General features: G+C 41.1%; 2 protein-coding genes across 11 annotated transcripts; one reads left to right on the top strand and one right to left on the bottom strand.

Moving 5' to 3' along the window:
- Positions 1–42906: 42906 nt before the first annotated feature.
- Positions 42907–85625, top strand: ECHDC1 (ethylmalonyl-CoA decarboxylase 1). Of its 3 annotated transcripts, none has more exons than XM_077175267.1 (6): positions 42907–42986; positions 50810–51031; positions 55896–56038; positions 60862–60914; positions 62948–63028; positions 82358–85625. In XM_077175267.1, exons 2-6 carry the CDS (start codon positions 50812–50814, stop codon positions 82761–82763), a joined length of 903 nt encoding a protein of 300 aa, XP_077031382.1. In that variant the 5' UTR covers positions 42907–42986; positions 50810–50811; the 3' UTR covers positions 82764–85625. The 3 variants fall into 3 exon arrangements, with proteins under 3 accessions (XP_077031382.1, XP_077031380.1, XP_077031381.1); XM_077175265.1 differs by lacking the exon at positions 42907–42986 and adding an exon at positions 43453–43618; XM_077175266.1 differs by lacking the exon at positions 42907–42986 and adding an exon at positions 44003–44050.
- A 2005-nt stretch (positions 85626–87630) lies between these two features.
- Positions 87631–98768, bottom strand: RNF146 (ring finger protein 146). 8 transcript variants are annotated; one of them, XM_077175259.1, is made up of 3 exons: positions 98605–98768; positions 92922–93074; positions 87631–89404 (listed from the first exon to the last, which is right to left on the bottom strand). In XM_077175259.1, the coding sequence occupies exon 3, from the start codon at positions 89401–89403 to the stop codon at positions 88345–88347; it is 1059 nt and encodes a 352-aa protein (XP_077031374.1). In that variant the 5' UTR covers position 89404; positions 92922–93074; positions 98605–98768; the 3' UTR covers positions 87631–88344. The 8 variants fall into 8 exon arrangements, with proteins under 8 accessions (XP_077031374.1, XP_054484668.2, XP_077031377.1 ...); XM_054628693.2 differs by lacking the exon at positions 98605–98768 and adding an exon at positions 98407–98583; XM_077175262.1 differs by lacking the exon at positions 98605–98768 and adding an exon at positions 97996–98260.
- Positions 98769–120309: the final 21541 nt, after the last annotated feature.

Below are 120309 nucleotides of genomic sequence, written 5' to 3'. Positions count from 1 at the left end.
TCACATGGATATATACACTGATCAATTTTTATTTTTTTGCTTCCTTCTTGTTTTTGCACTGTAGGGAAGCAATAGTGGGGCCTGTACATGGTTTTATAGTCAGTCTTAGCTAAAACAGAACAAGCAAGGGTGTTATGCTGGACTTGGAATCACAACCAAAATCCAATGAAAGGAAGTGTTGTGACATTTTAGGGTAGGAAGTTGAATCAAGTAATTTATCATTTTTTCAGCTAAAGCAGTCCTAATCCTTTATATTTTGTTCAAACATTATAGGTTTGCTTCTGCCTTTACAGGACCAGTGTGAATATATATATTTGTGTGAATATATACATATTACCCCTACCTACATTGTCCTGTGATTTGAAGGAAGGCAGGCTGTAGATAAAATGATGCCTTAAGTTTTAGCTTTCATATTTTCCAGATTCTATATTGCATAAGTATATAACTCTGAACTTCATATAAAGTGTTAGCAAGTTCTCTTCACAGTTCAGTTAGACAGAGGAATCCTTTTCTAGTTTGAGAACCAAGGCCACTGTTACAGCTTCAGGCCCAAAAAGTGTAAACAACAGCTAATTGAAGAGAGGAAACCAGGAGGATGTGACTTCATTACCTGAAGCTGTAACTGGAAAATCAACCCCAATATGTAAATGGACCAAAACTTATAAAAGCGTAAAAACTTGCGACACACCATCTGTCTTGGGTATAGCCTTGGCCAGGCTCTTCTACTGTTGTCATTATATTGCAAAGGTTCCATATTGTTGTCTCCTTATTACAAGAGTTCCATACCTCCTTGATGTTTCCCATAGGCAGCTCCTCTAGGCACTGACTCTTCCTTCTTCTTGCAGCAGCCAATGGACTCCAGTTCCCCTCACCCAACCAATCCACTCTTTTATAGCACTCTTCTTCTTATTATTGGCTACAGCTGTGGCCTGTTAAAGTCAGGCCTGCTCCTAATCTTTAATAATTAACTCAGCTGCAACTCTTTAGGGGTAAGATTACTTTCTATACTACCTTTATTTACTTATATTCTAAGCCCCTACGTTCTACTGCTCAAGGTGTGTCCTTTGAAGGCCTTTTAATAAATACATCCTTTATTCCTTTAACTCTGTCTGGCCTCTGTTCTAGGTACCCTCTCAAGGCATCAAAAGGATTTTGATTAACAGTGAAGATTTCCCCAATTCAGGAAGATTGGATTGAATTCATTCACTTGGCACACAGGGGACAAACGTAAAGTGTGTCTGACAGGAATGTATTGAAATCAGAGAGGAACTGAATCTTCAAATTCAGACTTTTGGTTTATTTTAATTGCTACTTGAACCTCCCTAAAATCCAAAATCAAATCTCAGATTAATCTGCCAGTCCTGATGCTTCCCACAGAGTTTGACATTGAAATGACTGAAGAAACTTCAAATTTTACATGCATGTATAAGTATTAGCAGTGTACAGTAATAAATCTCACAGCACTTCATGCGGGCTCAAAATTTCCTGCAACTATTTCACACTGGTGATCACTAGACTGTAAAAACAACTGTGTAAAAGCCATGTACCCACAGGGGAAACTATAACAAAAAACACCAAAAAAAAACCCCAACAATAAAACCCAAAAAACCCAAAACAAAACAAAACAAAAAAAAACAACCCAAAACACCAAAACAAAACAAACAAAAAAAAAACCTTGCATAAAAAAGCCACATTTGGAACATCTCTACTAAAACAAGGAAGCAGATACCACCAGCTTTGCTGCACAGGCTTTAGCTCTGATGATTTACTGCTATAGAAGGATATAAAAAAGGAGTGGTCTCTTCCTCCTGTATAGAGGAGCAATAGATGAACTTCTCTGTGCTCATAGCTGGATTCACAGGTTTGCACTGACTTTCCTGAGTGAGCAACAAGTGTCAGAGCTGAATTGAAGTCAGCTCTTGTGCCATAAGTGGGTACTGATGTCATTAGCTATCATCTTTGCTGCAGGACTGCTTGCTGCTGCTACTAACCAAGAAAGGCAGCAGGAAGAAGGGTCTTGTTGACACCCACAGCAAGTTTAGGCTTGTTTGAGGTTAAAGCTCACAATGTTACTTGTCCTAAACACCGTAAAGAGTCCAACAGCTAACTTCTCTTTCTGAAACAGTGTACACACCCACTCACTGCTGACTAAAACTGTTTTCCATGACTCTGATATTACCCACCACTGAATTTCCATATTACAAGAGAGGCCAGCTGCCACAGGTCCGGAGTAAGGAAATGCCACTCTGGTTTTTCTTATTTCTTTGGCAGAGACACAGACAATTTGGTTTGCATTACACACACAGCTTTTATTTTTAAGTTGGATCTAGAGGAGGGGGGTAGTCACCATCTCCATCACTTCAGACAGGCTTTGATCTGCAAAATTCTTTAATGCTATCACACAAGAAGTACTTCTGATCACTACACTTTGGAAGTAGAATAAAAGATTGTGATCCAGCTAAGTAATAAATTTGGAGGTTGGGAAGACCACTCTTCTCTTTGCAAGTAGCTTACAGTGTGAGAGCATGCTGGATATGAGATGTTAGAGCATTGCACTGTTTTAGTGTTTTCTGCAGTCCTGTGGAGCAAGCATAAACAATCCTAGTTTTGAAGTGCAGAAAAATGAAGCTGAAAAAGAAATAGCAGGGAACTCTTGACTTTCTGGGGGTAAGAAGGAGGAAGGAATTGAAGCAGACACAGCTGTAGCAATGTAAGATGGTCTGTGCTCTTTTCTACTCCTCTTTGAAGAGGGAAAGGGTGAAACCTGCTCCCACCTTACAGGCCAAACACTCTGACAGATGTAAACCCACCTAATTCTGAGGAAGGGAAAACCCAGCTCATTTTGCATTGAATTGGGTGAGGAACTTCTGTAGTTCATTCCAGAGGCTCATCCTGGGAAAGTAAATGCCTTCTGCAGTGTCAAAGGAGGCAACTGGTGAGAAGTGATCTGTGCTACTGAGCCAGAATAATTGTGCTCACTGGAGCTCACAACATTGCTCCAGTCCAAGGATATTACTCTGCCATTAACATGCCTTTGTTGTGGTGCAGAAGACTTTCTGTCACCACTGCCCAGCAAAATTGGTCAAATCTAACAATCCATCCCCATTTCAGACTATCCTGGCCTGAAACAGCACAGAAGGTGTTCCTGGGCACACACTGCAGCAGGCTGGTTTGTCACAGTCTAAGGCAGAACAGGCAGGTGAGGTCAGAAGCCAGTTCCCAGTGAGCTGTACCAGCCTAGCCAAGGGCCAGTGGCACATCTTTGGCTCAGGTGCTGAGAAGACAGGACCTTTTGCCTGGGCTTTGCATCCTGCTTCTCCATGGGGGACCTCAGACTCTTAGGCCTCTCTCTCTTCCCTCCCCAACATGAAATATCAGGACTACATTGCATTAGCAGTAGATCTCATTGAAGACTGAGGAGGTACCTTTTGTTCTGCCTAGACTCAGTTCACAGGGAGTAATTTACTGGTTGTGTACAGCCTGTATTTGCTTTCATAGATTTTCAAGGAAATAATTTTTTAGAGATTTGGTCATTATCCCAAGTAATTTGATAACTGTCAAGCTTATTCTACATTTCAAACTGTGTAGCAATTGGGCAAATAGTTCTATAAATATTTATTTACAATCTTAAGAGTCTTTTTTCAAAATGGATGTATGCTCTCCTGCAGCATCTCCTCATAGGTATGTCTGGTCTAATGACTGCATGTTACAGTAAGTTTCCTGCTTTAAACCAGAGAACAGAAACAGTAACAAAATGGATTATGGGACTATGACTCTGGGGACCTGTTGTCATCTTTTTGATCTACCAGGACCTGATGTGGCTCAAACCACTGGGTGAGATTCTCAAATAGGGACCTAGGGCTTGCTTATTTCTGCTGGAGTGAGTGAGGCACATTCATGGTTCTGTGGGCCTCAGCTTGTGTTCCTCTTGTGCAAAACAATGGTTATAGTAATGCTTTCTTTGGCTGACTGTTCTCTTTAGGTTATGTTACTCACTCTGCAGACATAGAAGAGAGACAACAGGAACTTCTTTTTGTCCCAGAAAGAACAGTAACAAATCCAAAGTCCACTGAGATCATTAGAAGTCCTTTCTATCTTGGATCATGCTGTATGTGTTTAAGATCAATCTTTTACCCAGCATTTCCTACCACTAAATTTGTGAGAGACAAGCCATGAAAGAAGGACCTGAACAGACAAAAAGGGAATTCTTTCCTTTGACTAACAAATATCACCCAATTACACTTTGGCAAAATTTCCTGAGTGTTAATCCTAGTTCTGGGGAAAAGGAGAGTGTCCCAAAGGTTGGCTCTGACAGTGCATGAAAAGAACTGCACTTGCACTGTCATGAAAAGAACTTACTACCAAGCTAGTGGATAGTTATTAAAATGTTGCTGAATTTACCATATAAGGCATATTGGATTACAAGCTGGACTAGTCTGTGACTGTCAGTATGATTTAACAGATTCCATGCATCAGGTTCTAAATCTGCAATACTTTATTCTCCTGCCCCTGATTAAGGTCTTGGATCCATACAACTCTCACATTTAATTGCACTGGTCTTGGTTAAGAACACATCTTTAATCAAGTGCTGGGCAGCCCCTGTTAGCACAATCAGATGTTCTAATGAAAGAAAGGAACTGTAGGTGTTGCCAGCAGAGCTCACACAGAGAATGCTAAAAAGGCAGGCAAGCAGAGGGCTGGAAAAGTTTCTGTCTCTTCTCTTTAATCACCCCTCCCCTTTCCTGCTGACATTTTCTGACTCAGTAGAAGCTGCCAAATCACAGATGGTTGTGGGGCCTGTGTGAATCAGAATAAAACAAGGAAGCTAGTATTTGGGAGAGATTGGAGCAGTAACAAATAAGACTGACCTGATTATTCAAGCATGGTCGGACATAATGCCAAACTGCATCTTCTGATATTTGCTGTGTGATTTATATATCAGTATATACTGCAGGATACAGTCAAAAAGTGCTGCATCCCTTTTGTGTCTCCTCTGCTGTGAATCTAGTAGTTTTTGTGCTCTGAACCCCCTGACTTCTGAATTTTGCTGTACTGCTATATAAAACACAGTTTGGAGTGGGAAGCAATACCAAATCAGATAATGTTTGCTTCTGTAGCCCTAAGCATAGATATTTTGATGCCAATATTTTTAATTGCTAGGCAACCAATAGTCCATTTTGATAGAGTTGTGCTATTGCACACTGGGAATTGTAGTTTCATGACTGTAACAGTATATGGGAGTAAAAGAATGACACATTGTTGACAATAGTTCATACTTAGATTCACTCTGAGGTCACTTTTGCTGCCCTGTCTGATGCTTTGTCAATGAAGGCCCTTGTTGGAAAAAAAGAATGGGTTCAATGACCAGAGTTTAAAAAATAGAGGCAGAAGAGAAGAATGCCGAGCTGCAGGCAAGAATCATCAAGCTCTGCTCCTGCCCTCCTGACACTCTGGCATCTGACTAAACTCCTCCAGGAGTAGGGCTGCAGCTGCACTACAAGCCCAGCTTGACCTTGGCAGCAGTCAGCAGCTTCATGTACTTTGTGGGAGGGAGAGGAAAAAAACAAAGGAAAACAACACAACCAAATAACAACAATAATCCCTAGAAGTAGGAACATGAGTTAATTCATTCTGGAGATAATGTTTCTCTGATTGTCAGTCTCAGGAGTATGTATCTGTGCACATTGATGGGTTGTCTCTTTCATATGTTTTGGTTGGGATGCAGAGACACTGTTTCCACTTTGCAGCTGGAGAGCAGAGGCACTGAGAGACCAATGTTCAAAAGGCATTGAACTATGTAATTCCAGAGAATTTGTGTGGGATTCTGGTCTCCAAACCAAGTTTCAACATCTGCCCAGCTACTGTCTTTCATCCCTCCCTGGCCAAACTGAGATTGCATGGTGGAGAAGGAAATTGAACCTACACCTCTCACATCCCCCATTATATCTGCATTCCCACCAAGACTGGGATTGGAGCCCTGCATGCTTGTCCTGTTACAACTCTGGACACTGCTTTAAGCTGTAAATACACTTAACTTGCCTTTCTGCATTAAGAGGAGTCTCTTTTAATAGAAAAATAGGTTAGCTGTGCATATGGTGAAAATATACATTTTTTACCTGCTTTTCTTTCATTTGGGAAAAAAAAAAGGTTAAAAACTTCCTTTCAAGAAGTTGCCTTCATTGTCTTCCTGATTAACTTCTGCCTGCATCATTTTATATGCTTTCAGTGTTTATTTTTATTTAGGTTTTTTTTGTTCCCAAACATTTTATATCCCAAACTTTTCAAGCATTCATTAAGGGTAATTTTGCTTTGCCCCTAGCTATGCTTTGGAATTGTCTCCAATACCATTCTGCTCTCTCAAAGTAGGATTAAAAATATGTTTAAAAATATGTTTTGCACAAGAACCTTTCCCTGAATTATGAAATGACACAGAGCATATTTCATACTATTCTCCATCACCTTCTTTTTGTATTCTGACAAAAATCAGCTCTTGTCATCACCACTGCAGACTGGGCAGTCTTTTTTTTTTTTTTGTGGTACCCTAAACCAACACCAAGTTAATTCCTAACATGGATTACAGTTGCCCTGGGGCACATCCACCCAACAAAGAGGAACTGGGGCAGACACTGACCTGAGAGATGGTAAGCCATTGAATGTCACTTTGCAGTTGTCTTCAAGTCACTTCAACACAGCTTAGTCAAGGAATTAGCACCTGCGTCTCAGTGAGCCCTACAGGTTCATGTGGTCCCTCTGAAATACCATTTTCAAGAATCTCCAGACATTTACTTGCAGCCAGTGAAATTACCATCTTTATTTGTTTCTTATGTGGTTAGAAAGCACATATGCAAAAGAATAAACTTTCCTTTTAGAAGCTTGTTATTTTGTTTTGCATAGCAATGGGCAGCACATGTTAATGTGAGACCAAACCACAGACTAAATGACATGTCTCTTTCTGCAGACAAATTTAACTTGCATTGAAGTCTGTGGGAGTTTTGCCAATGACTAGTGGAAATACTAGCGGTTCCTTAGGGTCAAACAAAGAGCACAACAATATCAGAGGGAAAAAAATAGCTGAAAGCTGTTCTTGAAACATATATGTAAAAGTCCTGCTCATAAGAAGGTCACTGGCTGGACTTGCACATCTGCTCAGGAGCAGCCTCCAGACTGTTTGGAAATTAGTATAGTACACTTGCATTAAGGTTGCCAGCTATCTTGTTTAGCAAAATAAGACCTTCTCTCCCTTTAAAGAAGATGATAATTAAAAAATGCAAATGCAGTACACAGAATCCTATTGCTTAGGCCTTTATCCTCTTTAGTGCTCCTGATCCCTGGATTTGTTTGAGAAGTGTTTAAGTGGATAAATTTGTTTCAGGAAGTGAACTGTTGTCTTCGATTACCAGAGTGTATTTTGTATTCTGCCAAGGCAGGGTTCCAAAAGAGATGCCCTGTAAAATAGGGTAGATGAAATAAAGTAGGAGGGTAATAATTTCCTGGGTAATTGTTTAAAAACATTGAAATACACATGCATTTTGATGTTAGAAACACAAATGAGGTTGAGTACTTTTTGGAGGCATCAGGAAAGATTTGGACTGCATTGTGTCAGACAAACACAATGATTATAATTTGAGTGCATGGAATTATTATAATCAAAAGTGTAACTACTGAATCTTCAAATGCTCCAGAGCAATTTATCACACCAAGAGGCATCCCACACCCTGCATTTCATGTGACTGCAAATATTGAGAAAGTTTTTAGTGCAAAGTGAGATAAATCTTCTTTCCTGTGAGCTCATGGACTTACCAAGTTCAAGGTCAGCAATGACTCATTTCTGCATGCCTAGATCATAGCAGAGGTACTAACTATGGTCTGGTATTGGAAGTATCAGATCTGACAACCTCCTAACATTGCATGTTTACAGATTTACCCTGGTGATTCTATTTACACAGCAGTGGTCATTCCATCTCTATGGCCCTCAGTTTGGCCTGTGAAACTGGATAGCTTTGTCAGAAATGGAGGAGAAGGATGTGACCAACTGACCATGAGAGTCAAGTACTGATGCTATGCAAAATGTTACATCCCCAAAGCATTGAGCAAGCAGTGATTTGATTAATGTGAATTCCCATTTTGTGTCAGAATAACCACTGGGCCATCCAAGCACAAGTGTAACTTGGTACCTGATGCTTGCTCGGGCTACCTGAGCAATACAAAGACATTACAAAAGGGAAGATACAACTTTTGGCAAAACGTACATGCCTATAATGCAGTTTCTCTGGAAATCAGGCTCCAGACATTAGCAACTTCCCAGGACACTGTCAGAGTCCAAAATCTCAACAGCCAAGAGGCACAGACAAGAGCAAGACAACCTCACCTTTCTCAAAGGCAGAGCTACATTGAGATCCAGCCTTACAATAATGTGCTAATGGGTATTTCTAGGCCCTGGCTTCTGATGTCTGTAACTCACTGACAGCAATGTGTTTCCTCTCACCAAAGGATAGTTGTGTCCAAGAGATAAATGACTCTGCTTTATCTCTGGGGTTACTTTATATTTTTGGTCTTGACTGCTACCTATTACTCCCACTGAATCTCAGTCTATCTCTTCTCATGTTTCTCTGGCAGTTAAAAAAAAAAAGCAAGAAAGCACAAGCAAGTTTCTCAAAATGTTTCCTTTTGTGAGACAAAAGGAACCTCATACTATTAGTTGCTATTAGGCTACCTCCACGTAGATGTGAATGCTGTCCTGGAACACCAAAGTTGTTCTGACTCCCAGCTTTCCATCTTTCAAGAAATCATCCTCACTGGCTGTCAGAAAGCATTAAGTGTTCTGGAGAAACCAGGGATGTAAATGCCACTTGAAAATTAGATCCATCAAATTAAAATAATTACCATTGTACTTACCATATTGCAGTATATATATTGAAGGTTTCTTTCTTTTTTGGTATGTTTTTATATCTGTTGGGAAAAAGATACAAAAGATCTTTTCTCAGTGTTTGTCATTTCTGAAGAGGAAAAATGGCTGAAAGTTGAAAATATGTGCTTCTCCCTGGTCCAGTTCTCATTAAGTACACAGTATTTGGATTTCTTCATGTTCTGAGTATCTGAAGTCTACTGATTGATTTGTGAAGGTTTTCCTCAAGCTCCTATGTACATAAGATCTGTGCCATATGACTGAATTCTGGTTACTTGCCATGTGACTCACAACACCTGTGTATCTCTAGTAGACCTTTAGTACCTGTTGTGAGTCTTCAACAGCCACAAAGTAATGCAAAAACAACTCAGACCACAGAGAAAACAAAAAATGAAACCCAAGGTCTACAGCCAGACCTAACAATGCAGAGCTTAGGGAGTTTGGGTTGTTCTCCCCTCTCTGCCAATCGTCTGCTGTGCAACTTTGGACAAGTGACTTTGACCTGTCATCTTTTTTCTTTCTTCACTTTTACTTTTATTCTCTTTCTCATTTACTTGAAGGATCTTATGTACTTGATATCTCTATACCTTCTCCATACAAAGAATTAATAAGATTGTTGGGGTTTTCATTTCCAGCTAGAAACCTTTTCATTCCTATGGCCTTAGAGGGTACTCTTGTGAGGCACACCTAGAGGTAAGTAGTGCAAGTTCAGTGAAGGGATTAAATATTAACTGCAGCAAGAGCAGTCCATTGTGCAGTGCCTGAGTGCAGAAAACAAAATCAGCCTCAAGTATTTCTAAGTGAATCTGACTCCTAACTAAACCACTGCTGTGACTCACAGCTGTTATGCCATGTAAATACTTTTCTCAGAGACAATAAAATATAATTGGAGTCAGCTTGTTATTGATTAGAACATAATGCATTAGAGAGCACCCTTTTCCATGCACTCTATTTATAGGCCCTGCATCATGGAACAGTCATTACAGCTTTTCCATCCTCATTGCACAATCATGAACAAAGCATTAAACATGCATTCCAGTTAGCCCCCTAACTTGAGCCTGTCAAAAGTGACAGGGGGTAAAGTCAGCCAGACAACATAATATTAAGCATTTCTGTAAGAATCTAAGCAAGCAGAGTGAAATCCAAAGGAAAAGGGGTGTGATTTAGCAAGGGATGTTAACTTTCTTTCTATGGGGCATTCTACACGTTGAAGATGTGGTATGCATGTTTACAGTGCCAACAACTTTTACAGGGCAGATGGCACTATGTCAGTATTTTCTCCCTGCAAAAGTGGCTCTGTGCCCAGCTCTGCAGCTTTTCTTCTACTCCCTCCAGGAATCTGCAGTCCCAGGAGAGCCTTCAGTAAAGAGGCTTGCAGTGGAAAGCAAGGCTTATGCTCTGCCAGGCCAAATTCATTTTAAACTGTAGTCAGCTCAGTGAGGTGCAAGCTAGCAGGCACGTAAGCAGGAAAGTACCTTTAGGTTGATGCAGTACAGCTGCATGCAGAACTAGAGAAAAACTACTGTGCTAGCAAAATACTCTTTCTACCCCTTGCTTTGAGTGCCATAGAGAGCTCAAGTTTGAGACTGCTGCCTTCAGAGCTGTTGCTGCAGGCTGGTAATAGTGCAGGACCACAGGAAGCCTCTGATTTAAAGTCTGCTTTCTGCAGGGGCACAGAAAGTGACCATCTCAAGAATGAGGTTTATATAGGCTAAGACTGATGCTGTGACAGCATGATGTGTTCCCAGGAAAAATAGCAATCATAGTGCTCTTGAACAAGTCCCTTTGGTCTAAGGTTTGGAGTAATCTCCCACAGCCCCAAGGGTGAGGTTGCTGTCATACAGAGCCCTCCTTCCTGATAGGAAGCAGCTAGTTAACAACCAGAGTCCCAACAGGGCAAAGCACATAAGCACATGACTAACTGCTTGAAGTTAAATATGTGCCCAACTAGTTCACTGAACTGGAGCCAAAGGTTGGAAAAGGTGATAGCAAGGGAACATTCCACTGAAAAAGCAGGGGGCAAAAAAGCAGCATGTGGCTAGAAACATGACAATCCTAACAAATTCCTATACTCCAGTATAGTCTTTCTTTTTTTCCCCTGCTTGCAGCCTAGCACATCCATGATGTGTTGGAGCAATTCACCCTGGAGGGGTCTCCATTTTAGTGGAAATTGTCTTAGAAGTGTAACTTCTTGGGATTGCTTGTAGTAATTGCTGGTACCTATTGTGTAGTTTTCTGGCAAAGAAGGTGAGTAGTATTTTAAAGTGAGTAGCAAACAGCAGTGGAAGAAGACCTACAATAAATACTGCTGGTTACTATCTATGAACAAATACAGCTTGCTCAGATTCTGCTAGAGCAGACCCCAGACCTCAGAGCACTGCAAAGCAAGGGGCACCTGTTATAAAGAGCCACTGAAGGTTGGTTGAGATTCTTCCAAATGTATTAAATGTTTTTTGCAAGACTAGATCTTTTATTTGTCCTTCATGGTATGGCACAACAGGACAGGCCTGGCTGTCATTTTGAGCAAAATGGGCAGTAAAAACACCAATCAAGCTGAAACAGAATTTATGACTGCTTCAAGGTGTTTCACACTTTCTGCTTTGGGTAGAATGTGCCAAAGGCAAATGCATTTCTCAATGATGTGTTTGACTGCCTCGGTTCCCTGCAGCCTCAGTGGTGCCTGTGAACAGACCATGGAGCAGTGCAGCAGTGCTCCTGCCTCTTCCCTGCAAAACTTTCATCCCACACTTTTAGTGGCAGTGGTCCCCCATGAGCTTCTAGTTGCTAAGGTGTCTCAGGTACCTCCAGACTATAAGTAAATTGTATATCTAGAGGAAAGAATGCATATTGCTCCCAGTGCACAGGGAAAAGTGCAGGAGGGGGTGAAGGAACGGGTAGAGCATGATGGATTACCTCATATCAGATTCCTGTGGGCCTCAGGAGAACATGTGGTTCTGTACCGGTGCTGGCCCACTGCATGACTTGGAGGACATTGTCTAACAAGTGCTGAATTGTTCATAAAGGCCTCCTCAAGAACCTCCTTGTGCCTGAATTCATGTGGAAAGGGAAAACAAAAATCCTTAGGGGATTTCTGTTGTGCTGCTGCTTCCCTGGCACACGACAGGCTGATGGGCATCAGAGCACACAGACGTTGAACGAAAGAGGAGATCACCACAAAAGGAAGCCAGAAGATCAGGCACTGCTCCAGGCAAAGCTGCTGATATAGAAAATATAATCCAGCTGGCATGCAAAACATTGTAGCTGCCAAACATATCCCTTGAAAAGCTCAGGGTGGTCTCCAGGGCTGGACCACTGAAAGGAAAAAAATGCACTAATGGCAGCAGGATGGGGAAACTTTGCCAAGTCAGGACAAAAGTCACGTGTGTGCCAGTTTCCATGCTTGCAGGGACAGCTCTGCTGTCTGTGAGAAAGGACCCACCCATGGGCAGGTCACACACACACAGGCACATGCTCAGCCCAGGCACACACGTCCCCAGGTGCCTCGGACTCGCGTTGCCCTGCGATGCCACCAGTATCAGGTGGTGCTGCTGACTCAGGCTGCAGCTGGTGCTGCTGCCAAAGGGGATTTCACTGCCAGCCACGCATTCCTAGGGCTAATGCTTGTGTCCCTGCTCAGCAGGCAGGATCTGGGGAAAGGTGCAGGTGAAAACCAGCCCAAATGAAAAATAATGACTCATGTTCAGCCTGAGACACTCCCTGACTCAGCTTGCCACGGGTCTCTACTTCTACTGGTGACAGTGCAAGGGAGGCTTTTGACATGTGCAGCGGGGCCAGCCTTGTCCTTTTTGGTGACAGTGTGAAATTAGATCTGTGCACATGAAATCCCAGACTGGGTCATACAAGTCAGACTTAGGCCAGCATTCAAGGGTTTGTTTCAAGGAGACTGTTTTTCTGGACTGTTCTTTTAGACTGAAATAGAAATAAGTATTAGTTTTGTGGCTTGCCACAGCAGCAAGCTCTTTGCCCAGCTTCTGTGCCTCCTGAGAAGACCCATCATCCTTTCTCTTTGGTTTTTGCTGTCAACATACACTTGTCTTTAGCTCATATGCTCATCCAAAGCTTGTGACTCGGCAGACTTCAGCACCACAACATGCTGTGCAGCCTTTCCTGGTTGCCTCTCTTGTTTTCATGAGGTTTTGCTAATGGCAGCTGGTGTCTGCTCCTGTTGAGTCAGGAGAAGTGCCCGCCACATCTCTGCTTTGCAGTCATGTCTCTCAAGCATGTCTTGTAGCAGATGGTCAAAACTGTCACGACTCATGCACTCTCAAAGACAGATCTTCCAGAGGCTGATTTCCTGATGTTTAATCCCTGCAGCACCTTGTGATGGGAGGGGGAGCAGTCCTCTCTCCCTCTCGTATAAAAGGCAGCAATTGGTTCTAACTCACCAAGCATGTTTGTGATAAGTACCTCATGTCTGCTCTGAGCATCCCTGTGGTTAGTACTTGTATTTATTTGTATTTGAGTATTTTTTCTGCTCTTCAAGCTTTGGTATTCTGGTTTTCTTTTTCATTTGTACATGCCTGGTCAAATAATTTTCTCATTACACTACACTTTGTTTCTTTCCATTGTGCTTTTGTCTACCAGGGATGTGTCATTTCCTATTGCTCCCATTGCTGTTTCCACGTGCAGCCCTTCATACCCCTCTCCCTGCATGCCCATTCATTTGTTACTGCCTTGGCCCTGGGGTTGCCCAGTTTCTTGAAGCTGTTTTGAACTGCAGCAAAACTGTGCTCACACTTGGAATGTCAGTACACGCACAGAATTGAGAGTGCCAGTAATGGTCAGTCAGAGGCCAGAGAACTTCCCAGAAATTCAAACCATTTTGAGCCAACAGTTTTTGATAATAAATTATGTCAATAAAGAAAATAATATTGGAAATTTAGAAGCATGTACATTTCCTCTTCCAATATTTTCCATTTGCTTTCAATTTTTCCTACTCTCTTCTAGAAAGACATAAATGTCTTAAATGAATTAATGATCAGTTCTGGCCCTGCAAATACTAAGAATTAATTTCATGGGCTGCACTGACTGCATTACCTGAGCGGGGCACTCTGGCAGTGTGTGCACGTATCTATGCATGTGACAGCCTTGTGACAATGTGCTTTCACCAAAGGTGGCAGATGCAAGCCTTGCATTGTATCAGGTCAGATTTCCCCTAAAAATGGTTGAGTTCTTGAACATAGAAATATCCTAAATACAGACATTTGTATTTTCAGGTTTTGTCAGTCAAAACAAAAATAATAGTAGTAGTAGTAGTAATAATAATAATAACAACAATAATAATAATCATCATCATCATCATCATCCCCAAATCTCTAAACAAAAAATACTGCTACAGAAAAAGCATTTTAGTTTTCTGTGTTCTCCTGTGCCTGCCCAGCATTCCCCTCTCCTAGATTGTCAAGCCTCAAGCTAACCTGCTAGACTACCTTGTAAAAAAGTGATGTCGGAATGAAGGCAGTGAGTGCCACTGGAAAAACATACTATGCCTGATTGGAATCCCTGTATGTGACAGAATAATAAAAGCATATATCTGTCCCAAGTGTTGTGATAATTCATTAATTATTTGCATTGCACTCTGAAATTTTCTGGCAGGAGGCAGGGCTCTGTGGTTACCCCTAGCAGCAGCAGCAGCGATTTTTAGCCATGTAAGAGGGACTGGTGAGGTGGCTGAATGCAACATTGTGCCCACTGCCATTGTGCTAAAACCTTAAAAGTTCAAAGGTATTTCGTGGGTCATGTTCCTTTGGCCACTTCTCCCCATCTAATATTGAAATATTGTGTGTTTTTTGGAAGAGACAGCTTCCCTTAATCCACCAGGATTACTTCCATTACAAACAAACCTCTCCCAGTAGATCTGGAGCCTGTGCTGCCTTGTGCCTGTTGGCTCTGACAATGATTTCCTGTGTCAGGGTGGGGGTGGGAAGTGAGTGCCAACACTCCAGCACAGCAGCAGCCCCCCAGAAAGCCACTCAGATCTCACAGGTCTCACATCCTCTGCCACATGGGTGCCAGCCCCTCAAAGCATGAGCTAATGCTTTGATGAGAGTCATAGAGCACAGCTGGATGGGAACCCAGCTCTGCAAGCAACCAAAGAAGGCACAAGAGAGGGCTGAAAGTTTGGGTGAAGGAAGTGGGGAGTGAGAGGGTGACCTCCACAAAGAAAGGCCCCAGGAAGATGAAAAGGCATGAAGTGGGATGCTGGAGGGCATCCCACTGAGGGATGGAGAGTGGAGGACACGGTAAAGAAGAGGATAGGAAGGGGAAAAGATGGTGACATGGAAAACTATGGAAAGGGGGACAAAAGAGGGGAAAAAAAGGGAGAGGATGATTTCAAACACCCAGAAGGGGTCCTGAGAAAGGAAAGGAATTGTCTGGGGTGAGAGAGGTACCTGGGGAGCAGACCAGCAGTGGAGACAGCATGAGGACTGACAGGAAAATTGTGGGCAAAAGAGAAAAGGTAATGGGGACAAGGAGAAAGGACACTGGACTTTGCATAAGAAGAATCAGAAAAAGAAAAAGGGAAAGAAAGTGTGCAGCAAATTAGTGTAATAAAGATAGATAAAGAAGGAAAGTGAAGAGGCAAGGAACTGCCCAGGACTTTCAGAAACTTCAGTTCATGCAAATCTGTTCCAGCCCAGCTTTTGAGGGTGACCCTCAGGATGAAATCAGGAACCCGTGTTAAACAAACTCTGAATTTTGGAAACTTCTTTCTAATAGTAATGAAGCAGAATGTTTGAAAACTGGCACATTTCCTATTACACAGAGATGGAAGGAAAGAAAAAGAATAGACATGTCCATAAATTCAGTAATTACAACCACATGCTCTTAGAGCAGAACTATTTTTAAAGGATCACTCTAGTATTTTTTGTTTATTAACTGTCACTGGGGAGGATAAGGGTAGTAAGTGTGATAAGGAATTAACCAAGCTGTGTTTGCAGTGCTGCCTACTGATGGATGGAGTAGCACTGGGATGCTGTACATCCATGCCTGTGCTGTACATCACTGGGTAGCAGGCAGGGAGCCAAGGAGCAGTTTCTGCAGTGGATTTAGCCAGCCTGGTGTTGCAGTGCTCCTGGATGGGCTGCACTCCCAGAGGGGCAGCTGAGGGGAGGAGCAGACTCCCTCCTGGGATGGGAACAATGTCTCCCCACCCTGCTTGGGTGACCAGAGGTCTCTGCCAGGCACGGGCCAGCTGGAACAGGGGAATGGGTTCCAGCCACTTCCCACTGGCTTGGCTTCTCCTGCCTCACAGGCTGAACCAAGGCAAGGGAATTGAGCCCCTAAAGCAGCCAACTCTGTGTCCACCACCACTGCCAAATTCACAGAGCAGACACTTTATTGCATGCAAGCAGTGAGAGCAAGGCTGACACTGGGAGGAAGTTTTTCCATCATGTGAGTTGCTGGCATGAGCTTCACCTGATGGCATGACGCTGCTTTTGATATCTTATATGCTCCTTATGCCAGGTGTTTGAATTCCAGCTCTCCAGTTCACAGTTTGTGCCATTCCTCACACAGGGAAGGAAAGGCTGCATATAAAAGAGATGCACGTGACATTTTTGGTGGGGTTTTTTGGCTCATTCCTGCAGCTGCTGTCCCTGGAGGCTCTCAGCTGAAGCCCAGATGGGAGAAGGCGGGTGGGCACAGCCATGGCTGCAGTGCAGAGGCAAGTCAGCCTGATGGACTGCAGGGGCTCTGCCACTGGCATCAGTCAGTGCCATGTATGCTTCCACCCCATGCCCTGCAAACCCCCTTCTCTGTGGCCCCACCCCATCACTGGGAGGACATCTGCCCTGAAATGTATACCAAGGACAGGCAGTGAGTGTGGCTGACCACAGGCTGGACAAACCCTTCCCTGTCTGGTAGGGAAAGCCACCAGCAGCTGTGCCAGTGCCTTTCTGCTTCTGCCCATGGGGATGCACATCCCTGACAAAAGCTGCTTGTTTTAGCACCCCAGAGTACAGTTCAGCAGATGGCACAGGCTGACACCACACACTGCAGCTCTCCTCCTAAGGAATTTCTCTGTTCTAAAATGTGTTGAACTCTTTAAAAAGCATTAGGAAATACAGCAACTAAGTGCTCTCTCCCTGCATTTTAAATAACTTGTTTACTGCATGTGACATTAAAAAGACACGTGTTGATGTCATGTTCAAAGAGGTATATATGCCAGTATCTAGTGAGAATGTGGTAGCCCTGCAAACATACTAGAGGGGTGGTAAAAACCTGCCTGTGGTGCTGCATGGGGAGGCATTTGCTCACAGCAGTGACTCCTTTAAAGACAGGAGGAAAGTAAAATTCTGTAAAAATCAGACAACCCGAGCAGCAAGCTCTTTTGCATATCCAGCAGGAAGAAAAGGCATTTGTTCCATGAAGATATAATGAAAACCACTTAACAACATTAAAACAAAGCATGGATCTAATGAGCTCTATGGAACAAGAAAAAAATAGTATGACTACTAAGAGTAAAAATTCTCAGCATATTTAGCTCTTGAAAATCTCTGCTTACAGATGTGAAAACAGCTTTGTTTACTTCATAACTGTCAAGGTTATAATGCCATAAAACAAACTTCCTGAGATATTAATCTGGTTTTATTGGTCTTTCCTTACTGATGTAAGTGTTCTTGGAAGACAGTCTGAGCTCTGGCATCTCATTAGAGATGGAGATGTAGTGACTGAGGCAGACTGTGCACCCTGTGCACGACCAGGCTGCATCTTTGCCCATGTCCTGATACTCTGATCGTGCACATGCTTGTCAGGAACTTGTTTTTCAGAGATGCTGATAACAAGCAATTCCTGCTCATGTCAGGAATGTTTCTGGAAGCAGAAACATTTTTAAAATTAAAAATCAGGTCAAATGCAGTTTTCTGTTTTGCTGTTTCCATTTCAGTACCCTGTTGGTGTACTGTGGACAGAATGAACCTGCTCCCTGCTTCACTCCTCTGTGCTAACAAGTTGCTATTTGTTACTATAGTTATATTGATTATTTTTAATAGACTAGGGAATTGCCATGGAAACTGCTAGCCCATCCCCTCCTTCTGCATCCTGGGATCTCCAATTAGCTCATAAATGTAATCTGAACTAGGTGTCTCCCATGGCAGCATCTAGGGTCAACTGTGTGCATCATTCTTGAGGGGTTCACAGAAGGAAAAGAAAGCTAACAAAAGTGAGAAAAAAAGATCTTCTACTGTAAGAAATACCTGGTGCTCTGAACACAAAGTAACTTGGAAAGCATTGGGCTAGCTCAGCTTCTTTTCCGAAGGAATGCCTGTGAGCCATCCTTGTGGCTTTGTCAGTGTGCTACAGAGCTGTCATTGTTTCCCTTATTAGCTTAATAGCTTGTATGAGTACGTGGCCATACACAGGTGACATGGACCCTTAGCTATACTTCCTGTGCACTTTTGCCTGTTAGTTAATACATGACTACCTGCCAAGCCAGGAGTTCCCTGGGAAGTACAGGCATAAGTGAATGACACAAAAACTATTTGCCCATGGAACAGCCTGGGAAATTCCCTGTTGCTCTGAGGTTGAATAAAAGAAAAATTCTATTTGCATGGCACAAGGCCTGAAACAGAGGATAGCTTTGCTGCTCTGGCTAGTTTAATACTAGGAAAACTACTTGCATTCTGCAGTTCATAAAATCATAGGAAATAGAGATGGGAGCAGCTTCAGGAAGAATCTCAAATATTGAGGCAAGATCAGCTAAACTTGAACTGCCTCAGAGAGCTCCTTTTCCATGCTTTGTTATCCCTGATATTGGGACACTGTTCTTCAAAGGCTAAACAAGACATCTAATATTGAACTTCTTTTAAATACTTCCTGTCTTACCTGTTATTGTCATGGAGAATTGTTTTTTCCCTTTCTCCCCACAGCTTTTGCTTTCATGTCTACCTGGCCTACACACCAAAGATCCTACTCCATGGTAATCCTGTCCATGTTGGTTTGCTCTCTGCAGAAAATGATGGTCAGAAGGATCCCTGCTGTAGAAAGATCCTGCACAAAATTTAGAGAAGACCTTTGCTCAGAATTATTTACTGCATTTACACCATCAATGCTGTCAGAGCACAGTCAGAGCCAGAAAGACATAAAAAACTGCCTGCTCAGGATATTCTCTGTGCAAGCACACACACCCCCACACACTGCAGAGCCTCTACCAAGGCAATCCACATTTTTGCTGGCTTTTGGATTCTTTGCAAAAAGATTGCAAAGCAACTTTCAAGGTCAGGGAAATGGGGAGACAGCACACAGGACCAGGTAAAGTGGTGGCTTGTTCTCCTGGATTATCATAAAAGGGTGGTCTGCAGTGATTTCCCTGTGGTAAGTGTATCAGAACATCTGAAAGACATAGGAATAGCTAAAAAATTAACTCGGTCTCAGCCAGACCAACTTGCAACACACATAGTGTTTCCTACTGTCAAAATGTGATTGGATGCTTTATTTTATTTGTAAGAAAGGGCTGAGTGGGCATCTTAAATGGATTAATTTCCTTTCTTAAACAAGCTTACAAAATTGCCCACAGAACTAATCTATATGAAAATTTTCTCTTGGTAATAACTCTTTCACCCAAATTCTTTTTTTTTTTTAATTCTAAAAATCCATCTTTACAATAAATCAGAGCTGTAGGGTTGTGCAATTTTGGTTTTCCTTTTAGTTACAAAAGCAGTGTCCCAGGGTTGGCAAGGACTTTTATGCACTAACCTCCATGAACCACTACAGTGCTTGCTTTGACCAGTGCCGTTCGATTCAATGTCCTGATCCTTTTTATTTATTTCTTAATTATAGAGGGAGCAATAGCTAAATAAAATTTCAGATGTTGCACTATCAGTGAAAGCCTTTTCATTGCTCTCTGCCCTGCATTGCTTTTCTTCATCACCCATTCTCACCCCCAGAGCAGCAGTGCCAGGTAGGGATGTGGGAAAGGGTGCAGCTCACCAGTGGAAAGAGGCAGGGAGAAGGAAGGAACTGGTGAGTTTACATGGATATGTCTGCAGAAAACTTTTAAGATTAGGAAAGTTTGGGATTCTAGCACTGGATCAAAAGCTCTCTCCAGCTCCCTGAAACCAATCTGAGAGTAAAAATCTCTCCATTATGCATTCATTCAAAGGACATTGACAGGTTCAGCTTTTACCAGCTGTTTTAACTTCACCTTCAGGTACTGCCTATTCTCCCTCATATGAAGTTCACGTGAAAGCTTCAGGCTGCCAGAAACCATTGCTATAGGCTTGGGCTAATTTGGCAGGAATGTGATTGTTTGATCTCATTTGTCCTTTTTGAACATGTAGTGTCCAGGTCTGGTACTAATTATCATGAAACCTCAGTTTTGAGAGAAGCCAAGAGCTGTGACTGGAGAGTAAGAGCCCAAGATCATAGAAAGGGAGAATGAGGGAATAAAAAATAAAAAGGAGGGGAACAGAGAAAATAAAAATGCTCTACATTCTCAGAGAATAAGTAAAGCAGAGGACCACTAAATTTCAGATAAAATTATTTGGGGATAAGTATCCAAAACAGGCGTGGTAAGGGGAAAGGATAGGACTTGATACTTGAACCCTTAAGCTAAAGTACATCCTACACAAGGATGACTTAAAAAGAGTCGGGGTATGAGGTGGGTAAATGCTCCTCGTCCCATTTTATGGGTGAAGAGGTGAAGATTGGCATAGGTGGGTGGTGGAGTTGTCCTGCACCTTGCAGGAAACCCTGGCAAATTCTAGGTAGTTCTCTCAAGCCCTTGCAGGGGTTCCCTTTCCAGATGGAAGATGAGGAGCCATGGTGACCAGCTTCTGCTTCCTGCAGGAAGATGTCCAGCTTGCTGGGGTGGCCAGAGGTGGCACAGCTGAGGGCAAAGCATTGAGGAACCAAAGAATCAGCATTTCTTCTCCCTCATAAGCACAGCTTCCAGCAAGTCTTCCCAGCTTTCAATATATGCTAGCAAAGACAAAATCTGTGTCAAAGAGTAAACAGCTTTATGGGTAAACAAGCCGCAAACTTTCCGAGATACAATAACTTCATCCAAAATGTGTTCTGGCAGTAGTCTTTTGTCTTTCTTCACATACTTCTGCTCCTGAGGACCTCCTATGGCAGAATCAGAAACAGCAGTGAAAACAAACTCTTCCATCTCCAAGTTAAATACCTCACATTGTTCCTTAAGATTTTGTCCCATAGCAACACATGCCTTAAATTCATATGAAACTACTTTTCAATTAGCACATCTTTGTCTCAGTATTTTCTGTCTGAATTTTGTAGACAGGACTCAGAAACTGAGATGCCAGTGTGTCATGAGTTAAGGGGAAAAAGAACAGCTGAGCACACCAATAAATTAAAAATAGGCATGGTAAAGGGACAAGGTTCTGTAACCATGCTGTCTGGCTCAGCATTCCCCTCAGACCAAAAAACTAGGAGCAGGAGGGAGGGACTCACTCTTCCTATATGATTTCACTCATATCCTGCTGGGGACAGAGCCCATTTCTTAAATGATGCAGTTCTGGCTAAGGAGGGGACAGAGCAGTAAATACTGATGTGGACAGAGATCATAAAGCCCTGCTCATTTGTGTTTCCTTGAAGTATTATGTAGCAGCAGTAGTAAGGGGGTCTCTTGTCACTTTTAGATGTCTTCAGGGAGATGTTTCCTGATTTGTTGTTTTAATTGGGTGACATAAAAAAAAATGGAAGATGGAATTATTAATCTGGAATTCACCATGCTTGAAACAGAGCATTTCTGGACTGGGATGTTCATGAGAAAGTACTTCTGGATACCTAGAATGTTTTCATGGCATTCATCTGGAATTTGCCTTTCCTCCTTTAATCCTATCCCCTAGGGAGATTTTCACAGAACTGCATGAGCAATTCCTATAGGAGAGCTAATGTAATTTCCTTCAGTTTCTTTTATGTAATTGGCAGAACATTTAACTATTTAATTGCTATTGATATCCTCAGGAATTAGGCACCTAGGTATTTTGGAGATTTGAGACAAACCTCTGTGAAGAGATCTCCTTTTTGCACTTATAAAATTTCTGGTCAATCTCTCAACAACCGAGTGCTATAATCTGTCTTGGATTCATGCCATATTCCTTTGCCAAGCTTGCCAGGACAAAATCTACCCCTCAGTCTTAAAGCTGTAGGCTGTACATCCTGATCTTCCTCTGTTCCCATCCAGGTCGTGGTGTGAGAACCGCTCCACGTCCTGGCAACTCAGGGAGGATGTGAAATGGGGGTATGTGGGGATGTTCATCAGAGGAAGAAATTTGCTCAGATGTAGGTTAGGTCAAACAGAAGGCTAAAAAATTCAATCCCCAAAGCAAACAAAATGCAGCTGGATGCAATTACTGGCGTGAGCTCTGTCCATTCTCTGGCTGCCTTGGGTTCTTGCACCACTAGTAGTCACTAATGGAGCTTTTTGACATCAGAAAAAGAAATCAGTCATATCAGCCCTACCTTGGCTGGCTTTAAAGCATGTGCTTTCTTGCACTGTTTCTACAGAATGGATTTTGAAAGACGGTTTGGCTTTGACAGCCCTTTTTGAAAGGCTCCTTTCCTAGGAGCTAAGACAAAAGTGAGCTGCCTGCATCATTTCCCCCTCACTCCTTGACAGACCCATATACATAATAATACTTACAACTGGCAGCTGATATTTACATTGACTGAATAAAATGACCTCAAAGGAGAGAAGCTTTTTGACATAAAAAGTTTGTAAAATGACAGTGAACTTGTGTGGTCTGCAAAATAAAAAATAAGTGGGACCCAGTGAAGAGGGGATAGCTCAGTGGAGTTTGAGAGTTTTACTATGCACCTGTGCTGCATCACAGTCCAAATTGCTCTATTCTGCCCTGAATGTCTAGATCAATTTCCTCACTAGCATTTCTATTACAGCCAGCAATCAGGAAAACAGGAGCAGGAGGAAACGGGCTCTGAACTTGCTCCATCTCCTGGCTGCTGGGTTTCACTATCTGCCTGGGAAACCCAGCTTCAGCCCTGAGCTTCTATTAACTTCCTACCCTGTGAAAGTCTTCTTTAAAATGGTGATATCATACTCTGGGTACTCCCATCAAACCAGACCCCACTAGCACTGCCAAACCTAAAGCAGTGTTGAGGCAATATTTGAAGACCTAAGCAGATATCAGAGTGCACGATGGCCTGGATTTTTAGAGGATGCCAGCTGCTGCAGTTACAATCATATTGCCTACATGAAGAAAGATTCTGATCTCATTCTGCACCTGTGATTTCCTAGTGCTTATATTTTGCCTTTCTCTGTCAGCTCTTTAGTATATATAATAAAGATTTATATTCTGAAGGATTACTGTTACTGTTGCAAGACATTAAGGTAATAGGCAGGAAGAACCCTGACAGGATTGTTTAGCAACACACTGAGGATGACACAGTTTACAGCCTATCTCCTCTGATTTTTATATTTTGCCTTTCTCCACATCTCTGCTCCTTGTCTATTTAAATGGAAAACCTGTTTAGATTTGACAAATTGCATTTGTGATTTTCACAAATAATTTTTCTCATTGAATCAATTTGTGCAAATAAAATCTATAAGAAACTAACTCTTGCAAAAAGCTTGTGCAGCCTTCTGCAATGCAGTGGGCAGTCCCTGACTCAGTACACACTACCTAGCTAAGCTATTTCATCAGCCACAGGGTAAAAAGACACACAGACAAAAAAAATGGTAGATCCATGAGTTAATCTCTCACTGGGCACAGAGGAACTGAGAGTCTCTAAACATGTGACCACAATTTCCCATATCATGGTGTTTCCAGGGAATAATTTTGGGGCATCCATTTATGCTGGCTGAATATTTAGCTTGGGATCAGTTTTTTGAATAATGGTTGCTGATACTCCTGCTTACAGGGCTAATTTTTTGCTTTGGTGATTTAAAGGAGCTATTAGATCTTCAAACCTGGCTTCTTGTAAAACAACAGGCCATTACACCTCATCCACTATTCCTGTACTGAGTGCAATAACTAATTTCTGATGCAAAAGTAATGTGTTTACATCAGGCTTCTGAAAGAAACTAAAGACCACAGAGATGGAGAACCTGCCTTACCTCTCAGTGTGTTCAGGATTGTTTGGTTTATGTTGGTATCTGCACAAACACACACACATGCACATACACAAAGGCAGGTTACAGGTATAGATCTGATTTCTCACATCAATTACTTTGGCTTCATTTTCCAGCCACTGTTACTGTAACACTATGTCTACACAACTAGAGATAATTCAAACCTGATGTATTTTCTCATGAAGTGTCACCATGAAACCATGACAACCTTTTTGTCATGATTGAACTCATCAGGTCATTTTGTCTGCTTGCTTGTTTTTTTGTTTGTTCCCTAGCACAGTTCCTAGCTTGTATCTCTTCTTTCTTAAAGAGGAACTTTGAAGCTTTGTGTTGAGGCTATTTTCAGTGAATAGTTCCAGTTTACCAGGAGGTCAAGATCATTATGCTTACCAATCTTAGCATGATCTTCTGATTATTTCTTTCATCTTGTCTCATCAAAAGCAGCATGCCCAGCAGCTCAAAAGAGGTGATTCTCTCCTTTTACTCTACTCTTGTGAGACTCCACCAGGAGTACTATCTGCAGTTCTGGGGCCCTCAACATAAGAAGGAGGTGGACCTGTTGGAACAAGCCCAGAAGAGGGCCACAAAGATAATCAGAGGGCTGGAACAGTTTGGGTTATTCAGCCTGGAGAAGAGAAGGCTCTGGGGAGACCTTATAGCAGCCTTGCAGTACCTAAAGGGGGCTGCAAGAGAGATGGACAGAGGCTATCCCCAAGGACTGTCCCCTAGTGATAGGACAAGGGGAAATGGCTTCAAACTGGGAGTAGAGTTAGGTTTGATAATAGGAAGAAATTCTTTACTTTGAGGGTGGCAAGGCACTGGGACAGGTTTCCCAGAGAAGTTGTGGATGCCCCATGTTTGGAGAGTTCAGTGCCAGGTTGGATGAAGCTTGGAGCAACCTTGTCTAGTGGGGGGCAGCCCTGCCATGGCAGGGGGATTGGAATTAGGTGATCTTTAACCCAATCTTCCAACCCAAACGATTGCATCATTCTATGTGACACTTAGGGACATGGTTTTGTGCTGGACTAGGCACAAACCCCAGGGCTGGGTTTACAGTTGGACTTGATAAACTTAAAGGCCATTTCTGACCTAATGAATCCATGAATCTAAGACTCCATATGTGCAAGCTTCTTTCTATCAATTAAACTCTTCAGTGGATGAAATCAGGGCTTTCCTACACTAAATATTTTTCATGACTTGACACCACCCACACATACCACATTAAATGTGACATCATTATTTGAATTATTTGAATCTTCTTCTGTGTTATGCTTAAATAACACAGAAGAAAATTCCAGATTCGGGATTTTCTCAAGTATGCCATTACTTAGAGATACTGACAGAAGGCCATTGATCTTCTGTTGCTTTTTCTTTCTATGACTCCTGGAGAAAAGCTGTCAAGATCCAGGCTGTAATGCATGTTTGGATGATTACAATCCTCCTTGAGGCTTTTAAAGAAAAATATACTTTATTTTATTATTTTCTGGAACATTTTGTGCATATGTTGATTGCAAAATTGTTGTGCTTTGTTGAGGAGCACTGGTTACAGTTTAAAAATAGTCAACTTAATTAGTTTCCTAAATTTAATTCAGTTATAGTAGCATATTCCAAAGCAGGACCGCTAAATCCAAATCCATGACATCAGAAAAATGTATTTGTAGGCAAGTGCTGCTTATTACTGCAGTTTGTGACAAGAATAAACTTTACAAGAAAGGTGCAGCTTAAGGAAACTGAGGGGAAAAAACCCTCTTCCATTTTTAATAGCTTTACCATGCAAATCAATGCACTGAATTTACACTTACCCTTTAATACAGATAATGTGGTACCTAAATTCAGCACTGTAGCTGAAATAATGTAATCCTTTGGTTGCACCACCATTAGAAGAAGATAAAACTTGTGAAACATTGCATTTTAATTTGTTATAAGACCTACACTGCTGGGAAGTCATGGCTCAAATTTGCAGTTGTAGATTCTTTGCATAAATGCTAGATAGATGGAAGTCTTAGGAATATTTCAGGAAATTTCAGGAATAGTCCTTAAAAAATTATTCTGGGTTTACATTCCTCAAAAAAAAAGAATGTGAAAATGAGGTCTAACTGTAACTTCCATTGTAACTTCCATTGTCTACTTTCCTGTTGACACAATTATTTACTCACAATGTGTAAATAACTGCTAGCAACCAAACCGCTCTATGAATTTGATTTTTATTTGCTGCAGTACAGGTGAGTTTCTACTACTGTGTTCCTTTGCTAAAGTCAAAGTCTAAAGTCCTTTGTGTCACAGTCCTACTGTGTTCCTTTGCTAAAGTCCCATGAGCTGGCATTATTAGAGCTGGGCACAAAAGCCATTCTCCCTCACACTGCTTCTTGCTGTGCTTGCTCTCAGGAGTGACATGATTGTTTCTGATGGCTGGCTGACTCCAACTCCATTTTAAAAATCTCACTAGAATGTTGATATTTTTTTCCCTCAAGAGACATTGACATAAATAGGAATGAGGAACTCCAAAAACTATTAAATCATTTCATTTCTACCCAAACCAGGTCAACACGGGACATTTTTCCAACAGTAAATAGAATTCTGTCAGATTGACTGCTTGGGCGCCCAGATTGTATTTCATTTCTAGTCTTCACCATCACACAAGTTTATTGCAATGTCCATAGGAATAAACAGCAGAATTGGAGATCCAGAGCCCTAACATGCCTTAAGAGAGATAAGGCAACTCTTCCCGTTCAAAGGGGACTCAAAGCATCTTTGCATGCACGGAGGAAAGACACTTGACCAGAAGACTTTCTTGAGAGATAAAGAGGATGCAGATCCAGACTAGAAGATGGAGAAGCCAAATCCTGTAATGGTCCATCTGTTCTGGTTAGTGAGATACTTTCCTGGTTAGATAAGTAAATGCTTTACTTGATAAACACCCTAAGGCAGTATGGTTCATGCCAGAGGTTGATTTGTCTCCTGCATATTTCAGCATGATACATTGATGAGAGAAAGTGCTCCTTGGCAAACCAGAAGACAGCATCTGAAATAGAGGCTGAACCTCTGTTCAGAAGAGGAGGAAACTCTCATTTGCTAATTTTCTAATTGCAAAAATTAGGCTAAATTCTCATATAGCAATTTATTTTAAGGGCTCATCAGAAAGCCTGTCTACTAGCTTGGAAAGTTATGCTCCATCCAATTTGACTTTCCACAACTGTCACTGAAGGTGAAGTCTGTTTTCTGGAATGGTCCTGTAAGAAAAATATTCCTTCATTGAAGAATGAAGCTTCCAGGACTAGGGGAACAGCTGGAGTTCATTGATTTTTTTTACTTATGACAAACACCCCTCGTTATGTTTTGCAGTATGAAGTCAGTTTTCGTTACTTCCTGAGGAGAGAAAATGTTGTGTTTGCCTTCCTGATTGGGCTGCAACAGTTTATTCATTTCCTAGGAATGCTGGTTCAGTACTTCTCTTTTTTTTTTTTTTCCAAACCACTCAGGCAAAAATTTGGGAACATCCAAGGTTATTTTAAAGCAATTTGCACTCTGTATTTCATTATACTGTCTCCCTGAACTGCTCAGATTTCCAAGAGCATCCAAATGACACCGTCATGGAAGCCTGTCTTCATTCTGTCAACCCATAAGCACAACAGTGCTCACATACACACACATTGCTAGCACTTATGGCTTTGTGGTTGCAAAGTCAATGTGCTAATCTGAAGCAGGTTGTTTTGGCCTCTGTTTCTTTTCTGTAAAAACCCAGCACTACATCATGACATGGATGTGCTCTGGAGCACAGTGTTAGCACAAGGCACAGTTCTACTGGCAAAGCAAGTACTGCTGCCTTGAAATGAACCTGAAATGGGTGACTGGGATTTTCATTTTCCACCAAGGCACTTACATGCCCTTAGAGTGATGAGGATAAAAACTTTTCAAACAAGAATTAAACCCAGTGAATCTGCAGGCACTTTGATTAGCTGTGCTGCCATGACACAACTTTACTGTGGCTGGTTTCAGTGGTTTATTATTAAAGCCAGAGGAAGCACTGTCAGGTGTAGAGCTGGGCAGTCTGTTAAACCTATTGCTGAAGAAATTAATGGAAAGCTTAATGAAAAATAGTTTGCTTAAGAGCCCTTTTGAAAGGGATTAATTTGGCAAGGGCCAAATTTTTTTTAACCAATACAATGTAAAACTTCAGTATGCCCCATCTAGACACAAACCCAGAATTTTTTAACTGAGTTTTCCTTGGATTTTAGTTTCATGCTATCCCTTCTCCTCTTTCCTTCCCTACCTCTCCCAACAAATGGTTTGAAGAGCAGTCTCAGTCTTAATTCAACTGAACAAACCAAATGTTTTAAGTAAATGCTGCCCTGTAAATAACCCAATTCTTCCCCCTTGTGGCATTTCTAGCAAGAATCACAATCTGAGATGTTTATGGTAAATATTTTGCAAAGCTGACAGGCACAAGCCCTTATGTTACATTTGTAGCTACAGGCAGGGAGAGAGAGGAGGACAGCAGAGGTCTGAGGCAGAATTTGAAGATGACTTGAGTCACTTTTGACACGCGTTCAGGGCACAGCAGTGCTCCACCTCAGGTATGGCAGTGCCTGGCTACACCAGCCACCAGGCAGTGCATGGCCTGGTGGGCAGTGTGTGGCCCTGCTGAGTGGCTCTTCTGTTTCCAAAGGACTCATGCTCTACCACTGACACCATTTAGCTAACTCCATGCTGTCCCAGTGATGGCTGGAATCAGCCAAGGTAGAACATCCCTGCAGAGAAGAGCCGCTCATCAGCAGTGCCTGAGAAACAACATGCTCTTCTTACCCTCATCCCTCAACACTCATTTAAACACAACCCACCAAGGACTTCTGCCATTTGATAGACTGGCAAAGCAGTGGGGGTTTGGCTCCCCACGTTATCATTATAGCGTAAGAGTTCTATTGTCATGACATTGCAAGGGTTCTATACTGCAAGAGTTGCATACCTCCTTGATGTGTCTTGTAAGCAGCTCCTCTAGGCACTGACTCTTCCTTATCCTCACAGCAGCCAACTGACTCTAGTTCCCCTCATCCAACCAATCCACTCTTTTATAACACTCTTCTGATTGGCTACAGCTGTGGCCTGTTAAAATCAGGCCTGCTCCTAATCTTTAATAATTAACCCAGCTGCAACTCTTTAGGGGGTAAAATTACATTCTATACCACCTTTATTTACTTATATTCTATCCCCCTACATCCCCACAGGAGATCATGAACTCCTGTGACTTGGAGCAGTAATGGCAGAGGATGATGCTTTCAATGTGCCATTGCAGAGCAGAGAGCAAGTTTCAGAGAAACTGCAAGTGAATTTCAGGATATAATACTGTGTCATTCATTTTACGAAGTTATCAAAATATAACTTGGGGAAGGGTTTTGCTCACCACTGCTTTTCCTGTAGGAACTTGGAGCAATGTGTCTGTATAGCAAATAGGTCTGCTTCTCCACATTTATCCTCATTATTTAATGCCAGATCCCTGCCCCAATATCTTGCTTTTAAGAAAGAGTTGAGCTTCTTTTAGGTTTGTAATGAAAAAGAAAACAGACTTGCTGGAAAGGAGAGGAATTGCTCTTGGTTCATGTCACAGAAACTCCTGTTTGAAGCTCTGATCCTTCAGCCCCAGCCCATCCTTGAGCCTTGTGAGCTGCTGTAAACCTCTCTTGAAGACTTCACTATATCAGTGTGTAGCTGTCAGAGTAACTACCAGGTGTTACAAATGGGGCATTGAGTAATTTAACAGCAGGAAAGTACTCCTGCCATCAAAGTCTTTGCAACACCTTTAACTAAGGCAGAGCTGAATAGCATCTGCACATTTTTCTTTCACTTCACACTGCAGACAAGGTAAGGGGCACACATTTCCACTACAATTTTTCCTCCTCAGAAAATCAGAGCCTAAGTCTACTTTTGACATGAAAACAAAAAAACAAACAACCCCAAAGAAAACAAACAAAAAAACCCCCACCCAAAACAACAAAACCCCCTCCACTTCTCAGTCTGTTTCAAAAGCCTGGCCTGGAGAGTCCCTACAAATTTGTGCTGCAGTAAACCAGCACTTTTATTTTTCATTCTGAGTCTTAAAATAGCAACAACCCCCTATTTAATTTCCCTAGTAACTGTATGGAGGAGAGTAGAGTATTCCCTGGCATAGATCTGCAGAGCAATAACTGAATTTCATTATGAGCAATTTCAAAATATCATCTGTTTTCATCACTGCAGGATATTTTTTCCTTACTTCTCTCAAAAATCCCTGCCCATAATCAAGTTTTCTTACACTATCCTATTTGTTCCCATACAGGTTCCCGTGTCTTTGATTACTATGTTGGTCAGATCCATTGGTCTGCTGTTTTGCAGCACCACAAATACAGTGTCCATAAGCCTGAAATGCATTTTGTAGCTGCTATGTGTTGGTGGAAGTCTCAGCTCATTAACTGAGTATACAGCTGAGGACACAGAGGAACTGGCCCCAACATTGCAGCTTGGAAAATCTCACCTTAAAATGACAGACATATGGGTTCTACACAAAAATGTTAGAAAATTGGCATTTTTGGTCACCTTTTATGGTCAAATCACTAGGCATAGTGAGGAGGTGGATCACTAAGAGAAAAGCCAAGGCTGGGATGAGGCAGTGCAGTTCAGGGAGGTGGAAGCAGCTGCTCATTTTGCAAATCCCTCATAAAAGTCAACTTTTTCAGGGTTATATAGCACCAGTTTCCCTGTGCTATTGATCAAAGTTAGTCACCTTGTCTATATATTACCTTGGAAGAGCAGTTCATGGCCAGCAGGCAGCTGATTCCTTCCCCCAACTGGACTTGGAAATAGTTTCCTGCAAGACAGTTGAAAACACATTTCATGGAACATGTGTTGGAATATCATATCTCCAGTAAGATGGAGACATATCTGCTTCTATCTGATGACTGTGTCCATGCCTTTTCATAATTAGGGTGATGTAGCTTCTGTTGCCTGTCTGTGATGGTGTGAGTGAAGGCAAGCCAGCTGTGGGGGTGATACTGGATTATTGGACTGCAGAGATACAACTGGCAGGTGCTGTTCTGGCAGCTACAGCTGTACACAGGCTTTGTAGGGCAGTCACAGTTTGCAGTTTGGGACACCATTGACTGAAGTTTAGGATAGAGCATCACACATTCCTTGCTCACAGTGATATGCTTTCAAGTGCTTGGTTTTATCCTTCTGTAGCACAGCGTACTCAAGAAGGCACTTGGTACTGGACACTGATTTATAAACTCTGAGCCCAGGACAAAGGGCTCATCGGACCACCTGACCAAACAAAACTTGCATTTCACCCTCTTATCCCTGCACTGAGTGTAGCTATTTGAGAACTTGTTCAGAAGATATTTGAATGAAATGTACATGAAGAGATAAAAACCTCACTGGTTCTCTTGGCATTTATTCCCACAGCTAATTCCTCACTCCACCCCTGTGCTTAAAAAAATGGTGTCTATTTTTTCACCTTAAAACATGAAGGATTTTTCACATGATATTAACTGGTTCATATTAGTTCACACCATGACTTTTTTTCTGCAGGCAAAAAGGAAGCTGGTACCTCCTCCTGGTGCAGGCATGAGGATGACAGAACTGAGCCAAGGCATAGGTGATGCACAAGCCTCAGCCTGGCTTCTATGTGACTCCCCTGCTGCTGGCATGGGCTGCCTGCCTTGCCTGTTCAGCACCAGCTGTCCCCAGGGACCTGCCTGTCAGTGCAACTGCTCTGGCATCTCTGCTGCAGAAAGGGTGGACACCCCTCACAGACAGGTGAAGGCAGCAGTAAGCAAGGAGATGGGGTCTCTTCCTATCAAGAAGCTGCAACTCCAGAAGTCTCCACTCTGAGGCAAGCTTCAGGTACAAGGCTTCATGCTATTTACTTCTTGAAGTAAAGCCTGTCCTGGGAATACCAGGCCAAACTAAAATCCCTTTTGATCAATGTGTTGTCTTCCCTGAAGCTGTATCACAAACATCAACACAGTGTCAGCTATGATGTCCTATGTTCCTCCATCCTGCTGCAAAAATTAGGTTTCCCCATTTGTCTGACCCTACAGGGAATTTCAACTGGCTTATTATTGTAGAAATACTGTATTTCTGCTTTGTTTTGCTAAAGTATCACTCACAGTTACTTTGGGAGTGCATATAACTACTAATGATGAATAATAATACTGTTTTATCTGAAAGAAATGCTGAGATGACTAGAAGTTCCTTCATTATTTCTTTGAAAGCAAAACCCATGATTGTCCCAGACCCAGGCCATGATAGTCCCAGACAAAACAGCAGGAGTACCAGAGCCTGCAGCCTCTGTTCCTGGCCCTCATGAGCTGTGGGTAGTCATACTGGGAGCTCACACCCAATCTGCCATGGCTGCAGTGGCTCTTGCTGGGAAAGAAAGGGCAATTTCACCTCTGTTCTGAGGCAAATGTAGGCTAAATCACACAGTACATGTTTCTGTGAATCACACTGTACATGTTTCTGTGAATCACACTGTTTCCATGACTTTCAAGTTTCTGGGACTAAGAACAGACTCTCATTGCATTTTCCTCTAGAAAATCAGAGCAGCACCTGAATGTGAGGCTAAAGGATGTGCCTGAACAGTAAATCTGTGTCAACTCTCAGCACCCACCCTTAACTCAAGAGAGTCTCAGGCTAAGGTGGTCTTGTTGCTAAAGCTGCCATTCTTGTTTTATGCTGAGGCAAGGCTATGTAGAGTAGGTACCTCAAGATTATGAAAATATGATAATATTTCAATGAGCATGGGAGGTCAAACTGGGCCAATATAATTTGTTGGCATACACCTCTATCTATCTATCTATCTATCTATCTATCTATCTATCTATCTATCTAATCTATCTATCTATCTATCTTTTGCTTTCTTGCTTTCTTTCTTGTCCAGCTGGGTCACTGTGAATTGTTACATGCTAGAGAAATTAATCTTGGTTTTCTCAGCCAAGCCTCAGTAAATGGATTATGACATCTGTCCTACAGCTGTCATAGACAGGATGACACTTGGGCATTGATATATGATGTAGACAGTGTCTACCCGTCAGCACAAGTCCTGCAGCAGAGACCACAAAAAACATGGCCACAGCAAGGGATCCCTTTGTTTTGTTCCAAAAGTGTCAACCAGACAATACCATCTTTGCAAATAGATTTGACCGTCTCCACTCTTGGAGAGATGAAGGAAGCAATCTGTGCACAGCACCTCATCCGTCCTCTTCCCCTCAACTTCTTTTTTTTTCTCTCCTGACACTTCCCTTCTGCTTTCACTGTATAAACTTGCCATTGTTAGTAATACCTTGCTCCTTGTTCCTTCCTGCTTTGACTTAATAAGGCAAGAAGAGAGTTGCAGCCCCCTTGAAAGAAATAAATATTATTACTACATGGGGATGAAACCTACACTGTTCCTGGGTTGTAGGCTACCATATTGTGTTTCTAGGGGAGCAAGAAAAGGCAGCTAAAGTCCTTAAACTACCCATATCATATAAGCTATAATATCCTGGAAAATCTGCCAAGGAGTCCTGAATATCTTGGGCAGATGAACCTGTTCCAGCAATAAATTCCTTCTCTGAGCTCATCCTGCTTGCAAGGTGACAGGGATGGGTGCAGTCCTTTGATGCAGTGCAGGCCTTAAGTGTGTAAGCATGGTGTCAGAGGACAGCTATATTTACCACAAATGCTGCCTGTGTAGGAAAAAGTGGAGGCTTTGCCTGATGTGAACTGCTGCGAGCTACGAGTCTCCATGTATCAGACTGAGTGCACCTGGGAAGGGTTCTCCGAGCACAGGACAGGACACTGCAAATAAAATGTCAAAAAGACTTTGATATACTGGAGAATAGGGAAAGCAGGAATTTTTTTATACACAGAAATTTTGTCAGTTTAAATTTCCAAACATAAGTTATATAATCATGTAAGATTATCAATTTTTAATTTTTAAAGTTCAATTTATTCCTTTAGAATTCTTAAAAATGTGATCCAAATTCCTCAGATCTGAGGAATCCAGATAAAGAAATACAGTGTATGTATGAACATCCCTTTCTTTTCACTATGACTTTTATCCTGCAAATTATGCTGTCTGCACATCAGTCACTTCCCTTACAGTCTCTGAACCCTTTGTTTTATGTCAGCGAAGTCTGATGGGGTCTCCAAGTCTCAAAGGTATTCAGATTCCTGAAAGTTCCAGATAAATCAGCTGAGTGGACTCAAATGAATTCCCCTTCTGTTGTGTTGTGTCTGTATAAGTTGGACTGTTCTGTTTCCCCCTATCATGTAATGGTTCTGCCCTGGTTCTCCCTTCCCTCCCTTGTGCTGCCAGTTATCCCAACTCCTCCCCAGTTGCTTTGGAGATCAATGTACCCTTTCTCAAATCCCTCCCCGGTGCCCTGTCCATCACTCGGCGCTCCCACCCTTCTCTCTAGAACTCTCTAGAAACTTCCAGCTAGAGCGTCAAGTGATTGGCTCAGGGGCCGGGGCCCCACCCTCAAGTTATCCCCATTGGTGTTCTCCCTAAGTCAATCTTTTGTATCCCACTCCCCTCTAAAACTCTATTCGTCCAAGGACTGACTCCTCCCCTGTGTCCCTCCCTCCTTATAAGCTGTTGCAAGCTCTCCCTCTTTCTCTTCGGCTGTTGGTTTCCCGTGGGACCCAATAAACCTGCATTCCCCACAGCTGGAGAGCGCTTTCTTCTTGTTTCTGCTGACTGTAGCCATAAGCCAAGCCATGTCCTACCACAACGTCACGCTGCTGTCATAGCACAGAGTGTTTGCCTTAGGTGCTGTCCCGAACCACGGAGCTTGGGATAGTGCCTCCGTACTGCTAGCGGTGCTGGATAGCTGGCCAGGACATCCAAGAAGGACCATCGTCCTCCAGCTGGACTGCTTCACCTTTCCAGGGAAATTTAAGCAAAAAACTATTACTCCCTCTTTCCAGCATGGGTCACCCACTGCACCAGGAGCCAGCCAGCATGTATGTTGGAGTTAGCTGCCTTTTTCCCTGGGTTCACCAATGGGGAATGTTGCACTGTTGCAAAGGAGTTAGATGAGCCACCAGGCAGGCACAAACCCATAGGAAATTACATCTCTTTGCTATTCTTGCTCACAGGAAAAAAATGTCCAGACAGTCCCAGTACTGAGTCTCTTGGGCTTGCAGGAGGTAATGAATGTTGGTCTTACTGTAGTCCATCATCCTTTCCCTCCATACAGCCCTAAATATACATTATGATTAGTCAATTAATGGATTTTTGTGCTGTTTAAACTACTGTTGATTCCACTCCAAAAGCAACATGAGGCACAGTAGTGTATCAGGCACCTGAAAAGTCCCAGGTTGTTGTGTGCTGGAAAGGCACATTAGGAAGAGGAATGAGCTCATATGACAGCTAATACAGAAAAAAAAAATAGGAGAATCACTTTTAGTGTTTTTTACTTTTTATTTTTCATGTTTGATCACATTGTCTTGTGATCAAAAACAAAGGCTTTACAAGTTACAACAGGACCGATTTTTAGTTACAGCATGGAAAAGCCTTTATCTCTAATGAGGAACCTTTGTGAGATGCAATGGCTCAGGCAGCAGTCAGTCCTGGTTCTGCGTCAGGGCAGTAGCTGGAGCTGGGTGCTACTGCAGGGATCCACCTGTCAGCTGCACTGGAGCCCACCAAGAGATGGGGTCAGCCAGCCACCACTGCCCCTTTTTGATGGAAGTTTTTTCCCACCTTTCTCTCAAAGACCTGTACCACATGCATTTCAGGTGGTATTTTAGCCTCTTTTCTGCTTGGTAAAGGATTTGTTGTTGTAGCTGTTTGACAAACAGCTGAGATGCACCAGAGAGCATCCAGGGAGAGACCAAAGTGCTATGGAGTGTCAGAAATACGTGTGAGTGTTAATGCTGCTTAAGGAGGACTATGACCTTGCTGTGACCTGGCAGGTGACAGACAGAGCCTGTCTCATGTTTGTATTCAGACAAAATTTCACTTTTTTCTGGTTGCCTAATCCTTCCTCAATGACACTTGGAGCACAGTAGCTGTTCTGAGACTCCCAAACAGACAGGTTGGGTGCCAGGGCCCCAGGCAGGATTTTAACCACCTAGGGCTTGAGGTGAGGCTACTACATGCAGGACCTTTGCGCCAAGTCTGTGGGAAGATTAATTCCTCCTATTTTTGTTTGGAGTGTTTTTTGTTTTTTGTTTTTTTGGTTTTTTTTTTTGTTTGTTTGTTTTGGCTTTTGTTTGTTTGTTTGTTAATATGAGATTATGCTTCCTACCCATCTCTTCCTGCTTGGATGAGAAACAGCAAATGGAATACTGCACAGCACACCACATGGCCACAAATGTCTGATCACATTCAATGAACAATAATACCAATATCTAGTGCTGGAAAACACACTATGGAGAATGTCTGTCTAGTCATCCATCCATCATTCTGCAAAGGGGAAGGGGAGGTAAAGGGAAAGGCAGGAGACTCCCCTTTAATACACATGCACACACAGACACACAACTTGCCAGCTGCGCTGCAAGCTGATTGATGCTAACAAGTGTAAAGAGAAGACCAACAGAAATCCTAAGTACCTCTGGAAATGATGACATGGTACCTCATCACCAGCTTTATAGGAATAGAAAAATAAATTTGTCTGCATTAAATAAATCATTAACTGTGATTAATTAATTTCATTCAGCAGTTAAAAGCTTGTACACTTGTTTTCTTGTGTACTGCTGGGAAGTATATGTTATTGAAGCACCAGAAAGCAGAAAGAAATTCTCTAATGACTCAGGCTTTTTGTTAATATTTCAAATCCTATTTTATTTGTATATATCTGAAAGGCGGTAAGAGAGATTACAAAATCGACAAAGCATTAATTTCTTTATGCTATTTCTTGTCAGGATAGACTGGCCATATTTTCAGATGTACTCTGCAGCAGTCCTGAAATAAAGCTGTCTGACTGTACAACCACATTTTGCACAGCCAATGCAGGCATGAGCAGCCCTGCCTCAGGGACACAGGGTAAACCTACACTTATGCTGACTCCAGACTGCCATCCCCTGGTTACCTTGGACAGTCCAGGGATTTTGCACCCCCGTTTCTTTGGGCCAGCTGGCAACATACACCTATCTAGAGCAAGTTGAATAAAATAAGATTTGAGTGTACTGCAAAAGAAAACATAGCATGAACAATAGAGTGACTCAAAGAGATCAATGTTCCAGAGTTACTTATGTTAGCTGTTACTTCAGGCTGTATTTATTTTTTTTAAAAACCCCAAACACTTAACTGATGGGTTTGTATGCTGTTTGTCCAGTTACCTTGTGTTGACAGGGGTAAATGAACCAGGACAGGAAACATCACACCACAACAAAAATCTCGAGAGGTTTATTTCATTTCCAAATCTCTCTGCATTTGCTTTTAGCTTTGAACTAAACTACAAAAGCAGTAAATTTTGAAACTGTAAAAAAGAGCAATGGGTTAGAACTTTAGATATGCACAGGACTATGCTTTCAGTGAGAAAAAGTGCAGGGCCTGGTTAATGTTTAAAGGTTTTAAGACTAGTAGACATTCAATTTTTTTTTTTCTGTGAAAACAAAGAAATATATACAAACCCAGCTTTTTACAATAGTTAAAAAACACTGGCATGTATATATAAACTAATTTAGCTTAATTAACTACTTCAGAGACATGATCACAGCTATCAACTGTTCTTTAATATTATTAAAATACCCAGATTTAATACCATGAAATCTCAGGTGACGGTCAGAAGTTCCTTTTTTAAATAACCTCTTTTACCATTACAATATTTTCACATGCTTTGGGCTTCTATTTAATGTTGGCTACTACAGGAGGAGCTCTAAGCTGGTCCATTTTCCCATATAAAGTCCAGTAGCCGTGGTGAACCCGGAGTCATACGATTCAGCAGGGAGCTCTCCCCCAATCCAGCTGACAACCTCATTATCCATCTTTTGAAATATTTCAGCTGTGGAAGTGATACACTTACGTAACACGTACTTGAGAAAAATAAAACCTCTGCTTTTAAAGAGGAATGCTCTGCCCCTCCTGCCACCACTTAATTCTCACAATTTCTCCTTTCTCTATAAAGTGTGAACTAGAAAAATATCATGAGTGAAAAATAGTGATGACCAGGAAAGATGAAATAGAAACATAACGGGAGATGAGAGCAGGAGATAATGCTACCATAAAGAGGTACCTAAAATATTCCAGTTCTTCTCATTTAACAACAATCCTCACATCACATCACAGCATTTTCCATTTTACCTGGAACCACAATCTCTTCACGTGAAAAGGGGCATTAGAACAATGTAATGGATAAAACAAACATCAGTGTAGTATTTCTGTGACCAGCAGCCATAGGATCTGGAGCTGGGAATCTCGCAGTCAGTGTGTCACCCACCTATGCCCCAGTGCCCAAAATGGCTGCAGGACTTGTGCCGCCACCACCTCATGGTCTCCATGCACAACAGTTGCTTCTCTGGCATGGCAGATACAGGGAATTCTTTCCAATGGCCAGACTTGAAGAGGTCAGTCCTGAATCAAGGGTTTGTCTCTGCCATAGCTGCAGAGATGTAGCTGCTGTGACAACAAAGACATTGCAATGGATGGTGCCTGCAGCAGTGTGCTCAGCCATGTGCTTGGTGGAAATGCAGCAGTGCTAAAGACTGAAATCTGCAGCCAGATCTCTGCACAGTTTCTCATATGTGGACCTCCTGCAGAGGTATCTAGGCACAGAAGTGCCAGTGTAGACCATGATTCTATGTTACAGCTACTGATAATAACTGGAACAGCTCTTCCAAAAACTCTAATGCACTGGGAGGCAAGAAGGAATGTGGTTTGGCAGGCAGAGTGGGCCTGATTCAACCAACTGCTTATGTGTCACTGAAATCAATGGTGCTATTTAGGGGCTTAATCGCTTTGCTGAATCCAGGCCAAAGAAACAAAAAGCAAGATGGTTAACCTGCAAAGCTTCGATATATATCCTAAATCTCGAACACTTACATCCTTTATCAATATTATGATTCTCCCCAACAATTCAGAGTTGTTCAGAAAAATTTCAAAGGGAACATATGCCTTACTTTTTGGCCCTGACTTAGCTAACATTTTGGTGTACCATTATTCATGCAGATAGTGCCATTTTCTTAAGAACAGAAAGACATGAGTGAAGTGCCACAACAGGCTGTTTTTGCAGGTCAGAGCTGTATTTAATATCTACAGCATTTAAGCATTCCTATCAAGGTTATACAACTGCTAGAGACATCTGGACCTAATACTGAAATGTTCCTATTGCAATCTGTGTGTGCGTGAATATTCTTGTGCCAAAATATTTATTTAAAACTGTCTTTAAAAGAAAGAACAGTAAGTTCAAGGAGTTATAATTTTTTTCAGTTGTTTTTCTTTCAATAACAAACACACCTCAGACAAATAAAAATTAACAGTTTCAATACCAGTGTTTAAATAATGCTTTTACTCACTGGTTAGTCAGTATCCATAAAGAATGGCTGCATTTGCCCTAATTAATGCCCCATTTCCAGGAAAGGCTTTAATTAACATCTGACATTTAAGCAGCACTACAATGTGGTGTGCAATTATCACCTGGCCTACTTTGGTGTGATTCAAATGCTCTTGGAGAAAGAGATGCTTTTTTTCCTCTGAAAGTTTTACAGAATGGAGTAGCAACAGAGACCTAAGGAAATGAAGGAAAGAAAGCCAGATCTTCGAAGAGATTTAGGGTGGAGTTTTCCAGTACAATTAGCCCATCCCAGTAGCTGGCTGCCCCACTTCCTCTTCCCAAAGCCCTGAGTGCCACTTGAAGAGTCAGAACTAATAATAGAACTGAGCCCATTTGATAACTCAATGCTGCTAAAACAGGATGGTCTTCCTCCTCTAGTTTCCTCCATCTTCTTTCCCCTGCTTTGTGTCCCTCAGGCTCCACCAGCAGCAAGCCAAACTGATTCAGTTCCTTAGCCCTGGAATCCAGAGAGAAACTAGTTGCTGTGCTAAAGCAGTTTCCTGACAGTTGGGTGAGTTCAGCTGGCTCTCCCCTAGTTCTCACTCCCAGGACTGAGAAGGGAGAAGTGTGGGACCACCCCCTCCCAGTGGAAGTGGGCTGTTATTTTGTCTTGTGAAATCAGATCTTGTGTAGGACAGTACACCACAAACAAGCATGTTTTTGTACTGTATGTATTTTCTATCAGAAAATTACTGTCTAAGCAAATGACAGTGTTGGTGAAGTGAAAGGTAAGAGCACATGGCAAGGACCTGATGACTCTTTTGGTTGATCTGAGGCCACTCTTCCCACAGTGAGCTGTAACCAGAGAGAGGACTTTGCAGAGCAAGAGCGTACCTCACTCTACCTGTTCAAGTTGCTTTATATGGCATGGAAACATGGAACAGTTTAGGTTGGAAAAGACCTTCAAGGCCATAGACTCATACACTAACTTAAGTAGCTACTAATGTTTAAATATCTAGTATTTGCAGGGTCACTGAGACTGTGAGCAAGTATACCAAGCTGTGGCTGTGCTGAGCCTCTCTCCTGCTCTCTGGCCTGATGAATATTTCATTATGCTGTGTCAAGAAAAACAGCTTTTGGCATGTGGGCCAGGGCTTCTTTCTCTCAACTTCCCAACAATACACCACAGCTTCCTGATCAGACCGCCCTCCCCAGAGAAATGAGCTGGTTTGCTTTGTCAGAAGAGGGCCTGGGTGACACTTCCCATGCTGTGGTACAGAGGCAGGTGTTTCCTTACCTCATCTTCCAGCTATGCCTTGCTGGAGCTCAGAGTCAGCTCTGCAGGAGGAAATCCTTAAACAACATAGACAGAGAACATAAAATCAACACATGGTGATAGGATGGGTAGGGAGCTACCTGGGAAGAGCTGAGCCCTTTGCAGACACATCCAGTGACCGAATACTGTGTGAGAAACTGGCAGCTGTGGTGCATGAAGTGAACAACGGCCTGACATACAAGTACTGATACAGTTGCAGTTCTGAGGTACTCACGGTGACTGCCCTGTCCCCAGCCAGCCCCTGCCTAACAAAATCAAACCAAGTGTAACTTGGCACATGGGGCTGCATTTAGAAAGCTGCAGCAGCTCTGGGGTATTTCAGATATCTGCAGTGAGGACAGGAGAGACAGCTGGGGTGGGAGTCTTGTTAGCCAACCTGATATAAATTGTGTCTTCCCATGAATCACAGCTGTCAGGCACCAATGGGATTTGAGAGCCTCTTGGGTGAGGCTGCAAGGAGAAACTGAATATTATGATTTTGGATCCAGAAATCTAGATTTTAGAAATATTTCAGAAATTTAGGAATAGAATGCATGTGTCCATCTTTTTATGCGGGCCTAGTCTTTGAAGTATATGTTACACCATCCTTTAGCCTACCAGACTTCAACACAGAGCTGATGATATTTGCCTCCTAAAAATTACATTCAAGGGACCCTTTATGAACTGGCTATGGGTTTATGTGTTGTTTAGTATCCAATAATTCCTGAGATCTAAGCCCAGATCTTGTCATCTATCTGTTCCATTGCTCTGAAAGGAGTTCATAAAAATAGCACCCGGGAGCTCTGTATCTATTGGAATTCAATATTTCAGTCTGGCAGCCTTGAAACCGAGAGTGAAGCATTGCTCTTTTAGCCAGTACATTGTCGCCAGCTTCTGGGTCAGCAACAGGGAATGGGCACATTCCATATAGTTCAGGTGGTGACCTGACTCTCCTAGGTCAGTACTGCTTCAGCAATGCAAGGAGAAAGCTTTATTGAAATCAGTGGAATTATGTGCAAGAATAAGAATAAGCAACTTTGCAGGAGTTTACATTTTTTTCCCTCTCTTTTGCTTTCTTATTGTACAGTAAAACATCCAGGAGACTAGTCACCATCCTGCTGAAAGTTACAGCCTGTCTGGTCTTTAATGTCCGTTTTCAAAGATGATCCCATCCATCTGTTCGTTTTCCTACAATCCTCATTCTTCACTCTGAGTGCATCCTAGTCTTTTCCTTATGTCCTATATGACGCAAGGCAATAAAACCAACAATGAGGCAAACTGGTTTATGGATCTGCCGGTGCGGTTTGTGCTACTTCCAGCAAGCGCTGCTAGGTGGCAATATGTTACCTGGAAAATCACGAGCTTCCAGCCGCCGTCGCCTTCCTCTCCTTCCGACCGAGCTGGGACGTGCCTGGGCATCGCTCCGCTCCAAAGAGGGGACAAGCCCTTGGAGCAGGACCTGGTGAGAGCAGCTTCACTCACACAGATCTTTATTGAGGTTTTCCAGACACAACTGCAGGGCTGAATCCTACTGGAAAAATTCTTTGTGAACCCAAGAGGAAAAACAAGAGGCAAGCCTGCTTGTTGCAGAGAGTGTTGTAAAAAGGAAATGTATCCTTCTGTTGTATAAAGATAGCACTGCCTGGAACTAGACTATGTCATATTCTCGAGTCTCTGAATAATACAAAGTTGAAAGCACTTGTTCAGCGTGTAAAACTTTTGTTTTCCCCACATAAATGAACAGTTGGAATCCCTACATATTCAATCATAATTTTTAATGAACTAGGCCAATTTTGGAACATTTGTATTGACAGTTGGGTTGAAAAACAGCTTTAATAAAGATGGAGAAGATATATTTCCAGTTACATATTTCAGCCATGCTACAAATACTTAAAACTGAGTTATCTTTATGTATATGTCTCAACAAGGACACAGAAAGATTGGCTCATATTTGCATAATGTTTTGAATTTGCAAAGCACTATGCAATCTTCATTGAAACCATTTATTTCCCTTGATCTGGCTGCTGGCAAAACCGAGGGCAGGGTTGTGTGTGACAGTGCCATTTTATGCCAGCCTCAAGTTTACACAAGTCCAGTTTGATGCCAGGGTAGCTTGCGGCTTGCTCAGCAATTCGGCCCAGCTGCCAGAGCTGGGTACAGGTGAGCGGCACCTGGAGCCGGAGAGACACAGCGGCCAGGAGCAGGACAGCTGGAAAGAGCTCCCACTTAGGCTGACAGGTAAAACAGATGGATGTGAAAATGGGGAGCCCAAGTCTCTCCTTGTGGCGACGTGGACAGGGAGCTGACATCTCTGCTGCCTGCTGCGCACCCCAGGCACAGCAGGTGGGGGCCCCGCCGCTCCAGGCTGGATGCTCCCGGCAGCGATTCCTATCCTCGGGAGAGACCTTGTCCTGAGCCAGCGAAGAAACAAGGATCTCCAATTCCCCTGACTAGGATAGAAACACGGGACTTGGTTTTTAGAGATGGAGGCGATCGGTGCAGAAAAAAACAATAATGACGACCTGCTTATGTAGTATTTAGCAACCTTGGAGCTGACAAGTATCGTCTGCTTCAAAATTGCTTAAATTCGGGCAGAGTTCTCGCTGCTCGGAGTCACGGCCTCTATGGACGCGGTGTGAAGCCCTCTCCTGCCGGCCCCAAGTCAGCCCCAGCTCCCGGGGGCTCAGTCAGCTTTTGATGCGCTTTGGTCGGCCCGGGGTTGCCCCGACACCGCCGGGCCCGGGGCTGCCCCGACACCGCCGGGCCCGGCCCGGAGGCCGCGGCCGCGGTTCCCGGCGGGGCCCTTTCCCCGCAGCACCACCCGCCTCCGCTGCTCCGCCGGCGCCGGGGCCGGTCAGTGCCGGGCCCAGGTCAGTGCCGGCCGCGGGGCTCCGCTGCCCCGGCCGCCCGCGGCCCTCGGGGGGAAAAGGGGCCTCTGCGGGCGAACGGGGCCGCCGAGGCGGCGCTGCCGGGGCGGGGCAGGCGCGGGGCGTCCCGGTCCCCGCGAGGCCTCGGGGCGCCCGCGGCTGAGGCGAGGTGAGGCGAGGTGGCTCCTTCGGTGCGAGAGAGGCCGGCGGTGCTTCTGCTGAGCCCTGATACCTCGGGTCCCGCTTTGGGAACAGCCGGTCACCGCCCACTTCGGCCCTGCTCGGCACTGAGCCCTGCCTTGGCGGTTGATTTAACATAAAGTCATTTTGTAAAAAAAAAAAAACAAAAAAACCAAAAAGTGTCAGAAAAGCTTCCCTAGGTCACTAGGTCAGACCGCGTGCATCAGCGCGCTGCTCGGGATTTTGGCATCGCAGGTTAGCAGCAAGAAATGTCCGCTGGGGAAGTAGCTTCCACCCCTCGGTCTCTTGAATCTTGACATCTTCCCAGGGTGCAGGGAGGTTGCCATTGCTTCCCGGGATTCAGTGTGTGGAGCCAAGGAAGCCGGGGACAGGCAGTCCCGGTGTGGTGCTGCTGGTCACCACTGCTGTGACAGGGGGACAGGAGAATCGTGGCTGCGTGGTCGGTTCGGACCTCGGTATATGGTTTTTTTGGAGTTGGCAGGAGCTTTTATGGGTGGTGGTGGTGGTGGTGGTAAGGTGAGAATAGTAAAGAAGAGTGAATTAAGTGGAATTCAGAATACTTCTTGACTATAAAAGTTACACTTTTCAAGGCAACCATTGGGAAAGCATCAGTATTTGCGGTTACAGCAAGAATTGAATTCATGCATTTATGGTTCAGGATTTGGTGACTGAAAGGCAAATGATGAGTTGGTTGTGATTGTTTCCATTCGTGTGAAGTTGTGCATCTGCCCTTCTTAAAGGTCTCTAAAACACACCTAGTGGACAGTGAACTTAAAAGACTTTTCTGTCATTGTTAAAAAAACTCCTTTGATGACACATGTGAAGAGAACCTCTTTGGATCAAAGCATTAAAAAATAAAGGGCCCGAGTGCCTTTTGCAGAAGATAACAGATTCTTGCTCTCTACTATGAAACTCAAAATCTTTCACTCACCATCGGACCAAAATCAAATGTTTTTAGGTAGCGTCATCTATATTTATGGAATGGCTTTCTTTGTCAGCTGTTTTGCATCCTTAAATACCATTGTTTTTCAGTATGTATCTTTGTGATTTGTTTACTATTCTTCAAAATAATTAAGATGTAATTAAGAGAGAATGTAATTGTTTAGATATAGAAGGACAGTTCACATCTAAACTCTAGCCTACAGGGATCATTAAAAAACTAAATGAAGAACACATAGTTTGGAAAGCCATAGCTTACTATGCCCAGAATTGAACTGCTCAGAAACGATGAAATAACAAGAAAAAAAGAGAGAGAAACCCAGAAATGAGGTGTAAATGGTCAGCCAGCTTAAAACTGAATCTACAGACAAGGTTTTTTTTTTGACTTACAGGGTTAAAAGTTTTTTCTTCCTCCAGTTAGTTTTTATTTCCCTTGTACATTATTTGATGCTATTTCAGTCAGTTAATTTGGACATGGTCTCATTTCTTGTTTTTTCAGCTTCTGGATGGATAAACTTTGTTTCTAATGCTGACATCTAGAAAGTAGCAGGCCCAAATCTTTTGTTCTCTCAACAGTAATACAGAAGATACAAAATTGTCCTTTAAAATACCAGCTACTTTTAAAGCCTGTTTTTAGAGGAGTCATAAAACTTTTCAAGTAACTTGATGAACTGGAGAGATTGTTGATCCCATCTAATTTGTCTACAGTGCAGGTACCAGAGACAATGTAGTAAAATTTTGAACAGGGCTCAGCAAGTTTGAGAGCCATGACATTTTGAGAAAGGTATGAGGGATCTGTTCCCTAGTTGGGGAGGCAGAATCTTCTCAGCTCCCCAGCTTTATTTAGTTTCTGTATTTGCAAATTATGTTTTGTCAGTAGGTTTTCTGCTGCTGATCCTTTAGCATGCTTATGATCTGCTCACTGATTGCTTTCAGCAGTGAGGAAGCCAGCTGGAGAAGTGACTGCCCTCAGCTTGCTTCATCTGGTAATTATTAGAGTGGGAGAACCTGTTGGACAAGGTGTTTAAGTTAACCTAACCCACGCATCATGGAAGGAAAGTAGAGAGATGGATAAGTGGATGGATAAGTGGTGGAGGGCTCTGGAACCTTCAGGTGAGGGGTGGTGGTGACAAGCAACTGGCAACAGAGGAATCCTATGTGTGAGTCCACCCTACTACACCTTTCTTGTGTCTGAAGGCAGGGTCTACTGACTCCTTGTCACTGTGAGACCAAGCTGGCCTCTTTTTGTGTTTGAGTCTCTTCTCTTTGTCCAACACCATAATTTATTTTCTTTTTTTTTATTCCATATAATCACCCACCAGCCTACTTCCTAGGGTTACAGACAGTTGTTATTTTCAACTCATTTTCAACCTACTTTTTTTTTTTCCCCTACAAATTGGCTATTTTCATGCTTTGTTTCTCCATCACTCTGCCTTTTCATCTGCTTTCATGCTTTAGGGTCAGTTGTGCCAGCCCTCAGTACTGGGCCACCACTTGCTTTCCATTAATTGGCCACTGCAGGAACCTGTTGAAGCATCTGCCAGTCATGGTGACTGCTCTCTAGTACAGGTTAATGCCTTTTAAATGACTGGTAAGTCATCCACAGGGTTGATTTGTGAGTCATCTCATCATTATCCTCAATTCACATCTTCTAACCTTCCTTCTCTTCTTTGCACTTCTGAGCTTCTTGCTGAAATTGCAACTGCCAAAGGTCTTCATCAAGTCAGATTTTCTTCTTGACCAAGTGCCCTTGATACCTTTGGTAGTCTTACAAAAGTGCCTAATTGTTTTTTTAATGCCATTTGAATATTTTCTCCTCCCTGAGATTTATTTTGTGGATTTTGTCTGTTGAATCCCTTTATTTGTGTTATGCTTAATCTCAGTATACCTTCATCCAAACCCAGAAATTCAGTTGATGGGTTTTTTTTCCAGGGCCTGTATCTGCTCATCACACCTGTCACATCCTGCCCCAGATGAAAGGGCATGCTTGTTTCTCTGATGTATTGAAAACACATCCCTGTATCTTTTTTTCCCCATTTTCTTTTTCCCTGACTTGTGTCAATAATTCAGGCACCATTTTTGAACTGGAATTTTCCTTGCTCATGTATTTTAACTTGCTGATTTAGCTTGCTGTGTAGTGCAGTGTTTCTTGTTTGAGCATACAGCTCCTAAGATTCAATTCTCTGGTTTGTATTAGCTCTTCTGCCCTTTCTTCCAGAAACTTGCTACATACAGCCCTTACCTCTTACTTTGGCCAGATGTCTTAATGTTCAGTGATAATTGCAACTGGCAGCATTGCTGGAGGTTGCTGTTTGATACATCATGTGTTAGGAGACATTTGGGTTGCAACAGAGTAGTGGTAATGGCTAGGGCAAATACCCTTGTTCAAGAGTTACAAATTTCCCAAAGAATCTACTCAGAGAGTATTGATGTTGGTGTTATCCCTAGTATTCCTATGTTTTATTAACATTGTAAGGTCTGAATTTTACCTAGACAGTTGCCAGAGGCTGTCAGAAGGCCTCTGATAATTTGCATGCACAAAAATACATAGATTGTGAGTGCCTGCATGTAGATACATGTGCTGCTCTTGTAGATACATGTACTGCTCTTGCTTAATGTGTGCTGGTCCTTTGTACTGAAGTGCTGGCACTGGATGTGTTTATATTAACCCACAGTCTGCTGGCCCACAGGCAAGGGTGTTACAATATCACTTGAGTGTCAAATGGGATTTAAACTGTTGGTTCATGTAAGAGGTAAAATAACTATGGAATGAGCAACTATTGATGTCCATACTGTTGGCTTCTCTCTTAGTTGTCACCAGTGAAATATAAAGCTGTAGCACTTAAAGCATATGAAAGATGCTAATTGACCACTGTTATTCCTATACTGTCAGGTTGGGCTTTTTTTCATTGTAGGAACTGTGAATAAATTACCTTTGCTACAGAGGCTAATGGGTATAGCATGTTGCCTGTTTAAAATTAGACTAAGACTCCATTTCTGTAAGTATGTATAAATAGATGTGATTATGCTAAACTGAAAATCTGAAAATTTTAGTGTTACTAATATCTCTTGGCTGGTCCTACAACACTGTAAGTGTTACTGCAACATCTTTCTTTCGCTGCTTTCATGCAAAATACAGAAATAATCTCAGTCATGCAGTGGATTGTGAGCGCTCCGTACTGATTGAAATTCTGGGTGTTGTTTGTCAGATATCACAGAAATCCCTTTAGACTGAGAGAGCTCTAGCTCTTCCTATCATACTTTTCTTGAGTGGTTAGCTCAGTCAGACTGAACTATTAAAATAATCTTATTTTTATTAAAAAATTGCATTGGTCACTGACCGGTACTGTAGGAGATGCCTGTAAAGAAAATAATTCAAAGATTATACCTTGCATGAGTCATTAATCATGAGTCATGATCAGCAGGCAGTGGTATCCAATTTGTTTTCTAATCCTGCACTTGCTGCTGTTCTTTATTACCATAGTGATAATATTAAAGAGCTGTTAATGCATATAACCACGCAGCTGAAAATGACAGACTCTTTTTTCATTGGAATAAAATTTCCATATCTTAAGTTTGTTTTGCTCAGTATATTTCTTGTCATGAGAAATTCAGTAGTGTATAAAAGCCATAAGAAAACTTTAAGTCAGCAAGTAGTTAAGTTAGCAGAAAAGCCTTTTTTCCCCCCTCCTTTTTGCTTTCAAGCCAGTCATTGGGGCTTCCTAGAGAATTCGAGCTAGTCTGTTTTAGTATGAGAGCTGGGGACACTTTGTATTCATTAAAAATTGGGAGTTGGTTGTTCAAGGTACACTTTACAAGGAAAGGCTGCACTGTCCATGTATTTCATGTTTGTTCTCTCCTGAGCAAAAGCTAGCAGCTGCATGGAAAGTTTTATTGCTTTAATATGCTGAGGAATGACTACTGAGCTTTTAGAGAAATGGGGAAGGCTGTCTCTCTCTTGAGAGACTGAATATAAAAAGAATCAATTAGGAGAAATGAGCTTTAGAAACCCATTTTCACTCTTTAAATAAAATTTTAAAAGCTCTGAAAGGTGGTAGCAGAAGTGTTGCTGACTCTTAGAATGTGCATAGATGGAGAGTGTTTGGGTGCAGCAGCAGTCAGGGAATGTTTTTTAATGAAGTAATGAATCTTGTATTCAATTTGATTTTAAACTTGATCAAACTTTGTAATTAGTTTTATTAGTTTACACTTTGGAAAAGTTCATCATGACAGATTAAAGCCTTGTTTGCAAACAGATATTAAAAAATCATCCCTTTAAGTTTTCTTGTGCAGATGATTTTATAATGCATAGATTTGTGCAGGCCTTACTAGTTTCTTTGTGTTGAGCTTGTGAGATCCTGTGGTATTGCTGGGTGCAGTTTGGCAGGACAGGTATGAATCTACTGGCATAGATGGCTCTTCACAGTTGCCTGGTATTGCTGCATGTACCTTCACATCCCATAGTGTGGTTGCTCTGCAAACTCCTCCCCCCTTTGAATGAGGACTATACCTGCACCAACAGAAGCATTTTCAAGTTTAGTGTAGAATGGTACAGCCAGTGGCAAGATAAGTGTTCACCTGACAGGGCTGTTCACTTGTTTCATTAGGAGCTAATTGTCTGTGGTTTTTAATGTGCATTTACTTGATCATGTGTAAATAATAAAGGTTTTCAAAAATGTTGAGTCTGTAAGATACCCTGAACAGAGCATACAATATAGCTGTCACCAAATTCTGTCTCAATGAATGTGTTTGTGTTCCGAGTTCACCTTAGAAAAACTTACCAACACCTGCTTGCCAATTTTGAAAGTATCTTGTTTCTGCCAAATATGATTCTGAAACAAAGAAGGTCTTTTCCCAGTTATCAAAAAAATGAGCATCTACCATGTCTTCTGAATGGCCAAGCCCATTAAAAAGTAGGCTGGGGCAAAGGTAGGACTACTCTATCAAATTGCAAAATAACAAGCATTTCTTTTCCCATATCCTGTGGGGATTCTTTTGATTCCCATTCTGATTGGTGTCTAAGATGACTTTATTTCCAGATCAGCTGTTTTCAGTTCAGGCTTTACCCAGTTTCTTTCAAGTCACTTCTAAACTGCTTTCTCCAGTAGACCCATTTCCAGAGTAAATAAATTAAGGCAGAGATGCAGATCAAGTGATAATTTCTTTCTTGTTATTTCCTGCTCTACAGTCGTACACTGTAGAGTGGAAATAGCAGAGGAATAAGCCATGGGTATACTGGTACACAGAAATACTTTACCAGTATTATTACCTGTATAAAAGGCAAGTATGGCGCTCAATGCATAATACTGATGTACACTTCTCATCCTTTGGAGCACTGCACAGACTCTGTGCCCAAATGAGATTAACTCAAAGTGCTGCTGGGATGACTGGGAAAAGCACATAGCAATCAAAGGCTAGGCAGACTAATTAGTTTTAAGATAAGTTGTGACAATTGTGTTAATGGAATTAGGTGACAGGGAGCAGACTTCGATACAAGAATGATTTTCAGTTCTTAATTTTTAAGTTCCTCAGGTATTTCTCTGGGGAAGGTCTTGCTCTAATAGTTGCTTACAGAAAAGCAGGACATCCAGATCTTGAGAGTTGTGGGATTTGATAGGATTTTTCCTCCATTATAGGTGTGTTTGGGGGTCTTGGTATTTTTTTTTGAGCAAAGGGTGAGGGAGGGTTTGGAAGAGTAATACAGAGTAAATTGGTCTAGTAGAATATGTAGATTTTTCTGTAGTTTTTGATCCTCTTTTGCTTTCTGCACACAATAACTTTTTTGGTAAATTTTAAAAGAAAATATTTTAAAAGGTGCTAATACCTGGCTTAACTACTAAAATCACTCCATAAAACAACTTCTGTTTACTTGTGATGGTAGATTCAAATGAAGAATTTTGCTAATATAGTTTGCAGTGATTTCTGTCAACTGTTATGGTTGTATCACCTTTATATTAGTTGCTGCTGTCATACTTCCCTCTTTCTCAGAGGACTGAAGTGGATTTCAAAAGAAGTTTCCTAATTTTTTTTTCCCCTCACTCCTTGTATTTCCAGAAATGGCCCTTGCTCTGTGGAAGAACTTTCTTCAGATTACAATGAAAAGGATACTACAGCAAAGAAGGTTGTCACTGTATAATGGTGCTCATGGCTATGAGGAAGAATTGATAAAGAAGAAACTTCAGCAGTTTTCTGGTGGATCTATCAACCTTTCGAAAGAAGACAATGGCATTGCAATACTTACTTTGAATAACCCAAAGTTAATGAATGCCTTTACAGGTATTAATTAGTTGAGGGGATTGCTGGTTGGTTTTGGTCTTTCTCTTGTTCAGTTACCTATTTTGACATTTTGCCTAAAGAAAGAGAAACACTCTGCTTTACCACGCCTTAGTTAAAAGAGTAAATGTGTTTATTCTGATGTGCAGCAAATGTGTCCAGTGTTTTGTAGTAACTTTGCTGTACATGTCATAAGAATCTTAAGAACTTCTCAATGACACAAGGACTGTCTTGCAGAAGGTGCTTCTCCCCATGTTGTTTAAGTGTTAGCACAATTCTGCCACTGAGCTCTTTCTTGCATCTCCTCTCATTTTGTCATCACTGCTCTGGAAATATGGAAGGCATTTCTGTGGGTATGAGACGATGCCACCTCCCTTTTGTAGGTGATATAGAAAGAAAGACTGAGTTTATTGCTTGGTTCTTTACCTAAAGCCTTCCCTGTACATTAAACTTCTGTAGTTTGGTCTTTTCCACTTATCCAAACTGGCTTCCATTTGTTCTTCATTTGCCTTATGTCTTAAATATCAGTGACTGGTTAATTAAAGATCAGATGAGCTGGGTATTCTCAGCTGTTGCAGGTCAGTGATCTATTTAATATGCTTTTACACTGGGGAATACTTAGCTATCAAAACCAAGTGCCCTATTTTATTAATCTTGTATTATGAGAGGGTTTTATTCTCCAAGTTGAGTATATTTGCTGTCTCTTCTTAATTATCTAGATTATTCCAATTTATGCCACTCTCTTCAGATATGAGTGGCACAGGTCCAGGGTGTGAACCTGCTTGAGCTGGAGCTGTGCATAAGCCTTTACTGTAAGAATTATTTTGTCTGTTAATATTTTGATGTGGATGCATTTGTGTCATTTTGCTAATTTCTTTGTTGCTGTTCTGTCTTCCTCCCCAGTTCTCACTGTTCCTTTGCTGTGAGCAAACATTTTGCAACATACTAGCCAAGTGTGCCCTTTAGATGCAGAATGCCAATCTAGTCTTTCCACTAGTGATTGTTAGCTGAAAGGAACCTAAGAGAGCAGCAGAATTGGTGGTAATGCACCCAGATATTTCTGCATTCTCTTTTGTTTTGCTTAAAAAACTCATGTATAAAATCATTACCTAAATTAAGAAATTGTAGCTAAAAGATGTTAGCATAGGGATTGTCCTTCTGCATGCCTCCCTGTCAGCATACATGCTGCTATACAATCATAATTACATGGTTGTTTCTCCTTTTTCTACAGATTGGTTTCTATTTTTGACTCAAAACAAAACTGTGCAAAGTACACCCTGTAGACTGAGTGCTTTTAGCTTATTTGCTGTGGAAGTTGAAAGGGGCATGCAAAGTGAGCTGTAACAGCAAAAGGAGAGAGCAGACTGGGTTTTTCTGCTCTTTGAAGATCAGGAGTAATAAAAGTAAAATTGCTTAACCCAAACTTCCATAGAAAGTGGCAAATATGCTCTCTGTTTCCTATGTGCTTGCCAGGAGGGGCTCAGAAGTGATTGGTAGCCATGCTGAGCAGATGCAGCTGCCATTTAGGCAACTGATAGCTGTTCTTTGCCTATACAATGTTCTGTGTAATGTTAATGTGCTGAAATCATATCACACATCTGGAGATTAGCACCCAAAATTAGCAGACTTTTCTCTCTGGCTCAGTTAGTTGTCTGTAAAATAATCTCTTCTCTCCTTACAGGACTGCTGTGAAAATAACTTATTAGCGTATGTCAATTAGATGTTCTAGTAGCAAAGACCTACAAAAACCACTGAGGAAATTAATAACTCTGTCTTTGTTACAGATCTCATTAGCATATAACAAATGAGCCATGGGATCAGGCAGTTCTGTTTTAAAGTAGTGTGTAGAGAGCTGTACTCTATTTTGCTAGGCAATAGCCACAAAAAATTCCTCAGGCAGATCTTACTGTCAGTTCAAGAGATGCTGCTTCTTTCTGCTGTACACCTCTGCTAGAGACCTTTGTTTTCAAGGGAGGGAGAGTAGAAGCAAAATCAGGCTGATCCCTTTGCTGCTGCAGTGAATGGTATGGCATCTTAATTTATACTGATCTTAATTTCATTTTTAACATTATTATTTGTAAAATGTAGTTGCTGAGAAACTACCAGGAACTTAACCCTTTGCCTTCAGTTGTGTATCAAATAATGCTCTTCAAGGGGCAGGATGGGGTGTGCTACCCCTGAATTGCCTCAGCAGAACTTGGTTGACTTCATCAGCCAGAGCCTGCAGATACAGCTACCTCCTCATCAAATTCTGTTGATTCTGTGTCTCAGAGCTTCTGAATAGTGGTAGATGTGAATTTATATATCCATGCACGCTCCCTCTAGAAAGCTGCAAAACATTATTAAACTGTTGAGGGAAATTCTATTTTCCAGGCATTTCCTTTACACAGCAGTTTTTTATCTCAAAGGAATTATGTTTATTCTAAGCTTGAGCAACTCCTGAAATCAAAAACAGAACAAAATTGTTGGCAAATTGCTAATGGGCGATATGGAGATTGTTATGCCTTTTTTCTCTTCTTAATTGGAATCTAATAGCCACCTGTTTGAAATGGCCTCTCTGGAAACAAATGCTAATATGTCAGTTTAAGCCTGGTAGAGCCAATTTCAGCAACCCAGCCTCTCACTGAACTAAACTTGAATGTAGTTTAAAAGAGAAGAAAGCTGGCCTGTAGGAATTAGAAAATAATGATGATAGTTTTTATTTTCTAGAATTTATTTGGAAACATTTATGCTCAGATTATAATTAAAATGCAATCAAGTTATTTATTATTAATTCTGTAAAGAGCATGAACTTAGTGGTATCACATACTGAAAGACTAAGATTGGCAGAATGAGGATTTGCTTTAGTGTTGTGCCTTCTTCATTATGTCAAACATCAGGAAAAATACCTGTTGGTAAAGTACTAGTTCAGTGTTGTCAGGAATGGAAAAGAGCCTCTCACAGGAGGGTAGAACAGGCTCTGACCAGTGTCTTTTATCCCCTGCAATTGCATGCAACAAGCTCATATGGATCCTGCATTTTTTCAGTTAACTTGATTTTTTTCTTGGAATACTCTGTGGAAAGACTCTTCAATACCTCACTGCTTTGCCTATTAAAAGAACCACAAACAGTGGTTCTGCTGTATTTGACTTTAGCAATGCTTGGATGCCATCCCAAATACCTTTCTGTTAAGAAGGTTTAAGAAGGAAAATATGCAAGAAGTGAAATCCACAGAGTTAATGCACACCTGTTTGAATGGCAGCATTTGCAGAAAAGTTGAGTGTGCCACCAGGCTGGAAAAGCATTTCAAGTGAAGACCCACAAAAACCTCATCTAGGCCGAGTTCTGCTCAGTATTTTCATTCTTGGCTTGGATGATGAAACAGAAAGTGAACTGCTGAAATGGTCACATGACCCCATATTAGGAGAGCTTGCAAGATTATTTTTTGGAGTAGAGGAGAGGCATTCAGTGATCTTGATTAGCTGCTGCAAAGAGCTCAAGATCAACAGGGTGAAATTCAGTGAAAACAAATGTAATGTGCAACATACAAAAAGCATGACCAAATTATAAATACAGAAGGGAAAGCAACTGGCAAAACTGCTGGGATTTTTTAGAGGATCATAGTAGGGACTTGACAGTGGGTACAAAAAAACCCAACTCTTTGCTATTCTGGTATATAATATGTAATATATATAATATGTAATGTCCACTTGATTATTGGCTACCTCAGAAACATTGTCAAACTGTGTTATTGCAGTGTCTGACACCAAGCCTAAGGGATAAATACTTGACTGAGTGCTCACTCTTATGTGGGACTGGGAAGCTTACTTCATAATGTACTGTAAGGAAAAAAAAACATAAGAAAGAAAACATAAATGTCCCCTAGACTAGCTGCTAGTGGGAGATTTCAGAAGAGGATGAGTCGTGTGCATGCATGCATAGGGTTAAAAAAGCAGCACTGTTAGCAGAGGAGAGAGTCCTTGAAAGTATTAATCAAAAGCACATTTCTTTCTGAAGAATGTAGCCATGTCCATCCAAATTCTTGTCAAAGAAGGGTAAAGCTGAGAGTGTCATCAGCCTGTATGTACTCTGCTTTCTGAAATTAATTTCTGTACATGTTTTCTCTTAAGTATATAACTGGACAGAGTCATAGGCATTCAGAGAGAAAGAGCTTTGAATTAATGCAGGTACATTCCATCGCTGTGGAAGATGCTGCTGTCTAGGATGAGCTCTAGAAACAGGAGTTTGTAGAGTTCCATGTCAGGAAGGGTACTTAAGCAAATATGATGTTTATGACGTTTTATGATGAATTGGATGTTTAAACAAGGAATAAAAATCTAGTACTGTATGACGATATGCTCTATAAAGAGAGTCTTTTTAGAAGGGAACCTTTGTTAACATTGACTGGTTGTGCCTTGAGTCCACCCTGGACACGATTCTTTTCTATTCTCTGTCAATTGTTTGGGCAGGGAAGACTGTCAGTAACTTCAATATGACTAGTTGGACAGATCTGGATGGATAAATATAAATTCATCTGTCCTGAATGTATGCAATTGCAAGCAGAAATAAATCAGGCAGAGGATTTTGTTTGTTGGTTTTGTTTGGTTTTGTTTTGGAGCTTTCTTGAGTATAACACAAATATCTTTCATATAGAATATCCTTTGGAATGTTGGGAAGTGCATACTTGGAGAACAAATATATGCCAGTGATTGAGTGCAGGATTTAAGATGATACTTTCTGTTGTGATTTTAAGCCCATCACTTATTAACTGTATTAACTGTACCTGCATTAACTGTAACTTGGTTTTGCTGGTGGAAAATGTAACAAAAAAAAATGATGGTGATAATAATTTCCTGTTAAAAATTTTGTTTCTCCCCTCTTGTGGCAGGCACTATGATGGTAGAACTCCAGGAGAGGGTAACTGAACTGGAAAACTGGAAGGATGGCAAAGGTCTTATAATCCATGGTGCAGGAAATACTTTTTGCTCAGGATCTGATTTAAATGTTGTCAAAGAAATATCCAATTCCCAGGCAAGTATGAATACGCATTAAGGTTTTGGAGAAACTTAATTTTTTGAGATTCTTTTTAGACAGAAGTGTTGCACTATACTTCTGCAATTTTACATACAGGTCACAGAATGGAATTTTAATGGTCAAAAAAAATGCTGTCAGCTCCTTCAAGCTGTGATTTAAATGTTATTGTAAATGATTCATAACTCTAAATTCCTACACTAGATATTCATTTTAGCCTTTTCTTTTAAAAGTGTCATTTCAGTTTCTCACAGCAGTATATGGTGAATTTTCACGTCAGATAAAATGTGCTTCTGTAGTTTGACCTTTAGAAACAGATGAAAGTAATAATTTCTCATATTCTAAAGTAAAAAAAAGAAATTTAGAATGGCTGCTATTACAGAAAGGTTTCTATTTTATCAAAACTGTGCTTGGACCTGCATGAAATGGAAGAACAGATGCAGTTCTTGTGCTGTACTTGAGTCATGTGAGTCTTGTGTGTATCTATGAAGTTGCAGAGCTTGGGGTTTGATGGCAATTTTTTGCTCATGCCACCCATTGGACAACTTTCACAGTTCCAGCTGTGCTACAGTTCTTTCTGTGGGTTAATTTGTGGATTTGGCAATGTGTGTAATAGGACTTTGCCAACTGTCAGGGAAGAGGGTCTTCCTGTGCTGCTCTTAGACCTGGTTTGCAGTTGTGGTAAGTGCCAATCCTGGTGCTTTTTTGTGGCCACTGCAAGTTTCAGGATTTAACCATGTAAATGAAACATTTAATTGGCCCTTCCAGTATGACTATCAACACAAAAACTGGTTAATCTGATATTTGTCTTTAGTGATGATTTTTTTTTTTCTGTTGATAAAATTAAATATCATAAACCCCACAATGTCTTAGATTTTATTTTTGGCCTTGTAAAATAAAAAGGACAGTCCAGTTTTCAAAGGGTAAAGGACACTTTGTTTCCTTTTGGGAACATCATAAGAGAGATGCTTTTCTTAATACAGAAATGTCATGCTTTATAGTATTAATGGATTTGGGGGACGTTTTCATCTGGATATTTTATAAAAACTGGCAATTTAAAAAATATAGATGTAGATGTGATTTTTTTCTGAATTGATTGTTTTTTTGATCTGCAATTTTTAACTTCTTTGAGCATTATACCAACAGAAAAGGAGGTGAAGGCGAGCAAGGTCAGTTCTTTCCTTATTTGCAGTCTAGGCTTTCCTTCAGAGTTCTGCATTCAGTAAATCTCAGTGATTCTGCTTCCATACATTTCGTATTCTCTCTGTATGCTTATACAAATTACTTGGAGCCACTGCAGTGGCAGAGAGGGCTCTTGCAAGGACTAGGTTTGATAACAGATACACTGGACAGAATGAAATGTATATGTGTTATAACTTTGTTGAGAATTCTCTACACATAATCTAGATCTCATGCTAGTATTGAAATTAAAGCCTGAGTCACCAGAAATGCTCCAAGAATAAACATAGTTGCTTTTCTATTTCCATTGGAGAGTTCAAGCTATTTATCTTTTACTGAGAGTTTCTTTATAGTAGCTCCTAAAGCATCTGTTTGGTGGGATTTAATAGTCTTTATTAAATAAAGCTTTACTAGAATATGGAATAGCATTTGCTGTTCTTCAGTCTTACAGAACTCTTCTCTCTAACTTGATGCAGATGAGAGTGTTTGTCTGGTTTCAGGTTAAGTTTTCTGTCCATAGGCATCTTCAAGGCAAAATCAAAAAAAAAAAGGGTGAATAGCTTCATTAGCTTCATGCCTGAACTGGTGTCATTCACAGTATCACAGAATATTCTGAGCTGGAAGGGACCCACAGGGATGATCGAGTCCAACTTTTAAGTGAACGGATTGGACCCACAATCTGTTGTTATTAGCACCATGCTCAAACAACTGAGCTGTCCTTTACAATTTTTTCCAGGGCTGCTTTAGCCCATATCTTTTAGTAATTGCAGAAAACACTTTAATTTTGGTCCTCCAAACCTCAACCGGTTGGTTGAGGGAGGACTGTATTTTTCATAATTTTCGGTACAGTTTGCTTTTCCCTGTGGTGCAGAATCGGCAGAAGAATGGCCAAGAATGCTGAAGGATTTTCGTGCCCCCTAGTGGCTCTTTGTCCTCCTCTCCCATTTCATTCCTTTCCTCTTTGTCCACCTTCTCCCATGTTCAATTGTTCCTAACTCTGAAGCAAACCTAGGTCCCCTGCCTGTTTTTCTTTTTTGAGTGCTAACATTACATCACCAAATCACAAAAGGTAAATGAATAGTGGAATTTAAATAAAAAATATTTTTTCCTTCTGTCTTTATAAGGCTCTGTAAGCTGTTCCCAGAGCAAGAGCCTCATTCTGGAGTGAGACTTGAAAAGTTGCCTAGCTGAAAAGCAAGAATAGCTCTTAAAGCAACAGCTCAGAGGAAGAAGCACAAAGGATAATTTTGCTTTCCTTGTTGCTGTCTAGAAGCCTTAGGACAGAGGTTCCCAAACATAAGCTGTGGAGGGAGGACTTTGGAGCAGTTGGAGATAATATGTAAATTATGTTCTGTCTGTAGTGCAAATGAATTCAAAGCTCTTGCAGCAATAAGAGTCAGCATTACAGTTTTCTACTTTATGAAGGTGACTTTCTTCTTCCCTGTCTCTCCTAGGCCCACACCAAACTATTAATCCTTTTCTTCCATATGTAGTGCATTTTACTGCATTTTACCTCCCTTTCTGCTAGTTAGATATCTTCTTATTTCAAGGACAGCGTTAGAGCTGCAAATATAATTATTCTACTAGATTGCAGTGAACACTCTTAGTCAGAGAATTTTATCTGAATAGTAGCCTTATTTTTCTTGTCAGGAAGGTTTGAAGGGTTTATTTGCCAGGACTCAAGCAATTGCTTTTTTTTTTTTCCCTTGGTTTGTTTTTTTTTTTAAGGAGTGTTTTCTGTGCAGTCATTTTTTCCATGGGATACACAGTAATCTCTCTACCACCTGAGAGAATGAAGACTTTATTTTTGTCTGCTCAGACATAAATGCATTTTTCAAGTTTGTCTGTTCTGGAATTAATCTTTAATTACCATTTTGGATTTTGTCATGAGTTGAGAAGGCCAGTTTGAATGCAAGGATTCTGCTGTGGTGAAGTGAAAAATCGTGTTCTCTGAAGAGCTTTTGTGCAACTTCATCCTGACAGTTGTAATATGGGAATTGTGCAAGTGTGTGTCTGAGAATGGGTACCTTGTATGTTTGTGTGGGATTTGAACTTAGCTACTAAGGCAGCTATCACAAAGGGTTTGAATGTTCTTTAATTTGAAATAGAAATATTGCGACTGTTCTTAGGGGGTGTAGGAGATGGTTACAGTGATAAGTAAAAGCCTTTTTATAAATCAACAGGTGCTAAAATTTTCAAGCAGCCCTTTAGTGCAGTAAAACTAAATACACTGGTTCTTGTGTAACAATTGTCATGGCACTCACATCTGCCAGAGATGTGCACCTAAACATCATAATGCTGGTTGGCTTTGGGCAGAGTAGCTCTTGGGAATACACGACTAAATGGATAGTAAATCACCTGAAATTGGCCTACTGTTATTTCAAAGTTCTATTCCAAAGATGTACTGAAGACTTACTGCATATATTTTCTTTCCCTGAGTCAGAGGCTTTTAATTTAGGCAGGTTCTCTAAATTGCCAGCTTTTGTAAAACTGTGTTTTAGAAATTAGTAAATTCTGGTAAAGAGATGTTTGGTTTGGTTTGTTTGGATTTTTTTCCTTTATTATCTGAAAGATGTGCTGAAATTTTTACCTACTGGTTTTTTATTTCTGCGGTGTCCAAGCATAATGTTTTCCTTTTATCTGGGATAAATAATATGTGTTGTTCAGTTCAGTATGTATATGAACATGGTGGTTCTACATTATTTAGCCCAGTTACTTGTCAAGCTCCTGATTAATTCTAGATGTCTGAGAAAGAGGATAACAACAGGGAGGACAGATAGATAATGATTTTGTCTCAAAATATTTTCTTAGCTCCCAGCAACTTGTGACTAAGACTTCTAGAGCTGGAGGTGTTGCCTTCTATGTAAAAATCTTTTGTTGATGTTCCTGTTATGAGTTTATGCAGTTGTTCTTGAAATCATGTAGAGGGTGCTGTCAAGTGTTCCACATTTCAACTATGCATTGTAGGAATAAATATTTGTTATGAACGTATTTTTTTTGGACCTCTTTAGTTCTTGTACTAGATGAAAAGTAAATGATTGTATTTTTTTCACTGTTGATTGCAAGGAAGTGTAAAACACAAAGGATGTGAGACATAAGACGAATCTTCTTTCTGCTTTGGTTTTTAATTTGTTTCAGTGTTTTGTGGTTTGGTGTTTTTAGTTTCCTTTTTTTAGCTGAAATGCTTTTGGCCCAAACATTAAAGATAAAATTGGTAAATTATATCTTGTCTAAAACTTTATGGATTTGGGACAGTAAAAAGTATGTAGCACACTGTGATTTTGTACAGAATTTAAAAACTCAGATTTATGTGTGTTCAACTTGAAGTGAGAAGAGGAAATTAAGAGGAAACACAAAAGTTTCACAACATAGAAATTCAGTATTGCAATTACTTTAACAGTGGCTTAATTTTAACTGAAATTTATATAAGTCAGTTGAGTTCTGATTTTTTTTTTTAACCTGATTTATACTAGGTTTTCTATTTGTGCATAGCAGGGTTGGGCTAGAATTTGGGCAACATGAACCAGAGACAAAACCCAGCTGAAGTAAATATAAAGAATGCTTACTCCTGTTTACTTTGTCTGTGTGTTTAATTGCTTCACATTAGGATCACATAACATTTTTTAATTTCCTATTCATTGTAGGATGGGATGAATATGTGCATGTTTATGCAAAACACCTTAACCAGACTTATGAGGTAATATATTTTATTTACCCATTTATGAAGTAATTATAAGTATCAGAATGTATTTTGGCTAATTCTTTAATGAGATGTTTAAAGATAAATATGTATGTATGTATGTAAATATGTATGTTATATATGTAATTTTGAATCCCAGACCTTGTATTCACACATGTTAATCAGGTAGGTATTTATGGATTTAAATTAGACCTTAACATTTTGCAACTATTGCATTTTCCAGAGATTGGAACAGGGAAAAAAAAAAAAAACCCAGGCTTATATGTGTAGATACCAAGAATTAAGGAAATACCAAGGAGAAATACCAAGAAAATATTAGGAAATACTAGGAGATACCAAGAATTAAGGAAATCTAAGCCTTCAGATTTTCTGAAACTCAACCTCTCTAACTCATTGGAAATCGGTAGCTCTTAAATAACAAGCAGTAACAGGTTATGCAGCCTACATAGGTAACATTTATTTGATATATTTATTAAATCTTCCCACTTCACAAGAGGAGTGTGTCAGTTCTACCATCTGGTAATTCTGAAAACAACACCCTTTCCTTTAGACTTAGCTTCCCTTTAGAAGTCACGTTTCCATTAAATCCATTTGTGGTAGAGTCTGTGTTTTTCTGCTTAGAGCTCTTTGAAGATGAATATTCTTGTTTTCAAATATTCATTGTTTTCAAATAATCTGTATGAGAAAATGTTATGAATTAACATTTTTTCTGTAAAATTACCCAGGAGACTGGAAACTTACATTAGTAGTATTGTAAGGAATCCTCAGGAAGGATTGGAAGCCATTTGCATAAGCTTGTCTCCATATAATCGAAATTGATGGGGCAAAGCTAAGAGGAGGAAGATGTGTGAAGATTAAGTCCCCACCTCAGGTGTGTAGACTTAGTGTATCTTTAAGCCATGGTTCAGGGGGAGCTCTGAGCTGCTGTCCAGGGACATCTGTTGTAGATAGGATTAGTCTCCCTCAGAGCTGAGGCTGACTGATCCTGAGAGAGGTGCCTCAAATGGATTAGAGTGTGGATGTAGCAATCTTGGACCCACATCTTCTGCTTTCTCATAAAGCACAGGAAAAATGACATTGCCCTCTTCCAGTGGGTTCTCTTGTGCCATGTATTGTATGAACTGTGCTGCAGCTTGTAAGGGAACTTGGGAACTTGTAAGGGATGTCAGAAAGTGTTGGTGCTTCTGTTGAAGGAGAACTAAAACCAAACATGTGGTTATGATTAGGATGCTGACTTCTTAATGTGGTTTGTAAACTGCTCAAAAAGCTAAATGTCTCTTCATAGTAAAAGATGAAACAGCTGTATTAATGTGCAAATTCTGTGAGTAACCAGCTGCCTTCATTTCTTAAGGAACTTGCCTTATCCTAAGTCACTGCTCATTAGTATTCATTTCACATCAGCAGTGGAGAAACTTTTCCTTCCCTCTGTCCTTTGAATTACCTTGAACATGATTAAATACCTTGAACATGATTAAATACAACACCAACAAAGGTAACAGATTGCTGCTTTCCTCAAAAGGTTTTGTCTGCAAAAAAAGTTTTGTTGATGACTGAGATAGTAGCACTGTTTGAAGAAGCTGCTGAAGCTGTCATGGCGAATCTCATTAATTTTAGATAACTCAGCCCTTCAGTTCTTTGTGTCTTTCTGCTGCTTTCTGTGGTGCAGTGGCATAGAGTAGAATCTTGTGTTGCTATCCTGTCACTCCTCACAGGTAGTCGTTTTAGATATATTCTAGAGCAGGTATTTTTCATAACATGTGTTTTTCAGTACATGATCTTTATTTTGATTCCATTTAAAATATCTGTGTTGCTGTTTCATTCTGGGATTCTGTATCAATTATGCAATTGTAATTTTGACATAAGTGGAATTGGTGTTGTGCCAATTGCCCACAAAGATGTAGTTATTTGATTAAATTGAAACAGTATATTTTTCTCAACTTTTACTGTAGAAATGCTTTGGTTGAATTGTTTTTTTTTTATTTCTGAAAGGCTATAAGCATGAATTTTTCTTACTGAGGTCTCTTGTGCAGGTTGCCTTTGATCAGTGTTGCACTAGTTCAAGGAAAAGCTTTTGGAGGAGGAGCAGAACTTACCACAGCATGTGATTTCAGGTAAGGCTGACAAGTGTGTAGCTGTTATGTTCAGTCAGTGATTTAATGACTGTACCATGAAGTAGCACTTCTACCAGGAGTAACTTTCCTGGGTTCCAAGGCATTTGCCACAAGATTTTGTCATCAGACTTCACAGGAAAAGTTGTGGTTTCTATCAGGTTATGTGGTTTGAATCACTGTGTAAAACAAGAGCAGTAAGGAACTTTAGCAACTGACTGTTTTAACACACCAAGTGCGTCCAACTCACCCCTGAATAAGAGGTAGGAGGCTTGCAAAATTGTGTATCTCCCTGTGTCTCTTTTTGTGAATGTCGTAAATAAAAATAAATAAATATGTTCATTACTCTTGTATTTCTTGTTCTGTGTTTATTATTTGTAACGTAATTTTGTGCTGCGCAGCTGTTTAAACAAGAATTTGAGGTGCAGAGTAAAACAAATGAGGTTTCATCCCTGTTTTTTTTTTACATGCAGGTGCAGGGATTTGTTAGCAGACACAACTGGCAAAAAAAGGAGTGCTTTAATTAAACAGGCAGAACAGGAATGGGAAGACACTAAAGTAATAAAATGTCACTTTATATAAACCATTGCTAATGTGTAAACAGCCTACAGATGTAGCAGGATAAGCACAGTGGGCAGCATCTCTGAAAATGAGAAGCTTTTAGTGAGGTTTTCATCTAAGGAAAGGAAATGTGCTTTTGAAGAGGGCCTTAGTGCCTGAAGTGGGAAGGGAATTGCCCCAAACAAGCTGAAAGAAGGTACACTCAAAAGCAAAGTAAACTAGAATATTACAGTACTGTTCCAGGTATCAAGACCAGGCTTTGGATAGAGGAGATGGTATCTGCATTGTCTGAGCCACTTGGAAGCAATCTTCCTTTGCTTTGAAAGTAGATGTGGCTGGATCTTTCTTCATCTCTGCTCAGCACACAGTGAGCTGAAGCCCCAGCTGTGATGTGAGTCCAGACTGTGTTACAAATAGCAGAGAGGCTCTGTGTTTGACAGCTGCCGTGCTGGCAGGAGAATGCACCTGGGAGACTCAGCAGACCTTTCTGTATCTGTGAGCCTGTCGACAGAAAGTGTTTCTTGTTATCTCTAAATAGGCATTTAGGGAATGGGAATATAATGAAATGGAAATCTTTTGGCTTTTTAAAATACGCACTCTCTACTTACACTCCAGCTATGCTGTTTTGACATGCTGTGTAATTATAGGCATTATCAAGTAGCTCTTATTTGCATGAATTGAGCAGCTGCAATTCCTCTCATGCAGTGCCATAATTTTCATAATAACTACAGCTGTTGATCCATCTTCCATTACTTTCTACACACCCATCCAGTGCAACTAAATAACAGCCATTCAGGAGCAGCAAATGGGACTTAATTAATAACAGCAACAAGACAGAGAAACATACTCTGTGCTGTTATTGCTCTTGAATTTGAGAATTTTGATACCGGTGGACAAAATTCCAGGGTTTTTTTGAGGACTGTAAGTAGATATTAGTGGAATAGGTATTCTTTCCACAGTCACTAGATGACAAAAGATGAACATGAGACAGAAATCAGAGATTTGTTTTCTTCATTGAATAATCTGTTTGAACGTTTTATTTTTAAAAAACAAAATTAGTTTGTTGTGGTTGCTTTTAATTCTAGATTTTCAAATACAGTTCTGTTTTTCACAGTCTCTGTTTAAACTACCAAACTGCTTGGTTTTGGCCTGAAATATTTTCTTATTTTTATCTCTTTCACTTTGTACTACATTAACTATACTGATATAGTTTGAGCAACTCACTTGAACCAAAATTATCTAGGTTCCTCCTCTGAAATGTGGTCTGGCAGCATGATACATATCTCTACTAAAGTAGAGGTGTGGACAAGTCCAATTTTAAGATAGCCGAGGTGGTTTAAGATTTTACTGATACATTCTTCCTGTAGCGGTTCTTGTGGCTAATTGTCTCACTCTGTTTTAAGCTGGCTCTTTTTAAATTGGATTTGGGCTTGTGTGAACTTCGGCACGTTTATTGCTGAAATAAAGACAATGATAAAAAGTGAAAGCATCTGACACCTTTAATCTAGAGGAAGAGGTTTTCTCCAAACATCTTCTTCAGTCTTAGCTGTTTTATGTGTTACTGCAGTATGGCTCTCCAGAAAAGCAGTATCCTTATAAAGATCATAAACATGTTACTGGAGGAAAAAAAATCAGACCAGTCCAGACAAGGGCAAGGTAATTTATTTCCTTTCAGACTTTTTCTGATATGAAAATTGGAAAGATAAAACTTCTGACACTAGAATTATTCATCTCAATTATTACTACATTACTCAATTAAAACTGGGTAATGTAGAAGGGTGCAAGTATGAAACTTGCTCAGACAGCTAAGCATTTTAGTAATATTTTCAAGAAATGCTGACTTTTTCAATGTGCCACAGTTGAGCACATGAAGGTGGCTCATGTTTTCTGCTGCCAGATGTTAATGTATTTTACAGCTCTGCGTGACACTGCAGCCATTTCAGTAAGGTGCAGAAGTGAATGTGATGTCAGATTTACGGATGGAATTTCACAAATAATTGATGTGTCTGCTTTGGGTTCCTTTATGCAGAAACTTGAAATGTGTCTTGTACTTACACAATGTGCGAAGGCAAGGAGAGCAGATTTGGCAGGATTGGTTGAGGACTTTGGACAGGAAAACAGGAATGGTCTTGGATTGTTGGACAATAAGCTGACAGATACGGGCAAGAGACAGTTAGTAATTAATCCATTTGTGCAATTAGCAGATCACAATAATCTCTGAGTGCAGTCACTGCAATGTGCTACCTGATAATAGCCAGAATAACTAACTTTGAATTCTGAGCTGTCTTGTCTTCTATTGTTTGTTGGTGCCTTTGAGAAATCTCGCTGGGACAATGTCTGTGTAGGTCTTCTACACACAATGATTTGGTCCTACCTCGCCTGGCAAATGGACTTCTATTGTATCTGAGTGCTTCTGAAACACAGAGTCTCTTTCCCCCTACCTCCTTTTTCCTCTCTAATGCTGCTGCAGTCCAAGTAGAGGTGTGTCTGTGTCCCTGCCATGTAAATCAAATTTAAAAGTTGGTGTCTTGAGGCAGAGGTTGAGAGTGCAGAGATGGAAAACTGCCCATTTCTCATATCATTGATCTCAGAATGGGCTTGTAGATAGAGACAGTAGTGACTTCCTTTTCTTCTTTAGAAAATAAATTCGTGAACTATAGTTTCTTCAGCTGTAGTTGATGTTGCACAGTTAAATTGCAAAGGGCCAGTTTCATTACTGTTATAAGTGCTGAGCTAACTATTAGCTTATGCTAATAATATTGCATTTATCAAATTGGCCTTCTTTCATTTTAGCAGTGTGTTTTCTGTATTTCTGTGAAATATGTAGGCATGCTTAGTATTACATTTTAAAGTGTTAAATATGTTCCATGAAACACTTAGTAAGAGATTAAATGAAATGTTATTAAATAGCTGTTGGTGTGTGTGTTCCTGTGATAATTTGTTTATTTGATTCTACAAGTTGTATTTATAGCATTAAATGCAACATATAGGAAGTCAAAGCAACAGAAGATAATCTAGTCTCTGCATAGATGTAGCTACACTATGACCAACTTTTCAGTTGTTTCACCTTTCAAAAAGGAGAAGTGGAGGAAGCCATAAAGACTTTCGTTTTCTGCTGTAAACTTTTTCAAAAATAGGTTTCAGAACATCAGAGCACAGCACATGAGCTTCTTTGGAAATCTTTTACTCTGTACAAGGACTTGTGCTTTTAATTTTATCAGGAGGAACATTTAGGTGCACAAGATACCACTGTTTGAAATAAGGGTGCTTCAGGACATAGTAGCATTTTTTATTGGGTAGAGCCTGATAGGATGTAGCAACATGGGGTTCACATATTCATGAATTATTGCAGAGTCCAGGCTCACAAAGCACTTTTCATTCATATGACTGTAACATTGCTACACATCATCAGAGAAGAGTCAGTAGCCAAATCTGAGTGGTTTCTCTGTAGAAGCCTAAAAGATAAGGGACTTAAATGTGTGTGGTTCAAAAACTGATAGCTGGATATCCATGGAACCAACCAAGAATTGTTGGTAATAACACACTATGAGAAAGAACAGGATGTGGGTGGAGAAGGGGCCCATATAGAGTTAGAGCAGCACTTTTCTGGGACAGATGTCTTTGTTCTGGTGCAACAGAATAAGCACAACACAGTACAGGGCAAGTGCAGCAATGAGATTGAGAAATGGACATGCACTATAGAAAATGACCATCAAAGACCCTTAAAGCCTCCAACCTATTTCCAGAAAGATCTAGAAGAAAGAAATGTGCATGATAACTAATTTGCATAGAAAGTGAGAAGCTTACCTCCAGAACAGGGTTAACATATCTATAAAATGGTATCCCCACAAAGCCCAGGCATGTGTGCGGCCCAGGACCCTGGATACTCCAGCTGGATCAGTGCTGGAGCTAGAACAGGTGATCTCTCTAATTCTCTTTCTTCCTTCCTTTCTCTCTCACACTCTTTAATTCATATCTGTCTCTCTCTTCCCTTTCACTCTACCCCTTATCCAAAACCCACTGCTATATGCTTATGCTGGGAGGTCAGGGACTTGAATAACAATGTCCTTGCCAAGTGTGTAAATTATTAATAAAACTCTATAAGCTTTTGCAGAACCTCTGACCATTCCTTTCAACCACGAGCGTCTACGAATCTTGAGTTCTCCCTTCTCCTTAAGGGTGGGACACCACATTCTCACAGCTTCAAGTGCTTGCTGTGTGGCATAGATCACTTTTCTAAACTATATAAATTTTGGTCTCATATGTGTATATATATATATATATATATGTGTGTGTGTGTGTGTGTCTGTGTGTGTCTGTGTGTGTATTTAAAATCTCCTGCAAATCAGCTGGCAATTTTAGAATTCCAATGCAGTCCTACATCACTTCCCACTTTTAGAGCCCTGGGGGTTTGTTACTACAAGTGTCTGCTTATGATTTTAAAAGTCTCACATTGCCTGCCTTTAAAAAGGCTGTTCTTATTTTTGACATGGTACATTTGACATCTGGTTAAGTAAGCACTTCCAGAAATGGGCTCAAGAGCTTGTGTTATTTGCCTTGTATTTATGGGCTGCTATTAGGGGTCTTTTACCAATTTTCATTTGGGATTAAATTTTGTGTGTTTACATTCTTTCAGGAAGAGGATTTGTAGATGTAGTCTACAATTCAAATTTACCACTGTTTGCTTTTAGTAGAAATTTAAATAACATCAGCAAAGCATGAATTTGAGTTGATGCTTTCTTTCTGAAGTTGTCTTTTTGCAGGGATTTACTTCATTCTAGGTTTTTAAATTTGTTTTGGGTTTGGTTAGTTGTTGGGTTTTTTTTGCCTTTGGGAGGCAAAACTATCTTATCCTGGGTAAGTGAATTTTTTCTTATCAGCATGTGTCTATGTTTTAGACCACTTGTACCATGCAATCTTACATCCTTTCTGTTGAACAGTCCTGTCTGCAGCTGATAAAATGTACTGCATGATAATAATAAACAGAGATAGTCCAGATAATGGAAAACTTAGATAAGGCATATTTTAGAGAATATAGGTCTAGACCCATTCTGATACTTGCTGATACCCTGAGCTGTTAATTCACCATAGAGAAGTATTTAAGTTTCAGAGAATTTGAGGAAAAGAGTACAAATGCACTGGAATTGTCCATTCTGCTTTCATCTGCAAAGTGACTAATTCTCAGTATGGATAAACTGGCCTTTGAGATTTTTGAGTTTGATGCATAATTTCTGATCTTCACTACTATTTATATATATATATATTATCAGATAGCTCCCCAAATTTGATACTATAAAGTGTGAGAAGCACTTATATATTCCAGTCTGTAGGTTTTGAGGTGAGGTTATACTGAGCTGTGGCTTCATGAGGACAGAGTGTCTGAACAGCTTCCTTGGATATGGGACGAGGATGTCCCTGTTACATATTCTCAGCTCACTTCTTACCTCTGGTTTGCCAAGCACCAGTGAAGATGCCTGTATGAGTCAATTATCTCACTGAAAAGCAACAGGAAGCCTGGATTTTTCTGGTTTTAAGTTAACTAGAGTGACTTATAAGGTCATATAATGTTGGCTGGAGCCAGTGAAAGGGAGGAGTTAAATCTCTAGGAGATGGCAAAGAACCTAGGGGGTGAGAATACAATCTACTCCTTTTGGCTCAAGGGAGATGTTAAATACCCTCAATTTCCCTTGAAGCCACAGCTTTCAAGTGCCTAATTTTGCACTGGATCAGCTTCCAGAGAATGTCTTCCTGAGTCCTTGTTAGCTCTTTCATATTTCAGCCCTGTCATGTGCTATTGAAGGACTACAAGAAAGAACTCTTCCTCTCTGTATCACTCCAAGGAGCAGTATAGTTAACCTTGTAGATCTCTGAAGGGTAATCATCCACATCAGGGTTACTGTGCATTGAAATGGCCCATGTTCCCAAAATAACTCCATTTCCCTGGGTGTAAGCAGGCGTTGTGTAGATCTCAACCTACTTTCACTGTAAACATTGCCTTCAAAATTGCAATTTCCAGTCTTCCTCTTTAGCCTCCGGTTTTATTTTTGTCTCTGATCCAAAGCAACCCAAGGTCTTAGTGAAGACTTGGAGCCCTGCAGGCTGGACCTCTGTGTTCCTCTTCCTTCCAGATTTATGCAAAATTGTATGAAACAAGTCTGTAAACTGCTTGAACTCGTTAACCTTGGTGGCTTCAGCTTCCTACTTCCTGGATTCTGTAGTCAGTAAGAAATTAATTACTCTGTTGTGACTTGGCGGTCTCAGTAAGAATAAATCAAATAGTAAATTCTTATGTTAAATAGATTCCTATTTTGCTTAAAGTTGTGTGTATAAGAACTTCTGCTGTGTCCATGGTCTGTTATTAGGTGTTATATTCCAGTCCTGTTTTGTGTTCTAATGATTCATATTCATATGAGGAAATGCCAATAATTTAAATCAGCATGGATTTGCATATGTGTGAAAGAGACAATTATTATAAATAAAAACATAGTAGGGGAAATTATAATTTTGGCAATAATTGGTCACACTCTTAGGCATATCTGTGGGATCTGTTACAGTTTGCTGAAAATGTGCCTGCTTCTAGTCCAGGTAGTCTGAACATGGCATCAGTGATCTGAAGTTGGTTTGAGATCAGTATAATTAATACTCTATATTAAAAAGTAAAGAGGAGAAGCAGCAGGTTCCTGCATCAATAAATTATCTATCTCATTTTTGCCTTTTTGAGTTATATCATTGCGCTCTTCCCCTCCCTCCCAAACAAATCTCTGAAGACGTGTATCATATCTGGAAAACTTAGGTCACAGTCACTGCGATAATTTAAAAAACCCAAACCACAACAGTCAGTATTTTTTTGTTTGAAATTAACATGGTATCCTGACAAAGTGGCAACATTCCATTATAATTGAATCACCAGTGATTTCAACTAAGTATGTGATCTCTCTCTTTGCTTTAGTCAGAAATTGTGTAGGAAGTGCAAATGCAGCATTGGTAGCACTGGGTGCAGAGACAGCTGAATTTCAAAGCATGTCTTGTTACCCTGTGTCTTGTGAAGGGTTGCTAGTGTGATGTTACGTTGTATTTTAAGATCTTTAGTGCTGTGAGTTGCAGAAACCTGATACATCAAATCCATCATAAAGTATTAGAACAGCTTGAAGATTGCATCTCTCATGACTGATGTCAAGAAATGCTGTTCCTTTCCAGTCAGCTGAATTCAGGCAGCTGAGGTGATCCTTGTGTTTTTTGACATTTTAGGTGCCAAGCTCAGCCACTGTTGGGAAGCCCCTCCTCCCCTTTGTGTATCAGCAGTAGAGATTAGCAGAAAATGTGATTGAAATGTTCCTGCCTTAAGAGACTCATGAATTTGGTCTGGGAGAATTTTGTTCTGCATTCTATGGTTTTGTTAAACATACATGATGAAAATAAAGATGTGGGAAGCCAAAGTTACAAACATGGTTTGCATATGCTGCATGAAAGTGTGCACATAATTCTAAAAAATAATATTTCCTCTTTGAAAAAAGCTCCACTTTTTAATTTCTAGAGGAATACTGTCATTTAAATTTGACTAAAAATTTATAATCAAACACCTTTGCCTCCAGGTGGTCTTTTTCATCAGAGAATCTGGTAAAATATCACTGGATCTTTCCTGACAGAAATTTTTACTTTAGTCTAAAAGGCATATCTGTTGTTGAAAATGTTTGCTTGAACAGAATCCAAATAGCTCTAGTTTCTTTTTTAGGAAGGAAAGACTCATGTAACATTTCAGATTTCTAGCATGAGTAATATTTCTGTGAGCATTATTTTGGCATTCACTCACTTGTGTACAGAGGCTTTGGCAGCCTCTAAAGAATAGCTTAAACCTGCTTCATGGGTAAGGCCCAAGTGCTATGAAAAGATGAAAACTGCTCTGAAAATAATTGTATGGTACCTGAGGTGCCTGGGACCCACTGACACCAGGGTAATTCAAATGTAGTCATAACTGGGTATTAGAAGAGAGTGTTAATGAGATATTGGTCATTAGCAGGGGAGGAGAAATAGGGCAGTAGCCCATGGATTGCTGTTGTCATCTGCAGGTAGTAAGGAGGATCCAGGCACTGCCTCTTGAATGATGGGACATCAGTCCAACTTTATGGCTCTGGGTGATTCGTGCCATTTTTAGTTTATACTGCACACTTCAGGGGAATTAGAGCTCCCCAGTGTAACTATCTGCTTTATTCTCAAGGCTCTATGTGTTCTTAAATTGTGATCTGAGCCCTGTGTGTGTTCAACAAGCCTTTGTAAAACCATGCTGCTCCTCGCCAGTGTGCACACAGGGGGTGTTGCCCAGGTCCAAGGCAGCACCTGTGGACAGGGCAGTCTTTATTGCTGTCTGTGTAATTGGAAAGATTTGTCTCTCCTGCCTAAGAAAGACCTTTTAATTTACTTTTCCTGCTGTTTTCTGAAACTACACAGCTCACTTGGATGCTTAGGCACAAGATGGAAACAGGGATTGATGTTTGGCTCACACAGCGTTTATGTCACACTGCAGATTGAGAAGGGGCTACCCAATGTGTGTGTGCAGCACACAGGACCTGGCTGCATGAGCCCTCTGGCCAGCCCTATCCCCATCTCCACCAAGTCCTCCTGCATGGTGCTGCCCACCCCCAGCACTGTGGTGGGGATGGAAGCTGTGGGCTTTGCATGGGAGCCTAAAGAAGTGTCATCCTAGAATATGGGGCAGATTCACCTGGTGGTTTGGCCAAATAATTTTCTTTCCTGTCAGTTTATTGAAAAATGACTGGGAAGAGGAAAACAAAATAAAAAAGCTCATCTTATTTCTTTTAATACTGCTAGTGGAGTTTAATCAGTCATGCTTTTTTTGGGCCCTTATTTCTTGCCTTGTGATCTGCTGTCTAATTCAATTTTTCATTCCTGCTGCAGAAAATGTCTTTCTGCAGTTTCCAATACCCAGCTTCATTTATCCCTTTTAGAAGAAATGTAGCTTTTCATGACATGCTTTTTTCTCTCTGGCTTCTGTGAAGCCATGGGTGAGAAAGTGTCAAGCCTGAGGTAACAAATTCAATTGAAACCCCCTAATCAAGGTCTGCTGTGTGAGCCTCCATCTGTACCTGACTCTTGGGAGATCAGGTCCAGAATGAGATTGAAAGTCTGTGTGAATGGCAGCCTGTGTGACAGCAGACATGACCTGCTTTGGGGGGAGACTTTGGGGGGACCTTACCTACCTTGTCTTGATTGAGACCATGCTACTCGCCTAGCAAGGTATTAGCAGCAGTCTTTCCCTGTATTTCATTCTTTTTATTATCCCTCTCTCAAACTAATGATCTTTCTGGCCTTTTTTTAGCCCCTCTCCTTAGATCAGGGAAGTGTTTAAGGAATAGACCCTATTTTACTTCTCTGGTTGTTCTTACACAATCATGTCTAGACCAGTTTTAATCTGGGTCTTGCCAGGGCACTCTCCCAGAGGGTCTTCTCTGCTGCCTCACTGAGCTCCTTCATGCCGCTGATAGGCCTTTTCTTGATTTTTGTCAGTACAGACTTTGCTTCTGATGAGATGCTCTTTTTTGGGGGACATGCAGTTCTTTGTGTTTGTCTATTATTATTTAATTCTGGTTATCCAAGGGATCTTTTTCTAGTAACAGTGTATTTTTTGTTCTTCCTCCCTGGAATGGCTTCCTTTAGAATTGATAGTCTTGCAGCCCTTTTGAGTTGACTTTGTTGGTTTTGGAGGCTCCTCTTACATTGAATATCCAAATATTTGGGCAATAGGTGGTGGTTATCCACACTTTAAATTCCTGTTTATTCCTAGAGACCACATTCCTCTTAAAATGGCTTATGTCCATTTAGCAGTTTCTGCCCTGATATCCCAATGTTCCAACTCTTCCTCCAACCCTTGATGTTGCTACATATTCCATTTTTCAGATTCAGGACTCCTCTTTTCAGAACTTTAGCATCAGCCAGATCTTTTGGGCTTATACATGAAAGTGTGACTTTGTCATTCATTCTTCTGCATTTCATTTGACTCTGGATGATGTGAGAAAGTGTGATAGAATTACATTAAAAATGGCTGTTTTAAGGTCTCCTTTGAAGAATGCGATTCTCATTGTTTAGGTCCCCTTGCTTCCCTCTGGGAAGTGCCCTCAGGTTTCCCAGGCAACTCAGAAGAATATTAACTCTTATTTTATAAAAATACTTCTGTAATTAGGAGTCTGTTTACTTGATCTGATTTTTACCCTGATCCTTAGAGTTGGAAAGTCTGACTGGAGGACAGCAAAGGTAGGGGGTAAAGGCAATATGTGCTAGGGAGACATGAGAGATTTTTCTGGGCTACTTAATGTAAAGTTTGATTCTTAGCTTTTGTGGTGAGCGGGGGGAAAATGGATGCACCAAGAGTGTTACAAAATAATTCAGTAACTATAAATAAAAGTCCATACAGTCTCTGTAAAGCAATTTGAGAAAAGCTGTGAGAAAAGCAAGCTTTTGTGTTGGTGAAATTTCTTAGGATGGCATCAAGCCTACTCCTTTGACACTGCAATTTAGAGTGTGCCTAGAACACTCTGTGCTTGGGAGGCTTGATAGGATTTTTTTTGTTGTTTTGCTTCTTGGGGATCATTTAAATTTATTTAAACCTCAAATAAAGAAGATATACTGTTTTGTGATTTTAATTGGTGGAGTGTTTTTAAATCAAGGGAAAGGATTTGAGTGGGGTGACTTTCTGATGGGCTTGTTAAAATAGTAGCTGGACCTACTTCTTTCCATTGCTTTCTTGTAGAAAAGGTTATGGATTAAAGCTGATAAACAGGAAAGATTATTAGTTTGCACAGTCTTCTTTTAGCCTATTGAAACTTAGAATTGCAGAGCATCTTTTAGCAACTGTATCTAAGATAAGCATAAGGCATGCAGTTCCCCCAGACTATCTTTAAACTATTTTGTCTTCATTTTTATGTTCTTTAGTAGTTACCATTTAGTCATCTGTCAGGTGAATATCTGTGACTAAAGGACTTTCAGAAAGAGCAAACATTTGGGAGGGTTTGCTTTTATGATGCCATAGTGGTCTGCATAGACCATCACCACGAGCATGTAATATAAATCTGTACTTTCATCAGTTTTACAGTATTTTCACTTTGGAAGTCTCATTCGTGCTGTTGCAGGTCTGAAGTAGCAACTGCTGCAATATCTAATTGCCTTATTATTTCTCTGCATAGGGCAGGAACATGAGAAGCTCTCAGTGAGAAAGAAGATATGGGAGAGATGAAGAGGGAATTAATACTAGCAAGCTGTGTTGGGAAAGCATGTAACTATTATGGCTTGCCAATATTCAGTGCATTGCTCCAGTTCAAAAATCTGCTAAATAGAATTAGCAAGGAGTTATTGATTAAATGTTTAATCTGTGTCTTTTTGATTCTTTAAAGCCTATCTAATTAATCAAGTGAGATTGAAAGATAAGTGAAATTATTACTAACTCTTCTCAGGATTAATCCACTTGTTAACATTTTTAGAGAACTAGGGTGGGGTTTTTGGTAAGAGGGTGTAGTAATATGACTTCCAGAAAAATCTGTAGCCATTTTGTGTAGATAATCCCCTCACATAGTATCTAGATAATTATTTGATGGTGAAGTGATAAAGAGGCTGCCGAGACACTCCACTGGATAGGCAGAGAGGGATCATTTAGTCCCAGCTTGCTTTTTGGAGGAGGCTGTCTTATTCTTAAGGGTCTAATTCTCAAAACATCTGTCATGAAAATTGAAGTAAGGACTGGAAGCTGCTAATCAGCAACTTTGCTGACTGGTTAAATTATTTTAGTGTAGTACTGCATATTTCTTCTGCTGAATATTCTTCCCACAGTACCTTGCTCCTTCAAAATTTATTTTTACTGCAAAAAAATGACTGGTTCATACATTTGTTGTTTTAAATGAGTTTCTGTAATAACTGTGGAAGGCTTGTGTATTGGAATATTGAACAAGGCTTACAGAAGACAAGATGTCACTACCGGAACACAATGTTGTCATGTAATTAACTTTTTGGTGTTTAGGTTTCCAGGTCAGGTCTCTGCAGGCACAGACTGTAGCCTTACCTTTAGTCATTTCAGACTTTCTGTGGCTTTGTGAAAATATCAAGGCAGTAGTTCATATTCAGATTGTGTTTTCAAGGTTGTAGTCAGGAATTACGTCTGTTGTAAAACATTCTGGAGAAGGTAAGGATTAGTTTTGCAGCAATTGCCAAGGAGCATTCATTTATAATGCCTGAAGAATTTGTATCATATTGCTAAGGAAGTTCTGTAGTTTCTTACATATGCTTTAATATCTGTCTTTCCATGGTGGGGAGAAGAGGTATAGGACATACTAAATGGGAAGGTGCATGATATCTGGTGTATCTTTCTGACTCTGAGATTTGGACAGATACCAAAGGTGGATTGAGCACCAGGTACAAGTTAAACCTTGCAAATCCAAATGACATGCTAAAGAAAACTGGGAGAAGGCAGTGAGCTTGGAGGATTCCAAACCCCTTGATATGTGCTACATGAACTATTTAAAGTAGTGTGAAATTCCACAGTGCTTGACTGCTTATCTTTGTGATTATCTTTGCCCAAACCTCAGGCTGACAGCATTTGCAGTCCCAATTAATTGCTCCTTATGGTCCGGCTTTCAGAGCTACCACTTGCCCGTGGCATCATCCCTTAGTATCCCTGCCTGAGCCAAGGAACTGAAGCTACAGAATTATCTGGGTGCATTTGCAGCAAACGTGATGTTTCTCTCTTATGGAATTGCTTTCACATCCAACTACCCACTTCTGCCTTATCCAAATAGTTATTGCATTTCAGCCATTCCCTTTAAAGCTGCTTTTTTTCCTATTTAAGAAGCTTAAAATGCAGCCTAGAAAAGATTACTTGATTTATGTGGTGCACTGAACCAACCTGAAATAAAGGACTTCTGTTTAATCCAAAATCAAGGTTTTGCTGTACAGATAAAAGAACAGGTAGTTTATTTCTTGCTCTGATGCTACAAATTCAGCAATCACAACTCTCTCTTGCTTTGCTTTAATGTATTGTAACAGTTTAATTGACTAAAAACATACCATCACTGCATTTGTTCAGCAGCACTTTGTATGTAAGAGAGCACTTTATTTTTGCTGGATTTTTTGTGCCTCAGCAAGAGAATTGAGATCAGATTTCAGATAGTACCTGTGTAACTTCTGCCTGAGTCCCATTCACTTGCTTCAGGAACCCACCATCAATACTGGGACCTGCTGTGTCTGTGTGCTGGGATGCTGAGGACAATGGAATGAGATTGAGGTGCAATTTGCCAGTGAAGTGGTGGGACAGGGATTGTATTTTTAGTGTTGAGAAGGTGCAACTGGAAAACAGGGAAGAAGTGGACAGTGGACTGGCTTTCTTGCTCACTTAAGGTCCAGCATGCATGTGAGAGCTGCTGCAGTCATGAATTGTCCTAGTAGCACTCACCAAGAAGAGTTACAAAATCCTAAACCAGTTACACATGAGCTTTTGTCCACTTGCCAGCAAGATCATTAAATTTTCATGTCCACCTGGCAAAGGAAGTTCAATTTGTATGATAAACACCATCTGCAGATAATGTCATACCTGACCTCTCAACAAACTCTTCAACTTGCACTCCCCAGCAGTGTGTATTTTAAAAAGCTCTTTTGGCCATGTGTCAGCATAACACTGTTGTTACTTAAAAAGAGTTTAATTAAGCTGGTGCCATATTGATGAGTGTATTAGAAAGGCATGCATGTTGGGCAGAGTATGGCAGCATTGTACATCAACTTTGTTCTTCTGTTCTTTGCTGGTTAAAACAAGTGTTTGACTCTTGATAACCTTCCTTCTGTTACCATTTTCCTGGTAGTTTCCTTTTATTCTTTAATAGCTCTCTTTTCCTGTGCCTGCAATAGTTGTGCATGTGCTTTGGGTGATATTTTGGTTTCGTACAGCCAGGTTTTGGTAGCAGGGGGGCTACAGGGGTAGCTGTAGGTAACAACTTCTGTGAGAAGCTGCCAGAAGCTTCCCCCATGTTGGATAGAGCCAATGCCAGCTGGCTCCAAGAAGGACATGCTGCTGGCCAAGGCTGAGCCAAACAGGAATGATAGTAATGCTTCTGTGATAGCATATCTGAAAAGGAGAGAAAAGTTACTGCACAGTTGAAATGGTGGCCAGAAAAGAGCAGGGTGAGAACATGTCAGAGGAACTGCCCTGCAGAGACCAAGGTCAGTGCAAAAGGAGGAGGAAGAGGGAAGGAAGTGCTTCAGGTGCCAGAGCTGAGACTCCCCTGCAGACCATGGTGAGGCAGCTGTACCCCTGTAGGCCATGGAGGACCATGGGGATGCAAAGCTCTACCTGCAGCCCCTGGAGAAGACCCACATCAGAGCAGGTGGATCCCTAAGAGAGGGTTGTGAACCTGCGAGAGTCTCATGCTGGAGCAGGGTCCTGCAGGCACCTGTACACCTGTGAGAGAGGAGCCCATGCTGGAGCAGGTTTTCTGGTAGGACTTGTGGACCCACACTGGAACAGACTGCTCTTCAACAGCATCCTGTGGAAGAGTGAATCACACTGGAGAAGTTTGCAGAGAACTGTCTGTGTGTGAGGGGCCCCACCTTGGAGCAGAGGAAGGAGTCCTCTCCCTGAGCAGTGGCAGAAACAGCACTTGATGAACTGACCATAACCCCCACTTCCCATCTCCCTGTGCCAAAGTGGGTGCGTGGCTGACCATAGACATTGTTTTTTATCTGTCTGGGTATCCTGCATCTATGTTTTGCAAAATATGCAGTTCTACTTGAACATTTATTATTACTTCTGTAACTTTTCCTCTACAGCATGCTTAAATCATGGATGTCTTTTAATTGTATCCCAAGGCCTTTGACTCTTGTTTTTGGAGAAGTTTCCATTTTGTGTTGATTCAATCACCTTGCAGATAGGCATAACTGAAATTTATGAAAGAAATAGCAGATTTGGTGAGTGAACTTTCTGTCACCCTAAGACATAAGCTCTGTTTATTATTTATATTAATATTGGTGGTTTGAGAGCAGGATGCCAAAGTATTTGTGGGGGAGATAAAAGTCATCTCCTGCAGTTCTGGCTGCCGTGTCAGGGCACAGCCATAGCTGGGGACCAGGTGCTGCACTGGGTGATGCCAGCTGCCTCTCTCCGTGGAGTGCCAGTCCACGCCAGCTAAAAGGGGAGGATGGGAAGTCAGGAGCTGTGTCCTTATGTGACACTGGGAGTCAAGCAGGGAATGGGAGCAAAATTCAGGTTGCTGGCAACACATATAATGTTTTAGGTGTCTTTTTTCCCTATAGTGGCTTTCAAAAGCATAGATGTAGGAGCTTTTGTAAAGCATAAAATAGAGGATGGTATCTGTCCCTCCCTAGTAAACTTGACTAATACCTTTGCCTTGTCAAAATGCTGAATATAACTCAAACCTTGAAGTCCAGGAAATGATGAGGTAAGGGCCAGCACAGATCTTAATATAATCTTAGTTATGCCAAGGAACTGATTATACCCATTGGAACTGCTCAGTAACATTAGTATTTATAATAAGCAGGTATGAAAAATTGAGAAAGTATATTTTTGTTTGCATTTTCAGCTTTTATTGTATATGCTGTGGCTTCAAGTAGCTGGGAAATACTTTAGGAATGGAAAGCATAGCTGCTAGCTCACAGCAAGTGCTGCCTTTGGGGAGCAAGTGCACCTTTATAAGGGTGGGATTTGTTAGGCTGCAATGTTAATGACAAGCAAGGTTTCTTCTCACGTGCATTGCCAATGATGTGATGAGATGCGATGTGACAGTCAGTTGTTTGTGGGTGCAATGAGATGTCACAGAATGGAGAAATCCTCAGATCAAAGGGAGAGGATTTGTAACATTTAGTGCAGCTGAGAACATTTTAAAATGTACAGCAGCAACATTTGCTGTAGCTCGTTTGCTTTAGATGACTAATGCAAAATTGGATGTGGCCCATGGTGGCTGTACTTTCTTCCTAGGGGGGTTGTAGTGTTTGTAACATGGAAATAAAAGGTTCTCAAAGAAGGTTTCAGCTGCACTTTGGGGCTTAAATCACCTTAACCTCTTATTTCCAACTTAAATTGTGAGGATTTTGCTACCCTTCACGTTTCTGAAGGATGTTCCCCTGCTTACTGTAAGGTCTTCTGACACTTTGTACATTAATTACCTTGAATAAATATTTTTTCAGTACTGTCATGCAACAGATTTTCTTTATTAGGGCAGGGAAGGCATATGTGTAGGAGTTTAGCAACGTGACCTTCCCTTGTGATACAGGGGACCCGGATTTTAATTCAATATGAAAGACAAAAACGGGCATAGTGTTGAAATCAGGGTTAATTTTGTATTCATCTGCTACTGTGTCTCAGGCAGGGCCAGTACTAGTTGAATAAGGTATAAACAGCTCCACAATAGTGCTGTGGTCATTCCAGCTTTTTCCTGTCTGCCTCTTTATGTTAAGTAATGCTTGATGTGCCTTTCTTACATAAATTCTTTTAATGGGAGATCAGATCTGTCATGTCTCAGAAGGTAGACTCAATTCCTTTCATACAATAAAAGGGGAAATATGTATGTGAAGCTGCAGCTGGTGGTGTTCAGAGGCTGATCCCAGGCTGGCTTGGCAGCTGCTTCCTCCTCTTCAGACATGAGCTCAGGTCTCCATTGCTTCCTGGGGCATGGGGACTGCAAGTGAGTGATAAATCTAACAGAGAGTATGATGGGTGCTTTCTGTAATGGTGTGACTTCAGGAGAGGATTCATTGTTGAAAAGTCTGAAAAAACAAAAATACCTTTCATAAGCCTGAAGGCAGTCCAATACTGCAGTTACACCTTCCACTGACTACCACTTATCACAGTATTTTCTGTGGAGCTTGTTCAAAGGAGCCTTGTGGGAAGAGGTGAATCCCAGTGAGGTTCTGGAAGCTGCAGCCTCACAGTCCCTCTGTGAGTTAAGCTGTCAGTGGTTTACTTTCATTGTGTTTAGTTCAGTTTCTCTGACAGGAGTGAAGACTGCAGGGAAACAGAGCCATTCCCACATACTAAACGTTGTCTGAAACAATCTCAGATTCAATGTACAAGTGCAACTTGGCCTCCCTAACCTGTGGTGGCTGTCCTACAGGTTGTCTAGCATCAGATGCCCACCTGCCTATGACCCTTTCTTTTCTAGTGCCTGACATTGCTCAGCACAGCTAGAATTAAATCCTTAATAATGCTTTCATTAGTGCTTTTCCAGTAAGACACTGGGTGTGAGCAAATTGCAGAGTAAGCTGAGCCAGTAAAGGAGTTCTGGAATACTTGCAAAATCATTCTTTTGAGAGAAGAGACCTGAGCTCCCTGGGATTTGCTGGGTCTGGAAGCACTTGATAATGTTAGCTTAAAGCCTTTCCTCCCCTGCAATACTCTGCTTTCTTCCTTTTGTCACACAACCTTCCCCTGCTATCTCTACAAAAAGGCTTTCATGCAATCTGGCCCGTCAGCTGTTGCTTTTGTGCATTGTGCTGGATCTGGGATAAAGCGTAAGCTCTTCGATTCTGATGCTGTACAGTGTGGCATGAATGCTGATGGTGCTCGGTTAAGAATAAGGCAACCAAGCAAATGTACAATTAACAATAACTAAGCAGATGTGAGAACAGTGAGTTCCTAGAAGTAATTGCATTTTCCTTTTCTTTCCCCTTTCAAAGCTGCTCAGCTCGGTATTTTCACTATCAAAAACTGCATGGGGTTAGGAAACAGACTTGTGTGTAGACATCAGTATTACAAGATTTGTCTTCAAAAAGCCAATTAGTGCTTGAAGTAGAAGCTAATCTACTTCACAAATGTAATTCCCATCCTTTGCCTTACAATCAGCAGCAAGCAACCACACTGCTGAACATCACTTCAAGAAAGAGCAAGCACTGGTCTGTTTCTGTACATCTTTTCTGTGTGTTTCTATTTCTAGAGGTTTTTTCCATTAACCTAACGTGTGTCAGTGTGACCACTGTGTGAAGACAGAACAATCTGCTGCAGCAGAGCTCCTCCGGGGAGATAGCTTAATGAGCCCTAGGATGAGTTCTTAAGTAAAGGAGGTGAGAAAAGAAGCATAGAAAAGAAAGATGTGACATCTTTGGAAAGAGGAATATTACTTACCTTGTAGAGGGGAGCAATCCTATTACACACTGCAGACATAAGTAGAAAGCAATTCTATTGTGCATTGTGAGACATAAGTTGAGCATCCATCCTGATTTCCCTTTCTGTAATGAGCAATTAGAAATCAAACTCACATGGATCTCTAAAATACAGAACCAAAAAACCCCACCCATGCTGTAATCACCATGGTGCTGACAGAACCTCCCCAGTTCAGATCAGCACTATGACCACATCTACCCTCTTGAGAAATGTTTTGTACGTTAGTTCGCTTGGGTTTTACCCAGTACCCGTTTGGTTTATGGATGAATTAGCAAGGCCGAGTGGCACTGTAAATAAATGTAACATGTCCTCTACAGCTCTGTTTTCAACACTTTTTAGAACGGACTAGATGTATCAGTATGGGCACTAAGAATCTTTACTTGTAGCAGCATCTGTATCTAATTTTGAGAAGGGCCGAAAGCTGCAGTTTGGACACCATGTGATGTAAAAATTGAGATACTCCAGCTCCGGCTGTAATGAGCACGCTGTCAAGTTGTATCCACCTCTGGAAGCAGAGGGGAGGAGAAAATAGAAAATTAGGGGCTATCGAGCTGAAAACAAAAGGCAGTGCATGCATGGATTGACCTCTGTGTGTTCTTCATTGACAGGTTGATGACGCCTGGAAGTGAGATTCGGTTTGTCCACAAGCACATGGGCCTGGTGCCAGGCTGGGGAGGCGGTGCCCGGCTGGTGCGGATCGTGGGCAGCGGGGCAGCGCTGCAGCTGCTGGGCGGCGCTGCGCGGGTGGGCCCCGACAGAGCGCTGGGCCTGGGGCTCGCCGAGCTCACCCTGCCCTCCGCCGATGAAAGCAGAGCGCTGGGAGAGGCCCGCGCCTGGCTGAGTCAGTACACAGAGGGTCCGGCCCCTGTCGTTCGGGCTGTGAAAAAGGTGGTGACAGCAGGAAGAGAGCTCCCACTGGAAGATGCCCTAAGGACAGAGAAGGACATTTTTGGAACTGTATGGGGTGGGCCTGCCAATTTGCAGGCATTGGTTAGAAGACCAAAACATAAATGATGGTTTATGCATAAGAAATGGGCCTGACTTTTTTGCAAACAAAGCTTTCAGTAAAGCAGCCGTTAAGCTGAATCATTTAAGGACTTGTCCATTTAAAATGGCATTAACATTCCTGCCATTTAGGTCAGGCAGGCATATTTGGTGTGCAACCACAGAGAAATCCCAGGCAGATTCTCTGCTGTCCTAATCACCCACTGAATCGAGATTAGTGAAATTACTATGTAAAGGTAAATACTGTGCTGAAAATAGAACTATAATTCATTTGGAATGAGGCTGAAGATTATTTTATTTGGTGTTTTGTTTTGGTTTTTAACTAGTATGGAAATTAATTACTTGAAAGATATGTTTATTCATTTGCAGAACAGGTGCAACTAAAGCTGCAAAATATGAGTTCCCCAACCAGTGTCTTTAAGCAGCTTGGAAAAGATGATTACTAGTGGGAGGATAGCTTTTATTTTTTCATTCTAGTTAGTTCTTTGTGCAATTGCTGAGAAAGTATCTTTCAATTTTAATGGTGCTCTTACAGGAGAAGCTTTGAGTTACTGAGAAACTTTTAGCACTCATTCGCTATCACTGATTCAGGCTTTAAAATGTATTTTGGTGTCTTCTCACTGCTCAAGGAATCAACTACCCACACATGCATCTGCACATTCCCATATCTTGTACCTGTGCAAAGCTGCTGGCCTGGTTCTTTACACAGAATCTGGTTGAAATCTTGGAAGGCAATGATGTATCATGCCCCAAAAAGGTTTGTCCTTAGGTGACTGGGTGATGTGAGTTCTTCAGCATTCTGGTAAGATGTGAATGGATATGTCTATGTCTTTCTTCAATGCATTTTTACTGGTAGGGTATATTTGGGCTTACTAGATGGTTTGGAACTCAGTCACCCCTTTATGCCAGTGACTCTACACGTAATTGGATAACTCAGTGGGGAAAGTCTTCCCTTTAGAAATTAGAAACTGACACAGAGTGCCTGCTTTAAAAATAAACATCTGTGAGAGCAAAACCATACCGACATATCAGTGACGGAGAGTTTCCTGTACTGTTGGTTAGGATGCACTTGTCTCTAAATCCAGCAGGGACTGAGATCTGAGCCAAGGACCTAAGTACTTTGTGGGAGCATGTAAAGAAGGAAGCTCTGGGCTTTGTGCCACTGACATGCCTTCCTGCTCTGACCAGGCATAACTAGCTCAAGATCATGGAACGAGCTCCCTTAAGAAAGTAAGGCAGTATCTTGGATGGAAATTCATGTTACGATTTCTAGTGTGGCAGGAGTCCTGAGTTTCAGACAGTGAGGTAACTGCATATGTTTGAGGACTTGGGGAAAAATCAATGTTGGGAATTAGGCTTGGATTGCCTGTTAAGATTCTGCAAGTTTCGAGCAGATTCTGTGATCTGCTGAGGATGTTTTACTGTGTGGTTTTCACAGCAATGAATATAGTGTGAAGCAACCAAGAGAAATGCTGAGGAAAGGGATGTGTTTTGAGTTGGCATCTCAGAGAAAATAAGAATGTTACCTCCACCCTGTTGATCCTGCACCTTTGCCTTAATATCTGGAGCACTAATGGAGGAAGATTTAAAATCTCTCTTCCCTAAAAATAGTTCAATTTTTCCTTTCAGGTTAGAGAAGACACAGGAATAAGAACTTGGGGAAGAGAGTAGTGTTTTGGTTTGTGCCTTTCTCCCCCGGCTCCTTTTTATCCAGTAGCCCAGTGGTTTCTCCTGTGTAGCCAGATTCTCTCCCATGCCCTAAAGAACTTCAAAACAATTACCTCAGAAGAGTGAATGCTTTAGTATAATCAGGCAGCACTTGACTGTTTAGTAGTGAAGCTGTTCTGCTTTTCATGAAGTTTCTCAAGACTCATGAGGGATTCCAAACTGCAGCATCACTGAACCTTCAAGGCACACTCTAGTCCATACTCATCCAGCTTTTTGAAGCAATAGCACATAATGTTGTTGTGAGTCAAAAAAAAAAAAATGTTTTAAAGGGCAACTGATTATGTGTTTGCTTTTAGCAAGAACGAATGTGCCATTACTAATACTGTTATTGTTTTTAAAATTGATGTGAAAATTACTTAGAACCTGAGTAAGACCCTTGAATCTTTTTTCTCTGGCATATTAGGCTCGTAAGTGTATTCAGTGTACTGGGTTATAGAAATTTGAGAGGGAAGAAATTGTAGGACAAAGGCAGAATCTGGTTTCTTTCACATTTTGAACCAGATCTGTGCTGGCAGTTAGTGAATGGTAAGTACACAACTGGGGGATCTCTTTCCATTTTGATTTATAGACAATGAGCTTAATTCTCCTTTCAACAAATGTATTTCCCCAGCCACCCTCTCTGATTTGTATCAAAGGCTAATGTTTGCTTCTAAAAAAACAAGACAAATAATTAACTATTACATACCAAGATACACTCAGAACAGTTTCAGAGAGGGTTATGGAAACCCATATTGCTAGTATCATAATCGTATCAAGCATAGGTACAGGACATTCTGAAGAACATTAGGATCAAGGATTGTGTGAGTAGTGTTATACCATATTCTCTTACTCTAAAAGTAAGTAGAGGCCTTCATACAAAAACCAGCCCAGCTAAATTACCATGAGTGCTAGGATGAAAGTTCCAGACTGAGATGAAATGGAATCCCATTTTACCCATTTGAAAGCTAAATGCTTTATTTCACAGAATACTTTCTTATCATCTTAAAGTGGGAAATATCTTTAACCAGCAGTTGTTAAATGTTTGTATTTTCTTTACAACTGTTAAAGATGTCAAGCTTCATCTCAGGGGTTTTTTTCCCTTCTGAAATGGTTTAAAAACAAACAAGTACTAAATGTGCAAAATAAATTAGAAACATCAAAATTGATAGTCCCAGTCTCCTAATTAAACAGCATGCCAGCTTTTGTATTTCCTAGGGGCTAGTTTGCCAGCTTCCTCCTCAGCAAACTAAGCTTCCCATTGCATTGTGAAATGTCTGTCTTATTTTTCTTCTGTGTACTGGGCCAACCCAAGGGTTTAATGGGAGTGTGGATTCTGTACCAAGCCTGTAGGGGTTGGATACTGGAGATCACTTTTAGCAATACAGATACTTCTATCTTATTTGCTGCTGATAGAAATATATTTACCAGATGGTCAATCTAGATAAGCATGGTGTTCTTGCAGAATGCTTGGGTCCCTATCTGATTTATATCTTTTTTAGCCATGAAATAGGATTCCTTATCTGTGGTTATCTGTTCTGGAAACAATGAAGTGCTATAGATTTTATAGTATTTAAATTTCCTTCTCATTTTCCCTTCTGCTCCATTGTGCATTTCTCTGGCTATGCTGCACAAGTTCAAAATCATTTAGTGCATGGAATTACAGTCAACCACATAATGCAGTGTGGCTGTGGCTTTGCTAAAATGGACAGAGAACACATTTCCTACTGAAAATAATGGTTTAAATGTAAGATGGGAATTACCAGCTACTACTTTTCCCTAGCTTGATCTGGGGAGTGCATTTGCTACTCTGATGGCTGCCTATTAAGGTCTTACCAGTCTTACTTTAACTAATTTTAGTGTTTCACAGCTCCAGTCAGCCAGCAGGAGCCAAAAGCAGCATCACAGGTGTGAGGCTGAACTCTCTACTTGGGTCAAAAACCCCAAGGATAATCACTGATAGAATTATTTGTAGACTGTTTGGGCTGTAAATCCTAAAGCATATAGTGAGTCCTGTTCCTTTATTTTCTTTCTTGCTTTTTTCAACCCATACTCTCACATGAAGTGTGTGTACATAGCTGAAGCGTTCTTAGTGAAGGCTTTTGCAGTACTAAGTCATACTTTGGTTAGAGCCACTGTATACTAACTCAAATCAGAGAAATAAGGTAGCAACTAACAGAGAAAAAACATTCCATCCAGTTTCCTTCTTAAAGTCCAGGTAATTGGCATATTTCCTTATGGGACTGGAAGATGATAGTGAAAATCTCTGATTAAGAGCATTTATTCCTAACTGAGAATGGAAGAAATCTTCCTTATTCCATCCTAGTCTCACCTGCATTTTTGTGACCCACTGATCACACCTGTAGGCAGCAGAAGAGGGGCACAACTTTCTCCAAGATCAGACACGTCATCCATCATTACAGTAAGAACATTATAAGATGTTTAAGTCTACCATTTTTAAAAGTCAGCCTTTTAATTTCCTTCAAATCATTGTTTCCTTAAAGCAACTTCTGTCTTAAGATCAGTAGTACCTATGTATCAACTACTGTCCCTTTCTATTCTGAGATACAGATACTAAGAATTGGAGTTTAATTAGCTTTATTTTAAAATGAAGTCCAGAATCCGCTAATGCTGTTTCTCAGTCTGAAAAAAAATGTTAAAGAACTGCCAGAGAGATAAAAGACAAGCTGTGTTTCTCAAGATCTGGCTTCTAACATTCAGAAGTCTGTTGAAATGCAGCTCCTACACTGCTAATACAAGCACAAAACTACAATTTCTGTGCTGCCACCATAGTTTTTCTATGAACAGAAGAACAGCTGTAATATCCCTGTCCTTTGTTATAGGGTCAACTTGATAACTTACCCTCTTTTATCAACATTTCTGCTGTTAAAATAAGGCTGTGTGTGATAATTCTGCCTGCCATCAACAGTGAAGTGAGTTAATCAGCTCTTCAGATGTCTGTGTGAGTACTAAGCTTGCAACTCAAGATTGTTCAGTAAAAGATGAGACGCCTACGGCCGTTGTGTTTGAGAGAGCCAGTCAGGGATGGAAGGATGTCAGGATGCCACTCAGAACTAGTCCTCCCCTGTGGTAAACTTGGGAAGCTGTTTTATGATCATTTTCTTTGAAATTCCTGCAGTGAAGTTCAATTAAACTGGAAACTTATCTGAGATTGTTACTGATAAAATGTAGTTTTATTAAATTATAAATTCTGTAACAAAAACAAGACAGATCAAGAAAGATCTCAATAAACAAAACCACAAGGACTAGATGGCAAAGCCAGTGAAAAAGCCATGGAGAGTGTAAAGGTAAGGATTTCCAACACAAGTTAACAGCATTTTTACATTTCCATTGAAAGAAGGTAAATGATTGCTCTTGTCTAGTAAAAACACATTTTAACTCCAAACTCACATCTATTTTCTCACGTTAAATTAAGCATCCTGCTCACACCCAACACCTTGCCTGATTCCACATAGCTTTAGTGTTCTTTTCATACATCAATCCATGCAGAAAGTAGTAAGACACTTAATGCAACAGTCAGATAATGAAGACAATTCAAGTTGTACAGTAGATATACATTGGCCAAAAAGGGATAGAGTATCTTCAAGGGGAAAATGCTACAAAATAAACACAAGACATTTTCAAGAAAACTGGGCATTGCTAAACAGCTTTCAAACCATTAACAGGACAACCCAGTTTCCTAGAGTTAAAGAGTCTTCCAGCTGAGACATGTTAAGAGACTTAAGTTAAAACAGGCCAAATCTGTTTTCTCCCCTTCACCCCACCCTCCCACCAAACACGCTGCTAGGTTTGAGTGCAATGCCAATGTGGACAGAAAATTTACAGAAAATTACAACTGAGTATTTTTTTTCGCATGGCTCTAGATTTAAACTTCAGTGACTGTGCACTGTCCATCTGGCCTTCTAGATCTTACACTTGTGTTTGCCACCCCACCCCCTGCCCCTGGTCTATCTGCTCCTGCCTGGCTTGCACCAGCACTCAAGTGTCTCTGCTGACCAGAGGACAGGTGTTGCTGAAGGTGGGCAGACACATCCTCGCTGTCACTGCTGGCATCCGATTCGGTCTCCTCCACAGAGGTGTCGGGGGCTGGCACCCTACCAGAAGATGATGATTCGTGGTCTTCTTCTCCCTCTCCCCTGTGACTCCTTTCAGCCATACTGTCTCCATTTATTTGCAACTGGGCAAAAGAGTTCTCTAGAGAATTGCTTGCATCAGGTGACGGCGTGGAAGGGCTCACGAGCTGACCATCTAGTGCTGGTAGGGGCCTCACAGAAATGGTTGCTAGAGGCTGCACAGCTGCAGCCCCTGGAGTCATTGTGCTGTCCGCACCGTCAGCGGAGCTCTCTCGTGCCAGGTTGACAGTGTTGGTGTCACAGTCCAGCCTCAGCCCAGCCACTCCCTTCTTTGGTATATCTATTATGTCCCGTTTTATTTTTCTGCGACGTCCATGCTCATTTCTCCTATACTGAACCATGTTCTCAAGGTCTGCCACGTATAAAAAACCAGCAATTAGCATTTCAGTGCTCTTTTTACCCTTGGAAAAGGCATCTTCCAGCTCTCTGCTGGTACGTTCATCGTACTGCCACCAGCCATTTCTACCTTCATAGTACCAAGCATATTCTCCATTGCCTCTGCTTGCTGCTTTGAGTTCTTCAGGTGACAATAAGGTCGGCTTGTCAAGGAAATCCTCAGGAATCTCTTGCCGGCAGAGTGCGCATCGTTTCCCAAGCCAAGAAGCGCCCTTAACACACAGATAGCAGAAAACATGTTTACAGGGCAGACTTACTGGATGGACACACGTTTGCAGACAGATAGCACATTCAGGGACTTGCAGGGAAGGTGCTGCATTGGTACATGACTCATTTGTCTTCCTGTTTGTGGGAAGCATGTTGATCGAATGATCTATTTCGCCACAGCCAGCCATCCTGCAGAGGATCAAAGAAATTTAAATCAGTTTATTATGTCAACTTAAACTAGCACCTCGCATCACATTTCACTCAACAATCCAATGAGATGTTTACTTCAAATTAAGGTAAGTTACTGTTTCCTGAGATGGGCTACACTGAGATTTCTTTTGCTGATCACCAACCTTTTATCTGTTTAATTTGCAGCATGTTAACATACCAAGTCAGAAAACAAACTTTGGAATTCCCTCTGTTCACTCCCTGAAGTAGAGTTGATTAATGGACCATCAGCCAACCAGTTACTTTGGTACCTCCTCAGGAAATTTAAAGAAATTTTGGTTCTTTCCTCAAGAGGTGACATAGCTGCAAACTGAACTTAAACAATCTCTCTTCAGACTATAGGTGATCATCTGTTTGATTAAGGGACTCCCTGAACAGTATCTCAGACTAGGTTTACACAATAGAAAATAAGCCTGACAGCAGCACCCAGCTGAAGAGTTCCCCCACTCTGTTTCTCAGTCCCCTTCCACCATGGTACACTACCCTCAAACTGAGCTCAGAGCAACCACAGGGATGCAGAAAGAACCAGATTTGAAAACTGAGGTGGCCTTTTCAGAAGATACCTTGGACTCCTTTTCCTTAAACATCAAATGAATTCCCTGATATACAAGTACCTCTCAAAAGGAATCACTGCAGACCAGCAGAAGCAGCAGTGTATTGAAGAAGACACACAACTCTGATTTGACTGGCTTGTGAAGTAATTGCCTTTAATTTTTCTGGCCATATCTTATTTCTGTTACTAAAGATGATTTTGTAACTGTAAGAGAATAGGGAATGCAAAACTGCATCACTTTGGCATCATGTAGGATTTAAGCAGTTGAAAAATTCTAGCCTAAATATGCAAATGCCTTCTCAACTACATTTTTGCCATGGCAATCTTTCACGGTCTGTTTCATGGTAATTTTTCTTTGATTTATTAACAATCAAAACCAAATACCAGATACCAAATGAGGGAGGAGAACAGGCTTTGGGGAATGGGGCCTAAAAAGGTGCCTTTGTTATTTAAAATCCCCAAGAAACTTCAAGACTGATATCCAACAAAACAGCCTTTCAGTGAAAGTAGTCTTTGTTGTATGGGCAGCTAGGAATAGTTCATGCAAAACTACCACAAGCATGTGGGCCAAAAGGGACCTTTAGAGTCACCTAGTCCAGTCTCCTGCTCCACATGGCACCAACACCAATACTAGATGAGACCAGCTGTGGCTTTGTCTAGCTGTTTTTTTTGAAATCTGCAAGGATGGAAATACCACAGGCTCCCTGGACAGCTGGTTCTAATGTTATACACATTTCTAACAAAACGTGTAGCCTCAAGAGAAAATGCCTAGTATTACTGTAAAAGCTTCCACTGATATATGCTGGGATTAAACAAAAACCTATGCCTCAGTATCTATATTTATCTTTACAATAATGTATCATGTGCTATTTACTTAAAACATTTTTCTGTATGCTGTTTCCTTTTATCACTAAAATTTCCTCTTCAAAGACCAATGCCTCTTTAATCCTTTTTTTATCAAATAATTATTTTAAAAGCTCTACAGCTCAAGTACTTTTTCCTGAAGCAGCACAAAATTGTATCCATCTACGTTTCAGTTTCATATCTGAATTTCTTTTTCTGAGATTAATGACCAATCTGCATAACAGTTCTTAAATCAGCATGCCAGATACACACACGGCATTACCTACCAGCTGGCAACTGTGATTTTACTGCACAGCACACATCTGTGAGATCCATTTTAACAATGTTGTGAACAAGTTGCTTTTTGGAAGCCGCACACTTCTGAGGACGTATTTTACGACAGATTTTTATAGCCAATGTTGGGGTTTATACCAAGAAACTTATCAGAAAAAGGGAGAACAAAGTCTGTTGAGATTTCAGAATACCACAAACACAACCCAACCATCATTTCGCAACAGAAGAGCTGAAAGAGAAATCCATTTATTGATTGATTTTTGCTAACCATGGCAGAGGAAAGGATCTTAATTTTCAAATGCCCCCACAATGAGATAGTAGAATGCAAAAAAGCACAGCAGCAGAGCTTTTGACTTCCATGCTACAGTTTTACAAAAGGATGCTTCTCCCTGAATATGCTTTATAAAATTATCCTTTTCAGAGTGAAAGAAAAGATTAAAACAACCTGTAGGTAAGTAACTTCTACACAAGTCACCTATCATAATTAAGATTTTGGAGGTGATTAAAATGCAATAAAGGAATCAAAAAGACAATGCACTTTGACAAACCAAATTGTGATACCATGAGCTAAACTAAAGAGTTTACCCTGAGGTAAACTAAAAGAAGGATTAAAAGTTCTCACCCGTTTACTGAAAGCAAAAAATGCTAACATTTTAACTGTGCTCAGTAGGTCACCCATTAATTTGAGGGATCTTTGGGGTAGGATATGAAAAGGAGTAAATGCTTTTTCTTGAAATTCTTATTTGATTTTTAATGACTCTAAGGAAAATGTTATGTATAAAATGAATAGAGCTGGAGGAGCAAACCCTTATCTCTAAAAGTGCTATGCAGGAACATAAAACTCTGATACGATAAGCACAACTGCAGTTGCATGTGCTCAGAATGCAGGACAATTATGCACTTGAAGATTTATATCAACTACACGGATTCTGTCTCACTTTTTGTTTTTAAAGCATGATGCTGATGATGCTGTTTGTTTTTTTGGTTTTTTTTAATTTACCTTCTTAATACCAAATCTAGGTCATGGAGTTTGTTTATAAGCTGGTAGGAGGACATACATGTAGGTTTTTACTGAAGAGGTAATCCTTCAGAACCGAGGACAAACATCTTGGACTGCTATTCTGCTATGTTATGGCTGTGGAAGCACTTCCACTGCAACTTCATGGTACTAAGAATTAAACAAACTCTGACCACACAGTGTTTTTCCTGAAATTAAAAGTAATATTTTGTAACAAGGTTCAATCAAAACAGGCTTTATATCAGAACTGTTATCAAATAAGAAAGCTCTATTTTTGGGGGGATTGGGTTCCCTTTAAAACACTCCTGGCATCATAGAAATTTATATTCTTGACTACTGACTACTTGACTAAGAATTAACTAAACACAAGGAATAATTCTAAAAATAATTTTATTTTAAGTATTTAGATCCTCAATTCAGGTATAAAAAAGGGACGAAAAAGAACCTGAACTCTGCATTTTAACAAGTACAGACTAAAACTTATGGAGACAGTATGGAATTAGGCCAAAATCTTACTCTTGTAGTTTTTATTGGTAATATTTAATAATACAGGTAATTTCTAAGCTATGGGTCCTTCATCAATACATGAAGTATGGAAGAGGTGATGTGTAACAATTACATGAAAAGACCCCAGGCCTTCTTGGACTCTAATGGAAGAAAATGTAAATTCCCACAAAACCACTTCAAATTCCAGGTCAAATTATAACTGCAACTAAGCAGTCCATCAAGGAGCTGACATGTTTAAGTTCATTAACAAAACAACACCTTACTTTTTCTTAGTAATTTCTACTGAAGCATGAAGACTGAAATGTCCTCTCTTCAGACGTCTCCAGCTAGGATGGCAGGTCCTCCTTCCCAAGGCTGGCTCATTCCTGACTTGTCCCACTCAGCGGTACGCTACAGCGTTTCAGCTTCTCTGCAAACTAATAGAAAGCAAATAATACCACCATTACAATGCTGTCCAGAGGTACGAGCAAGCAAAGTACAATGCCATGGTTCTGTTACAAAAAGGAAATTACAATGCTTTTATTTACTTGATGTATTTTATTTTCAATAAAACTATCACTGGACTTCTGTTTAATTTTTTGTAACCATCAATTTTGATCCACAGTTTTTATTTTGATGTCTGTTTCAAAAAAAATCATCATTTTTTAAGCATTATAAAAGGAAATTATTTTTTACAACAGTAAGTTAATTGCTCATTTCCAAACAGTGACCTCAAAAAAGGAGTAAAAGACCAAAGTTTGGAGCATGTTATGTTTATGCAAATTTAACCTCTAATAAATGATCCCTTATATTTAGGAAATTTAGAAAGTTACAATGGCTTCCTAAAGCTTTTTATAAAACTATCTGTTTGATACCATCCCACAGGACCATCTAGCTCTGTGTGTTATCCTGACACAGACTAGTATCAGATGCTTGAGGAAAAGCAGTGTGCACGAACAGCTGATTTCCCCCAAGTCCTCCCCATATTTCAATCAGAAATTTGCCTCTTCGTATTTCAAGGCTCAGAGCTTTGAATCCTCATCCTCTTTTACAGAGATCATTGCATCATTAATGAATGAACCTCAGAACATTCAGGACTTTCTTCTTTATAAACCTACAATTGTATGTCCTCATACAATTTATTGTCCTCATACAAGCTCATACCAGCTTATAAACAAACTCTATGAACTATATTTGATACCTACCAAGGTAAATAAACAACAAAAATTAATTAGGACCTTCCTCTATTTCTTTAAAATGTCCTGATGGGCTCCAAGGTTCAACAATGGAAAGAGTTTCTAAAAAAGAGGACAAGGATGCAACTCAGCCTCCACACCTCAGAGGTAATATACCCCTCTTCAGGCTAGCAGATGATGTCAGTAGCAATATATTTGGTGAATGCCACCAACCAGAATCTGAGCAAAGTCACTTCACACAAACCTAATAATTACTAAGTGCCACTAAGTGCCTAACAAATACCTTAAAAGTTCCCACAGCAGGAATCTGCAAACTCAGAAGGGGAAGAGAGACCATCACTCTTGCATTCTCACAACCTAATCATGAAAGTCTTGACCTAGGAGAACCACCTTCAGTGAATCTTCTGTAAAAAGAAAGATGAGCTACAGAATCACCTCTTCCTTTTGGTCTGTAGCTTTCTGGATGATTGTCAAACACCTTGAACTACAGTTTCCAGTTGCTGCAGAACATTATCTATAGGAATGATTTGAAGTAGACCTGAGAATGTCACCTCTTTGATTTCAATTTGTTCAAGGAAAGAATCATTTCAGCATAAATACAGTGCAGAGCAGACATGTAAGAGTCAAGTAAAGTCAGGAAGTGATAAGTCCCTGAAAGAAGATGGAGCACTACAGTGTTCTGTGCCATAGCCCTTTATCAAATGATCAAATATTTATCATTAATATCAGAGTGTTCAGATGACTTCAGTGCATGAAGCATTACTCAAATATGTTATTTTCTTTATAGCTGAGCTCCATGTAACATTTTGTACAGCTATTTTTAGAATGAGCTCCAAAGGAAAAATGCAAAAATTAACAAGCCTATCCACACCTTTTCTCCCCTCATAGTTCTAGCAGATTTCCTTTCTTCACACATCACTCTGAAACCAAGCGCAGCAATCGCGTTAGAATTGTGGCTCTACTAATCCACTGAGACAAGATACTATATTTTCTATGATCAAAGAGACAGCTGCAACAAGCTTGATGCTCTGGGTGTGGTATTCAGTCCTTCATCTTGGAGCTGGCTTTCTGTTACTTCAATAGGTATCACCTGAAGCCTTTTATCTACTCCCTCTCCTAATGCACTACTAGAGGTAACACATCATAAAACCAAATGCTATGTGGAGATGGCAACAAAAAGGCTGGGTAAGTTCTCAGAGATTTCTTAGTAAATAAAAATGCATACACATATTCAAGATATGTAATTATACCTAGAAGAATCCAAGGAAGGCATAATTACAGGATTGCGATAAGGCAACCTTCCAACTGCAGCAAAGGTCTTGAAAAGAACTAGTTCACACACTGACATCAAATAACCTCTATATTTCATGTCATTGCTACTTAATAAGCCAGTACTGAAAATTCTACTAAATGGACTGACAAACACTTGTGGTTACACACACGCCCCTTCTTGGATGATGACTCCCTCTTTGAAGTCACCTGGGTAAGGGCTATGTTCTATACTTAGCAATTCATTTTCCCTTTTTCCTGTACTATGAGGAGTTATGCTATCTGCAGCAATCCCTTCCTAAACGCCTGCATCCTACCACATACTGATTTTGAAACTTTGAAGATGAAACGGACAGAAGGACAGTGTCACTGGTCAGGACCATCCCCATCCAAACTGAGGCTCAGCCAGCATGGAACTGTTCTCTTTGTCCCCTCGAAAGTCTCTCAGGATATTTACTGGGAGGAGTCATGTCCACTTCTTCCACGCTTTAAGAATTTGAAGTGGTGGACTTCCCACCAGGCCCATCTCCCAAAATGACTTCAGGGTCTCCTTAAGAACAATATTAAGCTTTTACTAGGTCAAGATAGAATGAAACCATTTCTAGTCAGTTCAGCCAACTGTGCTCGTTAAATTATGAGACCCAGTAAATTATCAGCCCCAGCACAATTTTTCCACCTTTATTCCTTTAGGGAAAAAAAAAAATCAACAATTACAAACCCTCATCCCAATTAACAACTAACCAAACCACTGAAACTAAAATCAGAAGCATATATATTTAGGAAGCCAGCTCCTATATATTGATGAAGAGTTACCCATAGTCTTAAGCTTTCTCTGTAAGTAAAATCTTAGCTTTCTAAAAACACACAAGTGCAACACTGGTGAATTCAACAAACATAAGCCTACTATTGAGTCCTACTTCAAATAATAGAAATCTAGGAATATTGCAACTCCATACAGATTATTTTAAAATAGCTATCACAAATTCATCATTTCCTCCCTTGAAAACTCAGCAGAGTAACAGTATTCTTTCACAAGAATAAATGCTCTTCTGTAATTAAATACTTGGATTTTTTTCCATCAAGCTCCCCAATTTTTAACTCCATTGGTGGGTAGGAGGGGAAAATGATCCCCGGAATTTTGCCCTTCCCCACAAGTAACCATAAGCCAGACAGTGTGGGAAGAAAGAAGGCAGCTGTTTTATTTAATAAAAAAAAAATCACTCTCTTGTCTGATGGTCTGCTAGTGTCAATACACTACCAGCTCAAGGTACTGAGTCTCATCAGATATGTTTAAAACTGTCCCTGGTACTAGATAGCACAACAGATAAATAACTTCACTGTTTCCTGTGCTTGCCTACTTTTTTCTACCTGTTTTTTAAACTTGGAATATTCTCAGGAGTTGCTGGTTGTGATGAGGCTTCAGGTTGCCCATCATTCCTTATCACTGGCTATTGCATATTAGTAAACCCCAACATTTGTATCTACACTTGGAATTGAATCATAGAAGAATAGTCAAGTGCAGAACAGTCAGCCATTTCAGTACTAAAATGCTACATGTATTGAAAATGAGGTTGTTCCCTATGCTACAATTGGAGCACTGACCTTGAATTTTGAGCATATATCCTGTTTCAATCTATTTAACTAAGAAAAATGTTAATTTCTCACTCAAAAGCAAAAGTGTGCAACAATAAAGCAGAAACCGGTTCATCTTAAGTTACCAATGCTTCAGAAACTCAAATAAGTACAGGAACATCTCTTCATGTATATATAAAGACTTGATTAACACGCACAGAAGAGAGGAAAAAAAAATCAATTTCAATATGAAGACTTATCCAGGGGCTCACTACTCAATAGGCTATAAAAATATTGCAGTTCCAGCTCTTTAAATAAATGACAATTCAATTACATCTAAATTGATGCAATATATTTTGAAGGAAACAAGAACTTTTTTTTCACTCACCACAGATTTTGTATTATAGCAATTTAAACAACTGGCACTTCATCAGACTTGGAAAGAAACTACACTATTAAACACGCAAGGCTATAAAGCAAGTTCTTACAAAAACGTTCAATATTTAAGATTTACTCAAAATTAGTAAATGAAGATTCAGATTTCAGCATGTCTTCAATACTGTTTCACGCTGTAATTTTTGGTACCGCATGTCTAGAGATGCTTCAGAATCTATTTTTGAGTGGCCCACCGTCCAAAGGCAGCAGCTAACAAAGGAAGAAGGATCAGAATTTTAGTATTACAAACCTGACAGAGGAGGCAAAACGTTTTAAAGCTCTGCTCCCTACGCCTCCTTGTAATTGCTAATACATAACTGCATATTACACACCAGTAACAAAACCTACAGCGTTTCTCAGGCATATCACTGAAAAGCTGTACTAAGATTAAAATCCCCCACAGTTTCAGTTTAACTATTTCACCATTCCGATCGTCTTATTCGTACAAAACCCTCGTATTCAGTTAATGTTTTTCAGTGGCGGCAACACGTACCGCGCCGAAAGCGGGACCCGCTTTCACATTTCACGTTCCCTTTCAGCATTCCGAAGGGATGCAAAGCAAACACTTGAGCCGAGGCGGTCAAGCACAAAGAAACAAAAGCACTTCCATCAGGAACACTTAGCTACTTCTGTCTGGGTGCTCCGCGCTGCGCTCTCGTGCCCGCCCGAGCCGCTCCGCTGACGCCGCCGGCAGCGGTGACCGAGGCCGGCCGGGCACAGCGGGGACACCGCAGGGGCAAAGCCACACACACTGGAGCGCTGCACATCGCCCTGGGAACTGGAGCGCTGCGCCGGCTCGGCCAGGGCATTCCGCCACGCGTGACGCCGCCACGGCTCATGCTCCTGACCTATTTTACTGCCCAGCACAACGAAACCCCCGACTCACAGAACCGATACGGTTGGAAGCGACCTCCGGCCATCGAGTCCAGCCTAAACCCGGGCCCGGTCAGGCACTCTGCGCGCACCTCGCTCCGCACCGGCGTCGGGACACCGCCTCCTGCAGGGACACGGCTCCGCGGAAGGGGGCCTGGCCCTGCAGGAGGGACCGGGAGGCTTTGCCGGCGGTCCCGGATCTCCCTCCCAGCCTCTCGGTGCGAGGCCTTGGGAAGGGCTCCCGACAGGGCTCCGCGGCCCCGGCACCCGGCACGTGACCCCGCGGGCGGGGCGGCGCCGGGCGACACCCCGCACCCGCCCCGCCGCCAAAACAATACCGGGCAGGGCTCTGCCCGCCGGGCGGCCGCCCCTCGCTCCGCTCGGCTCAGCCCAGCTCAGCCAGCCTTTTGTTCAGGGCACTCACCCGCACGGGAAGGCCGCGGCGCCCGCTCCAGCTCGGCCGGCGGCGGAGGGGCGAGGGGAGGCAGCACCGCCTCGGCCCCGGGCGGCCGTGCAGGGGGCGCTGTCGGAGCGGCCTTTGGTGGCCGAGACCTCTGCCGCCGCCGCCGCCTCCCCCCGACCACTCCAGCTCGGGCGCGCCCGCGGCGCCACGGGGACTCACCCGCCGGGCCGGCCCGCGCCGCTCGGCTCAGCTCCGCTCGGGCCCGCTCCGCTCCGCTCCGCCCGCCGCCACCTGCCGCTCCCTCCGGCCCCGCCGCCGGGACCGCGGGACGCGCCGACGTCACGCGCGGGCCGGGGCGGCCCAACGCGCCAGTGTGACGCCGCCGCGGCGGGGGCGGGGCCAAGGGCGGGGCCGGGCGCGTGATGCCGCGGGGAGGCCGTGCCCTGGCCCCGCGGCGGTGCCATGGCGGCCCCGCGCGGCTCGGGCCGCACCCGCGCTGAGGGGAAGTGGAAGGGCCCGGCGTGTGCCCTGTGGGGGAAGGTGCCGGGCGGTCGGGAGGGCCCCGCCTCCACACATGGGGGTCCCTTTCCCGGCCCCCCTGCCCAAGTCGTGCCGCCTTCTGGCGCGCTGACCGTGGCTGGACGCCAGGCGCCCTCTAAAGCCGCCCTGGCACTGCCCTCCGCAGCTGGGCAGGGGAGGGGCTGTATAACGAGAGGCTCGTGGGTCGAGATCAGGACAGGATGAGATCATTCACGAATTGCCGTCATGGGCAAAGGAACCTTGACGTGGGAAAATTAATTTAATACCAGTCAAATCAGAGCAGGATCATGAGACATAAAACCAAATCTAAAAACACTACCCTTGCCTTCCTTTTTTCCAAGCTGATTTTTGGCTTCCCACTCTTGATTTTTTGGGACGCAGTCCTTCAGGAGCAGCCTGCTCCAGTGGGTGCCCCCGCAGGGTCATAAGTCCTGCCAGCAACCCTGCTCTGGTGTGGGCTCCTCTCTCCATGAGGCCACAGATCCTTACAGGAGCCTGCTCCAGCACAGGCTCCCCACAGGGTCACAGCCTCCTTTGGGCACCCACCTGCTCTGCCCTGGGGTCCTGCATGGGCTGTGGTGGATCTCTGCTCCCCCATGGCCCTCCCTGGGCTGCAGGGGCACAGCTCCTCACCGTGGTCTGCACCAGGGGCTGCAGGGGGATCTCTGCTTCAGTGCCTGCAACAGCTCTTCCTCCTCCATTGGTCTTGGGGTCTGCAGAGTTGTTGCTCTCACTCCCATTCCACTCTTCAACTGAAATTGTTGTGCAGATTTTTTCCCCTTCTTAAATCTGTTATCCCACAGGCACTACCCCTGTCACTGATAGGCTGAGCCTTGGCCAGCAGTAAGTCCATCTTGGAGCTGTCTGACATTGGCTCTGTCAGACACAGGGGAGCCTTCTGGGCGCTTCTCACTGTAGCCCCCTCCCCAAGCCCTTGCCACCACCAAAACCTTGCCACACAAACCAAATACACCAGAGATGGAGGGGAGCCTCAGCTGTGTGTATTCCCTGGAGCTTTCTGACCAGAAAAAGTAGGCAGGCATGCTTCCTTGGGATTCATTGTTCCTGGTGGCAGTGCTAGGGAAGATGAACTTGCACAGCTCTGTCACACTTGATTAACGCGAAGGCAGGTTGCAGTTGCCCTTGTTCCCACTGATAAGGGCAGATAGTGGATTCAACAGGAGGTACGAAGAGTTGGCCTTTCCAGGAGCATATTCTGCAGCTCAGAGAAACTGCAGCTTATTTTTTGCCTGAAAATTTAGGTGGCTTGATAGTCAAGCATGTCTCTCGTGCTTCTGTGCATTGCCCAGCCATGCTTGGGTGGCTGCAGAGGTTTGGCTGTTTTGGCAGCCACGCATATGTGGAGATGGACCTCAGCAAGACCCAGGTGTAATTTTGGGGGCTCAGACTATCCCAAAGCTGAGCTGCTCCTGTAGGTGAGGTGCAGGGAGGCGACCTGTGCTGCCTGCTGTCGTCAATTGAGAAGCCTGCTGTATTAATATTTTAATAAAGCAGGATGGGAAACAATAATCCACACATCATTTAGGCTGGAATGGTATTTAGATGGGGAAAGGGACTGTGTGTCCAGGTACTCATTACACCTAAATGGAAAACTAAATGCTTCAAGGTGCAGACTGTCTACCCAGGGGCTTGTTAAAACTAAAACTACTGTTTGGCTACTTTTTCTGACTTTTAAACCCATGGAAATCACAAGCATCAGAAAACATAAGAGAACAGCTCTAAAAATACTAAATTATAAGTGTAATCTGGAATACCAAAAGAAATGTTGCAGTCTAGACAGCCACATTATACAGAGTAAGTATCACCATACAATTTCAGAAAGCTTTAACATTCACCCATACAAACACCATACAACATCAGACAGCTTCAGGTATCTACCCACACAGCATAACATCATAACACCTCAGGAGGCTGCAAATGTCTGCCCTTCTTGTTCTTTAGCCCAACCTTTTATACCCCTCATGTTCATGCATTGCACCTGTGTGCCCTCTGTTCCCTTTGGTGGTTGGTCAGTGCACCTGGGCACTCCATTGCTTTCAATGCTGCTCACCTGCTTTTCACAGTTGTAGCACATTGGGGATGAGGCTTGGCTGCAGCCCCACTCCCAATTAGCACAAACTGTGTACCTACAAATAAATGCATTTCATTAAATCACTTATTATTTTCTAAAAGTTCAGAAAAGCCTACCCACAATTTGCACTGGTTTTAACAAATGTGACATGTTTGCATCCAAGAACAAGCATTTACCTGGTGACCTATGTTCTATTTAGATAGTTCTGTGTGAGGCTGAGTCAAAGAATAGAGATTTGGGAAAAGGAAAGGTCTCTTACTGGCAGTGTGTGCTCAGCAACAATAGCCCTAATCCTTTACTGAACCAGACCTTGATCCTGTGGAAGCTATTGAGGCCAAATTCCTGTCAGTTTCTGTTAGAACATGACCTAAAAAAAGAAAGCAGGCTTGTGCTCTTACGGGATCTAAAGAGTTCACAGAGTAGCAAAGCTACTCTGACTGTGTGCAGCTTTGTAAGAAAGGCAACACCTTGGGAAAACTGTACTTAGTAAAAAAGAAGTCTGTGGCTGTGTATGGATAGGCTTGTGAGTTTCACTGCAGCTGCAGATGGACTGAGAAAATGTGCTTGTGAATGAAAGATTTTATTTTACAGTCCATGAGTTATGGAGTAAGTGTGGCAATCAAAGGAATGTCAGACAGTGTCGAAGGTAGTAACGAAAGAATTAAATGCACTGTACCTTACTAGACTAAGGGAATAAGGAGCATGAAGGGGTATCTTGGTGAATAGATTACAATAAGGGGATCAGTTCTAGTAATATACCTTCTAAAATGTTCCCTACATGGTTATCAATCCATATTACCAGCTCCTATTTCAGTCAGAACAGGTATTATTTTAACATCCTTTTTTGTGTTTCTGTTTTTGGCGTGGACACAACCTTTTCATTCCACTGATAGCTTTCTTTATGCCTATTACTTTGTACCTGTTACAATTGAAGCCACCTCGATTGTACCTTTTCTACATCTACTTGCTTCACATTTTTGTTGTCTGTATGTTTCTCCTTGTGTATTTTATTGTGGTCTACAATGTCATCACTGGGAAATTTATGTCTTTTGCTCACCACTAAATTATTAATTAATACAGTGGTTTGAAAAGTAAAGATTCACCAGACTATTTCTTAAAGAACACCACTTTCTCTGCTAAGTGTCTACAGTCCCACTATTAATATTTTGCTGTGACAGTGGAAAACTATTAATTCAATATATGTGAAACTTTTTTCTGCTTCTTCAAATCTATGTGATACTATATAAACCTTTGCAGATCTGTCAATGTCTTATATTCCTCAAGAGCTCCATCCATGCTGCACTTGGTGCAGCTGAGATGAGAGGGGAGAAAAGCATTTTCCTTCTGCCGTGGTTTTGAGTCAGTTTATATCAAAGCAGTTTGGGAAGTTGGTGTGGGGTACCACTAAACTGCTGCAAGTTAACACTATCGGCAGAAGAGTGGATGATGTGTGGTATCGTGCCAATTCCATGCTCCTGCACCTTCAGCAAACCCTCTGTAAAGTCCAAAGAAAGTGTAAAGTTGGCAGTGCCCTGCACTTGTCTGTTCCTGGCAAGGAGCCAGAGAGGGGCTGAGAATCGAGTTACAATGTGTAAAAGTACAAAGACAAATCTTGATTTTGCTTGAGTGGCAGATTCCTTTCTGAACCCCCTGTTGCTTATCACTCCCTGCATTCCTTTTCCTCTAAGCTGTCCTACAGCAGGCGATCCCCATGTTGCAGTGCCATTTTCATTGAAGTAATAAATGTTATACTGTCATCAAAAACTAACATACACAAATTTTCCAGGATTACTTCTTTTTACAAATGATGTTTATAGTTTTTCACAGTCCAAGACACAAGCTTATCCCTTGTGCTATGAGTGTTTTAAGATGGTGTCAGTGAGACAAAATGACATTCACTTGAACTCTCTTGAAATGCAATTGCAGTTGTGCCAACGATATATGAAATGCAAGCTGATTGATGGAAATCCAAAGCCCCTTTGGGTTTGCAAGTGTTTTTTTCATTTTGACTCTCTAGAAACTGCTGAGGTTTATGCCTGTTTCAGCAATCTGCATTTACAGTCCTGCTGAACTGTAGCTAAACTGATTTACAGTTGCTCTTTGTACATTCAGAACAAAGTGTCAGTTAAAGGCCGAATTGGTGTATGGAAATGCAACCACTGTACCTCATGGAATATCTGTATTTTGCTTACATAATCTAGGTATGTAGTAACTTCTGCCAAAAATGCTGTTATTTAACAGTTTTGGAAAGATTGTGCTGGTTAGTCATGAGAACAATCCCATTTTGCTTTAAAAACAGGAAGCTGAATGATGCTGAGGAGGAGGAGTGGGAGAAGAGGAGCTCAGGGTGAGTTCTTTTTCTCAGTTCTCTCAATCTGTTACTTTTGCTGTATCTGTACCCGTTCTGTCTGTGAACTCCCAAGGAGAGATCATGATTCTTTTGTTTTCATTTAGTGGCATTAAAAAATTCCACACAGCATACAAAACAAATTTATTTTGTTGCCCCAGTTGGCAGGCAAGGTAACATTTTCTTCTCCCAATAAGTAAACATTGACTTTTTCCATTATCCCAGCTGTCAAATTCATATCACAGTATATGTTGCTGTGGAATTGAAGTCATCCATATGGTGATGCAGACAAGCAGAAAAATCCCACCACAAAACAGTTATTGCATTACAATACAGTGTGTTTAAATCTTTTCGTTTTCCAGGCAGTGAGTTTGCAGGATTAAAGCCTTCTTTTCCCAAAAGAAAATCTTGTGCCTTAGTCTCATCATCATTTGAATCCCTTTCTCTTTGACTTCTTCCCTATCAACCAGGGGAGTGACTAAACTCATTAAAAAAAATTTTTTTGGGATCTTCAAAATCATGATGCTTACAAAATTTACAAGGTTAGATTTTGGTTTTTGTTTTTTTTTTTTTAATTTGGCCTCAAGTTTTACATCTGTAGGACTTAGCAGTAACTTATAACTGCACATAAAATATCCATCTGTAGCTATAAGGCAGGCTTTATTTTAGTTTTATTGAAGCTGAAATTCTTGCAGAATCATACATCTTCAGGAATGAAATCCTGAAAACTAGCTGGAGTCACAAGATTCTTGATATATGGAAAAACAGTTCATCACAAGGAGGAAGTAGTGTACTTATACTATATTTTATTTTAGTGAAAGGAAAGCAAAGTATTAAAAAAATGTTGTTGTCCTCTTCATCTTTAATTTTAAAAAACAGTGAATGAGCAATTGCAATTTCCTTTTGTATCACTAGATGGTATGTGGTAACTGTGGGGAAGCTGAGCTCTTAAAAAAATTGATATAGTATAGGTACTGCTGTCTCTCCTGATCCAGATGTTGCACTGACCAGACTCCTTGCTTACAGAGGGAATGCCTGCAATGCTGTTCCTGACACCTAAAACTGCTCCTTGTGGTTCCAAACTCCTGGCTCTGTTGTAGGCAATGGCAAAACTTACTGAGTGATTCGGTGCTCATGTTTTCTGGGAAACTGCACAGTACTTAGGCCTCAAACTCAGATTTACATTTTTGAAAAGGGGAAATGTTTGAAAACACCCACACTTTATTGGAAAGTTAGCAAAGTCTTCAAACATTGTGGATCAGACCCTCTGAACTACCTGCTGGTGAGTGCTCAGCAGGTTAAAAGTCCATATGGAGACAGAATCAATGGAAGTTCAGGTTTGTAATTTTAGTTATAACAATATGAGTTACCAGTTTCCATGCAAGGACCTACTTTTACACTAGAGGGCATATTTTTATTTTCTCAGGTAATATTTTTGAATGCTACATTATCACAATCAAAACAGCATCTCCTATAGTAATTATATATATATTTTAAAATATGCTAGTATAAAATGTTTGCTAGAATTTATAAAAGAACCAAGAACATTTTATGCTGTTCTATTTGGATTAACAGTTCAGCAGCGTAAATGGAGCTGTTTCTATGTAGTTGCTGTAGTAGTCCATGACATTGTAGTTCGAAAATTATCAGTTCAAAATTAAAACTTTCTTGGATGACTCTGTCCTCTGGACTTTAGTTGTGTGATAAGGGTGTCATAAGTAAAATTTTTAGACACAATTCCACAGTTAAAACTTATTTCTCCTGTTCCATAGGACCCAAAAATTTCTTAGTGCTTTTTAGAAAAAAAAAAAGGTGTCCAGTTTTCAGAAGAAAAAGGTGTCCAGCTGCTTTGCTATTTGGTGGCTTGTGCTTTTTGCATTCCCTTGGTCTCTCGTATGCTTAGACTCTGTGGCTTTCTGGATGAGAGACCCATTATGATGGGCAGTATCATCTGAAGCTTTCATAACTGTTTCTTATTGTGTCACCAGATTCCCCAGCAGCAGGAAATGCTGTGGAGAAGGACTCAGAGTGCAGGGCTCTGTTCTTCACAGCCTGACCCTGCTGGGCTCTTGCTCCCCTTGGTCTTCTCTGCGGTGTGTGGCAGGTTCCTCGGGAGGGAAGGGAGTGGGGAACAGAGCCGTGATGTGTGCTGTGTAACCCCCCAGCACTGCACCAAGGGAAACGAGGAGAGAGTGTCTTTCTATGGCTTCACCACACCTTTCTCCAAAAAGAGCAAAAAGAAGAGGGAGTAGTTATGATCAAATCTTGGAAGGAAAGTAATTTCAATCAATGCTTAAATAATAATTCTAAGTGCAGTTTTGATGACTGTCACCTTTTGGAGCCATGGAGAGTGAGACAGTTAATAGAAAGGTAATATTGCAGATGAAAGAAACAGTATCAATTGCTTTTGCATCTGTCTAATAAAGCGTTCTGAGACAGTATGACAGCATTGCACAGAAATTTCTTAGTGGCATGAAACTTTGAGGTGACAGGAGTTTGTTGAGGATTTGATGCATACATTAATCAGTAATGCTGTACTGCCTGTTTTAATTTGGAGTTTAATTAACAAATTCAGTAAGGGAAAATAACATCCATAAGCTGTTAAAGGGACATTCAGCATAGATTGCAAAATAAATAATACAGTCAAAAACTAATAATTCTGATAACCCACATAGTCCCCAGGCCAGTACTTACACACTTTACATTTTGCAAGTTAGTTTCATTAGATCCATCAGGATAGACTGCCCATATGTCTGTGAATATCAGTGTGTGAATATCAGTGTGTGTTTAACTGCCTGCTACCTGCAACCCGCTTGGGTTGGCCCAGGGTGCATGTGGAAAATTTTATGCCTTTTCCTGTAGAATGGAATGGTTTGAAAGCATGACAGTGCAATTAACCCCTCTGTAGATCTTCTCTGAGGGACTGAGAGTGACAAATTTACATCCTGGTTTAATTTGCTGCCAGACTGGTTTAGAAATGCCATGAGCAGGCTGCCCTGATAGCACCATTTATCAGAAAGAGGTGCTCCAAGAGAAGATAAATGACTTGTAATCTCAAAAGAGAAGGGGTGTATTTTCTGCAGCCTAGAGTGCAAAGCCCTTTCCTTCTGTATGCTAATCCCTTAACTTCAGCCATTTCCTGCTCATTTGGTTAGCTCTAATAGTCCTAGCTGTGCTGATTGAGTTCATATCAGTTCTGTGGATTTCACAGGGTGGCAAAAATTAGCTGCAGCAATACTGTATTCTCTCTCTAGACCCAAATGAAGACAGTAAGCAAAGGAAAATGGAAAGCATGAAAGAAAAGTTCACAAAATGATCACAGTACTTTTGGGATCCCAAATTTTCCAGATTGGTAGTCATTTTAACTAGCTATGAAATGAACTATAATACTGACCTGTTTCACTGGGATCTTATCAGGATTCATTAGATACAGTCCTTTGAAGACAGAAACTACAAAGTGATAGTATTCTGCTGATCCCAAAATCCTCTCCAGGTTCCTAAGTGTCAGTAGGCAACTCTCTGGGTAAAGCAGCTGTTTTCAATCTGCAGTTACATATAATTTATTGTGAATACAATAAATTATTGTATCTATTATGTATGCTTGAGTTTATATCTACTTGGGTTTTCTTTGATGCATTTTTCCTTCTCTTTAGTTTGGTTGATAGGATCTCAAGATGAAATTAATTTCTTCAGCTCATGGTGAGGCTACCCTGGGGATGACTCACTTGAGCCTTTGTGTGCACTGGTGCATAATTACTGATCTCAGTGGAATTTTAAAAAGTGCTGTTCCAGGGCTTCTTGTTGGGTGAATTAGGTCTCTTGGTACATCTGTAATGTTAGCTTGGAGTTTGTTTGTGGCTTAGGTATGTTTTATAATCCTGAAAAGCTTCTGATGTATTAATGCATCATTAATTTTCAAGAGTATGTATTCTGTTAAAGGGCTAAGGTAAGTAGAGCAGGCATTTTGTTATTACATTTGAAGTCTTCACATGACCTGCATTTCTAGAACTGTTCTAATTATGGAGGGCATTGAGAAGCAAAGGAGGGAAAAGCAATGGAGTAAGATGTTCTTGCTTCTTGGCTTCTCGCAGTGCTGATAAAAGCTCATGAGGGGTTCAGATTAAAAACAGATGAGGAGTCTCAGTTCCACCACTCTGGTTTTGGGTAGGATGCCACTTTGGGCTCAATTCTGCCCATTTTTCTTGCTGAGTAGCACTTAACTCTAGAATTATTTTCACTGATTTCAATTAACTCATTCAGCTGTACGATGATCACTTCTTTCACTGTTGTTCTCTCTCCAGGGAATTTCTGTTAGGCTTTTAAAAATTCGGGTAAAGGAAATGGCCACACTATTTCAAGTAACTTTGAAATGAGCTCTGAAAAATCTCACTTTTGCATTTCTCCATTTTGTGGCACCACTGAGCACCACTGCCTTTAGCTGTGTATTGCCTAATGTCACAGGAACTCGCAGCCAGCAGAGCTCAGTGCCGTTCTGTGGAGTTAGCAAAGTTTCAGCTACTCACATCAGCAATGAGTAATGTGTAGCTTTTAAAGTACACACGTATGTGATCAGCAAGATGAGTAGGTTGTATCTTCTAATTGTATAAATTCCTGGATTTATATGACGGCTGAATTTATGACATCTATTTACCTGGGGCCTCAAGGCTGCCCCCATTATTCATTTTTACCAGGATGCTGGAGCTATGTAATTCCACCAATCCTGGACTGAATTCACGTCTGTTGTAAGAGGATATAACTAACTCCTTGAGTTCCAGTGAAGTGACACTGATTTACACCATCCACAGATGGTGTAAATACTCACTTGTATGATTTCACCCAAGATTCCAGCACAGCTGGATAGTGAAACAAAATTGAAGCATAATGTAATGGCTTAAAGAGTGAGCAGTAAGGCTAGAGAAGGTGACCAGATATGTATGAATGAGTGAATGAAAGAATTAATTAATTAATTAATTTAATTGTGATTCATATTAAAGACTTTGCAAGGCTATAGATTTCAAAGATGAGGCTCTACATTTTATAGGAGGCATAGTGCTTGGTTTGAGTGGAGATGATGAATGAATCTGTACTTCCATTTGAGTTTCCATGGTGTGAAAGGTATCTAAGTGTTTTTAATGAATGTGTGCAGTTGGGTACATCTTCACATATGCAGTTGACAATACATTGTGCTTTGTGTTGTGTGGCAAATTTCTGTGATGCTTAGGCCCAGCAAAGTAGATATTCTGTGTAGGTTCAGGTTAATTAGCACTGGTGCTTTTGGTTCAGCTTGATGTGATGTCAACTAATTATGTTGATGGAGTGATTATTTGCACCATCTAGCTTACTACACCTCATTACTCTCACCTCAGTTTCTAGTTTGCTGTAAAATAACAGCAGGAGGGATAAATTACATAACTCTGCAGGAGAAGCAGAAGGCTTTGCAAGATCTTCAGAGGAATATTCAGGACTCAGGGTATCTGGATAGGTGTGGTGGACAGTTAGCGATTGCTGGGTGTGTGCAGAAGCTGCATATTTCTGCTGAAAAGGTTAGCAGTGGTATGATTACTCCTTCTGTAATTCTAGTCTCTAGTATTATCAGGCTTCATTCTTCAGTGAGGCACATAGTATCTATCATTGTTCCTCTTTGGTTAGCTGAAGAGCTGCTGAATCTTCTTCAGGAGCCCAGATTCTATGGCATTGTTTTTTCATTATCTCCAACAATGGGATAGAAAGCTCTTGTAACTAAAATAAGTCTGGGAGAAAACTTACAGCTTCACACAGAACAAGAACTTATAAAGAAACATTCTTTGACTGATCACCCAGCTAAAATGCAGTAGCAGTCAAGATCTCTCAGGAAAAAATGGAAGTCCATATTGGAGAGGTGCCTGGGGTGATAGTAGACTGAAAAGGGCAAAGAATGGAGGACCCAGATTTTAAACTCATTTAAAATTGTTAACTTTGTTTAGAATAGACAAACAGTCCAGTTATGACAGCTTAAGAGCTGATGCTCTTAGTTGAGTGCCTCTAACTGTCTTTGTATAAACTTTTAAACCAAAAGGAGCAGGTCAAATCTGGGTCACATTGGGAGATTCAATATGAGTATTAAATACACTTCAGCCTCTCTAAGTGTCTATAGATGTGCCACCCATTTAAATTTGTGGAAATGTAGGTAGGCTTCAGGTGTGTATGTGCATGTGTCTTGGGCCTCTTGAGGTGCTTTAGAGTTTCTGAGACACCCACTGGGGGTTGGTACATCTAACACAGTGTCTTTGGGACACCCAGGTCTGCAGCGGTGTCTGAACTCCAGGCAGGATGTCCCAGGACATCTCAGATGTCAATCCATGAGCTGTTCAGGAAGCTGCACTGAGCTCCTGGGCAGTACAGTCAGAAGAGCCACTGGATCAACTCAGTTTGCCCCAAAGTGACTTAGAAGGCAGGTGACAGGCATGCATCATTTCGGATATGACACAAGCTTTACAGGAGATGTGCCCTGTTTGATGTTCTGTTTGGAAGTCAGCACAGGCATGATAGGGAATGTAAAATGGCCCTGGGCACGTACCTTTGGACAACTCCATTACTCTCCAGCCTCCACTACTCTATTCACCAATTTAATGTTGACAAAAACAGGATTTTAGGCATCTTATCTGTGCAGACACCTCCGTGGAAACAGTGAAAATTTGGCATGGTAATCTCAGTGTGAACCTTGTCCTTTGCCTCAGCCCTGAAACAGAGAGGTGAGAAGGGCTGATTTGGCCAATGAGTTGTGCTCCAGCAGGTCACTGACTCCTGCACCAGAAGCTGCTCTTTCTTGCTGGGGATTGCTCTTGCCTGTACCCAGGCATCCATGTGTTGGTAGAAGCCAAGGGTTTTAAGGGCAGCTGTGAGCAAAAGAGAGGCTGTTGCACTGGTCAAAGCTGCAAAGGCTTTTGTGTCCTCATGGCAGATGATGAAGAATTGGATCCCAAGAACTTGCACTTGTGTTCTTTTTAAAATATGAGATATACATAGAAATTCCCACTGTGTGATGGCAGCAAAGAGACAACGTATTCAAGGGGCACCAAAGTTTTCATCTTTCTACTGTCCATGTGTGAGTAGCAAGATGGAGTAATGCCATAATAAAATAATTACCATAATATTCTTTAACAATGGGAGTCTCACTGATAGCTGAGCATATTTAAATTATGTCATTTCTCATGATGCAGTGAAAGGCAGTACCATTGTCTGTCAGTATCCATAACTTTACAGGTAATTGTAGCTATGTATGAGCCATGCTCTTGGCTGATTAAATTTGTTTACCCAATAATTGAAGGCTTATTGTAGTATAATTGTAATTGTAGTATACTGTGTTATTTCTGAACAATGGAAAAGTAAAGGCTAAAGGGTATCCAGTGGAACAAACTACCTCCTGCATGCAAATAAATTGTCCAGTTGCTGTTACAAACAAGAAGCATTGTGTTCTGCCAGACTTGCAACAAAGAAATCATTATATGTCTGGTCTGTTTGTTGAAGAACAATGATTTCTATTTCCAAAATTAAAACCATAATTAACCTATTATTATGAGTCCACAACACAAGAATGAAGAAAATGATAGTGTTAGGCCCCTCTGAGTCTCATATTCCCAATTAGCAACCCCTGAATCAGTGGTTCAGATTTTTCCCACATGAAGATTGCTTCATGCCTGACTCTCTGTTGGTTATGGAGGCATCGCCCCGTGGTCTGAGTCACTGAAATGCTTCTCTCATTACCTACCTGCTATGCAGGACATTGCCAAGAAAGGCAAAGTCTCATAGGGATATACCTCAAACACCTTAGGAAGCAACTTAGGCTCTGTTAGTTACTGGAAACCAGAAAATTATATACGAGGCCTCTCACTGGTTAACAGTTGTCACAGAATTATTCTTTTTTTAGCTAATAAAAATAAGCTGAAATCCCTTCTTATACCCTTTTTCAGGCCTGCATTTCACTTTCCTTTGGGTATTGCTGGGAGTCTTGGTCTTGATCATTCTGTCTTAATAGAATTGTGGGAAATACAGTAAAAAACCACAAAGGTAGCATTTCAAGATTTCTATCACAAAACAAGCTCTCTAAATTACAGCTGAGAATATACTGTGTGTGTACGTAAGTATTTGTTCACATCCTTATTACTGTCAGATGTTAAGGCCAAGATCTTCATAAGTCTTATGTTTCTTATGTGTTGTTAATGTGTCATTGAATTTAAAATGAAGACATTGTTCAGGTCATCTGGACACAGTGACAAATAGTAAAAGTCAGTAAAAAAAGTCTCCGGGTATATCTTAAGTTAGTAAAAGTCAGTAAAAAAAGTCTCCGGGTATATCTTAAGTATCGCCTAAGCTTCTGTGGAAAATGAGTGAGAACATTGCAGCTAAAGAATTTGCTACATTATTTAAACTGGCTGACAGTGCAAAAGTGACTTCAAATTTTGAAATACGAAACTGCAGTGAGTCAGAAAAGAAAAAGAACAATTTTAATGTGACTCACCCACTCCCATCCTATCTCCAGGTTTAAGGCTGCAACCAGCTGTGCAGTCTGGAATACCCTGCATGTGTAGGGTCAAAACTAAAAACAGATGACTTGTTCTTTTCTTTTTGTAATGAAAACTGAGAAAAAACATTATCCAGAGCTAGAAATCAAGAAGTTCCAGGTAAAATAGGTTTTACTGACTTAATATTATGGTCAGATTTCCTATCCCATCAGTTGTTCATGTAGCTTCATTCTTCTTCTACACATCTGTTTTTCTACCTCCTGTAGTGCCTTTGGAGGGACTCCTTAAACCACTGCTTTCCTCAAACAGATCCTTCCTTGTGCTCACATCAGTTCAGCAGCCACATCACTTTCTTCCCTGCACACCCATCTTTTGCTGGTGAGCAGATGTAACTCTGCTCAGCCACTGAGGCCGGTGTCAGAGATCTCAAACCAGGTCTTCTTTTAGTGGATGTTGCTTTGCTTCCTGACCATGTGATCCTAGCTGCCTTAGCGTGCATGGCCTGAATTGGAACAGTCACACAGTAGGAACACTGCTCTGCCTGGATGTCTGCTCCAAAGTGGGACACTCAGCTGTGAGCCCACCTGTCTGCTAGTCCAGTGCAATATCACTGTCCTGGATCTGGGTATTTGGAGTATAGGACTCTCCCTGTCCCCTTGCATGTGCTTGTTTTACTTGCAGGTCACTGCATATGCATGAAATAAATCACTTGCTTGGGTAGACATAGACACTGATGCACACACCTGGGGATCCAAGAATTCACTTTGTAATTCTGACTACATTAGATAGCTCTTTGCTCTGCTTTCTGATGAAAGCTGTACTGGATCTTTGTTTTCAGGATACACTTGGAGTGGGAGGACTATTTCAATATCAGGAAGTCTGCACATGCTGACTGGTAGGTCAGGATCTGTCTGTTGAACACCTGCTTTGCACACACTTAATTTTTTTTCTCCCCAAATTAGGGTGAAACTGGCCATCAAGGTGCAAATTTGCTAGGCCAGCTCACTACCAGTTTTCCAGCATGGTAGCACAAGTTTTTTTTCCTCTAAGAAAGATAATAACTTATGTTTTGCATTTTTCTTCCAAATTAGGAGGCTCCAGTGTTTCTTTGAATCACTGGGAAACAAGGAGAGTAAATTTTATTTGGAAAAGAGTAGGAAAGGTATTATTCTTTTCTAAAATAATGAATGAGGGAGCTAGGAATGCAAACATGCACATCCTGAGAAAGGGTAAAATTAGGTACTGGCTACAGATGGGATGGAAGAGATATGTTAGTTTTAGTGCTGGGAATCTTGTGTTTTGCTTTCTCTTTTGCTAAATGCTCTTAGTGAGTTATATTGTTTAGTTTATCCAGAAGGGGAGAAATTTGTACAGATAAAGAAAAATTTATTTCTGTTTCCTTCAGCTGAGTCCCATTTGTGGCCATATCCCTTTCATCCTTGGCAGTGCTGCTGTATGGCTATTATCTCCTTCATAGGTAGGTAGGTGTGGGAACACTTTTCTGAAGCTTTTTTTTTTGAAGCTTTGATCATTCTCAATGCTTTTGCCTGAACAATTTCTAGTTATACTACTTCTTTCTTCAACTGTGGTACCTTAAGGGGACATTGAGGTTCAACTGATACTTCTGAGTAGAACAGAATTGTTTCATATATATTACAGGCTATATTTCTGCATGTGTATCCCAGTATGATGTTTGCTTTCATTGTGATATGACACTATTTACATTCAGCTGTGAATTACCACTGCTGCCTAAGGGGCCTTTTCTTCTTACTCTCTGCATTTGTATGCTCCTACCTTCATGTGGTGCTCTGCATTCTTCCCTTTGATTTTCATCTTGCTGGTTTACAGAAGCCCTGAGGAACCTTCTCAGCCTTTGCCCACAGCCTTCTGAGAGATTTGTTCTTGTGCTTAGCTGAGGAAAGAGACTGTGGGAGCTTCAGACCAGCTTCAGCAGAGCTTGTGCAAGGGAACTCGTGTTTGTTCAGCCAGCCTTATACAGAATTGTAAGTCACTGTTACTGCTTGCAAAAATCACGTGCAAAGACACCTTGACTACAGATCTGTGTCACTGTATTAAAAAAATCAAGGTAAAAGCTGTTTAAAACAATACACAGTGCTGTCAATGCATGCTTTAAGTAATCCTCTGAGCACTTTGCATCGCCTGTTGCCCTATAGCAAGCACAGAATGTCCACTTATCAAATTAATACAGAAATTCCTTTTGATACTGTCAACTGTTCTTCAAAACATGGCAGTTATTGCTCTCCCACAGGGGGAGATGGCTGAACCATGAGGAGGATGCTTCTGCAGCTCCCCCATGTAGCAATAAATAACACAATGCATGGTGCTGCTACTGTGATTTTTTTATGAAATAACATTTCAGTAAAACTGGTTATAAAACACATTAACTATGATGTATAGGCCTGAAATGATGACTATCCAGAATTCCTGAGTGATGGATTATTTATTCTTGTAGTCAGAAGACAAAGCTTTCTATATTGAAAAATAGCTGAGACCTCTTTAATTACAGCCTAGGTACAATGTGCACATTGTGCTTCTTAACCACCCACTGACAGACACTAAAGTGCAGTGGACCTGCATTTCCTAATGTAAGAAATTGCTCCTAGGATCCTGCAGGACACATGAGAAAATTGCAAAGAATTCTTACTTATCCCTGAGCAAGTCTGTCTCAGCTGAATAAAACTTCTAAGTCTTTCTAAAACCGTCATTCTTAGGATCTTATATTGAGATGGCCCCCTAATGGTGCACCAGAATTTCAGCTTAAGGTGCCCAGCTGACTTTCAAATAGTTACTTCTAATTATCATTCTTTTCTTTCCCCTGGGATTAATTTTGAAAATGTCTCTGGGTGCATGTACTTAAAGAATTTTCTTGTGTTGGTATTTCTCTCTTGTATAAAAAAAGGAAAACAAACTAAAACAAGAATTTGATATCTCAAGCAAGATTTCTACTGCCATGAGAATACTTGGTTTTCTTTTTCTTTTCCTCTAAGCAGCAAGTACCATATGTCTAGACTTCAGTAATGCATTTGGCACAGCAAATGTAAGGTTGTAGGAAACAGGCTGTGAAAAGAAACCACAGATGCAGGATGCTAATTACATCGTTTGATGCACTACTGGAGCTCAGATAATGCCAGCAAGGTAAAAGGATTCATAAGGAGTAGAATATGTGCTCTTGCTCAAGATTATCTGGGAAGCTATCACCAAAAGGTACTCCAAAGAGGATTTATCAGGATGGAGAGTAGCAGGTGGCTCAGCCCTCACTATGCATTAACTATAATGTAAACAACTTAATTAACATTCAAGAAGACTGTTCATTTGTTATAAATCCCATTAGGAAGTGAGCTGAGTATCCGTAGTGAGGAGAATAATACAGAAATAGCACAGCATATTCCAAAGGTGTAGAAATGGGCCAAAGCTGTAGCCCATGAGGTCAGGCTTTCCCCTTGGGATTCATCTCAAAGATGACTACAAGAGACTAAAGTGTGTGAATGGTCTCCCACAGGCTTTCAAGGTGCTTTAAAGTATAATTTTGGCTCATCTAATATTCTCCCTCTTTTAGAGGTGTTTGATCCAAAGTGCAGGCTTGTTGTCATTATATAGCAAAGGTTCCATATTGTTGTCTCCTTATTGCAAGAGTTTCATACCTCCTTGATGTTTCTTGTAGGCATCTCCTCTAAGCACTGACTCTTCCTTGTCCTCACCACAACCGATTCCACTTCTCCTTCAACTAACCAATCCACTCTTTTATAACACTCTTCTGATTGGCTACAGCTGTGGCCTGTTAAAGTCAGGCCTGCTCCTAATCTTTAGTAATTAGCCCAGCTACAACTCTTTAGGGGTGAGATTACTTCCTATACTACCTTTATTTTCTTATAATCTATCCCCTTACACAGGCTTCACCAGTCCTTCTGTCCCTGACTCCAGTCACACACACATAGGCACTTGAGACATCCAAACCACTCAGTTGTGTTCTCAGTAGAATTGGGTTAGTTATCCTACATGAGGCACATCTACAGAACAGAAGGCAGGGCCTGGTGGGTATGTTTTAGAAAGAAGTAGCTACCATCTGGAAAAAATAGAAGCTCCTCACACTCTGTGAATGGTCAAAGTCACTCTTTAATGGAAGTAACACACAAGGAGAGAGTAATATCTCAGGTAGTATTACTGAACTGAGTGACAGCAGGACATAAACCTCTGACATGGGAGACATTATCACCAAACATGACAGAATTGTGCTCTTCGAACACTGTTCAAAAAATCTCCTTGTTTAAAAACAGGCTGACACCTCCTTGCTCGTTATTTGGTCTCTGGCTTGCAAAACCAGATTTTTTTTATCAGCTAGTTTAGGAGTAATGGCAGGGGGGCTGTGGGGGGGTGAAAGGGCTGATAAAAGGATGACCGTGAGTTTATTATTTTGGATATTACTTTTCCAGTAACTAGCAGGAATACACAGTTATCCATCAGAGTCTTGTGGACATAGTTTACTCATTTTTAGTTCCCTCCTGCTGTGTGAAACTGTCAGAGAACAAAATTATTACAATAGCTATAGGACAGATTCTGTTGTAATTTACTTACTGGAGGTTTATTTTATGAACAAAGCATCACTGTGAAAAATAACCTCCTTTACCATTTGAAATTGTGCTTTTGCTCTGAGATGTTTTTTAGTTTCTACCATTGTTCAACTTTGACAGCAGACTAAACCAATACATCATTTCTTATGAAAAAGGAACACAGCCCTGAGCAGATTATGCTGATTTCCATAAGAAATATTACCCACATTTTCCTTTCTCATGGCAGCTTCCTTTATGAACTGCTAGGTATTTAAACAGTACATGGATGATATGGTAAGGATTGAATCATTTGTAGAACCAGCTATTTCATGCTATAGCCTAAAGTAGGACTGGAACTACCCTCCTGTTTTTCAGTTACAAAAATTACCTCAAAATCACAAAAGCAGTTCCTTAATATCATGTTCTGGGAAAACACAGATTTTTACTAGAGCAAGGTATTAGTTCCTGTACTGCTTCCCCCTGGACACTGTCTGTATGAACATCTGTAGAACTTTAATAACCTGTTTAGACACAGGAGTACTGGAGTAGACTGTAAATGAGTAGAGATTACTTAATGCATAGATTAAATAATAGTGACAACATCCTGCTTATCTGCAGCCAGACAGCACTCTGTTCCCTTCTCTGCATTAATTTGTCTCATCTCTGGTTTCCTTCTATATGCACATTGAGAACTAAATTAATTTAATCCCATTGGTTTCATTCTGGGATCATTTATCCTAGTGCTTTAGAAAATAAAATGTGGCTGCTGTTACTAGTTTAATTTTGTTCATATCATCCTTTTAAAGGTGGCAGACCAACTTTTTTCTCTCCTGCCCTTGCTATATGGCCTCATATTTTGGTGGCACCTGCAGGGCTTGTTCTGCTTCCACAGTAGTGACTACAGAAGAAGTTGTGCTGCCAATTTTATCCAAGAGAGCCTGCTTACCCTACCCTTCTTTCCCCTGGCCGGGGAAAAATTCCATGATTACAGGTGAGTCTGCTAGTAAGACTGTTTGGTTTCACTTTACTTTATATGGACACTGTTAGCACTCTGAAACACTCTATAGAACACTATCAACAAGAATTTGCACATGAAAATATAGAAATTTATGTGTCAAACCAATCAATGGGTAACCTTACTTTTTAAATGCAATTAGCATTCCAGATCTGAAAAGGCAGGCCTAACCCACTAGGAGTATCACAGTGAAGTTAGGAGAGGAAGATGTAATGGGTAGATGCTTTATTAAAATGGTGAACAAACATGCTGACTTCACTTCTCTTTAAATTATGCCAAATTATTGCAAAACACTAGGAAAAATCCAAACCCTATTAACAAGAGGCCGCATGAGAAAATTATTTGTGGATGTGTAACAACAGAGGGTGTTTGCTTGTAAGAGTGCAAGGTCTTTAATGAGTAAGTTTTGTGCTGATTAACAGCAGTGGAGTAGCAGATCTGAGCCTGCAATTATGACCAAGCCCTTACTGATGGACTCAGGAAAGACTGAAGCTGCAGCTGATGCTTGCAGAATGTCACTTTGAAGAGCAGCTCCCATGATCAGCTGTTATGTCATCCTGTGCAGAGGTTTTTGTTTGAATTTGTGCAACTTCATGTGAACCATGTAAACTAAACTCAGTGCAGTCTCTGCAAATAACAATGCATAGCAAGTAAGTACAAATGTCATGGTAAATTTGTGCTGCATCAGAAAGCTCAGCCTTCAATAAGTTGCAGAGGCTAAAACCACAGAAACAAAAAATAATTATAGTGACTCCTGAGGGCTGTAGAGGAATTCTTCTGAATTAATAACAATATTCATGTGCTGCTTTCTTGTCAGCACATCAACCACAAGTACACAGAGGCTGTTGGTAGTGACACTGATGGGCTCTTCTGCTGCCACTTTGCTACAGGGTACAGAAAAACCTGTGATTTATTTAGTGCATTGGTCAGCCTGACAACTCTGCTGTGGTGGCTCAGAATAAAGCTTCTGGGACAAATTCAGTGAAGGGTTCAGCAGTTCAGCACTTAAACTCTTTAACATTGTGTTCCTTTATTCGGATCTTCAGGTGAGAGAATAAGATACAGCTTGGTCAGACAGGTCTGAAGCCTGGGACATAACAGTTGTTTGGTTTTCTGTCTCTTTGCTACTGATGACAATTCCTTGAGCAGCTTTACTGTCAGAAATAGCACTTGATGTGTGTTTATCTACTGGCCTTAACTGATATTTAGTATTTTATTTCAGATATATTCTTTAATAATTAGCACACTATGAATTTGGCTTATAATTAATGTCCATTCAATTTAGGTTCCATTTTAAGAAAAGCTGTTCATAATTCTCTGGGAATCACTTCAAACAATTCTTAAGATTTTGAGGTATATTTTAACTGGAAAGCAATTGTCAGGGAAGAAGTTTTGCACCAATTGAGTCACAGCTACTCCTATTACCTAATCAAATCTTCTCCAGTAAGGTCCTATGAGTTCTCCCTAGCTCTTCCTAGCATGTAAGATCATTGACTCCTGATTTTACACATTTATTACTGGATGGGCAAAAGGTGTTATTGCAATACACTTGGCCTACAAAGGTCCATATTCTCCCTCAGTTTCTTGGGAATCTCAATTGAGTAGTTCACCTACCAGCAGGGTGGTCTACATTCTGCGCAAGGACTTGAGAAAATTTTAGTTGCCCAGGTGACTTGGATATGCTTCTTAGTGCTTCACCATGGCTATAGGCAATATTATCAAACATTTTTCTGTGTGGGAGGAAGCAACATGACAGCAACTTCCTTGTTCATTTCCAGGAAAGAGGTAGCATGTTTTTTCAGGTACTAATGCTATAAATTATTACTGGCAGGGGCCAAATTCTGTTTACATTTTTATTTCTTGTTGAAAGGTAACAGCATTCCAAGTTCTGCTTTTGGTAAAACAGACTTGTCACTGCCTCTTGTGTAAGCAGACAATTTATAATAAAGGTTTTTGTGATAGTGTATAACAGAGCTCACATTTGTATCCTAAATTACTTTCTTTTCCTTTCTCCCTCTTTCTTTTCCCTCAGTCTATAATTCTTGAAGTACTTGATACTGCTTTTCCAGTCTTCTGTTTATCTTTGCCAGATAAATGGCATTCCTTTGACTCCTCCAAGTGTTGTAGTAGAGAATAACTGAGATCAGGGACATTTTGGTATAGTATCTAGTTTTTCTTTTTCTTTTTTTTTTTTTAAATTCCTCTCTGAACACTCATGTTCATTTTTATGGATTTTGTTTTTGCTTCTATCAAAAGCAATTCCATACCAAACACCCTTGCCATTTAGCTCCTATATTTAATCAAGGCAGGGAAAAACAATCCTACTGGTTAGTTTTAAGAGTTGCAGACAAATCTTCCCTGAGTGCAACTATTCATGTGGTCCAGCTGCTGACCTAGTTTGCTGAATCCAAGTAGGGATGCTTCATCTGGCCAAAAGCCTGTCTTTGGAGGAAGTAAATTGAACAGTAAATTCTTTCCGAGCAGCTGAACATCCCTGTTTGCCCACCAGCACTGCAGACAGATGAATGACTGCAGCTGTAGGAGAGAGTTTGAAGCACTGGGTTCCCCTTTCTGTTGTGATACCAATACCTCTCAGCCCAGAACTGCTACTTGCACCTCCTCTGGTGCCAGCTTCTGAGTCTGGCAGCATGAGGATTTCTCCTTTCCTCTCTCTCCTTCAGCATCACCCAGAGCCTCAGTGGTGCACACAGGTTCTGCACCTTCTGCTCTAAGACCAGCTCCTCCTCAGCCGCTGCTGCCAACCAGGTGGGAAGATGTTCATGGAGGGATTTGACTGCAGCTGCTTGGGTCAGTAGTGGGAGACTGAGACCAGACCACTCTGGAGGAGGGTATAAACAAGT

This window comes from Agelaius phoeniceus, chromosome 3 (genome assembly GCF_051311805.1).
Source record: "Agelaius phoeniceus isolate bAgePho1 chromosome 3, bAgePho1.hap1, whole genome shotgun sequence".
Classification (NCBI taxonomy): domain Eukaryota; kingdom Metazoa; phylum Chordata; class Aves; order Passeriformes; family Icteridae; genus Agelaius; species Agelaius phoeniceus.
Note: the sequence above shows the minus strand (reverse complement) of the source record. Positions and strands in the feature narration are given on the sequence as shown.

What these genes read in the sequence shown, in the direction of transcription:
- ECHDC1 (XM_077175267.1), top strand. Translation starts at nt 50,812, where the DNA reads ATGGCCCTTGCTCTGTGGAAGAACTTTCTTCAGATTACAATGAAAAGG. An exon ending in AAGAAATATCCAATTCCCAG is followed by an intron (nt 56,039 to 60,861) that starts GCAAGTATGAAT and finishes TATTCATTGTAG; the next exon opens with GATGGGATGAATATGTGCAT. An exon ending in ACCTTAACCAGACTTATGAG is followed by an intron (nt 60,915 to 62,947) that starts GTAATATATTTT and finishes TCTCTTGTGCAG; the next exon opens with GTTGCCTTTGATCAGTGTTG.
- RNF146 (XM_077175259.1), bottom strand. Translation starts at nt 89,403, where the DNA reads ATGGCTGGCTGTGGCGAAATAGATCATTCGATCAACATGCTTCCCACA.